This window comes from Schistocerca piceifrons, chromosome 5 (genome assembly GCF_021461385.2).
Source record: "Schistocerca piceifrons isolate TAMUIC-IGC-003096 chromosome 5, iqSchPice1.1, whole genome shotgun sequence".
Classification (NCBI taxonomy): Eukaryota; Metazoa; Arthropoda; class Insecta; order Orthoptera; family Acrididae; genus Schistocerca; species Schistocerca piceifrons.
In genome coordinates, this window is record NC_060142.1 from 695133113 (window position 1) to 695277291 (window position 144179).

The following is a 144179-nucleotide window of genomic DNA, read 5'->3' on the forward strand; positions in this document are numbered from 1 at the left end:
GGACTATGGGACTTAACTTCTGAGGTCATCAGTCCCCCAGAACTTAGAACTACTTAAACCTATCTAACCACAGGACATCACACACATCCATGCCCGAGGCACGATTCGAACCTGCGACCGTAGCGGTCGCGCGGTTCCAGACTGTAGCACCTAGAACCGCTCGGCCACTCTGGCCGGCCTACTCATACAAAACTCTCTTGCTACCCAGCTTAGAATATTGCCAGTGAGTAGGACCCATATCACATAATACTACATGAGATGTTAAACGTATACAGAGAAGGGCAGCGTGAATGGTCACCATCTGGTTTGACCAACGAGAGAGTGTCATAGATACGCTGAAAAAGTTGAACTGGCAGACGCTTGAACATAGACGCCAAGTATCCCGTCAGATCAGATTAGTCGCCAAGTGTGAGTCTTTCAATTGGACGCCGTTTTGACGACTTGCGCAACCATAATTACCCGAATTCTCCAGTACGAGATAGGGGCTATACAGGAACCGTAACGATATATCGTTCCTAACTATTCTAAACGTCACTAAGAGGTGATGGCTAAGTTAAAAGCAAAAGCAGAGGGAAAATTTCCATTATGCGACGGGTATTCGACCCTGTCACCTTTCGACTTCCAGGCATTCGCATTGACACTAGACCACCAAGCCCGAAAGCTAGCGCGTGATAGGGGGAAAGGCTACTTAGAAATTTCCAAGAAATGGTATTAAGTGAGGAACATAGGAATATATTGTAAGTAGGTTGTTTAGGTTTTTATGTTGGTAACGCCATGTAGCGCTCTATATGAATATCACTGACTGTGCTGTGTGCAGCCTGTGGCTGGTTTGTATCGTTGGAATTTGCTATTGTAGTGTTGGGCATTTGGCTGTTAACAGCGCGTAGTGTTGCGTAGTTGGAGGTGAGCCGCCAGCAGTGGTGGATGTGGGGAGAGAGATGGCAGAATTTTAAGAGCGGACGATCTGGATGTGTGTGCGCCAGAAAGAGTAAATTTGTAATACTGGATATCATGAACTGATATATATATTATGACTTTTGAACACTATTAAGGTAAATACATTGTTTGTTCTTTATCAAAATCTTTCATTTGCTAACTATGCCTATGAGTAGTTAGAATCTTTTATTCGGCTGGCGGTATTGGTGCACGCTGTATTGCAGTAGTTCGAGTAACGAAGATTTTTGTGAGGTAAGCCATTCATGAAAGGTATAAGTTATTGTTAGTCAGGGTCATTCTTTTGTAGGGATTATTAAAGTCAGATTGCGTTGCGCTGAAATTGTTGTCTCAGTTTAAGCACAGTCATTTATAATTTTTCTAAGGGGACGTTTCAATACTGGCCGCGGTGGCCGAGCGGTTCTAGGCGTTTCAGTCCGGAACCGTGCGACTGCTACGGTCGCAGGTCCGAATCCTGCCTCGGGCATGGATGTGTGTGTTGTCCTTAGGTTAGTTAGGTTTAAGTAGTTCTAACTTCTATGGGACTGATGAACTCAGATGTTAAGTCCCATAGTTCTCAGAGCCATTTGAACCATTATTTTAACGTTTCAATATTACAGTCTCATAAATATCGTTCCTTTTGGGACAATGAAGGCAAAAAATAGCACTTACCTCGCTCTACGAATCACTTCAGCAGTCATTCTCCACACGCGATTCGAATGGGAAGAAACCCTAAAAAAATGGTTCAAATGGCTCTGAGCACTATGGAACTTAACATCTGAGGTCATCAGTCCCCTAGAACGTAGAACTACTTAAACCTAACTAACCTAAGGACATCACACACATCCATGCCCGAGGCAGGATTCGAACCTGCGACCGCAGCGGTCGCGCGGTTCCAGATTGAAGCGCCTAGAACCGTCGGCCACACTGGCCGGTAAGAAACCCTAATAAATGACGCAATGAGAAGTACCCACTGCCATGCACTTCAGAGTGGTTTGCGGATTATGGATGCCAATGTAGCTGAGACGAGTACGAAGGCTGTGAAAAAGACGAGAACGCATCTCGAGTGGGCTGCCGAGGGACGGTGACGAGTTCATCCGCAGCCTTCTGTAGGAAGAACAATAGCGGAAACGCAGGCTCGCGCAAACAGCTACAAAAGAGTACGAAAATCTTGCGGAGGAAACATGCAGTGTGGAGAAATGGCCGAGGATGCGGGATTAGGGTTTGTGCCGTGAAAAGGGCCTCCCTCCAACCACCAGCCCACCCTCCCCGCACGTCAAGCAGATAAGGCGACCGCTCAGGGCAGCTCGGCGCTCGCAATATCGCGCGAGAGCTCCACCACAGAGAAGGCCGGCGGCCCTTATTCTGCCGACAGCGACTGTTGCGGCGGGCAGGTGCTCTCCGTCTAGGGGGGGGGGGGGGGGGCGCAGCTCGGCGCCGCGCCGGCCGATTGCCCCCGCTGCGAGGGGCGGCCGAGCCGAGGGGGGAGGAAGGGCGAGTTGTCCTGATAGCGAGGGGATTACCTGATTTACCGCCCCCGGCCGGCGGGTAAGCGGGCTGCCTCGCAGATTATCTGTCCGGAGATCCGTCACTGTTTTTGCGGGGAAAGCACTGCTAGCCCGCCGGCTGCTGCTGCGACCCCGGCGCCGACAGCGCACCCGGTTCGTTAATAAAAGGCGCGAGACAAAGGCGCGTCTCGTGCCCGCGGCTGATTAACTGGCTCTGCCGGTCGCGTCTCTGCTGCGACGCCTCAACCCGCGCCATTCATCCGGCGAAAAAAGTGCAAAAGGCCGGCGAAGCGCGGGTTTTTAGAAAGACGCGCCGTGCGCCCGCGCGCGTGAGTCACTAATGACGCGGCTGCCCGGCTGACCGCTCGCTTGCCGTCCACTCTTCCACCTCGCGCTACATACTTCGTCCTGCCGCCAACGACCGCGGCGTATTGAGTGGTCACTACAGCCGTCGGCACGCTGACCGTGCATCCTTTAAGCCGTCGGCACACGAACGTCAACGTTGAGCGTGCCGAGTTCAACGCGCTGCTGAACGCTCAGGAACGAAGCGACTTGTACACACGGTACGTGGGCCCCAACGTGGTATACGCGATCACAGCGCACTCCAGCGGCATTTGCGGGATGTTTCTAGCTCGTAAGGCCGGTATTACACTATCAAATTTCTTTGTCAAAGATTTGATCAAAGATGTGATCAAATATTCCGTCAAATTTATTTGACAAAGATCTTTGACGTAGCGCTGGAAGGGGTATTACACTGTCATCCAATTTTTCGTCAAAGTTCAATATGGCTGATAACAACAACTTGTTATTAACCGCACCAGTTGCATGTACAACAGTTGCACTGTGTGCATATGCGGAAAAGAGGCGGCAGAAAAAAAAAGGAAAATAACCTGGGTAAAGCCGTGGGTTTTACGACGACACGATAAAAGCATTCAACAAATCTTGTTACGTGAGCTTATAGTGGAGGACGTCAAGTCGTACATCAATTACTTAAGAGTGGATGAGCATACGTTTCTGTATGTGCTCAATGAAGTGTATCCTCATATCACAAAGCACAATATTCACTTAAGAACTGCTACATTTGCAGAAGACAGGCTCACTGTAACACTCCCGATTCCTTGCTACAGGAGAGGGTTAGGTTAGGTTAGGTTAGGTTAGGTTAGGTCTGGTCTCCAACCTTTGTAATCTATTTTTGTATTCAGAGTGCCTCACGTTGTAAAGCGCCTCATCAGCTTCATACATCTCTATTAATTTTGTAGTTGTCGGCACACACCAATTGTATTTGCCTGCAATGTTTACAAAAACACTACAGACGACAGAATGCAGCGATGCTAGCGCTCCACGTGGTAACATGTCACATTGCAGTGAACAGAAGACAAACGACTTCTTTGATCAAATCTACAGCGAAGCCCTACATTTGATCAAATATTGGACGACATTTGACAAAGTTCCCTATTACACCATCAAATATCTTTGACAAAGATATTGGACAAAGATATTTGACAAAGAAATTTGATAGTGTAATATCGGCCTAAATTACACTGTTTACTTAAGCGGGTGCGTGTAAAATTCCAACATTAACTCTATCAAAACGCACATTTCCTACCCCTGCCCATACGCTAGTCAGGTTGTTCTATATGGAATATACACAAATAAAAACTTCAATATCCATGTACATGTTTTAAGACGAAAAGGGAAAGTACCATGTCAAATAAGCAAGAACACAGGCTTATAAAAGTTCTATTACAAACAGTGTGATACAAATTTGCAATAGTTCTCCACATAAGATAAGCATTACTTCAGCATTCCCACATTTTAGTAAAACCATAAGGTCATTCTTACTTGATCACTGTTCCTACCCAGTTTAGAATTTTTGCAACATGTCAATTACGAAATGTAAAAGAAAAAGGAGCAAAATATCTTTATACAATTAGCGCAAGCCAATCGAACAAAGTCACCCCTCAAAGAAAGGTGAACTTATATTTACATAACATCAAATATTATAGTATATACTTATATTAAACTAATAGTTAAGTATCAGCACCCAATAAAAACGCGAATGTTAGGGAAAAAAAATTGAGAAGTGGCAAGACGCAAACCGCCGCCCCATTAAACTTCCCTACAGCGAGCAGTAACGCTAGTCATTACGCTACACCAGGGCTTAACAACTGGCCGGTTTTGAGCGCGAGTACTCGCGTCTGCTCAAGCACGTGCTCGCGAGCAGGTGTAAGGTCGCGGAGTAGGGAGGGAGGGGAGGGAGGGGAAATGCACGCGCACGTTTGAATGTGATCTCGCGTTCTTAGCAGATTTAACTAGCCATCTGAATGCTTTGAACATTTTACTACAAGGTAAAGATCTGCTAATTACTCATTTCATAGATCGAATACGAGCTTTTAAAATAAAATTGACACTTTGGGTGAGTCAGCTGGAAACAGGAAACCTAGCTCATTTTCCTAAATTATCATCCATGCAAGATGTTCACAAAGACTGTGAACGTTATTCACATAGTTTAGTTGATCAGCGCTTTCAAGATCTGACAGCACTAGACAGTGATTCTGATCTGTTCTCTCCATATTCAGCGAATATTTAAGAGATTCGTCCTGAGCTGCAGCAAGTGTGACAGAGAATACAGAGACAAATTTCAGAACAACAAAATCATATTGGAATTCTAACAGACACTTCCCTCGGGATAGATTTCCTCGTTTGCACAAACTGGGGGCTACAATAATATCAACGTTCGGTTCCACGTATGTTTGTGAACAACTGTTCTCTGCAATGAAATGTAACAAGACGCGCCTGAGAAACACATTGTCGGCTCGAAATTTAAACTGCACGCTGCGCCTAAAATGCACAAGAACAATTACTCCGAACATAGACGCAATTGTAAAGGGCGAAAAGTACAAGATAACCGAGAATCCCACACTTCAGTGACACCTTTTATTGTGTAACAGTTCACAAATTAATGCGAATGTAGAGGCATACACTAAGCTAATAAAATTATGTGGCACGTGTAGATTCTCCTTTATTTGTTTCATTTGTCGCAGTAATAATTCGTGAGTGATATCCCTGCAGGTGGCCGCAGATTTACATTGACTGGCGGCAGCTGTTGTGTGCCCCACGTGACTCTCCCCACTCTCCGCTCTGGTCCAGTAGTGGGGGTAGCGTTCTGGTGCTGCTCCGTGCTCTCGCCTTGCTGCTCACAGCTTGCTCCGCGAGCACGTATGTTGTGAAGCCCTGCGCTACACCAATAACAGACTCCGAATTTCTAATCATAGTATGTTACCTCCTGCAGAAAACCTTAATCGTAGATATGTTAGTAATTGAAGTTTAAATATAACAAATTGTACAAAGAACAATGCGTTTTGTGTTGATCTTCAGTGTGTCGCTGGCTTCGAATAGCCTACTCTTATAATACGCAAGTTACAATAATTCTTTTGTCACGAATATGATGTTTCTCGTTATTTTATTGGAACGAATCACACAGTTAACATCGGGTTTTCGAGTGATTCTGAATTTGCTGGTGCTCAGAAACGGCATATATACACACAAGCTTGAAATGAATGCCAATATGGCGCCTCACAACTCTGTACTGAAGGGAGACGGCGTGCTTGTGACGTAGGTGGCGTTGTGCCATCTCATTGGTCAACGCTCAGACGCACGATCAGAATACGGTGTTTCAAGAGGCATCGTACCGGAAATTATACCGCATGCAAGGGAAGGAATGTGCAAGTGAACAAACGCACATCGAGGCACTCGATTTGTTTGTTGTCTGAAGGAATGTAGAGGTGAACAAACAGGTCAACAACGAATTTCGCAAACTCTGCATATTAAAGCAAGGTTACGAGACTCGATAAGTGTATACACGTAATTATTTAATTCCACCTGCGGTTTCAGAAAGTTCCCATTGTCAAATAAAACACAACAGATACGGCATGAGGTAAACAAATCGTCCAATCTGGTTCACACGTGTACGATAGCAGCAACGGCCGAAAAATAAATGGATTCATGTTTTCATTACGAAGTAGTCAAGACGTACATTCCATTTAGAATACGAATATGTTTACCATTATAAGCGTCAAAGAGGATAACAAAAGAATTTTATGTACGTTACTTCTTTCTTTGGAGAGTTTTTTTTTTTTTTTTCTCCTTACCAGTGTTTTCCACAAATTCCTTTCCTCTCCGATTCTGCGTAGAATCTCCTCATTCCTTATTATATATTTATTTATTCCTTTGTACACTGACTCGTTAACTGTAGTACACAGCAACTGGAACATGTATGCACCACGACATTAGCTGAAATATTCCCTCGAAAATCTTTATAACCAACAAAGACGTACTCAGCTCTGTGTGTGTGTGTGTGTGTGTGTGTGTGTGTGTGTGTGTGTGTGTGTGTTCACTCGCTGTAAATGATGAACGAACCGTTCATTTCGAAACTTTTTTTCATTGCCTTCGGATTGTTTTTCTCTCTGGAGATTTACGTACAAGTGATTGCAATTTTCCGTTCAAGCTCGTACTAAACTTGTATTTACTGACTCTGACGTCGTTCGTATCCCTGCTTTTACGGAGTAATTGAGTTCCATTGAGTGCGTCAGCCACAATTTGCAGTACCGCTGATTAGTGCCGAGGAACAAGCAAACCAGCAGCGCACGGCGGACGCACGAGACAAGTTATTGCATTTCGCTTTACGACCGTATTATTCGAGCGCCGTGGTATCGCCGCAGAAGCCTGCAGCGGCACGACGTTGTAGGCCGTCATTAGTGCAATTTATGTCCAGATGTTAGGAATTTTAAGCAGACCTCCATTCTCGTGCGGAGAAGGAAAACGCGGAAGACGTTTCGTTTTCCATACTGGTACGTCGCCACGGAGCGGACGCTGCGGAATGCGAACGAAGGGGTGTCTTCAAAAGCAGCCTAATGTTTCATCGTTAGTGAAAATAGTTTCCTGGCCTGACATTAGAGTAATGCTGTTACAGATGAGTAACACCGCTACAAGCTTCCAGCTCTAGTGTGCGAAATACGAGGGTGGTCCAGAAAGTAACTTCCGATCGATCGCGTAATGGAAACCACTGGGAAAATCCGGTAAAGCTTTCCACAGATGTGCTGGGCAGTGTCTCTAGTATGCTCATCGATCGTGTCGCGTCGCTGTTTCCAGTTTTGAGTGAACAGTGAGCACGTAAAGATGTGCAGGGAATTGCGTCTCCCGCCAAGTATAAGAGCCTGGTTAGAGATTTCGCCTGTGTCATGCAGCCCACATGACACAACTGTCGAGCAGTTCCTTCTTCATGGCAATTCTCGGCCGCACACTGCAGGGGCAATGAAGACGCTATGCGGCCAAAGTTACACAAGTCGCCTCGGGTTTAAAAGGACGGAGCAAGTGCTGAAGCGTTAGTCACTTCGGCTCACTCTGAAGATGGCTGGATGGTATTCGGCCGAAATATTACAAGAAGGAGCTGAATTTATGCGGCTGCACGCCAGAAATTTCATGGTACAGTCTTTGCGCCGTGAAAACATGAAGATGCACAATAGTTATCGTGTTTGGTCGTACGCACGGTCACGTAGTGAATGAAGTTGTCCGAATTTTTGGTGTATCAATGCAGACTCCACGGCTTCTCTACAAGGAATGAAGTACGATTCGCAGCCATGTAACACGACGTATTAACGTTGGCAGGAAATGTATATTAATGGGCTGCGACCGGAGACGAATGCAATAGCTTGTCAGTGACAAACGTTTTCGAAGCCGACAGGAATTGCTGCTGTCAGTGAATGCAGGTCGATCTCAAACCGCAATGCGAGCGAGCATTCCGGTGAGAACAGTTTGCGATGGTTCTTTGAAGTCTGGTATTCCAATGGGCTTACTTGACTCATATTACGATACACTTACCAGTACAGATCTTTGTCATTCTGTAACATTATAGAAGTCTGTATGTACTCTTTATTTGTATCTCTTTTTCTTTTCTGTGTTAACGTTGCTTATCTTCGATTATAACGATTTTGTATGTACAGAAGCAATGTAATGTATTATGTAGAATCAGTATTATCATTTATGGTCTAATGTTGTTCTTATGTGTTATGTAATTTCGTCGTAATTCGAGGAGCTTCGGCTACTTGGAAAAATTAATATCTCTGAAGAGTGCTCAAAAGGGACAGTTGAGAATCGATAACGAGTGATGTCATGTTGTAATTACGAGTTAACCTGAACATAACGAGCGAGACAGACTGTCGTCATTTCTGAGTGTGAACTTTGTATGGTCACGTTTCGCATGCTAAAAACTGTATCTGAAATTTATGTAAGGGTCGAGTTCCTAAACTATTTAATTCTGGCGTTGTGAAAATAAACGGACAGACAGCACTCGAGGGCGGATATTCGGCCAAGTTGTCCATTGTTTTCTGGAAATCATCTTGTGCTCTTAGTATTAAATTTACTTTACCGGCCTGTCCCGTTCTTCTGAAACAATTTATTATGAAGCATTTATACGCGTGAGCGAACAACGAGTCAACGGATCATCGGTACCACAGATCCTACAGCAGTCGTCTCAGGTAGGAAACTGCAGCAAGCACATCTCTGCAACAGGAATTCCCATCTATAAACATTATTAAAGAACGTTAGTAAATTCAAGCCAGTTTTCAATGTACGTTTCAACAGTTCTTTTCCCGTAACACTTCAGATTAAATTTACGTTCTGTGCTGTAAAACGCTATTTCAAATACCAGAATGTTAAGCAGTTATCTTATAACAATCGTTTATGCTGAGACCTTTATAATCAGTTAACTACGACTTGAAATAAAAACTCCTTATAGACACATTAAAGCCAGGTCATTACTCATTTTTAGTGCTGACACTAACATTGTTCCAATCATGAATCCTTTATTTGCTTGTTGATTTCTCTGCTTAATAATTAGATTTTTCTCCTAGGACATACTGAATTCTAAAAAATCTAAATTGCTAGCATTAACAAACCAACATGAATCAAATTAAGTAGCTTTGTGAAAAGACTTTTCGGCATAACGTACTTGCACTGCCTACCCGAATTTCCAGGCGTATTTATTGCTACAGCGGCTCTCATTAGATGTGCGTCACTGTATATATTTATTTTGTATGTGTTTGAAGCGTGCTGCGTTTCATATCTGCGACCTCAGTCAATCATTCTTAGAGACAGATATGATCTAACAGATGAGTAGACATACTAGTTCTGGATAGAAGCTATCAGCTTACGAGTCAGATTAAATGGACAGGGGCGTGACTTTTAATTGAAACAGTTCACGAGGTCTTCTGGTGAACGTCTTGCTACAAAATGTTTACGTGTTGCGTGCAGTTTCAAATTTTACGAGCTAATTTACAAGATAATGGAAGATATCAGCTGGTTATTGACTTGTAGTACACTGTAGATTTCATTATAGAACACGAAGCCGACTGACAGTGCCTGCAACTTTTCGTAAACAGACGTAACAAACAACAACAAAATGGTTCAAATGGCTCTGAGCACTATGGGACTTAACATCTGAGGTCATCAGTCCCCTAGAACTTAGAACTACTTAAACCTAACTAACGTAAGGACATCACACACATCCATGCCCGAGGCAGGATTCAAACCTGCGACCGTAGCAGTCACGCGATTCCGGACTGAAACGCCTAGAACGGCTCGGCCACCGCGGCCAGCAAACAAACAACAATATTAAAAAGAAATTAGGACCGTTTTAGTACCTTGAAAAGGGCCATTGAGTACAGTGGCACAAGAAGTTGCACTTCTTTAGGTGACCAAACTGCACAGAAACTGGAGACGTATAATGTAGTCCGGTGACGAGCGATTTTACCTTTTTTTCAAAATGTGTATGACGTCAAACGCGTCGTCGCCCCAATGAGGCGTTTAGTCGGCATTGTGTGGAATGAATGGTTAAGGCCACAGGTGGTGCCTTGATGCTTTGGGGGTATTTTTGGTATCAAGACTTGGATCCACTCAACGTGGTTACCCTAAATGTGGCCTATTCAGACATTCTAGGTGATGAGCTGTTCTCCTTCTGTTGTGAACACTGTATACCGTGACGACAACATCTACAGCAACATCCGCCAGACTCCGAAAGGTGTGTTGTGGAATTTGGATGTTGTTTTAGGCTGACGTCAGTGTATTTTGTGTACCAGTATCGTTTCCACGATTTCCTGTTCCAGTCGCGTATGGTTCGCGGGAAGGACAATTGCTGGTAAGGTTCCGTGTGGCCTCCAATTTCTCTAATTTGATGCTCATGGCCTTCTCGAGAGATATGCTTGTGAGGAAGTAATGTATTGGTTGACTATTCTAGGGGCATAAGCTCTCGGAACAATAGACCACACCGTGATACAGAACGCCTCTCTTGCAGCGCTTGCCACAGAAGTTGGCTGATCATCTCTGTGAGCGCTCACTACATGAGCATATAACGAAAGGTGCAGCTCTTTTTTGGAGCTTCTCTATTTCCTCCAACAATCCTATGCGGATCCCACACTAACGAGTAGTATTCAAGTACTGGTCGAGCTAGTGCTTTATTTCCTTTGTTGATGGTCTAAATTGCCTGAAGATTCTTCCAATGAACCTCAGTTTGGCATCTGCCTTTCATGTAATTAATTTTACGTGGTCGTTCCACTGCAAATCGCTCCGCACGCATATTTATAGATATTTTATGGCAATAATTGCTTTCAGTGACCGTTTCGCAATCGTGTAATCATACAGTGAAGGATTTTTCTGTCTGTGAATTCGTAATACGTAAAATTTGTTTATGCCATTCCCTGCACCAAGCGTCGATCCTCTGGACGTCTTCCTGTATTTCGCTACAATTTTCCGGCTTTGCGACTTCTCTGTATACAACAGCATCATCTGCAAAAAGCCTCACGCAACTTCTGATGTTTCCTACCAGATCATTTGTATTTATTATAGAAAGTAACGGTACTATGACACTCCATTGGGGCACGCCCGAAGCTAATTTTTCTTCTCAAGACTTCTCTCCGTTCAGAATGACATGCAGTGTTCTGTTTGATGGAAAGTCTTCGATACAGTCGCACAGTTGGTCTGATTTCCGTACGCTCGTATTTTGCTCATTAGGCGCCAGTGCGAAACTATATTGAACAAGGATACCTGGGTGCTGGTATCTACTGCGTTTACAGGGTTGCACACACACTTTTTTGGTTTGACTGTCACTTTCGAACAGCGGGTGAAACTTAGCAGCCAACATATCCGCAACTGCGTCATCAAATTCAAGTCGGAAGTTAAAATTTCGGACTGATGGTTATCTGTCAGAGGTTTAGGTCTGGGGGTGATCGTTGTTTCACATTTTGGTACATCCTTCGTATATTTGGACGCTTTTTATAATAACATTTGTGCTCCAAATTTGTCGAAATGCTAAAACTCCCCTATACGACAGCTGTTTATAGTTACAGTCGTCGGCTTTCAGTTCCATACGGAAACGTTTCATACCTTTTGCCCATACCCTGTCCTGATACATACTGTATTACTCTGTCTCTAATGAACGAAAAAGAAAAACGTAATAGCTGAAACAACAAACGTCAGCGCGAAGCATGTACCAATCCCCTGAAATCTACTACACATTTGCGTAATGGCCAGTAATAAGTGATAATTCGAGAGCAACATAGTGGTACGGGAAGGAAAGTCGACAACACCAAACGAACCCATCTTACACGCCCCCATATTTCCTGTACTGCCGTTTCTGAAAGAGATAACTGGTGTTAACAGACGACAGATTTCTGTTGTAAGTGTCGGTTGTTTACATTTAGAGCTGAACGATCTCTTTCTCAAAGTTCTGATCTAAAGAGCGACAGATTTTTCTTTCCGTGCTGACGCTCATCTAAGGCAATGTGTTGCGCATCCATTATTGTAAAAGATGGAGCCGATATTCAAATAAGCTGAAAACTGGTTTCCGCAACGTGTTTCCAACTCTAGCCGCTAACATATTCTGTTCGGTTCTGCGCGTCGAAAGATGAAGGGAATATTAATAATCTGCTGCCTGACCAAGTTTGGAAGAGGGAGAAACCAATCGCAACACTGTAAATCTTCCATGTCTCGACCAAGAAAAGCATCGACACACAGTCTTTGGCGAGTGCCGACCTCTACAATTCGTATATTTTCATTCGATGACAGCCACAGTTGTGTGTAACTAGTATATTTGTGATCTGGTGATGCTCTGCCAGTTCGAAAAAATAAGCGCTGCAGATACTGACCCCCCTCTTGCTCGACCATCATGTAGATCCAACTGACGGTGAGAGGTGGAGCGTACTTTGTACTTCCAATTTTCCTCTTCCATTTACGGAAGGTACACGGGAAGAAAGCTTTAGGGAAGACCTCCATGTGTGCTAAAATCTGTCTATTGCCTCCATCATGGTCTTTCGACAAGATGTATGTGAGGAGAAGCAATATGTTTGTTGACAGTTCTAGGAATGTGCGCTCTCGGGATTCTGTCAGTAAACCACACGTCTCTCGTAACGTCCGCCACTGAAGCTGAACGAGCGACAACGTGACACTTATTAAACGTATCGGTGACGAAACGCTCTGCTCTTCTTTCGATCTTCTCTGTTTCATCTTTCAGTCCTATCTGGTAAGGGTCCGAGATTGACGATAATTTTCATGTCGGTCTAACGAGGTTTTTGTGAGCTATCTCCTTCGTGACTGGATTACACTTCCTGAGGTTTCTTCCAATGAATGTCAGTCTGTGGTCTGCCTTTCCTATAATTATGTTCCTCTCACATTCCATTTGAAAATCGTTTCGTGCGGTTACTACGAGATATTTACTAGATGTGGCTGCTTCCAGTAATTCATCTGCAGTTCCTTTTTCTTCTTGACTTCCTGCTACTATATCTGCTCCTTCTCCTGTTTCAGCTTTAGTTCATTCTTCTGCTCTTGTTACTGCAGGTGTTTATTTATTAACTCGCTTTAGACCAATATTAGAGACTTATAATTGTGGTTGACTTTTACTCTTAATTGGTTGTATAACTATGTTTATAGCTGGATTCGGGGCAAATTTTGAATTCAATTTAAAGAAAATTATTGCTCTTTCTACTTTGAGACAACTTGGTTTCATAATGAGAATTTTGGCTATAGGTTATCCAAAGCTTGCTTTTTTTTCATTTGTTCGCTCATGCTTTATTTAAGGCGTTGTCATTTATGTGTGCAGGTTCAATAATTGATAATGTAAAGGATTCTCAGGGTATTCATTTTATGGGCTCAGTTGTTAATTTTATGCCTTTGACTTCTTTTTGTTTTAATGTTTCTAGTTGGTCTTTGTGTGGTACACCTTTTTTGGCCGCTTTTTATTCAAAGAATTTAATTCTTTAGTTGGTTTGTTTAAGATTAATTAATTGTTTGTTTTTTTTCTTTATTTTTTCTACGGGTTTAACTGCTTCTTATTCTTTTCGTTTGTTTTATTATTCAATATCTGGAGACAATAATTTTTACTCAAGATTTTCTTTTGATGATAAGGGTTATTAAATTTCATTTGGTATAATTGGTTTATTGTTTGTTGTTGTTTTTGGTGGTAGTCTTTTATCTTGATCAGTTTTTCCTATTCATCATGTGATTGCTTTACCTTATTATTTGAAATTTTTGACAATTACGGTTGTTGTTTTAGGTGCTTATTTTGGTTATCTTATTTCTAAGTTTGATTTTTCTTATAACTTATTTTCTTTAAATATACTTTTTTTTGTTAGATTTGCTGTTTCTATGTGATTTGTACCTTTTCTTTCAACTAAGTTTGTTAGATATATGCCTTTAAATTTGGGTTATTATTCATCAAAGTCCTTTGATTATGCTTGGGGTGGGGCGGCCAGGAAGGAATAGGAATCTGCAATTGAATTTGAGTCACGTAATAATGGGTACCGCTGCTTGATTATTCGCAGTACGTTATATTTTTTTCTGCCGAGGGTCAGCTGTCAATTACTGCACCAAGCGTCCATCCTCTGCAGGCCTTTCTTTATCTCAGTACAATTTTCTAGCGTTGCGACTTTCCAACATACAACAGCGTGATCCTCAAGCAGCCTTAGGCACTTCCCGCGGTATCGTCTAGTTTCGTGGAACGAAAAGGCACTCTTGGAATTCACCCGATCTTACATTTACATCTGAAGTCTATTCGTTTGCAATACTTCAGTGCGTTCAAAAAGCTGGTCTAATATTACGTTCTGGTTTTTCTTTCTCATTAAAAGACAAGTGTGGTACTGTATCGAAAGTCCTTCGGAGGCTGGGCGCCACTATCACAGTGTACTGGCTCTCGTGAACGTGCAGGCTGAGCTGGGATTTAAACGATCGTTGCTCGTAGAAATCATTTTGATTCCTACAGAGGAGAGCTCCCGGTCTCCAGAAATGTCGTAAAACGCGAGCATAAAACATGTCCAGAATTATACAACATACAGGCGTCAACGTTCTACGTCCATAGTAGTGTATGTCTGTTCCACTATAAACCGGAAAACCTGACATTTCTTATTATTCTGTCCCGACCGATTGGGAGCAGCTACCTTTTGACGCTGACTTGTGGAAAGTCGACGCAACAGTACAGGGTGTTTATAAATGAATATGGGATTTTAACGCTTTATAATATTTATTACATTAAAGTTACAGTTATAAATGATATGTCAAATGAAAGAGCAACTCAAACAGCTGTGTTTGGCAACAGTGCGCATGCATTGGTTGAACTTCAGTGGTTGAACTTCACTGTACCCGAACGCTGAATAGGCCGCAAGGGGCCCAATGACAGGGTTCAAATGGCTCTGAGCACTATGCGACTTAAACATCTTAGGTCATCAGTCCCCTAGACTTAGAACTAGTTAAATCTAACTAACCTAAGGACATCACACACATCCATGCCCGAGGCAGGATTCGAACCTGCGACCGTAGCGGTCACGCGGTTCCAGACTGAAGCGCCTAGAAGCGCTCGGCCACACCGGCCGGCGAATGACAGGGCTTCCTTTGCATGGCCTCCACGTTCACCCGACCTAACGCCATGCAATTTTTTTTCCTTTGGGGCTTCATCAGGGATCGTGTGTACGTGCTTCTGCTACCAGCAGACCTCCCTGAATTTAGAAACCGGATTGAAGCAGCTGTTGCTACAATCACTGAAGACATACTTATCAACGTTTGGGCAGAACTCGGCTATAGACTTGATGTGTGCCATGTGGCAAATGGTACTCACTTTGAACATTTATAAGGTTCTCGGTAAAACTGGTAGAGTTTCACTTTCATTTGACGTATCACTTGTAACTTTAAGTTTAACATAATGAGTATTATAAAGCGTTAAAACCCCGATATTCATTTATAAACACTCTGTATAATGTGTGTTTACTTCCGTCAGTGGTTGAGAAGTCTCATGTCCGATGGAGAGTCCGTTTCCGAAATAGCTCTTTTCAGCTTTAGTCACACTGTCCCCTCGCCCTACATTTCGGTTTTTTTCCCAAATTTGACAGCCGGTATTTCCAGAAGAGCGATGCAAAATACCGCGAGCTCGACGCGTTCAACAGCCAAGGATGATAATTACTCTTGAAAACTGACTCCTTGTAGCAGATATGTCTCGAATGGTGTGATAAAGTAGGAAAGCTGAACGCTGATGAGTACTTTATTTATCAATAAAATAAGACTACGGCATGCATTTTAATTTACTGTGAGGAAAAGTAGGTAAATGTGTACAATAAAATTCAATGTTTCAGTTGAGTTTTAATTGTGAAAGGGGTAACACTCTACGGATATTTGTCGTAACGTCGTTACTAGTGACATCGATGACACATTCTCATTTGAAGGTCATATGAGACATCACCGGTACTTACTGCTATGGAAAGTTGTATATCACATTTGTGTGATACATCCCGTTGCGTCGATGTAAACACAGAAATAAGTCGTAGGTAGCGGTCAGCACCCGTGGAATTACCTCCTAGCTCCTCCACTTTCGTAGAGCGAACGGCTGCACTGTAATCCACTGCACTAGTACTATTTTTTCTTCAGCAATCTTCTAACTGGTTTGATGCGACATGCCACAAATTGCTCTCCTCTGCCATCCCCTTCATCTCAGAGTATCAGTTGCACCCTATGTCTTCAATTATTTATTGGGTATATTCCAGTCTCTCTCTTCCAATACAGTTTTTACTCTCTTCATCTCCCGCTTAGTACCATGGAAGTTATTCGCTGGTGTCTTAACATACGTCCTATCACCCTGTACCTTCTTCTTGGCTGTGTTTGCCACACGTTACTTCCTTCATCGACTCTCCAAAGAAATTATTCCTTATCGTATCACTCCAACTAATTTTGAACATCATTCTGTAGCGCCACGTCTCAAACGCTTCTATTCTCTTCCTTTAAGATATTCTCACAGTGCATAATCCACTGCCATATAGTGCTGTGCTAGAGACGCACATTATCAGAAATTTCTTCCCCAAATTAAGGCTGATGTATGATACTAGCAGACTTTTTTTGTCGGGAATTCCCTTTTTGCCTGTGCTAATCTCCTTCTTATGTCTTCCTTGTACATTCGTCGTGTTTGAATGTTGCAGAATTCCTGTCTACTACGTGGTCCCGAACTTTGGTGTTAAATTTATCGCTAATGCTACGCCTGCTGCTTCTCCTTACTTCTGTGCCGTGGATACACTGTCACATATATTGTAGTAAAGTGTCTTCAATGTTCGTACACTTTGAACCCCTCAGACTTCTTAGAAATTGCAGCAGATGACATCAATTATGTGAATAATTTCGGGGGGGGGGGGGGGGGGGGGGGGCAGCTGGGAGTATTGGTGCCGGGATGAGAGATATACAATGACAGTTAGGTAACACCTTTATTAACGACTTAAAAACGGCTTCTAACAGTTAAAAATCTAGATGCTTCCCCCCTCCCCACCCCCACCCCACACACACACTTCAAATTTATAATTCCGTGCCACAGTTTATAATACCTCAGTATACAGCCATTAAAAAAGGACAGCATCACTTCTGTAGAAATTTACAACATTTAACACTCACAGTACCCCATTACCAATGCAACAAATAAAAGAAATGCCCTGAAGATATCAGTGATGACATTTACATTTCATTTAAAACAATTACATAACGCGCATTCGTGCTAGTATGTTACCTACCTAATCAAAAAAATGGTTCAAATGGCTCTGAGCACTATGGGACTCAACTGCTGTGGTTATCAGTCCCCTAGAACTTAGAACTACTTAAACCTAACTAACCTAAGGACATCACACACATCCATGCCCGAGGCAGGATTCGAACCTGCGACCGTAGCAGTCGCACGGTTCCGGACTGCGCGCCTAGAACCGCGAGACCACCGCGGCCAGCACCTACCTAATCATAGTTGTTAGTAAACCGCACGATCTTTGTTATTTCATGCACTCAGACTACTATTATTTTAAAACTACAGATTGATCCTTCCTGAAAGTCATCCTCAAACAGTAATCACCAGATGTTTGAAGAAATACTGTTTAATCAGAATGGGGCCACCTGGAATACGCAACAGCCAAAACATTAGCAATAGAAATGGCTGCCAGTTATCACGGACGCCCTTGGAGAAAACCACAACTACTACCGTACAGCCGGCAACGTGAACCCACGTGGAGCGTCTGACAATTAGTCAATAACGAATAGAAAAACATTTGTACGAATTAAAAAGAACGAAATTACGTTTGAGCTTGACAAACCACCTGTGCAGGTATGCATTTACGCCTTATTACAACCACTTTATAAAAAAAGTTCACAGAACGTCCGTAAAGTAATTCCACTCACATACAACATGTCAGGCTCGGCATGGAAGACCATGGTTGGAATGCCGCGCCCCTACAGCGAACCGTGGAGTGCCCCACCAGTTGCTGATAGCCTGTATACAGGGCTGCACAAAAATATGGAAACTCCACAAGAAGTAGATGCTAGGCAAGCCTGCGGGTTGCGTTGTTGTATTTGGCCTGTGCACAATGTCCTCAATATGCTTATCTGGATATTACCCGAACTCTTACGGGACTTGGTAAGAATGTCTTCCACGAGTAATGAGTGTGTTGGGTAGGGACACTATGAATCTAGTGTTTGGACAGGTAAGGTGAGAATGTGGATCTCGCAGGAGGCGTGCTCGAGATAGTCCCTGCAGTCGCACCATACTCTGTGCCCTCGGTGTCTCACAAGGGGAGGCCGCCAATTGTGAAATTCAGATTCGATTCATACTGCGCATAATAAAAGCTCATGGCCAGAGGTGTAATGTGGCAAAGCACCAAGATGCACTTCTCAGCCGTTGTCGAGAAAATCGACAGTTAAAAGAAACCGTCGCGGTGAAATACTCTCTACGATTACTAATTTTCTACAGCGTGGTGGTGCAGCGGTAAGCGCTCGTGTTCGTAATCCGAGGGTCGCCAGATCGAATTTCGCTCCATGCAACTTTTTTTTTAGTATTTGTTTTTTATAATTCATATATATATATATATCCCGGCAATCAGTTGCAACAATTATGCATATAATAAGTTGTTGAAAGTCGTTTGTCGTGGAAAAACTGGCGACTTCGAACATCATTATGTTTTCCGCAAACAAAGTTGTATTTCACAAATGTTATTAATTGTCTTCATAATGTTAACCACGGAAGACGTAGAAACGAATACGTATAGCGTAAGTCAAACGTTCGAATTAGAATAGAGACCCAACGAACACAAACTTGCTGTGGCAGGTATGAAATATAAACTCCGTTACTCGCTCGGTACACTTGAAGGACAGATGTTGAATGGGCCGAAACGAGCCGCCCCATAACAGCGTAGCTGCCTGCTAACTTCGAATGAAGGTAGATGCGGCCCCTAGCGCAACTTATAACATCGTCGAAAATCAGTGCGGACGGGACAGCTTTCGTACACCCTGTTAAACAAACGGAAAAATGGAGGCGGTACAATTGGAGAGCGATCCGCCTTCACCAACATGCATAAGCAATTCATATATATATATATATATATATATATATATATATATATATATATATATATATAACAATAAAAAAATATTGCATGGCGCGAGATTCGATCCGGCGACCTTCGGATTACGAACCCCAGCGCTTACCGCTGCGCTATGACGTCTGCCATGTAAGAAGGAGATCCCGGGTTCGAGTCCCGGTCGGGGCACACATTTTCACCTGTCCCTGCTGATATATATCAACACCCGTCAGTAGCTGAAGGTATTAATGTATATAATTCTAATGTCTTCAATACGTTGCTAATGAATTTATGTCGGAGCTAAATGAATTCGACCATGTGCATACTGTTACTACTCGTATGACGTAACCAAGGTAGTCGAAGTGTTTGGTGTTTCAAGAGGCACCGTATCGGAGATTCATACCACATACAGGGGATACAGAAAAACATCATCCAATAAATCTCAGCGTGGACGAAAGAGTGTACTGAATGAACGTGACCGGCGGTTCTTCAAAAGGATTGACACGAAGGGTAAGAGGCCGACAGCTGGAAAAGTCTCTGCAGAACTGAATGTCGCACTCGGAGCAACGGAAGAACGTCATTTGGTCAGATGAGCCCGTTTCACATTTTTTCGAACTTCTGGTACAGTTTACGTTCCAAGAGTGTAATATGGAGGGGATTCCGTGATGGGCCCCATGGTGATGCTATGTTCCAAGACAGCATGCCCCCTATTAACACAGTTAGCATCGTGCAGGACTGGTTTTGTGAGCACGAGGATGAAGTGTCGCATCTCTTGGCAGCTGAAGTCGCCAACTCTCAATACACTTGAGCCCTTGTGTGTTACTACATCTACATCTACATCTACATTGATACTCCGCAAGCCACCCAACGGTGTGTGGCGGAGGGCACTTTACGTGCCACTGTCATTACCTCCCTTTCCTGTTCCAGTCGCGTATGGTTCGCGGGAAGAACGACTGTCTGAAAGCCTCCGTGCGCGCTCTAATCTCTCTAATTTTACATTCGTGATCTCCTCGGGAAGTATAAGTAGGGGGAAGCAATATATTCGATACCTCATCCAGAAACGCACCCTCTCGAAACCTGGCGAGCAAGCTACACCGCGATGCAGAGCGCCTCTCTTGCAGAGTCTGCCACTTGAGTTTATTAAACATCTCCGTAACGCTATCACGGTTACCAAATAACCCAGTGACGAAACGCGCCGCTCTTCTTTGGATCTTCTCTATCTCCTCCGTCAACCCGACCTGGTACGGATCCCACACTGATGAGCAATACTCAAGTATAGGTCGAACGAGTGTTTTGTAAGCCACCTCCTATGTTGATGGACTACATTTTCTAAGCACTCTCCCAATGAATCTCAACCTGGTACCCGCCTTACCAACAATTAGTTTTATATGATCATTCCACTTCAAATCGTTTGGAGAGAAGGGTGCGTAATCGGTATCCACCTCCATCATCGTTACAAACAATCCTGAACTTGACACTATTTTGCAAGAAGGATGGTGCGAGATACCGTCGATAAACATACGGGAACAGAATTATAGCTTCAGACAGCCGAGATCGCTATTGTACAACATTTATTGTGATGACCGATTTCAGCAAACTACATTATCATGATCAGATCTGTAATACATAGATCAACATATTCAACCACACTAGGATCAGATGTAAAGGGGCATAATACGATGTTACATAAACATGGACTGTACGATGCAATATAATTTACCTTCTGCAATACATTCCGCTGAATCTTGAACAATTGCACATTATAATGTGTCGTATCATAGAATGATACTTTATGAACATGAGAACAATAGTATATCAGCAAGTCAAGCATAAAAAACTATTTCATAAAACGGCGTACATTTTGCACCGATTATGCAAGTTCATGTTTGTACATCAGCAGAAGAAGAAACGAGTAAACGTCATAGTTGCTACAACCAACCACCAGACGGCACTGTGGTAGTAGCCACAAAGAAAAATACGTCGTTTCATATAAAGTATACAGGCAAACCAACGAACGAACCAAGAATGTTGCACTGCAGACATACAATAAATAATCAAAATGAGATTACGTTACACTAGTCTTGTTATAATAATTTTAAATTAATTTTCCTAAAATTTAAAAAGACCTTGAAAAACATAACAGAAAGCACTCTACATACAATATATCTTTTAATACACAAGTAGCGAAGCCAGTCATATGGCCGCGCTCGTATTATAAACAAAAAGGCATTGAAAATATACCTGTCGTAATATGTAGGCAGCATCACAATAAATGCTATACAATAGCAATCTTGGCTGTTTGACGTGTACTTATGTTTTTACATTAATCTAGATCGCCCCGCTAACTTGATAGTGTCAAGCATTTAAAACATACAGGATCCTGTGCATGGATGGCTCCCAGGCAGCAGTGAAGTTCAGAGGATCCATATCCCCCACCTTTCCAATTAAAACAGGCTTACGACAGGGAGACGCTCTTTCATGTGCTCTCTTCAACCTTGCATTAGAGAAAGTGGTTCGGGAGAGTAATTTACATATACAGGGTGTTACAAAAAGGTACGGCCAAACTTCCAGGAAACATTCCTCACACACAAATAAAGAAAAGATGTTATGTGGACATGTGTCCGGAAACGCTTAATTTCCATGTTAGAGCTCATTTTAGTTTCATCAGTATGTACCGTAATTCCTCGATTCACCGCCAGTTGGCCCAATTGAAGGAAGGTAATGTTGACTTCGGTGCTTGTGTTGACATGCGACTCATTGCTCTACAGTACTAGCATCAAGCACATCAGTACGTAGCAAATACAGGTTAGTGTTCATCAAGAACGTGGTTTTGCAGTCAGTGCAATGTTTACAAATGCGGAGTTGGCAGATGCCCATTTGATGTATGGATTAGCACGGGGCAATAACCGTGGCGCGGTACGTTTGTATCGAGACAGATGTCCAGAACGAAGGTGTCCCGACAGGAAGACATTTGATGCAATTGATCGGCGTCTTAGGGAGCACGGAACATTCCAGCCTATGACTCGCGACTGGCGAAGACCTAGAACGACGAGGACACCTGCAATGGACGAGGCAATTCTTCGCGCAGTTGACGATGACCCTAATGTCAGCGTCAGAGAAGTTGGTGCTGTACAAGGCAACGTTGACCACGTCACTGTATGGAGAGTGCTACGGGAGAACCAGTTGTTTCCGTACCGTGTACAGCGTGTGCAGGCACTATCAGCAGCTGATTGGCCTCCACGGGTACACATCTGCGAATGGTTCAGCCAACAATGTGTGAATCCTCATTTCAGTGCAAATTTTCTCTTTACGGATGAGGCTTCATTCCAACGTGACCAAATTGTAAATTTTCACAATCTACATGTGTGGGCGGACGAGAATCCTCACGCAATTGTGCAATCACGTCATCAACACAGATTTTCTGTGAACGTTTGGGCAGGCATTGTTGGTGATGTCTGGATTGGGTCCCACGTTCTTCCACCTTCGCTCAATGGAGCACGTTATAATGATTTCATACGGGATACTCTACCTGTGCTGCTAGAACATGTGTCTTTACAAGTACGACACAACATGTGGTTCATGCATGATGGAGCTCCTGCACATTTCAGTCGAAGTGTTCGTACGCTTCTCAACAACAGATTCGGTGACCGATGGATTGGTAGAGGCGGACCAATTCCATGGCCTCCACGCTCTCCAGAACTCAACCCTCTTGACTTTCACTTATGGGGGCATTTGAAAGCTCTTGTGTATGCAACCCCGGTACCAAATGTAGAGACTCTTCGTGCTCGTATTGTGGACGGCTGTGATACAATACGCCATTCTCGAGGGCTGCATCAGCGCATCAGGGATTCCATGCGACGGAGGGTGGATGCATGTATCCTCGCTAACGGAGGACATTTAGAACATTTCCTGTAACAAAGTGTTTGAAGTCATTCTGGTACGTTCTGTTGCTGTGTGTTTCCATTCCATGATTGATGTGATTTGAAGAGAAGTAATAAAATGAGCTCTATCATGGAAAGTGAGCGTTTCCGGACACATGTCCACATAACATATTTTCTTTCTTTGTGTGTGAGGAATGTTTCCTGAAAGTTTGGCCGTACCTTTTTGTAACACACTGTATACAATGGTCTCCGATTCGAACACAGTGAAGTAAAACTCCTAGGTTATGCAGATGATATAGTGTTGCTGAGTGAAACTGAAGAACATGAAAGACATGTACAGATTTCTCAGGCACAGTGCCAGCAAAATGGGGCTTTTGATTAACCAAGAGAAAACAAAATTTATTGAAACAGTTCGAGTCATAAACCTAAATCCTTACTTCGAGATTGACCAGCATTCTAAATTCAGAAAATTTCTCCAGTTTAAATACCTTGGATCACGTTTCAACAGTAAAAATATCATAACAATTGATATAAATGAAAGAGTAGCCTCACGGTCAAGATGTCTGTACTCACTAAGCAACCCACTCAGAAGTAAAGCTTTGTCAATCACCACAAAGATGAAGATATACAAAACTATCATCTGCCCCATTGTAATGTACGGTTCAGAAACCTGGACGCTTACAAAGAATGAAAGAGAAAAGCTCAATGTTTACGAAAGTAAAGTAATGAGAAATATATGGGGACCTGTGTTGGGGAATGGTGTATGTAGAATTCGAAAGAACATTGAAATTTATTAGTTAATGAAGCTACCCTCCATCATCCAGAAATTAAAAAGTAGGAGACTGCAATGGGCTGGACATGTGGCTAGAATGGAAAACAACAGAATCACCAAGAAATAATCTGAAGGAATTCTCCAGGCAACAAGACCATTGGGCCGACCCCGTACAAGGTGGAAAGATGACATGGCAGCATTAGGAATTCCGCAGGGTGGAGAGAGGCTGCGAGAGATAGAAGGCGGTGGAAGCAGATCGTTGATGCAACGAGAGAAAGACAGAGAGAGAGAAGGTCTGTATTTATCCACTCCGAGACGACTGGAAGCAATTTTAAATTACAACGGTTTTCCTGCAACGCATTTGGCATGATACTGTGTCGTGTTTTTTAGTGTTTCTATATTTCTCAGGCGGCGCGGGGAGGATGCGCCGGTGTTGTTTTGCATTTGTTGAAATAGCTCGGAATTGAACTGTCACACACGGAATTGAACTGTCACAGATATGTCAGTAAATTTGTAAATAATGTAGAGATGTTATTTGTATTTCTAAAGTGGTGTGTAATTGCTATACGATTAATAATAATGTTGTTGTCGTTGTGGTCTTCAGTCCTGAGACTGGTTTGATGCAGCTCTCCTTGCTACTCTATCCTGTGCAAGCTTCTTCATCTCCCAGTATCTTCTGCAACCTACATCCTTCTGGATATGCTTAGTGTATTCATCTCTTGGTCTCCCTCTACGATTTTTACCCTCCACGCTGCCCTCCAATACTAAATTGGTGATCCCTCGATGTCGCAGAACATGTCCTACCAACCGATCCCTTCTTCTAGCCAAGTTGTGCCACAAGCCAATCTTCTCCCCAATTCTATTCAACACTTCCTCGTTAGTTATGAGATCTACCCATCTAATCTTCAGCATTCTTCTGTAGCACCACATTTCGAAAGCTTCTATTCTCTTCTTGTCTAATCTATTTATCGTCCACGTTTCACTTCCATACATGGCTACACTCCATACAAATACTTTCAGAAACGACTTCCTCACACTTCAATCTAGACTCGATGTTAACAAATTTCTCTTCTTCAGAAACGCTTTCCTAGCCATTGCCAGTCTACATTTTATATCCTCTCTACTTCGACTATCATCAGTTATTTTGCTCCCCAAATAGCAAAACTCCTTTACTACTTTAAGTGTCTCATTTCCTAATCTAATTCCTTCAGCATCACCCGACTTAATTCGACTACATTCCATTATCCTCGTTTTGCTTTTGTTGATGTTCATCTTATATCCTTGTTTCAAGACACTGCCCATTCGCTTCAGCTGCTCTTCCAAATCCTCTGCTGTCTCTGACAGAATTCCAATGTCATCGGTGAACCTCAAAGTTCCTTCTCCATGGATTTTAATACCTACTCCGTATTTTTCTTTTGTTTCCTTTACTGCTTGCTCAATATGCAGGTTGAATAACATCGGGGAGAGGCTAGAATCCTGTCTCACTCCCTTCCCAACCACTGCTTCCCTTTCATGCCCCTTGACTCTTACAACTGCCATCTGGTTTCTGTACAAATTGTAAATAGCCTTTCGCTCCGTGTATTTTACCCGTGCCACCTTCAGAATTTGAAAGAGAGTATTCCAGTCAACATTGTCAAAAGCTTTTGCTAAGTCTACAAATGCTAGAAACGTATGTTTGCCTTTCCTTAATCTATTTTCTAAGATAAGTCGTAGGGTCAGTATTGCCTCACATGTTCCAATATTTCTACGGAATCCAAACTGATCTTCCCCGAGGTCGCCTTCTACCAGTTTTTCCATTCGTCTGTAAAGAATTCGCGATAGTATTTTGCAGCTGTGACTTATTAAACTGATAGTTCGGTAATTTTCACATCTGTCAACACCTGCTTTCTTTAGGATGGGAATTATTATATTCTTCTTGAAGTGTGAGGGTATTTCGCCTGTCTCATACATCTTGCTCACAACATGGTAGAGTTTTGTCAGGACTGGCTCTCCCAAGGCCGTCAGTAGTTCTAATGGAATGTTGTCTACTCCCGGGGCCTTGTTTCGACTCAGGTCTTTCAGTGCTCTGTCAAACTCTTCACACAGTATCGTATCTCCCATTTCGTCTTCATCTACATCCTCTTCCATTTCCATAATATTGTCCTCAAGTACATCGCCCTTGTATAGGCCCTCTATATACTCCTTCCACCCTTCTGCTTTCCCTTCTTTTGCTTAGAACTGGGTTTCTATCTAATCTCTTGATATTCATACAAGTGGTTCTCTTTTCTCCAAAGATCTCTCTAATTTTCCTGTAGGCAGTATCTATCTTACCCCTAATGAGATAAGCCTCTACATCCTTACATTTTTCCTCTGGCCATCCCTGCTTAGCCATTTTGCACTTCCTGCCGATCTAATTTTTGAGATGTTTGTATTCCATTTTGCCTGCTTCATTTACTGCATTTTTATATTTTCTTCTTTCATCAATTAAATTCAATATTTCTTCTGTTACCCAAGCATTTCTACTAGCTCTCGTCTTTTTACCTACTTGATCCTCTGCTGCTTTCACAACTTCATCCCTCAGTAATTTACGTAAAATTTAAAAGGACCTTGAAAAACATAACGGGAAGCACTGTACCTTCAATATACACTCCTGGAAATTGAAATAAGAACACCTTGAATTCCTTGTCCCAGGAAGGGGAAACTTTTTTGACACATTCCTGGGGTCAGATACATCACATGATCACACTGACAGAACCACAGGCACATAGACACAGGCAACAGAGCATGCACAATGTCGGCACTAGTACAGTGTATATCCACCTTTCGCAGCAATGCAGGCTGCTATTCTCCCATGGAGACGATCGTAGAGATGCTGGATGTAGTCCTGTGGAACGGCTTGCCATGCCATTTCCACCTGGCGCCTCAGTTGGACCAGCGTTCGTGCTGGACGTGCAGACCGCGTGAGACGACGCTTCATCCAGTCCCAAACATGCTCAATGGGGGACAGATCCGGAGATCTTGCTGGCCAGGGTAGTTGACTTACACCTTCTAGAGCACGTTGGGTGGCACGGAATACATGCGGACGTGCATTGTCCTGTTGGAACAGCAAGTTCCCTTGCCGGTCTAGGAATGGTAGAACGATGGGTTCGATGACGGTTTGGATGTACCGTGCACTATTCAGTGTCCCCTCGACGATCACCAGTGGTGTACGGCCAGTGTAGGAGATCGCTCCCCACACCATGATGCCGGGTGTTGGCCCTGTGTGCCTCGGTCGTATGCAGTCCTGATTGTGGCGCTCACCTGCACGGCGCCAAACACGCATACGACCATCATTGGCACCAAGGCAGAAGCGACTCTCATCGCTGAAGACGACACGTCTCCATTCGTCCCTCCACTCACGCCTGTCGCGACACCACTGGAGGCGGGCTGCACGATGTTGGGGCGTGAGCGGAAGACGGCCTAACGGTGTGCGGGACCGTAGCCCAGCTTCATGGAGACGGTTGCGAATGGTCCTCGCCGATACCCCAGGAGCAACAGTGTCCCTGATTTGCTGGGAAGTGGCGGTGCGGTCCCCTACGGCACTGCGTAGGATCCTAAGGTCTTGGCGTGCATCCGTGCGTCGCTGCGGTCCGGTCCCAGGTCGACGGGCACGTGCACCTTCCGCCGACCACTGGCGACAACATCGATGTACTGTGGAGACCTCACGCCCCACGTGTTGAGCAATTCGGCGGTACGTCCACCTGGCCTCCCGCATGCCCACTATACGCCCTCGCTCAAAGTCCGTCAACTGCACATACGGTTCACGTCCACGCTGTCGCGGCATGCTACCAGTGTTAAAGACTGCGATGGAGCTCCGTATGCCACGGCAAACTGGCTGACACTGACGGCGGCGGTGCACAAATGCTGCGCAGCTAGCGCCATTCGACGGCCAACACCGCGGTTCCTGGTGTGTCCGCTGTGCCGTGCGTGTGATCATTGCTTGTACAGCCCTCTCGCAGTGTCCGGAGCAAGTATGGTGGGTCTGACACACCGGTGTCAATGTTTTCTTATTTCAATTTCCAGGAGTGTATCTTTTAATACGCCAGTAGTAAAGCCAGTCATATGGCCGCGCTCGTATTAGAAAAAACAAATGCATTAAAAATATACATATTGTAATGTGTGGGCAGCATCACAATAAATGCTATACTATAGCGAACTTTGCTGTTTGACGTGTACGTTTGTTTCTACATTAATCTTGATCGCCCCGCTAATGTCAAGCATATAAAACATACAGGATCTGTATTTATCCATTCCGAGACGACTGTAAGCTATTTTAAATCACAACGGTTTTCCTGCAGCGCATTAGGCATGATAATGTGTCGTGTTTTTGGTGTTTCCATATTTTTGTCCAGCCCCTGCACATCTCAGGCGGCGCGGGGAGGATGCGCAGGAGTTGTTCTGCATTTGTTCAAACAGCTCGGTGACGACACGGAATTGAACTGTCACAGATACGTAAACTACGTGGATATGTTATTTGTATTTATGAAGTGGTTTGTAATTGCTATACGATTAATAATAATAATTCCTTTCTTCCTTTATTTGATGTACCAAAACAATGGGGTCGCATCGGGGACCGACTTTCGCTCCCTAAGAGAAGCCATGACTTTGGTTCCATTTAGGAGCCTGGCGGCGACCCCAGTGGGCGCCTGACCACGGGAAGGGTCGGGGCCGCGTCGCCGGCGTCGGTGTGCTGCGGTGTGTCTGGAATCCGGTCCCCCGGCGCTGTCGCCCCGCCGGCTGCCTCTGCCTCTGCCTCGGCCTCTCTCTACCTGTGGCTCGGCTGTCCTGAATGCGGGACCTTCGGATCGCGGCCGCCGGCTGTTACGCAATTGCAGCCGTGATTGGTCCGCGGCGGCCGTGTTTACGGCTGCCGGCCGCGGGGTCGCGCGCCCGGCGCGCCTTCATTAGCACGGGAATCCATAAAACAATCTCCGAAATTGCTGCTTAGAGCCCTTCCGAAAATAAGCACCGGGCGTCCTTCCTTATTTACGGCACGCGTTATGACTTCTCGTGTAACTCAATTTTTTTCTCTCTCTTTCGTATTTCTGTGGAGTCTCTCTCGCCTTAAGGAGAGGAGCTAAATATTATTCCGGGCTTTTGTGGCTATTTAGCGCGTGGTTACAAATCCCTAGTACAGCGCTTCACAACATACGTGCTCGCGGAGCAAGCTGTGAGCAGCAAGGCGCGAGCACGGAGCAGCGCGAGCACGCTACCCCCACTACCGGACCAGAGCGGAGAGTGGGGAAAGTCACGTGGGGCGCACAACAGCTGCCGCCAGTCAATGTAAATCCGCGGCCACCTGCAGGGATATCACTCACGAATTATATTGCGACAAATGAAACAAATAAAGGAGAATGTACACGTGCCACATAATTTTATTAGCTTAATGTATGCCTCTACATTCGCATTAATTTGTGAACTGTTACACAATAAAAGGTGTCACTGAAGTGTGGGATTCTCGGTTATCTTGTACTTTTTGCCCTTTACAATTGCGTCTGTGTTCGGAGTAATTGTTCTTGTGCATTTTAGGCGCAGCGTGCAGTTTAAATTTCAATCAGACAATGCGTTTCTCAGGCGCGTCTTGTTACATTTCATTGCAGAGAACAGTTGTTCACAAACATACGTGGAACCGAACATTGACATTATTGTAGCCGCCAGTTTGTGCAAACGAGGAAATCTATCCTGAGGGAAGTGTCTGTAGGATTCCAAAATGTTTTTCTTGTTCTGAAATTTGTCTCTATATTCTCTTCACACTGCAGGTCAATAATTTCTAGTTGCAGCTCAGAACCAATCTCTTCCATATTCGCTGAATATGGAGAGGAGAACAGATCAAAATCAGTCTAGTGCTGTCAGATCTTGAAAGCGCTGATCAACTAAACTATGTGAATAACGTTCACAGTCTTTGTGAACATCTTGCATGGATGATAATTTAGGAAAACGAGCTAGGTTTCCTGTTTCCAGCTGACTCACCCAAAGTGTCAATTTCATTTTAAAAGCTCGTATTCGATCTATGAAATGAGTACTTAGCAGATCTTTACCTTGTAGTAAAATGTTCAAAGCATTCAGATGGCTAGTTAAATCTGCTAAGAACGCGAGATCACATTCAAACGTGCGCGCGCATTTCCCCTCCCTCCCCTCCCTCCCTACTCCGCGACCTTGCACCTGCTCGCGAGCACGTGCCTGAGCAGAAGCGAGTACTCACGCTCAAAGCCGGCCAGTTGTTAAGCCCTGCCCTAGTAGCTGTACTCACCTGCTCCTTTAAATCTGTTTCAGTCACACCTCTCCCTTCGTCTTATACGCTGACTTACTGTTGAAAATCAACCATCCTTTTGCGATTGTTGTAATAACCACATCCCGAAGAAGCCGTGAAGGCTCAATGGTACCGATCGGCCGCCGTGCCATCCTCAGCCCACAGGCGTCACCGGATGCGGTTGTGGAGGGTCATGCGTCAGCACACCGCTCTCCCGACCGCATGTCAGTTTACGAGGCCGGAGCCGCTGCTTCTCAACCAAACAGCTCTTCAGTTTGCCTCACAAGGGCTGAAACCACCCCGCTCGCCATCAGCGCTCGGCAGACCGGATGCCATCCAAGTACTAGCCCAGCCCTACAGCGCGTAACTTCGCTGATCTGACAGGAACCGGTGTTACCACTGCGGCAAGGCCGTTGGCTGCAATTGTCTTAACAGTCCATATAAATCACATCAACGGACTTTTATTTCGCTAACATAATAAGAATGCAGGCTGCGTCCTAACAAGGAAAAAATGTGATAAAACAAACTTGCGGTCTTCGATAAATTTGATTCAGATTTGGGACAGGTGCAACTACTATCCTAGCCCGACTAAGTGATTTCCCTAAATCGCTAGACCTGTATGCCAGACAGTTTTTGTCTCTTACTGTTACGAGAATGACTTGTCAGAACGTCTCGTCTAGACCGTTAGAAATAAAAATATTGATATTCGTCCCTCATTTCTTTTCTCAAATACTTCATTTACTTTCTCCGGACATCGTCTATTCAGCCAGTTTCTAATATACCAGCAACAAAAACAATGCATTATGCAATGTATTGTACGTTCTAATGTTTCCTAACTACACACAAAGACACACACACACACACACACACACACACACACACACACACACACACACACACACACACACACGCACACACACACACATAAACACATGTCATCATCATCGTCATCATCATTTGCTTTCGAATACTTAAATCTGGTATGAAGACTGTAAATACTATATCAATATTTTCGCGGTGGCTAAGATTGGTTCAAATGGCTCTGAGCACTATGGGACTCAACTTCTGAGGTCATCAGCCCAAAAACATGGTTCAAATGGCTCTGAGCACTATGGGAGTCAACTGCTGTGGTCATCAGTCCCCTAGAACTTAGAACTACTTAAACCTAACTAACCTAAGGACATCACATACACCCATGCCCGAGGCAGGATTCGAACCTGCGACCGTAGCAACAGCGCGGCTCCGGACTGGAGCGCCTAGAACCGCACGGCCACAGCGGCCGGCGTCATCAGTCCCCTAGAACTTAGAACTACTTGAACCTAACTAACCTAAGGACATCACACACATGCATGCCCGAGGCAGGATTTTTGAACCTGCGACCGTAGCAGTCGCCTGGTTCCAGACTCTGCATTTGCATTACGTATGTCCTCTGTTGTGACTAAATGACTTCCTTTCTACCGTACTTCTTGTAATATGTTCCTTTATTGTTGTGCTGTTTTTTGTCCTTTTGTTGTGTGGTTATTTCTTTTGTTTTCTGCTATACGCCTTAGAGGCCCACTAATGCAATAAGTGATGATGATGATGATGATGATGATGTGATGACGATAAAATATAAAACCATTCTGGAGCTGGTGCTATTTCACTTATGGCTGCTACACTTCGAACGTACTTTTTTATTCTTTGTGTATCTTGTACACTACTGGCAATTAAAATTGCTACAACAAGAAGAAATGCAGATGATAAACGGGTATTCATTGGACAAATATATTATAATAGAACTGATATGAGATTACATTTTCACGCAATTTGGGTGCATAGATCCTTAGAAATCAGTACCCAGAACTACCATATCTGGGCATTGAGTCAAACAGAGCTTGGATGGCGTGAATAGGTATAGCTGCCCATGCAGCTTCAACACGATACCACAGTTCATCAACAGTAGTGACTGGCGTATTGTGACGAGCCAGTTGCTCGACCACTATTGAGCAGACGTTTTGAATTGGTGAGAGATCTGGAGAATGTGCTGGCCAGGGCAGCAGTCGAACATTTTCTGTATCCAGAAAGGCCCGTACGGGATCTGCAACATGCGGTCGTGCATGATCCTGCTGAAATGTAGGGTTTCGCAGGATCGAATGAAAGGTAGAGCCACGGGTCGTAACACATCTGAAATGTGACATCCACTGTTCAGAGTGCCGTCAATGCGAACAAGAGGTGATCGAGACGTGGAACCAATGGCATTCCATACCATCACTCCGGGTGATACGCCAGTATGGCGATGACGAATACACGCTTCCAATGTGCGTCACCGCGATGTCGCCAACCACGGAAGCGACCATCATGATGCTGTAAACAGACCCTGGATTCATCTGAAAAAAAATGACGTTTTGCAATTCGTGCACCCAGATTCGTCGTCGAGTGCACCATCGCAGGCGCTCCTGTCTGTGATGCAGCGTCAAGGGTAACCTCCTTACACGAGGCATCACAACAACGTTTCACCAGGCAACACCTGTCGACTGCTGTTTGTGTATGAGAAATCGGTTGGAAACTTTCCTCATGTCGGCACGTTGCAGGTGTCGCCACCGGCGCCAACCTTGTGTGAATGCTCTGAAAAGCCAATCATTTGCATATCGTAGCATCTTCTTCCTGTCGGCTAAATCGCGCGTCTGTAGCACGTCATCTTCGTGGTGTAGCAATTTTAATGCCCAGTAGTGTAATATCAGGAGCGCGATTCGCCAAATAAGTAACAAACCTCAGACGTACCTCTCTGTCTTTGCCTCCTATATCGCTCGGTGTGTGGAGCGACCCCGGCCAGTCGCCGGCCCTCGGTAGGCGTCTAGTCGGCGGCTGGCCCTCGGTGGGCGTCGGCGAGCGACTCGGTCCCCGGCGCCGGAAGCGCGGCTGCGGCTGCGGCTGCGTGGGGGGCGTTGTTTACGGCGTCCCCGCCGTGATAACGCGCCGTACGTCCACGTGTCGGGGACGCCATATTGGTCCGAGCGAGGGTCGGGTGGCGCGCCGCGGTAAATCTCGTTCGTAATAGCCGCCTCCCGCGCGCGGCATAACTCGCCGTCGATATTGCCTCCCGTATTTATGCCCTCGGCACCGTCCGGCTCCTAATTTTTGTGCGTCCGTGTGTTCTTTGAGCTTCGAAACCCTCCTTGGAACCGCAGCTCCCCGGTGAGCCACTGCGTCTAATCTCGTCAGCAGTTAGTCTTTCTCCGCCTGCGGCCAAACCTTCTCGAAGATTCTGCGGAGGAGAGAGCCTCGTGTACATAGTTTGACAGCGGTTCGCCGGCGCTTGTTCACTGGCGACGATTCAGTTTGCTGTTCTGTATAGGGTAGATTAAAGAAATACACTACTGGCCGTTAAAATTGCTACACCACGAAGATGACGTGCTACTGACTCGAAATTTAACCGGCAGGAAGAAGGTGCTGTGATATGCAAATTATTAGCTTTTCAGAGCATTCACACAAGGTTGGCGCCGGTGGTGACACCTACAACGTGCTGATATGAGGAAAGTTTTCAACCGATTTCTCATACACAAACATCAGTTGACCGGCATTGCTGGTGAAACGTTGTTGTGATGCCTCGTGTAAGGAGGAGAAATGCGTACCATCACGTTTCCGACTTTGGTAAAGGTCGGATTGTAGCCTATCGCGATTGCGGTTAATCGTATCGCGACATTGCTGCTCGCGTTGGTCGAGATCCAATGACTATTAGCAGAATATGGTATCGGTGGGTTCAGCAGGGTAATACGGAATGCCGTGCTGGATCTCAACGGCCTCGTATCACTAGCAGACGAGATGACAGGCATCTTATCCGCATGGCTGTAACGGATCGTGCACCCACGTCTCGATCCCTGAGTCAACAGATGGGGACCTTCGCAAGACAACAACCAGCTACACGAACAGTTCGACGACGTTTGCAGCAGCATGGACTATCAGCTCGGAGACCGTGGCTGCGGTTACCCTTGACGCTGCATCACAGACAGGAGCGCCTGCGATGGTGTAGTCAACGACGAACCTGGGTGCACGAATGGCGAAACGTCATTTTTTCCGATGAATCCAGGTTCTGTTTACAGCATCATGATGGTCGCAACCGTGTTTGGCGACATCGCGGTGAACTCACATTGGAAGCGTGTATTCATCATCGCCATACTGGCGTATCACCCGGCGTGATGGTATGGGGTGCCATTGGTTACACGTCTCGGTCACCTCTTGTTCGCATTGACGGCACTCTGAACAGTGGATGTCACATTTCAGATGTGTTACGACCCGTGGCTCTACCTTTCATTCGATCCCTGTGAAACCCTACATTTCAGCAGGATAATGCACGACCGCATGTTGCAGATCCTGTACGGGCCTTTCTGGATACAGAAAATGTTCGAGTGCTGCCCTGGCCAGCACATTCTCGAGATCTCTCACCAACTGAAAACGTCTGGTCAATGGTGACCGAGCAACTGGCTCGTCACAATACGCCAGTCACTACTCTTGATGAACTGTGGTATCGTGTTGAAGCTGCATGGGCAGCTGCACCTATGCACGCCGTCCAAGCTCTGTTTGACTCAATGCCCAGGCGTATCAAGGCCGTTATTACGGCCAGAGGTGGTTGTTCTGTGTACTGATTTCTCAGGATCTATGCACCCAAATTGCCTGAAAATGTAATCACATGTCAATTCCAGTATAATATATTTGTCCAACGAATAGCCGTTTATCGTCTGCATTTCTTCTTGGTGTAGAAATTTTAATGGCCAGTAGTGTATGTTCAACAAGTCAAACACATGAACACAGAATAGAAAGTACCTATCTCGTCAAGCTTGATTTTCCTTTTTCTCGCACGATATCGTGCCATCTATGTATGAGAGAATCTTTTACACTTGGTGCTTTGCAGCTTGTAAGTACAGTATTTATATGTAGAGAGAGAGAACATTGATGTTAACTGTTACGTATTATACATCGAGCAAGACTGATGTAATGCAACGAGATCTGTGTCCACCATATAACGTGGTTTTCACCTCGTACATGGCTCCAAGGAAGAAGCATATATTCTGCTCTTATACAGCATTTCCCAGAAATGTTGCGACAAACTTCGAGGGGTTGTAGAGGATTTCTTGGGGAGCAAATAGGGGATATGACCTCGTATGTAGAAATATCATCCAGAGACGCTGCAAAGTGACGAAGTTATAAGCGCTGGCGACTGCCACAATGCCACCCCTGTAGCAGCAAACGTGGCTTCGTACGCTAATTGACCTTAGGTCGAACTCAGTGATCGCAACAGACCGCCACGCTCGTCACTGGACAAGATGGCGCTGGCGGCTGTGTACAAAGGCCGCGTCTCCTATGAATGCGATGCTCTAATGCCTCAGTGGATGACGGTTTAGAATACGGGTTTCCATCCACGGTTTATTTTTCTTCTTGAACCCTTTGAGATCCCGAACGTTTTTCGGTGTACAGGAGAAAAACTGCAAATGGAAACCTATATCCAAAACTGTCATCCACCAATGCAGCAGAGCATCGCATTTGTAGGAGACTAGGGCTCCAACTTCTCCACTTGAAATAGTAGCAATCAATCGTGTTCACTGAGTAACAAACAATAATATGAGACATTCCGCCTAAAAATGGCTCTGAGCACTATGAGACTCAACTGCTGTGGTCATAAGTCCCCCAGAACTTAGAACTACTTAAACCTAAGTAACCTAAGGACATCACACACATCCATGCCCGAGGCAGGATTCGAACCTGCGACCGTAGCGGTCGTGCGGTTCCAGACTGTAGCGCCTTTAACCGCTCGGCCACTCCCGCTGGCATTCCGCCTAAGGTCCGTCTGTGTGCGAAGTCACGTTTGCTGCCGGAAGGGTTGCCTGTTGGCAGGGGCTGAAAGTTTACCATCGACAATGTGTAGCGTAATGGCTAAAGTTTATGGGCACGGTTTCCTGTTTTTGATTTGGTCTTCAAGACACTCTCTAGAACCCCTCTAAGTTCGTTGCAACTTTTCTGGAACACCCCAAAAAGTCTATACATTCTACCCTTGTATGTTAATTTTCCAAGTACGTTATTCAGTACACATGTGGGAACATTTCAATTACTTGGATGTGATCTCAGAGGCAACAAGAGATCTGTAATTTAGACTTTCTGTTCTGTCTACCAGTTCCATGTTCTCATTCCGTGACAGCAGTGTCCAGTCCGACCAGGGAATATGGCCATTCAACATTTGACAGCTGTATCATGTACGCACGGCGGGCTGTGTGCTGTGAGGTGCGACATATGTTGGGTCCTATCGCGATCACAAACACATGTGTATAATTAGATTTTAAATATTCACGGAGCTCTCTGATTTTTAGATAGACATCAGTTTTGACATCATACAGATTTTTTAATTGCCACACAGGTCATTTGGCAACGGCCTTGCCTCAGTGTTCCCGTGAGATCACTGAAGTTAAGCGCTGTCAGGCGTGGTCGGCGCGTGGATGGGTGACCATCCAGGCCGCCATGCGCTGTTGCCATTTTTCGGGGTGCACTCAGCCTCGTGATGCCAATTCAGGAGATACTCGACCGAATAGCAGCGGCTTCGGTCAAGAATACGATCATAACGACCGGGAGAGCAGTGTGCTGACCCCACGCCCCTCCTATCTGCATCCTCCACTGAGGATGACACGGCTGTCGGACGGTCCCGGTAGGCCACTCGTGGCCTAATGACGGAGTGCCACACAGTTTATTTGATATATATGTGCGTAATATGTATGTAACCTTGCGTTTTACTCTTTGCAAGGTGTTTTGGTTTTAAAACTGGAAGGTAAGCCTAGCAGACGTCGCAATACTATTAAGGTTCCTCCAAAATTAAAAACTTATGGCTACTACATGAAGCACAATTCATAAATACTTTGTTTTATTTCAATACGATCATTGCAATCATTGACAAAATAAATTACAAACAATGGCACCATTAATATAATAAGCCTTTGGTGTATCTGACATAGGAGTTGGGGCGAAAGATGCTAAAAATTATGTATGTGAATTAATAGTACTCACAAAGTCCCCAGTGATTGTTGTGATGGTAACGGAGAAAGGAAAGCGCTAAAAAATGGTTCAAATGGCTCTGAGCACTATGGGACTTAACTTCTAAGGTCATCAGTCCCCTAGAACTTAGAACTACTTAAATCTAACTAACCTAAGGACATCACACACATCCATGCTCGAGGCAGGATTTGAACCTACGACCTTAGCGGTCGCGCGGTTCCAGATTGAAGCGCCTAGAACCGCTCGGCCACACCGGCCGGCAATATTGTTAGATTGCGGCTATCAGCGTGGAAGTCTGGCGGTCGAGGCTCCCGAAGATTGAATGCTTTCTGATCAGATGATAGTTAAGAGGAAAGATCGCATTGCTGCATACTACATCTCTTACTAAGATTGGCTGGGCTCTATTTCTTCCAAGTGTCAACCAATAAAATTTCTCCTTAGAAAACACTAGTCCCTCTCCTCTAGCTGGTTAGCCAATAACTTTCATCCTACCATCTTCCACAGAAAAAGTCGCCTCTCTCTCTCTCTCACTCTCTCTCTCTCTCTCTCTCTCTCTCTCTCTCTCTCTCTCTCTCTCTCTGTGTGTGTGTGTGTGTGTGTGTGTGTGTGTGTGTGTGTGTGTGTGTGTGTGTGTGACCAATGAGGTGGACTTCATCCACATTGTCTCGTTTCTCTCTCTAACGTGTAGTTTATTTGTTTTAGCCAATACTAGCAGTTTACATTCAGCGGTGTCTCATGTTTCCAGAGACCCTAAACTACGGCTCAGTAATTTCTTCAAGATGTTTATCTCTGGCGTCAGGTGCTTTCAGAAGAAACAGTCAACTTTCTACATTTGAGCACAATAGTGCCCTCTGTAAAAAATGAACCTTCTCAACCCACTCCCATGTTGTAAAATGTTCTCACCAGAAGTCTGCACAGTGGGAGATCCTATCTGTGTTCATTCAGAATAAAGTTGGACACCCCGGTGCCGTACTAAAAAGGCATGGCCGATGGCCAGTGAGCTATTGGGACTCGCCTTTCCCTCAGCAGGTCTTTCGCAGACTGGCTCTAAGTGAGGTAGCAGACTGTACTTCCCTGGCGATCCACATGCTTTTCCCATCGTTCAGAATGCTTTTTCAATGTTCTCTCGCTTCCATAAGGCATGCAATCCAAATCAAAACTAAAGGAAAGTAAGTTTGCATTACTCACTGACAATCACTGATACTATTGATTATCAAATTCCGCCGGCCGGTGTGGCCGTGCGGTTCTAGGCGCTTCAGTCTGGAACCGCGTGACCGCTACGGTCGCAGGTTCGAATCCTTCCTCGGGCATGGATGTGTGTGCTGTCCTTAGGTTAGTTAGGTTTAAGTAGTTCTAAGTTCTAGGGGACTGATGACCACAGATGTTAAGTCCCATAGTGCTCAGAGCCATTTGAACCATTTGATTAACAAATTCCTCGGCGTCATTTAAATATTCCCATAAAATGGGCCTTTCAACATGAATTACCATACATTACTTGACTGATTCCATAAAAACAGCCGTGTAAAATTTTTTGTGCAAAAATGTTACTATGTTGTAGATGTCGGTATGTATGCTTTCGTTCATTTGTCCTCTGTATCAGATGACTCTGACGGTGTGCTCTATACCAGAATACCAGTCTCACATTTAAATATTTCATAGGCAACTGATAGTCTTTTAACAACCGTGGACGAAGGGCAACAGTCGTATCTTATATTCATATGTTTCCAGAAAACAATTGACACAGTGCCTCTCTACAGACTGTTAACAAAGGTCCGAGCATGTAGAACAGGTTCTCAGTTATATTAGCACTTCGTACACTTTTTGAATTATAGAATCCAGTGCGCTTTCCTGGACGGTGGGTATCGGAGACAAAGCATCATCAGGAGTCCCTCGGTGATATGTAATAGGACCGCTCTTGACCTCTACATACGGAGATGATATTACGAACGGGGTGAGCAGCAATCTGCGACTGTTTGCTAATGACGCTGCAGCGTACGGGAAAGTGTTATCGTTAAGAGATCGTTAGAGAGTACAGGATGACTTCAACAGAATTTCTGTTTGCTGTGATGAATGCCAGTTTCTTGTAAAGGTGAAAAATTTCACATTACTGCAGATGAGTAGGAAAAACAACTCTGTATAGTTCGAATACAGTTCCTGCTTAATACATTCACGTCGATGAAATATCTAGGCGTAACGTTGCAAAGCGATGTAAAATAGAACGAGCACAATGTTGTTGTAGGAAAAGCCTATTATTGGGAGAATTCTAGGAAAGTACAGGTCATCTACAAAGGCAAACGCATGTAGAACACTTGTGCGACCCACTCTTGAGTAATGCTCGAGTGTCTGGGATCCCCATCAGATCTGATTAAATGGCGACACCGAAGCAGTTAAGAAGCGTGCTGCTAGATTTGTTATCAGCTGTTTCCATGGCGATTATTAAGGAAATTCTCCACGGAAAAGAACGGGAATGCCTAGAGGAAAGAAGACGTTCTTTTCACGAAATAGCATTGAGAAAGGTTAGACGACCGGCAGTCGGGGTGTACTGCAAAACGATCCTATCGGCACCAACATACATCTGGCGTAAGGACCACGAAGAAGGGATAAGAGAAGTCAGGGCTCGTACGGAAGGAAATAATCGTTTTCCTTCGCTCCATTTACGAGAGGAACAGGATAGTGAATAACTAACAGTGCTACAAAGTATCCTCCGCCAAACACTGAATGCTGTACTACGGAGAATATACATAAATACAGATGTAGATACCCGTGCTGCGATTCTCTTAGTAGCGCAAGGATAAATTTATGCTGAAAAATTAAATGTATATGCTGTACAATTTTCTGCCGGCTAATCATATGGAGGTCTGGTATTAAGAGACAGTATTGCTTTAGTGTCCTGTTCCCTTGCTAGACTGTCAGACATTGTACCATTGCTAGGAACAGCTGATCTCCTATTCACCATATGGAGACCCTATGCTCACTATGTGAACTGAGAGGTTGTTGTTTACCAGGTGCAGACACAAAGATGAATCGCTTCTCGGCTTTTGACAAGATCAATGTGTAGGATATGTTTAAATAAAAGAACTGAAATGATATAAATATTATGATTTATTCAACTCAAACATTAGAATAATAAAACATTACATCTCCTTGAACTGTACAATCATTACCTAGAGAACCACCACTTTTAGACCATAAAAAAACATGTTCTGAACTCTCAATTTTACGACAAACACGGTAGAGCGGATTCTGGCTTGGATTCATTGTTGTGATATTTCTTTATAAAAGAGATTGCTTTCAAACACTACCGTAAAAAAAAAAAAAAATAAAAGTTTGACAACTTCGCCATCAGTTGAGAATCTCGTACTTATTTGGGATATGCTCATCATCGATTTTTTTGTTTATTGGAACTGGTTTCATTAATAGCCTCTAGCTAGTTAACATGTATACACATCTGTGTCACTCTATTACGTGCGTATGTAGGACATGCAGGAGGCAGAAACGGATCGCAACACCTTCGCTTTGCATAGGAATAACACAAACTGAGACCACCGTAGTCGCAGTGCGTGCACAACATTTTATAGAATATTTCTCAATTGCGTACGATCTGTGTCATGTTAGATTAGCAGGGGGACATCTAGTGCATACGAAGAAGAGTTGCAGTTATGGTGCCAATGCTGTGATTGTGGACCACGTAAAGAGCTAGCCTATTATCTCGAGAAAGCGTTCTTCAAAACTTCCAGGAACCACTTTTTAGTCAGAAACAAATAATTTTCTCAGCCAGTACTATTAAGAGTTCGTTGTTCATTCTGAGTCATATAAGCACTCAGTTAGAAGCATTTCATCGGTGAATTAAATGGGAAGAATGCTTAATATTTGGTACAGCGAGAACTAACATTTTTGGTGTACAGTCTACCTGTAATCTTTAAATCTTCTCCTCTTTTACATGCTAAAGACACAATTCACTGAAATTCAGATGGTGTTCACAGTCCTGAAGCATTTTGCTTCACTTCACATAAACGAAGCATTAGTAACAAAGTTTTCTTCTTTTACAGGTACGTCGAATTGACGGCTCTCACACTAAGCCACATACTTACTGTCCTCCTTTGCACCTTCGGTAAGTTGTCTATTATTTTATCATATAGCTTTGTTACAGATAAATGTGAAAAAAATTGATGTTATTCAATAACTAACTCCCAAGATGGAGTACTTTTTCGTGACTCTTGAACTCCCCTTAAGCTATAAATATTGTGAACAACTCTCTATATTATTACACTAACAAGTTAAAGGTAACCAAAAGCAATGGAGGTGTATTCCATTGCGCGAACGCGTACAACTGAAGATGACATTTCTAATACAGCCTGAGGGTTGGTTTTAACAGAACAGTGTCCTACTCCAAGAGTTCTTGTTGGTTGTGGTATGACTTTGCCTATCTTCCTGTGATTCAGAGCTCAGCCAGTGGTCAAAGAGACCTACAGTTTAAGAGGGGGTCCATCCACACACAAAAAACCTCTAGGAAGGAAAGCTGTAGCAAGTCGCAGAAATAATCCCAGAATTAAGACTTCGCGCGTGATTCTAGAAATCCACAGATGGTATGGCAGCGGTGTCGGAAGACAAACAACACCACCGGTCTCTCCAGAGAAGCTGTACCCACAGCTATGCGCCCTGTGGCGTGGCAAACAGCGGGGGCAGTAGGCTATCTCGAATATCATCTCTGCTGGGATAATTTACGGGCCTCGCAGCGCTTCAAGGGAAACACGACCGTATATCGTGGACATTTTTGTTCCCGTGTGGATGGCCTAAACCAGAATAAATTACCCGACCATTCCGAATGTCCCGGTCCGTTAGGTCGGCTATGGGCGCTGTCGCCAGCACGCCAAGTCAGGCGGCTATTAACGTCACAGTTTCTCCACGTGGGTCGCGCCGGCCTGTGGGGGAACGGACGGCAGAGTGGTGGGGCTCGCCTTGCTTTCTTCTCGTGGCCGCCCGCCGCTCACCGCCTGACAAATTTCGTGTTTGCCTCTCCGCGTTATCAGCCGAAGGCCTGAGGGACTGAGATATATATAGGCGACTGCCCTTAGGCCTTTCTGCGTGCCCTCCACAAAAAGGGACCTACTGGGATGACGTGAATACTGTGCTGCAGGCGGGATCTACGATACCACAAAACACGCTGCAGGACACGAGAAGACGTCCACTTTCATAGATAGCTTGCATGTGTTTCGTGCAGTGACATCTGGTGTTAAAGCAATTAAATCAGTGGTCGCCAAACATTTTTGCTCAACAGCTGATACCTGACATTGTGGGACGGCACCCCGGATCGGATATGTAGCGATCTTATTATTAATTGGTAAGCTATCTAAATTAGTACGTTGTGAGCCCCCAACAGACTAGATATTCTAAGGGCGCTGTAAGTTGGCCCGCCGACAAAGTACTGATGGTTAAAAGTCGGTACTATTCGGAACACTTCGGTCGAGTGTTCTGTATTCCAGATTGCTGTCACTCTCAGCGGCACTGTAATTGCCTGATGAAGTGTTGTCTGAGTCAGCAGATGATTATCTGATTGGTAACAGTAACTGTACTTAGTATTTAAATGCAATGTGCAGTACGAAACACGATGACAAATGTTTACTAAGTGTTTCGAATATCATTTCTATTCTGCTCAGTGCATAGTATTACAAGAGCCGTAGTTTGTATCTAATTTACGTTTTTTTTCATGTTCAATAATTGTCACTCTGTGTTTGCACCTCAGATCTTGTCACATAGAAATAATTAATGCTTCATTGACTTTGTTGCTAGAATCGCGAAAAACCCTAAGAGACGGGGATAAAGTTAGCCTACAGGATAAAAATTATTGTTTCTACTGCCTAAAATATCCGCCTTCGTAATAATATGTTGCATTTCATATCCGCAGTCTTCTGAGCCAAGGAGGCCTCTCAGACAGTTAGTACTAGTCGCATTCTAACACATTTACTTTCTAGAGGCGTAACAAAGTGAAATAAAGACATCGCCAGCTCTGAGGCAAACCATTCCGCGCAGACAGCTTCGTGGGAGGCTCTGCCGACTGTGTTTCGCTGATTTCAGCGGTCCTCCAACTGCACTGTGTCTGAGCAGAAATTTATGGCCCGCCGGCGTTATTAAAGCAGTGTAACGCTCCTGCCCTCTCGCGGTGGGCGTGCGGGTGTCCCTACCTGTCTGAGACTCGCCTCACGCTTCTTGCCTTTTACATCGAGTAATAATGCCTAAGAATGTGGGCATTATTCAGATGAGCAGATTTAAATGTATGCATATGAGAATGTGGAGATTTCTTCCTCAGCCAGTTATAGACTAATAAATTTTGCGCCCAGTTTGTTTTAATATGGTTCAGCGAGTCGGTCTTAACAGTCATTAGTAAGAATCTTCCACATCAGCGATGTATTCTTTCAGTCTTCGGTATCTGACTTGCCGTTGCTTCGAATAAGAGCAACCACTTCGCTGATTTCGACGACTGACTGCCATTAGTAATCGCAAATGTATGCTTCCAATAATCAAAACTGAGATACAACCTGCGAACAGGAATCTGACAGATCAGGTTTGATGACAGTGAAATAAAAAAGTTCCAGTATTTTAACTTGTACATGCGAGGTTATTGCAGGATTTGAGCATAGACTGTGCAAGCGTTAAGGCAATAACTTCATTCCAAAGGTGTGCTATCTGTTGCAGAAATAGTAGGAAACTTCCCGTGAAGCGGCAGAACGAAAACGGTACTCTGCGAATAAAATTTTGCATATAGTTAATTTCATTTCATATAAAGGGAATTGATTATTTTTGATACAACTTTGGAATTTACGTATTCATAAATTCCAATTAACGAAATGGCTCGAGACTACTTTATATCAGTGAGAGACTTTGACAGAGAGAGAGAGAGAGAGAGAGAGAGAGAGAGAGAGGGCGGTACAGAGATGTGTTTTATACCACCTGAAATTGAATGATGGGAAAGGAGTGGCCTATTCTGACTGAATCCGTCGCAGTCTACACATACACAAAAGTTTACTCAGAAGTGATAACTTATGGCTTGTCGAAAGCAATCAAGAGAGATTTACATCCGTCATATTTGAGGATCAGTTTCAGCCTTAGTACCATAGTTCTTGCACTTTATGTTTAGTACACAATGTCAGGTTGTTAACGCACTGCAGTTTATTTTTAATGGGATAAAAACGTATTGGTAACGATTAATTACAAGCGCTTTACCATGTACCCGCACTCCCGAAATCTATGATTCTCTTTTATATTCGCCTGAGTTACCATGTACACCCAATTAAACAGATCAATTCAGCAATTAACCATTGTTCACCTACTGTTATTGCCGGATGTGTCGTTCTGTACATCGCAGTAAGTGCTTCGAACTAACAATATTCGCTACAGTATCCTTCACTTTTATAAATAGAATGTTGGACAAACGATTTTATTAACCTGCCTCTAGATTCAGTACTTTCTTCTATTGTTCATTATAGTGCTTAAAAATTATGATGAACCAGACTTTTTTTTAACGCTACAGTAATTTACTAGGCATTTTTCTACTACGGAACAAGTAACGTGGCTTTCTACGATGTAAGAACCATATCACTCTGCCATTTGTAGGTAAGCTCGAGTTTACCCTAGAATTCTAAACACATTACGACTCCGTATTTACCCACATTCAAGTAACATCGGTAGAGTTCAAATGTCTCTGAATTCGTGAGGGACCAAGCTACTGAGGTCATCGGTCGCTAGACCTACACACTGCTTAAACTAACTTATACTAAGAACAATACACAGACCCATGCCCGAGGGAAGACTCGAACCTCCGGCGGGAGGGGCCGCGCGCAATCCGTGACATGGCGCCTCTAACCGTACGGTCAGCCCGCACGGCCCACCGGTAGAAGTGGAACTTGTTTTGTTTGCAACGTAAGATATACCCTGTGATCGACTCGAAGTTGCACGAACAGCATTTTGGTTAGTAACTTTCCACTTGTCACTAAATATGTGAACCAAAAAATCAGCAACAAAATAATAACACCTATTTTCTTAGGAAACTTAGACTACCTCCTTGCAATGCAGTGGACTGATTTTAAACTTTTGGCCCAAACTCCCTTCCTCAACCCTCAATCTTTATCCTCTTTGTCATAAGCACATCACACAATAACCGACGGAGAAAACCCGTATACAGTTTCCCCTCCCCAAAAACGCGACTGGTTCTTTAGCCTACTGTTTCACGTCTATTATAGTAGTATGAACTAATTTATGAGCAAAACTGTGTGACGAAGCAGCCACGAGTGTAACCTTGGGGAAACGAGACTGGTTTGTTTTCGTGGTACTCGGGCTGCATGTGTACCGAAACCAGATACAGCATGTGGCTCTGACCACCCAGTTGATCGACGTGGCAGGGGGTAGGGGGAGGGTCTGCTTGTAACGTTCTTTTCGCCCAACTTTCGTGGCGTCGCGCGACGTCACACTCACGGCCGTCCGCAGCTCGTGGTCCGGTGGCTAGCGTTGCCAGCTCTGGATCACGGGATCCCGGGTTCGATTCCCTGCCGGCTTGGGGATTTTCTCTGCCCGGGGACTGCGTGTTTGTGTTGTCACCATTCTCAGTGGCTAGACTGGACTGCGAAAAAATTGGGACTTTGTTCGGGCGCTGAAGACCGCGCAGTTGAGCGCCCCACCAACCAAACACCATCGTCGTCACCACACTCGCGGCCAGAATCCACGCGTCGTGGCGATGTGCAGCTCCCGAGACGAACTACGCGACTTACTGCTCCGCACATACATCGGAAACGTTTATTGGCGGACTCAGATTACTTCTTTACATTGTTACGTAAAATAAATTTAAATAAGGGTGACAACAATGCTTTGACCCGGGAGGCAGGGCTAAACTTTACAATTGTAATTAATTACAGCCCTGTAGCCTTCTAGCTACTTTCAGGAAAGATTCCATGTCCCGATAACTGGACTGGGATATATTCACCGCCGACAATTCTATGTTCTGCCTCCAACTGGCCACTTGCAACTCTCGACGATAATCGCCAAAAGAACAAACAGGAAAACAGTTCAAGGCCAATAGAGAAAAAGTCGCACAAAAATTCACCCTCCAATTTTCAAGAGATCCAATAAAATTTACTTGCACGAATTAACACCATCCAAGTCCAAAACTTTTATCCAAACAGCACCAACTGCTAGCTGGCGGCTCCACACTCAGCGCTGATACTTTTTTTTTATTTACCGAAAACTGCAACACTCGCCCAGATTAAACAGGGAAGCACCTAAGCACAATTCACGAAGGACCACCAACTCGTGATTTCCGAAATGTCAACCACTTCAAAACATAAACTCTGCCCCATAGAGCCCACGACTTACCGCGAGGACTTTAGGCCGACTCCTCAATTTCGGGAACTCCTGAGAGCTCCATGACATTATTTAACATTTAGGCATCCCAGCCAGTCAGAATCAGAAGCAGAACGTATGGCTTCTCTTTCGACTTTTCCTGCTACGGCTTGCAGCGTTTATGTTAAGTGGTTCCTCCTGGTAGGACTTTAAGAACATTTTCTGTAATTTATGTTAGAATCAGCTGCCGTCACGGCGAAATTTCTCGCCCTGTAAGCCAGCCATGTAGCCTCTAGCCACAACCACTGTAGGAGGTAAAATAAACTTGATCTGTTTCGCTTCGTTAAAGCCACATTTCCAGGTGATTCTACATAGAAAGGAAAGTATCTTTGTAATCTCTGTATTTAAAAAATTAATTAAGGGCAGCCAAATAAAAAGTATTTAAAGTAGTGTCACACATATTGGCACAGGGAGACGTCCCCAAGGTTCGTAGCCACAGAATCCAACCCCTCGGAGAGGGGACAAGCTAACAAATAATAACGGGCATAGCAGTGAGGCCAACAGTGCAGCAGATAAGGCACTATGGCAAAAATGACTGTAGTTACTTGAATAAAAATGATTAAAATGTAATACAAGAAGCTTAAAATTACATGCCATCAATAGAGAGTCTGTTTGACCGTGAGAATCCCTCGCGACAATAACTACAGGGAACGAAAATTTCGTGTACTGGTATATTTGGACATTCAGGTTATCTTAGGCGGTTCATTAATCTGCTCTTCTGGTTTCTTAGGTTTGCCATTATAGATGGGTTCTCCTATTATCTGATGTCTACTCTAGGTTCAGACTTGTTTGTTATTGGAAAGTTGTCTTCGCCATTATAAATGAGTTCTTCTATTAACTGATGTTCACTCCAGGTTCAGATTTGTTTGTTACTGGCAAGTTGTCTTACATAAGTATCGTAATCTTATAATCTTTTTTAATGTTTTGAGTGCGTCATTTTCATCCAGTTTGCACATGTAGCCCCAACAGCTTAATTAACACCTTACTTCCCGATATTTAATCTTGCATAACCTTTTCCTTCTAGGGGTTTTATCTTCGTAGTTATCGGGCTGGTTAATGGGTTCCGTTTCTCAGACAGACGTTCTGTTGACAGAATCTAATTTTAAGCTTACTATAGTAAGTTATAATCACTTTTTTGGAATAACTACCGTCCTTTTTACCATAGTGCCTCAACCCCTGCACTGTTCGCCCCAATGCTCTCCCTGTTATTATTTGTTGACCACTTCCCCCCTCTTTATGCCGGCCGAAGTGGCCGTGCGGTTAAAGGCGCTGCAGTCTGGAACCGCAAGACCGCTACGCTCGCAGGTTCGAATCCTGCCTCGGGCATGGATGTATGTGATGTCCTTAGGTTAGTTAGGTTTAACTAGTTCTAAGTTCTAGGGTACTAATGACCTCAGCAGTTGAGCCCCATAGTGCTCAGAGCCATTTGAACATTTTTGAACCCTCTTTATGGGATTTGATTCTATGTCTTCGAACGTTAGGGGTGTCTCCGTCGGTTAATCAATGTGACACTACTGTAAGTACTTATCATTTGGGTTTATTTTTATTGCCTGCCCTTAATTCATTTTTTTAATACCGGGTGATCAAAAAGTCAGTATAAATTTGAAAACTGAATAAATCACGGAATAATGTAGATAGAGAGGTACAAATTGGCACACATGCTTGGAATGATATGGGGTTTTATTAGAACCAAAAAAATACAAACGTTCGAACAATGTCTGACAGATGGCGCTTCATCTGATCAGAATAGCAATAATTAGCATAACAAAGTAAGACAAAGCAAAGATGATCTTCTTTACAGGAAATGCTCAATACGTCCGCCATCATTCCTCAACAATAGCTGTAGTCGAGGAATAATGTTGTGAACAGCACTGTAAAGCATGTGCGGAGTTGTGGTGAGGCATTGGCGTTGGACGTTGTCTTTCAGCATCCCTAGAGATGCCGGCTACTTCAGGTAGCCCCAAAGCCAATAATCGCACGGACTGAGGTCTGGGAACCTGGGAGGCCAAGCATGATGAAAATGGCGGCTGAGCACACGATCATCACCAAACGACGCGCGCAAGAGATCTTTCACGCGTCTAGCAATATGGGGTGTTCTTTTTTTTTTTTTTTTGTTCTAATAAAATCCCATGTCATTCCAAGCATGTGTGTCAATTTTTACCTCTCTATCTACATTATTCCGTGGTTTATTAAATTTTCAAGTTTATACTGACTTTTTGGTCACCCGGTATACAGATTACAAGGATGCTTTTCTTTCTATGGTGAACCTGAAAATGCTGCTTTAATGCAGCGAAACCTGTCATGAACAAGTCATCAATCAGTAGCTGTTTACGGCTATCTTTAAGTTCAATTTACCAAGAATTCCAACGGTTGTGACTGCCCATATCATAAAGTTGTATGTGACCATGTAGGAGAGTTAGGGAGAGATCGTCCAAGTGACTCCCAGCTGAAAAAAGCTTCCTTTCCCTACAAGTCAGCGCTCTCGTAGACAGTAGTCAAATAAAAGACGCATAGTCACGACTAGGGAATGAGACGTTACATGTTGCTCATCCGCTGTGCAATCTGTGTGCAAGTCGGGCTCAACTTCGTTACTTGGAAGTTACACCTAAACGCGTTAAGAGACTCTGACTCTGTTAATTTAAAGCACGTAAAAACTTACCTTGGATTGGAGTAGACGTATCGATCCCAGCCGCGGTATGGTACATTTCTTAACCGGGCACGGACCTTATCCCACGCACTTAAACCACGTGTGTCTGAGGCAGAGACCTACATGCACATGCGGGGAAGAAGGTTCCCCAGAACACACCGTCTTTTTCTGCGGGCAATACGCGAACAATAGACATACACTACACTTAGATTACACAGATACAGACATAGATATATACACAGCAATAAGAGACGAAGAACAATGGGTACAATTAAACGCACTGACAAACAGTATTTCAAAAACAACACATGAAGAGTATATGCGGACACGACATCACAGACATGCCTATGTGCAGCGTAACAGAAATCTCCAGAGGATGGACAGCGATACCCACAGTGACAGCGAAAATAGTGACAATGAGGAGGAACAGGAGGAGGAAGCTGAGATGTGACAGTAAATAAGCAAATTGCTGGCAATCTAGCCAAGAAAACACCAAATGCCGTACATGGATGGGCACCTAAAGTAGTTAATACACAGGATTTGTAACAAATAGGATAAGCAACATTATTTCTCTACTAATAACCATTTGTGTGTGTGTAACTGGCGGTCAACGGCTCGAAGAAACCATTCCGAGGTATTCACCGTCAGCCACACTCGGTGATGGTACTAACAAATCTCTCATCTATCCTATCTTCTTTATATATTCCTCTTAAAAAACAACAAAATTTTATTTATATTTCAACCTTAAATTATTGTTATTTTGAAAAGTATCATTCTTTGTAAATGTTGTAGATAAAACAAAAGGAAAGAAAACTGTAAAAGATGAAAAACGAAAATTGTAAGATGTACGACCTGTTTTAAACAACGGGTAACAGGTCTATAATTTGGCAATAAATAAATAAAAAATTGGAGTAGAAGCCTTACTTGGCAGCGTCGGGAACATGGCGGCCCGCTCGTGGGTCTGACTGCTTCTTTCCCGTGGAGCGACCAGAACGCAGCATTTTTTGGTAATAACTGCGCCTTCCCCAAAAAGGCAATTAGCCCACAGGATGACGCGTCGTTAGGCTGGGGATCGCCCAAGGCGGTCCGTTCCCTAATAGCGGGAGGCGCCTCGGTGGCGGACTACGCTGGCCCGGGTTTCCGGGAATGCGGCCGCAGCTCCAAACTGCTGTCGTTCGGCGAGGGGGCCCTCCGGGTAGTGTAGCGAATTTTAGAGCCCAACCGCTCCGATGGGGAACAACACACTGTGTTATAGTGAGCTCTCTAGGGATATAATAACAGTGGAGGGTACACAAGTGGGGCAAGCTGTAGAAAACACTAATTGACCGTCAACTGGTATCATATGTCTGTGAGACGGCCGCTGAACTTCCCCCCGGGGTAGTTTCGCTATTTCCCTCCATGTACCTTTCAGTTGGACTGCTGGCAACACGCAGCGAATGCGCAATAAAGTCACCTTGTCGTCTCGTTGACGTGTGATACCAAACGTGAGATTATTATTCGTTAGACTGATAGAAGCCGACCTCGGCGAAGATCAGTTTGGATTCCGTAGAAGTATTGGAACACGTGAGGCAATAATGACCCTACGACTTATATTAAGGAAAGGCAAACCTACGTTTCTAGCATTTGTAGACTTAGAGGAAGCTTTTGACAATGTTGATTGGAATACTCTCTTTCAAATTCTGAATGTGGCAGGGGTCAAATACAAGGAGCGAAAGGCTATTTACAATTTGTACAGAAAGCAGATGGCAGTTACAAGAGTCGAGGGCTATGAAAGGGAAGCAGTGGTTGGGAAGGGAGTGAGACAGGGTTGTAGCCTCTCCCCGATGTTATTCAATTTGTATATTGAGCAACCACTAAAGGAAACAAAAGAAATTTCGGAGTAGGTATTAAAATCCATGGAGAAGAAATAAAAACTTTGAGGTTCGCCGATGACATTGTAATTCTGTCACAGACAGCAAAGGACTTGGAAGAGCAGCTGAACGGAATGGACAGTGTCTTGAAAGGAGGGTACAAGATCAACATCAACAAAAGCAAAACGAGGATAATGGAATGTAGTCGAATTAAGTCGGGTGATGCTGAGGGAATTAGATTAGGAAATCAGACACTTAAAGTAGTAAAGGAGTTTTGCTATTTGGGGAGCAAAATAACTGACGATGGTCGAAGTAGAGAGGATATAAAATGTAGACTGGCAATGGTAAGGAAAGCGTTTCTGAAGAAGAGAAATTTGTTAACATCGAGTGTAGATTTAAGTGTCAGGAAGTCGTTTCTGAAAGTATTTGTATGGAGTGTAGCCATGTATGGAAGTGAAACGTGGACGATAAATAGTTTAGACAAGAAGAGAATAGAAGCTTTCGAAATGTGGTGCTACAGAAGAATGCTGAAGATTAGATGCGTAGATCACGTAACTAATGATGAGTTGCTGAATAGAATTGGGGAGAAGAGAAATTTGTATCAAAACTTGACTAGAAGAAGGGATCGGTTGGTAGGGCATATTCTGAGGCATAAAGGGATTACCAGTTTAGTATTGGAAGGCAGCGTGGAAGGTAAAAATCGTAGAGGGAGACTAAGAGATGAATACACTAAGCAGATTCAGAAGGATGTAGGCTGCAGTAGGTACTGGGAGATGAAGAAGCTTGCACAGGATAGAGTAGCATGGAGAGCTGCATCAAACCAGTCTCAGGACTGAAGACCACAACAACAACAACAGACATGTTTATCAAGATGTCGTCCTTATTACGTTAACTGTGGTGTAAAATACTAAGATTATTAATGATAGTGTCCTGTAATTAATTTGCAGGCCATGGGTCCTCTACCAGGTCTTTCTTACCATTTAAAACAGCTTGAACAGATTGATTATTCTGAACGAGTCCTGAGAGTGTGTGAGCCAAACTTCGAAATGCATTTGGAAGAAATGATTAACCAAGTTTCGGACGACAGTCGTGTTCATCCAAATTACGAGATAGGAAGCGCTGACGCTACGCAATCAAAACAGGAAGTGGATGATGATGATGATAATGATGATGGAGTGGACGACATACGAGGGTCGGAACTTAAACAGTGGCAAATATTTATTCACAACAGATACAAAAGAAGTAACATGTTTGCACCTGTTGCTGTCCTTCAAGGCAGCCACCAGAGTTGTATAGAACCCGTTGCCAGCGATATGTAAGACGTAGTACGAGGGCTATCCAGAAAGTAAGTTACGATTGATCGCGAAATGAAAATCACAGTGAAAATCAGAAATGTTCCATTTGTAACAGTTAGCTACACGTTTCAGCTACTTCTCTACGTAGTCGCCGTTCTGACTCAGACATTCGTCGTAGCGTTGTACCAACTTTCCAATACCCTCATCATAGAAGGCAGCCGCCAGTGCTTTCCGCCAATTCTCTGCGCTGGCCTAAAGCTCGTTGTCTGTGCCAAAATGTTGTCTTCATAGCCAGCGGTTCGTTTGAGCAGAGATGAAACAGTGGGAGACAATTACGGGCTGTATTGTGGGTAACCAAACATTTCCAATTGAAACGATGCAGGAACATCTTCATTGCCCCTGCAGAATGAGGCTGAGAATTGTCTTGAAGAAGAAACCGCACGACAGTTATGTAATGTTGGTTGCATAGCTTCAGGGGAAAATTCTCACCAGGCCCTCGTACTTGGCGGGAGACACTATTTTCTATAACATCTTTACGCGCTCACTAAGAGCTCAGGAATGAAAAGAGCGACGTAATTCTACCTAGAGTCATACTAGAGACACTGCCCAACACATCTTTGCAACGCTTTATCGGATTTTCATAGTCGTTTCAATTTCGCGACCGATCGTAACTTACTTTCTGGACAGCCCTCGTATAACGTTAGCAGAGCTTGTTCTGTTCATGGTGCGAATGGAGCGGCCTACTGCCTGTCGAATCTCTGGAACAATTCTGAAGCGAATGCCCCAAAGTGGTTCCTTCATCTTCGGAATCAAATCAAAGTCACAAGGATTCAAGTCCGGGAATATGGTGGATGGTACAGTACTTCCCAGTCCCATCGACCGAACAGAGCAGCCACAGCTTGCGCTGTACGCGCCCGCGCATTGTCATGCAAAATGTCTGTGGGTAGCGCAGAAAGTGTCGCCGCGTCTTTCGCAAAGCTGGTCGCAGGTGTAACTCCAAAAACGAACAGTAATACTGTGCACTGACTGTCGTGGAGGAACGTAATGCGTTAGGGTAACACCATCACGGTGGTACACGAGAATCAGACCGCTCCATTCGCACCATCAACAGAGCAGGCTCTGCTAACAGTATACTACGCCTTCCACATCGCTGCCGACGGGTTGTACACAGCGCTGGTGACTTGTTTGAAGGACAGTAACAGGAGCAAACATGTAACTCTTTTGTACCGGTTGTGAATAAATAATTGCTACTACACTCCTGGAAATGGAAAAAAGAACACATTGACACCGGTGTGTCAGACCCACCATACTTGCTCCGGACACTGCGAGAGGGCTGTACAAGCAATGATCACACGCACGGCACAGCGGACACACCAGGAACCGCGGTGTTGGCCCTCGAATGGCGCTAGCTGCGCAGCATTTGTGCACCGCCGCCGTCAGTGTCAGCCAGTTTGCCGTGGCATACGGAGCTCCATCGCAGTCTTTAACACTGGTAGCATGCCACGACAGCGTGGACGTGAACCGTATGTGCAGTTGACGGACTTTGAGCGAGGGCGTATAGTGGGCATGCGGGAGGCCGGGTGGACGTACTGCCGAATTGCTCAACACGTGGGGCGTGAGGTCTCCACAGTACATCGATGTTGTCGCCAGTGGTCGGCGGAAGGTGCACGTGCCCGTCGACCTGGGACCGGACCGCAGCGACGCACGGATGCACGCCAAGACCGTAGGATCCTACGCAGTGCCGTAGGGGACCGCACCGCCACTTCCCAGCAAATTAGGGACACTGTTGCTCCTGGGGTATCGGCGAGGACCATTCGCAACCGTCTCCATGAAGCTGGGCTACGGTCCCGCACACCGTTAGGCCGTCTTCCGCTCACGCCCCAACATCGTGCAGCCCGCCTCCAGTGGTGTCGCGACAGGTGTGAATGGAGGGACGAATGGAGACGTGTCGTCTCCAGCGATGAGAGTCGCTTCTGCCTTGGTGCCAATGATGGTCGTATGCGTGTTTGGCGCCGTGCAGGTGAGCGCCACAATCAGGACTGCTTATGACCGAGGCACACAGGGCCAACACCCGGCATCATGGTGTGGGGAGCGATCTCCTACACTGGCCGTACACCACTGGTGATCGTCGAGGGGACACTGAATAGTGCACGGTACATCCAAACCGTCATCGAACCCATCGTTCTACCATTCCTAGACCGGCAAGGGAACTTGCTGTTCCAACAGGACAATGCACGTCCGCATGTATCCCGTGCCACCCAACGTGCTCTAGAAGGTGTAAGTCAACTACCCTGGCCAGCAAGATCTCCGGATCTGTCCCCCATTGAGCATGTTTGGGACTGGATGAAGCGTCGTCTCACGCGGTCTGCACGTCCAGCACGAACGCTGGTCCAACTGAGGCGCCAGGTGGAAATGGCATGGCAAGCCGTTCCACAGGACTACATCCAGCATCTCTACGATCGTCTCCATGGGAGAATAGCAGCCTGCATTGCTGCGAAAGGTGGATATACACTGTACTAGTGCCGACATTGTGCATGCTCTGTTGCCTGTGTCTATGTGCCTGTGGTACTGTCAGTGTGATCATGTGATGTATCTGACCCCAGGAATGTGTCAATAAAGTTTCCCCTTTCTGGGACAATGAATTCACGGTGTTCTTATTTCAATTTCCAGGAGTGTATTTAAGTTCCAACCCTCGTATAAACAAATGAAGATGAAGTGGGAATAAAAAAGGTCATTTTGCCGTGATTCGTACTTTCATTGTAAGGAAAACTGCTACAGATGGAGAAAAGTGCAACCACAGCTAATGACACAACAAGACAACATAACTATGTGATGCAGATTCCTGGTCTGCGACCATGGACTATTGCAGTCTACTTTTTACTCAAACCATTTTAGATAAGATTCTACCCTAGTCGAACAGTGAACCTGATAAAATAAAAGTATTTTGTAAAGAACCTATCTTTTGATCGTGATGTTAACGCTCTTGAACTGAAAGCTTTCATAGGCTTACTTGTATTCACAGCACTCCCCAAATTTGACAACGAATCCATCAATAATAATCTTTTATCAGTGGATGTAGCCAGACGTAACGCTTTTGCAGTACTGGAAGGAATGAGTTTTGAACACAGCTCCTCTATTTGAGAACACAGATGACAGTAAAGAAAGGAAAAAAGAAGATACGACTTCCGCAGTGTCAGACATTTGTGTCAGGTTTATTGGAAAGTGTCAGCAGTATTACTCTCTAGGCTGTACTGAGTCTACTGACGAAATGGTTCCACCTTTCCGCAGTCGATGTAGTTTTCTCATGTATACGTCAAACACATGTATTACGCCTACGTTCTGGTCTCTAACAAATTTAAAAGTTAACATCAAAATGTTAATTTGTTCTTGTAATTTCCCAGCAGTGTTATTTCTGTTTCTGATTTTTGATGGCCGGCCGCGGTGGCCGAGCGGTTCTAGGCGCTTTAGTCCGGAACCGCGCGACTGCTACGGTCGCAGGTTCAAATCCTGCCTCGGGCCTGGATGTGTGTGATGTCCTTAGGTTAGTTAGGTAAAAAAGTTCTAGGGGACTGATGACCTCAGATGTTAAGTCCCATAGTGCTCAGAGCCATTAGAACCATTTTTTTGATTCTTGGTTGTTTATGGAGGACTGACACAGGATAGCATTAGTAATTAAAACTTTTATTTCTAGATTTTTGAAAAACTTAGGAATGTCTACTTTTTTAGAATATCACTTGCGTATTTTCTTGACTGTTCATGTTTCTCTGTTTCATTTCATACGGTGCAACTCGTCAAGTTCAATAACCGACCAAAGAGGCAAGACAATATTGTGAAATTCATTAGTAACACTACATGAGTTACGTCTGTGATACCAGTTACGTTAAAAAATTATATGATCCCAGTTAAGAGTTAAGGGGGATTACAATGGATAATCACAAAACTTTGACTATCACATCGAATAAATAAAGCTGCGTAATTAATTTTTGTTTTGTTTTCGGGAACATTGCTGCAGCCCTGGAACACTCCGAAATTCAGATGACTTCTTTATAACTTTAGATTGACCTAACACCTGCAACATTTCTATTGATGCCGAAAGCCACTGGCCGCACTATATGAATAGGCTGAGCCACTTCGCTTCGGCTCTTATAGCAGTGTGCTACGCTACTGTGACGGGGGATTTTCGGAATATTTCAGAACTGTGGAAAAGTATTTGCAAACAATAAAAAATTACTTAACTTTATGTGTCGATGTGATGTTTAAAATTTTATGACCACCCATTGTATGATCAGATACCCAGTTGCACCATACATTACCGTACGAACATCATCGATAACCAAGCGAGGTGGCGCAGTGGTTAGCACACTGGACTCGCATTCGGGAGGACGACGGTTCAATCCCACGTCCGGCAATCCTGATTTAGGTTTTCCGTGATTTCCCTAAATCGCTCTAGGCAAATGCCGGGATGGTTCCTCTGAAAGGGCACGGCCGACTTCCTTCCCCGTCCTTCCCTAATCCGATGAGACCGATGACCTCGCTGTTTGGTCTCTTCCCCAACCAACCAACCAACCATCTTGCACAGCACATGCCACCCACATGCCACATCATCGATGATATACGCACAGTTCTTCTCAGACTCCCTATACGAACAGGACGAAGAAATAAGTATTCAAATTTCAGAAGAATTATTTTAAAAGCATAAGTAATGAAACGACTTCTAAGCTGGGAAATAGTAGCTAGTTTTAGGAGCTTCGTGTGTTATCCCGGAACACCTTTGCTCCATATTTATAAGATCATAGTATGCGAACAATTTGGCTCGCGTTCTGCAAGAAATGAGCAATTCTTCACAGGTTTATTCATCCGTAAATTGGACAGGTCCTACACAATGTTTTCGACCATTTAAACGAATTTTCCAATATTCAGAATAGCAAATACGATATTCCACTTCTTCTCTCATTACAGGAAGTGACAAGAGCCACAGATATGTGACGAATACTTACTATTCTTAGTGACAGGCAAATGACACTGCCTTTCCGCCATGATCTTTGGAACACAAGGGTAACAAAGGCTCTGATGTAGGAGCGAACAGATAGCAATGGGAGCTAACGCTCTGAGTACCCCCCTCCCCCCCTCTCTCCTCTCGCTCTCTCTCTCTCTCTCTCCTTTTTCTCTCTCTCACGCGCGCACACACACACACACACACACACACACACACACACACACACACACACACACACACTCAGCACACTCACACGCTACTTATCTCGTTCTCATTCTCCCCTTGCTCTAACAGTTGTATCGACATTGGAATCTCTTAAACAACTCAAAAGGCCTAACATCCAGAACGCTACAAACCCCTGCAGTGATTTCAGTATTAATGGCTTCCGTGATTCCAGCCCGCTCCACAAAATCGAAGGAGCTAAGTAGACTGCTCCGTGCGCTAACCAACAATAGCTGCTAGCCTATAATTTTTCGGACGTTGAAACTTATCGGTACAGTGAAATGCTGCAGGTGATTACCCTGTAGGCTTTATTTCTTTTTTTCCTTTTTTTTTTTTTTTTGAAAAAGACGTTTCGAAGGAGTGTGAGTGGAAGTAGTGGTATGCAAAGTCCAGTTTGTGTGAAGCCGTCACAGTAGATCTCTTGATTAACTTCTGTGTCGGATTTCCACAATACCCTAATCGATGAGTAAGTACTTTGCAGAGGATTAGTGAAACGACCGGAAATGACACGTTAAAATGTAAATTGAAAGCACATCTAGTCCTGGCACACATTAGCATTCACGACAGGATACAGCTACAGCTGAAGAAGACGTCGTTACGAACGCTAACAGAAGAAGCCCAACAAAGAATTCTCTTGCGAAGTTTGCTGGACCCTGAGCTTTCGTGTGCGTCCGTAGGTTCGAACCCCTGAAAGCTAAAAACATTTATGTTCGGCATTGAACTGACGAAAATATTTTGTTGATCACAACACCAATACTAAAACATCGTAATATCATACATTCAGATTCTGACATATTGTTCAGTACAAATAATTTTATTTTTGCTTCTTACTTATTTCTGAATTTCTTGTAACCATCGCTTCAACCATTTTTTTGAAACGTTTACATCGAGTAATTTTGTGATAAGCACTTGTTGAGAATAACGGTATCTGCAGCTACAACTCAGAAACGCCATACTAAAGCCTTAGGGCGTGAAAGAATAAAAATAAATGAAAACGCTAGTAGAATATCTGTGAAACTCAAGTCAGAACCAGCGCATTCAGTTATCTCCTACAAGTAAAAACTGTATTATCCGAACTCTTCAGAAAGATACACCGTTCTTATGGTGTCACTTTGATTAGAAATCTATATTGCACTGCGATAATTTTTGCAGTAATAGTTTAGGAACGAAAGTGTGGTACATACTTTGACAATAAAACCAGCTTCTAAAGAGGTGCATTCTAGACATGAAGCTGACCTTTATTTTATGCCTATTTCGATTACCGGTGAATCACTACATTTATAAAAACTATTAAACCTGATAGCATCTGAGACTCATTATTGCTTACAGCACTGTGTTAATTTACATAACCCTTCATGATGTGACAGTCCACTATAGCAATTGCTTCTCTGTAGCGAATATTCGAAGAGAGAAACGCATTATACCCTGCCCCTGGGAATCTCCGTAACTCCAGAAAGAGCGCCATGAAGCAACTGCTTTCATTTCTTTGTATACTCCCTGAAGTATGTATTTCATATCTGCCCCCGGTGTCCGTACAGTAGAATAGAATTCAGTAGATTGTATTTATAAAACACTTAATTTCACTTTAATTATCGTCTTCCACTGAATTACCACACACACCAGGAAGGTTCGGAGTCTGTCGTGTAGTTACACTTGTCCTATTGCAGGAACTTTCATCGTAAAAAATGCAATGGAGATATCTCTGAAAGGGAAGCAGCAAGTCAGAACAGTCTCACTAGCAGATTGCACAGCACTATCGCGTGAGCTTCACAGTTCCGACAAACACCACACCGAGTGGAAACCACACGAAGAATGTCCAGTCAGTGAGGGAAGAGGTGTCTATAGGTAGCGCGAGCAGGGAGCAATCGTAATTGTGCTCGTGTAATTGGATGCAAATGAGAGACAGCTAATGGAAGGTTACGGCTGAAGGCTGGATGGAGCGGCTTTCTTCCCCCTCCCGGAGGTGGTCAGCGCATCCCAGACCTTCCAGGAGACCCGACAAAGGGTCCTTCAGACGGTGCAGTTGCCTCTCCTTCCTCTACGTTAACGCGAATGGAAAACACTTCCGACACTTCCTTGCCGCTATTTTTGTTGTTGTTGTTGGCTTCAATCCGAAAATGGTTTAATTCAGCCCTCCACGCTACCATATCCTGTGCAAATCTCTTAATCTCTGAATAACTACATCCATTTTAACTTCCTTACCGTATTCATCTATCTCTCCACGACCAAATTGACGATTTCTTTATGTATCAGAAAGAGTACTATCAACCGATCCCTTCTTTTAGTCAAGATGCTCTATAAATTTATTTTTTTCTCCAATCTGTTCAGTTTCTCCTCACTACCTACCAAATCTTCAGCATTCTTTTGTAGCAGAACATTTCAACAAAACCTTCTATTCTCTATCTGTCTGAACAGTTTATTTTCCGGTCCTGACTTCCGTATGAGGCTACACTGGAGACAAATAATTTCAAGAAGATTTTCCAATACTTAAACTGATATTGGCCGTTAACAGATTCGTCTTTCCACAAATGTTTTCTTTGCTGTAGCCAATCTGCACTTCCCTATTTTGGGCATCATCAATTACTTTGCACCCAAATAGCAAAACCCATCTACCACTTATAGTGTCTCATTTCCTAATTTAATCCCCTCAGCATCGTCTGACGTAATCCGATTGCATTCCATTTCCCTTGTTGTACTTTTGTTGATGTTCATCTTATAAACTCTTTCCAACACACTGACCATTCCATTCAACTGCTCTTGCAAGTCCTTTGACTTCTCTGATAAAGTTAAAATGTCGTCGGCAAAACTTAATGTTCTGATTTCCTCTCCCCGAACATTAATTCTATTTTCAGCCATCTTTGCTCATAATACGTTTACTGTAGCAGTGGGCGTGAACATTTTACCTTACTGTTCATTTATCATACACTCCAACGTTTCAGGCAAAGGTTATTCTTCTTCAGTGACACCTTTTTTTTTGCCTAGTTTGTCATCTCCTGATCTGGGTGACATCGTTAGAGGTTGCGAAGAAAACTGTTTAAATTTTGTTGTTATTGCCACTTTGAGGAACACCTTGAATACTTCACTGCTACAAAGGAACTTGCACCTTACATCTCGTTAGCTTGGAGATTTCACTGAACATGGAATTTGTCAGGTATATTTTCAGGATGGCATTTACAGTAGAGACAATTCGAGCCACTGTGTACTACCGCAGTTCATAACTTCTAAGAAATTTCAATCGGTCTCGGAAAGTAGCATAGGGCGTTTTTCCATAGGTACTTCGCTGGGAGCGACAGTTAATTATGCAAAGTATAAATAACACGTAATTTCAGTATTTAGTTGTCATTGTACTTTTATATCACTTATTACTGAATGATTGGTCTCCTCATGTGTGCAAAGTAAATTTATAACTGAAATGTCGGCGGCGTTTTACTGCGGTAGTACTGGCTTTAAGTTAGTATTACTCTGTCTCTTAATTTTCTTTGCGATTTCATTATTGCGTTTATGTATATTTTCATCTCCTCTACGACGTTGTCCTTCCCCTCCCTCCAGAATTCCTCAGTGTAGAAAGTCTATAAATTTCCATGTAAAAAGGATCTGTGAAAAGTGTCATTATGATTCACTGTTGCAGTTTTGGAAGGATTGACAGGTCTATAGCAATCAGTGGATTTCGTAATTTCTGCTTGTATATATAATCCAAAAACTGTACTTGGTTAACTTCTCAGTTGGTTGGTTGATGTCGTGTACGTTTTGTTTTTTTTTTTTTTTTTTTTCTAAAATTGCTGGAAACTGCAAAAGCCACAGCTAATTTATCTGACAAGTTTTAAATATGTTATTGTCGTTTATTTGTAACTTTTGGCGTTAGTAGCATCCTTATTTTGGTCGCTACGAGAAAAAAAGGAAAGTGAAGGAATCGTGTGTTATCGTTCTGAATGCTGCGCTTGTGGCGATTCGAAACAATGGAAGCAGGAGAGTAGCTTTTCAACCAGCAGAGCGGTCATTCATGTAGATCAACGAAGGGAAAGAGAAATAAAAGTAAAGGAGAAACTTGCCGATATACGCTGAACGGCATGAAAAAGGCGAGCCTTCTTTATTGACGTTACAGACAGTGGCTCTGCCGGGAACAGATGGCTGGTAACCGGCCATATTAACTCCGAAAAGTCGTTATTGTGTTGGTTCTACAACACCAGAAGGAATTCTGCTGTCTGTTCTGAAAGATGGCGTCTGGAATAAAGGATAATGTAGAAACATGGAGCGAATAGCTGCCGTCTACGACTGAAGAAACGGTCTTAAACAACTGAACTACTGTAATGAAAAGGAAGGAACTCTGAACATTGACAGTACTAAATGAAACTGAACTTCTCACGAAAATGCTCACTCACAGTGGGTATACATTACGTGTCGGGAACTTATTCAAGTCTAGTTTATTTCACTGCACTCTACAAGGAAATCTCCTTTCAAATGAGTTCTGTAACGAAGTGCTGACAATGTCTTACCTCCAAAGTCTCTAGGTTCTGTACTGTATCAACGTACCTGCCAATGACAATACTGTCGTGGCATAACAAGCTCGAAGAGAAAAGCGACACACTGCGTGCTGTAATTTACCACTTGTAAAGAAAGTCAACGCCCTGTCCACTCGCCTTTCTGTCCATTTACTAACAGTGCTCTTAGTACCCATCGCGTTCAAAACGTATTTAAAATGTACGCCATTTAAGGAAATAGAGAGGTCGATTATAAATGAAAAATAAAATGAAATCAGAACTCATCTACTTTTCTCAGAATTAAATAATTAACATTTAAACTCCTTTTCATAAAACTACTGATTTTTTGACCCTATAACAGACACAAATCATCATTGAAGCACAAAATTGCTATCAGTTTTACTTTCAGAACTCCTTTTAACTAACAGAAGTGGATAGAACTTGCTGTCACCTTGGACATTTGACTGATAAATCGGCTCCTTTACCTGTTGTTGTTGTTGTGGTCTTCAGTCCTGAGACTGGTTTGATGCAGCTCTCCATGCTACTCTATCCTGTGCAAGCTTCTTCATCTCCCAGTACCTACTGCAACCTACATCCGTCTGAATCTGCTTAGTGTATTCATCTCTTGGTCTCCCTCTACGGTTTTCACCCTCCAAGCTGCACTCTAATACTAAATTGGTGATCCCTTGATACCTCAGAACATGTCCTACCGATCCCTTCTTCTAGTCAAGTTGTGCCACAAACTCCTCTCCTCCCCAGTTCTATTCAATACCTCGAAAGCTTCTATTCTCTTCTTGTCCAAACTATTTATCGTGCATGTTTCACCTCCATACATGGCGGCACTCCATACAAATACTTTCAGAAACGACTATACTCGATGTTAACAAATTTCTCTTCTTGAGAAACGCTTTCCTTGCCATTGCCAATCTACATTTTATATCCTCTCTACTTCGACCATCATCAGTTATTTTGCTCCCCAAATAGCAAAACTCCTTTACTACTTTAAGTGTCTCATTTCCTAATCTAATTCCCCCAGCATCACCCGACTTAATTCGACTACATTCCATTATCCTCGTTTTGCTTTTGTTGATGTTCATCTTGTACCCACCTTTCAAGACACTGTCCATTCCGTTCAACTGCTCTTCCAAGTCCTTTGTTGTCTCTGACAGAATTACAGTGTCATCGGCGAACCTCACAAGTTTTTATTTCTTCTCCATGGATTTTAATACCTACTCCGAACTTTCCTTTTGTTTCGTTTACTGGTTGCTCAATATACAGATTGAATAACATCGGGGAGAGGCTACAACCCTGTCTCACTCCCTTCCCAACCACTGCTTCCCTTTCATGTCCCTCGACTCTTATAACTGCCATCTGGTTTCTGTACAAATTGTAAATAGCCTTTCGCTCCCTGTATTTTACCCCTGCCACCTTTAGAATTTGAAAGAGATTATTCCACTTAACATTGTCAAAAGCTTTCTCTAAGTCTATTAATGCTAGAGACGTAGGTTTGCTTTTCCTTAATCTTTCTTCTAAGATACTCCTTTACCTAACATTCTAAATCACTGAACAATGAAAACCAACCAACTGAAATAATCGCTAAATGCACGCAAAGCAGTGCGACAGACACCTATCTTTCCCGAGTCATTTATGTGTCAAAATGAGATTCCAAAAATGTTTCCTCCAATAATATTCAATTCTTAGCTATTCTCCACTTCTCAAAACTTCTCGTCTTCAAAAGGGAGCCACTTGCTCTGGCGCAGAGCTCCACAGCTAAGCCAACGGATCGCCTCTCGCCCATACTCGACTACGACCATTCTCCCCGCTGCTGGTGTTCTGCCTGCCACGCGATATTTTGCTCAACAGTGTTTCTATTAATACTCAGAGACAACGTATCCTTTCATGCTTGCAAGTTTTAGAGACGTATCAATGGAAGTTAAAGCCTTTGCAATCGATCTGTTACACAAATAACTGGTAAATCGTGTTGATACCTCCCCTTAGAAAAATTTATGAATGATTGTGCTGATAAACCCCTTACGTTATTTGATTTTCAAACTGCTGAGCAAAACTGAACGTTCACAGACATTTCTCTCTTTAGTTATTCAGATTATCAGTAAACTGACACACAATATTTTTTAGCACAACGCAATCTGACTTTCAATAATCCCTACAAAAGAATCGCCCTGAGTAACAATAACCTATACCTTTCATGAATCACCTCACAAAAATCTTCGTTACTCGAACTACTGCAATACAGCGAGCGCCAATACTGCCAGCTAAATAAAAGATTCTAACTACTGAAGATAGGCATAGTTAGCAAATGAAAGATTTTGATAGAGAACAAATAATATATTTACCTTAATATATCAGTTCATGACATCCAGTCTTACAAATTTACTGTCTCTGATGGACACACGTCCAGATCATCCGCTCTCAAAACTCCGCCATCTCTCTCCCCACATCCACCACTGCTGGCGGCTCACCTCCAACTGCCCAACACTACGCGCTGTTCACATCCAACTGCCCAACACTACAATAACGAATATTCCGACAATGCCAACCAGCGACAGACTTCACACAACACAGTCAGTGATTTTCATATAGAGAGCTACGTGGCGTTACAAACATAAAAACCTAAACAGCCTACTTACAGTGTATTGAAAGTTATGTCTCAGTAAATCTGTACATTACATATACAGTCTACAAACTAATTATTATAAATAAAATTTTTTCACGATGTAAATGGCAGACAGTGTGTTTCTCTAAGATTCTTCCATAATACAAGTCAGATTGATCTGTTCTTATATCAAGCAAAGTAGGTGGCTTTGTCCTTACATGAACCTTTCAGCTTCTTGCAAGTGCACTTAGTGGGAATGGAGGCCAACAGTAGCTACACTGTTTCAGTTTCTTCGCCGCTTTTGCCGTATAACTGTTCCGGACGTGACCTGGATACAGTGACACCAGAAACGCGAGTGGTGTGGTGTTTAACAGCATTTTCTGAGACTCCAGCGCGCCGTGCGACTGGACAAAAACCCGCGACGGGGCAATTAGAAGCGGCGGACGGCAGCGAGCGAGCCGGAGCAGTAGTCCGCCTGTTAGAGGCTTATTCCGCTGGCGGTGTATCATCAGCAGCGGGTCCGTCGTTTGTATTCATCCGGCGGGCGCCGGCAGGAATTCCTGGGGGTGCAGTCACGCGACCGGCGTCCGTCCAGCTCCAGCGCCTCGGCTGGAGCTCGCGAGCGGGGCGCAGGTTTCAGCTGAGGGAGCCACGCGTTTTTGATAAAAGCGTTCACATTTTTCGTACAGTATATCAATTACACAGCTCCTTCGGAGAGCCAGTCATGACTAAACCATTCCGTCTAGAGTGCAAAGATACGACAGACAGGTGAAATGTAGTAATTCCAATTCGAAAGAAGGCAAGTACTGATACGTGTAAATACTAGCAAATCCTCAGCTTCAGAAGTCCTACTTCTGAAATACAGACTCGAACTATTTACAGAAAAATGGAAAACTTGGTAGATACCGACGTCGCGGAAGATCACATTCGGTTACGGAGAAATCTAGGAACATGTGAAGCTATACTGACTTTTGTGTTAGTAGAAGAGCCAACACCGTGTTACGAGTGGAGGCCGAAATCCACGCGTTTTAGCTCAAGCAGGCTAGCGTGAGGAGGGAATAACTATACCGAAGTGAGGTCTGGAACATGGTTTAAATGGCTCTGAGCACTATGGCACTCAACTGCTGAGGTCATTAGTCCCCTAGAACTTAGAACTAGTTAAACCTAACTAACCTAAGGACATCACTAACATCCATGCCCGAGGCAGGATTCGAACCTGCGACCGTAGCGGTCTTGCGGTTCCAGACTGCAGCGCCTTTAACCGCACGGCCACTTCGGCCGGCTCTGGAACATGACAAGGAATGAGAATGCGTTTAGTATTCTGGCTTATATCATTTTCGTTTGCGTCATTAGCATCCAGTATAATACTAATGGATTAATCGTGACCGTTGTTGTTCTCGCCTTTTCAAAAGCAGTCGGTGTACAACGGCGTAAAACGGCCCCGAAACTCGGCGAAAGAGAATCGGCGGATAATGTGGCGTAAAGCCCTCAGTCTGCAGGCGCGCGTATCCCATGGAAGTGCGGTCCGCCAGTTCCGGAAAGGCAGCTTCGTGAATCACCGGCTACGCGCAGTCCGGCATGCGGAATAAGACACGATCGGCGGAGGTTATCTGCAGCGCGGGCCACGGTAATTGAGAAACGCAGATGTAATCTCTGGCGCTTTGGCCAGCTGGTGGAGGGGCGCCACCGCAGCGGCGGCGGCGGCGGCGGCAGCACAATGAGTGCGGTGTGGCTGTTTTTAATTCCTGGCCGGCCAGTGTGCGGACGGACGGGCCGAGTCACGGAGATTTCGTGTTCGGGTATCTGGGGAGCGCGGGGTATCTGCGACATGATCTCGCCGCACGATCCGCGCTGCCCGCCGGAACATCGCCGAGCCGGGCGAACAGCGGCCGCCGACGTGGCCGGGGCGGGCGCGCTGCGCTCCCATTCAAAAGTGCCCGCGGACTCGGGAGGCTGAGCAGGGCTCTGCTCTCTGACCCAATTTATGTACAGCGTGGGCGGTATGTCTCCACACAAACTGTGGGCGCTGTAATATTTATTTTGTACGTAGGAATGATTTCATGTGATGTTACCGTTACTGGATATGACACTATGTGATCAAAGTATCCGGACACCTGTTAATGAGCAGTAACATGGGTTGTGCCTGCCCTTCGCCTTCATGATGGGGGCACTTTCAACGGGGTGTGTGTTTCTCGGTGGTGAGATGGGAACTCATTTATCTTCAAATTAAAAGGAAGGTCAGCGTTGGCCATTATATAGATGGTTTATTGATAGCAAAATCGATTTTCAATCACATAGTGATCATCTTCAGTGCTGTGGTGTACAAATTAAACTCGTAGGCACTCGTGTCAAGTTATTATCAGTAGCCGAAACTGAGAAACGACCACAATAACTGAAGCCGCTGTTTGCATTCACCTGAGGTCTTATCGTTTCTCAGTTTCGGTTACTGATAATAACTTGATACCAGTGCCTATGAGTTTAATTTGTACACCACAGCACTGAAGATGATCACTATGTGATTGAAAATCGATTTTGCTATCAATAAAGCATCAATATTACGGCCAACGCTGACCTTCCTTTTAATTTAACATATATGGTCGTTGTGCACACAACACTCCATTGAGTCGCAAATCATTTTTCGTCAGCAGCCTAATAAAGAAAGATAATGATTTTAGCCTCTGGGGTCTGGGGAGAAGCTGACATCCCAGCTCATCCCAAAGGTTTTCCATTGGTAGGGACTCTGGGCAGACCAATATACACTGCAGGAAAAAAAAAAAAACACACACACACACATACACATTTAGAGGTTTCCATTTCACTCAGTGCATGTAATGATGACTGCATTTATAGATCAGTAGCACAAGCGGATCGGAATTACCAGGTATCGACTCATTCTGGAACACCCATGTCAGTACGTGGTGTAGCCTCTGCGGGCAGCAATTCGAGTGCTGACTCTGGTTTCCAGTGGATCGTACAGATGGCGAATAGTGTCCTAGGATACTTTATTCCACGACTGCTCGACCCTACCTGTTCATGTTGTTCTGTAAGCGTTGTTGTTTGACGAGACGCATGAGTAACTTCTCATCCCATCATACCTCACACGTTCTCGGTTAAGTATGGAGATCCTGCTGGCGAGGAAAGTTGATAAAAGTCTTGCAAAGTGGTTCAAATGGCTGTGATCACTATGGGACCTAACATCTGAGGTCATCAGTCCCTTGGAACTTAGAACTACTTAAATCTAACTAACCTAACGACATCACAGACATCCATGACCGAGGCAGGATTCGAACCTGCGACCGCAGCAGCAGCGCGGTTCCGGATTGAAGCGCCTAGGAACGCTCGGCCTCCACGCCGCCCAAGTCTTGCAGAGCACGTTGAGTTTCACGGGCAGTGTGTGATGCGAGCATCATCCTGTTGGAAGAACTGATGAACTTAGTGTTGCAAGAACGGAAAAAGAACGGGTCTAACAACATTCTGCACGTACCGAGCGCAGGTTAGTGTCCCCTCCAGAAACACCGAGGGGAATCGAGAGTTGTAGCTTATCGCACCTCAGGCCATCAGGCTTGGGCAGTGGCCAGTGTTTCTTGGACGAATACACTCTACGATGATGATGTTTGGTTTGTGGGGTGCTCAACTGCGCGTTTATCAGTGCCCGTACAAATTTCCAACCTTTGTTCAGTCCAAACTCGCCACTTTCACGAATGATGATGAAATGATGAGGACAACACAAACACCCAGTCATCTCGAGGCAGGTGAAAATCCCTGACCCCGCCGGGAACCGAACCCGGGACCCCGTGCTCGGGAAGCGAGAACGCGACCGCGAGACCACGGGCTGCGGACTGCACTCTACGAGACAGCGCTCACCAGGTCTACATTGTACGCGGAGACGACCATAACTTGGGCGTAGGCAGAATCTGCTTTCATCGCTGAAGACCGCGGCCTGCCATTCTGTCATCCGAGTGATCCTCTGACAGCACCAGCCGAGCGCCGGCCGTCGTGACCGAGTGGTTCTAGGCGCTACAATCCGGAACCGCGCTGCTGCAACGGTCGCAGGTTCGAATCCTGCCTCGGGCATGCATGTGTGTGAAGTCCTTAGGTTTAAGTAGTTTTAAGTTCTAGGGGACTGATGACCTCAGATGTTAAGTCCCATAGTGCTCAGAGCCATTTGATCCAGTCGAGCCGTGCACGTCGATACTGTGGCGCGAGCGGATGACAGGCTAGAGGTTTGCGTGCCACCTAGTCCCACTGCTCATAACCATTTTGCATAAGTTCGTGTTCATTCGCCTGCTCTCACAAACCCTCTTATCTGTGCAGTGGTAGCTGTAAGATCTACCACTGCTACTCATACAATACTACGATCCTGGCAGGCATCTGTGCTGCGTGGACGTCTAGAACCTCATCTACGCGTGTGAGGATGTTCACGTGACCACTGATCCAAGCATCACTGCACAACTGTCGCAGCACGTCCAGCTTGTGTGGCAACTCTCCGACAGGACCATCCTGAAACTCGGAAGGCCACAATTTGTCCCCTTTTAAACTCGTTCAGTTGACTGAAGGAATCACGAGTGCCTCTCCCGCTTGCTTCACACGTCTGCACCGCACCGAGCCTTCCGGTTGTGAACACTCTCTGTTAAAGCGCAGACACAGATGGCGCTCTAATAGCTGTGCCACTACCCTACCTGTTGCTCAAGCCATTATCAGCACGTCTCCTATCCCCCAGTCGTCATATGGCGTCATCGGATCAAAATCGAAAATCGACGTCATCCTTCCAGGTGTACTAACTTGTTTTCCTGGCAGTGTATTTCATGTATGTAACTGTCCACAAACCATGCCTCACATGTACTGCTTAATGACAGGATGCACTGTCATGTAGATCAAACAGTCATCGAACTGTTTCCGCATTCAGCCTTTTCTTATGTGCAGTAAGGGGAGCACATCCTAACGATGAAAAGCATCCACATACCTCAACACTACCCTCTCCTTATCCTCTCCTTACACCGCTGTTGGTACTACGCATGATCACAGGTAACATTCTCTAGACATTCGCCAAGCCCAATCCCTTCCATCGGACTGCCACAGGGTACAGCATGATCCATCACTGCAAGTCACCCGTTCCCAGTCATCCACGGTCCAGTGGCATCTCTCTTTACTTTACCTCAAGCTTCTCTTAGCACCGACTACAAAAATGTATGGTTTACCAGGAGCTTCTCGACCACTGTAGCCCATTCCACTTAACTCCCTACGCGTAGACATTTTGCTAGCTGGGCTGCTGGTAGCATTTTGGAACTCACGACTCATACCTTCATCCCTAGCCCTCAGTACATGAGATATTTATGGTTTAGGTTTAGCTGTGGCTGTTCCTCCACGTCTTCACTCCACAGTCACCTCACCAACAGTTGACTTGGGCAGCTTTAGCAAGGCTGAAATGCCAGTGATGGATTTGTTGGTCAGGTGACATCAGATGACTGATCTCCATTCGAAGTCACTGAGCTCTCCTGAACGACCGATTCTGCTGTCGCCGCTTCTCTTCTGACAACACAACACTTCTCGGTTCCCTTTATACTGGCGACTCTCGCGACATCTAGTCGTCAGTTCCGCATTCCATTGGGGTGTGCGGACACTTCTGGTCAGACAGTGTATGTTACCCGACTCTTCCTGCAATGAACGCTCTCGAATTTAAATCAGTAAACTTCGCGGATATGTAGACAGCTCTATTGTAGGGCCTGTCGCTGGTGCTTGTTCAACTTAACTGTCACTGAACAATCCCGAGACCAACCGCGCCGTTCTTCGTAGAAAATTCCCATCGAACAAGAGTCCAGAAAGGGTCTAACAAGTGCTTTTTAAGCCAGTTCTTTCATGGATGAATTACATTTCCTTAGCATTCTGCCAATGTATCTCAGCCTGGTATCTACTTTTCCTCCAATTATTTTTATGTGGTCTTTGCGCTTTAGGACGCGTCAAATACGTAGTTATTCCTAATTATTTTGCTGTAGTTTTACTCGGTTTCTAGTGATTTCCCCCAATGGCGTAATCGGCCATTTATTCTCAGTATGTTACATTTATTTGCGCTCATAGCCAACCGTTGGTTCCTGCACCAGTTTCGTATCTTTTTGGCGTGTTCTTGCATTTCGTTACAGTCTTTTGCCGTTGAAACTTTGTTGTGGACGACAGCATCGATCGCGAATAGCCTCACGTAGCTTCGAACGTTATCCGTCGATATTAACTTACACTGCTCAACAAAAATTGGAATACCATCGAAAATGTAGTCTACGATACTAAAGGTCTCACTGACCTACGCACTTCATGCATTATTCAGTTAAAACTCATATACTGGATGATTTTTACTGCTGGTATACCTTGTGGCCAGACACATAAATAGACTGTACCGCTGCCGCAGCAGCACACCGCGGGCAGTCCGGTATGAATAACAGCTTCATTTAGTTTGTGTTCAGCACTGCAGTAACGTGCCACATAGAGACATACAATGCTATGACCGAGTCAGGATAGTGGCTTTATTTTCAGCAGGTCATACACAGCAAGGTGTTGCCCATCGTTTACATGTAACTCAAAGTGGTGTGTCTAAGGTGTGGAGAACGTACACAGAGACTTTAAATGTGAACGATAAACCTCACAGTGGTCGTCCTCGTATGACAACACTAACGCACGATCGTTTTCTCCAACAGTCGTCTCGCAGGTGCCCAACATCAGTTGCCAGAATATTGGAAATGGCTTCTCCTGGGCAACAGGGAATCGTATCTCAGACCAAAGAGTCCGTAGAAGGTAGTATCAGAGTAGTATTGATTCCAGAAGACTAACGAGAAGTATTGCACTGAACCAATGAAACCGACGTAGTCGAAGGACTTGGGCTGTTGCAGATCAACATTGGACCATTGCAGAATGGAGTAATGTCATGTTTACTGACGGGACCAGGATTGGTTTGCGACCGGGCACTAGACGTGTTAGGGTTCTGAGATGTGCTAGACGACACCAGGAACGCCGATACGTTCAGGATGTCCATTCGTCTGCAGACGGAAGTGTAATGTTCCGAGCAACAATAATGATGGGACCGCACACCCCTCTAATTCCCATCTACGACAATTTGACTGGTTCTACATACCTCCAAGAGATCCTACAAGCGATTGTAAGGCCCTACAGACGTGAAGTCAGTGATAAATTCGTCTGAGTCGATGACTAGCCAAGGTCTCGGTATCTTCAAAGATGCAACATCAACCGAATGTATTGACTAGCACAGTCCCCTGACTTGAATGTAATTGAGCATGCACGGGGCTGTTGCACAGCGTCCGAATCCACCTGACACTCTTCAACTGCCATTGAGGGGTGGAGCCTCATACCCCAAGATAAACTCATCCAGAGCATGCCTCTCTGAGTGGGAGAACTCACCCGTGTGCGGAGAGAACATACTCGCCGCTAGAAACTGATAATCACCATCATGAAATAAAGATTTTCACTTTTTTATTTTCGATATGTGCACTTAGAGCCTACTTTGTTTTGTAGTAATTTTTTGTAACTAACCAAAATCTTTTTTTTTCTTTTGGGAAGGAACTATGTTTATTTTGGTAATAAGGTATTGTACAAACGTTAGTGGATGTACTATAAGAAGCCATTGTAGTAAACTCTATTATATTCCAAACTTTTATTGAGGTGTGTGTATTGCAAATTGCAAAGAACCTATCGGGTCCCTTGGGTATTCCTGAAATTGCCTACACGTGTGTCGTTTTTGTGTCTGAGTACGTTTTTGTGACTGAGTAACACTACCCAGTTTTACATTCGGAAAGAGGTCAGCAGGAGCCAAGTTGAATGTGTCATACTAAAAAGAACACTCAAACGAATTAACTGAGACGTTGCAGTGCTAGTAAAATTGATTGAGAGTCCAATTTGCCGCGTTAGCTGTTTTATTGTAGTCGCTCAGAGACTGGTGCAACCTGTTTGGTACCATGCAGCTACATTCTCAGGTGTATTCTGCGTAAAAAAAAAAGTTTTTATACCACTCGTACTATTGACCTGTTAAGTTCAGAATTCCTAATACTAAAAAATTGAAATCACGGATTGTAAATTTACATAAAAGGCATGACCCTCAATCATAAATTACTTACAAGGTCAAATATCCCATGCAGTCTAAATGGCTTAATGCGCGTACCAAGGTGCAATGAGGAGCAGTGCCGACGCAGCCATCAATGTAAGCAGAGCTTTACACAGCCAATTGTCATTAATAGTTCGCGTTCGGAGAGCACCAGACGACCCTAAAATGTTGTTGTTGTGTCTTCAGTCCTGAGACTGGTTTGATGCAGCTCTCCATGCTACTCTATCCTGTGCAAGCTTCTTCATCTCCGAGTTACTACTTAACTACTGCAACCTACATCCCTCTGAATCTGCTTAGTGTATTCATCTCTTGGTCTCCCTCTACGATTTTTGCCCTCCACGCTGCCCTCCAATACTAAATTGGTGATCCTTCGATGTCTCAGAACATGTCTTACCAACCGATCCCTTCTTCTAGTCAAGTTGTGCCACAAGCTCCTCTTCTCCCCAATTCTATTCAATACCTCCTCATTAGTTATGTGATCTACCCATCTAATCTTCAGCATTCTTCTGTAGCACCACATTTCGAAAGCTTCTATTCTCTTTTAGTCTAAACTATTTATCGTCCACGTTTCACTTCCACACATGGCTACACTCCATACAAATACTTTCAGAAACGACTTCCTGACATTTAAATCTATACTTGATGTTAACAAATTTTTCTTCTTCAGAAACACTTTCGATGCCATTGCCAGTCTACATTTTATATCCTCTCTACTTCGACCATCATCAGTTATTTTGCTCCCCAAATAGCAAAACTCCTTTACTACTTTAAATGTCTCATTTCCTAATCTAATTCCCTCAGCGTCACCCGACTTAATTCGACTACAATCCATTATCCTCGTTTTGCTTTTGTTGATGTTCATCTTATACCCTCCTTTCAAGGCACTGTCCATTCCGTTCAACTGCTCTTCCAAGTCCTTTCGCCGGCCGAAGTGGCCGTGCGGTTAAAGGCGCTGCAGTCTGGAACCGCAAGACCGCTACGGTCGCAGGTTCGAATCCTGCCTCGGGCATGGATATTTGTGATGTCCTTAGGTTAGTTAGGTTTAACTAGTTCTAAGTTCTAGGGGACTAATGACCTCAGAAGTTGAGTCCCATAGTGCTCAGAGCCATTTGAACCATTTTGAACCAAGTCCTTTGCTGTCTCTGACAGAATTACAATGTCATCGGCGAACCTCAGAGTTTTTATTTCTTCTCCATGGATTTTAATATCTACTCCGACCCTAAAATAAGTGCTATAAAAGTAATGGTGAGGAAGGTCCAACAGGGGATATAACTCGACCGAAATGACAGTACAATTAAAGCAATAATGTGGTAACGTGGAACTGTCTAGACTATAGAACATCTGAACATTAGGATGACAGCGGAGAACACACCAGTGTCTACCGCTTCCACTTTCAGACCAGCTATACCATCAAAAGCGGTAGGTCTGTTACTAAAACGAAAGTCTGTGTGACGCGAAATTGCCCACCGTCCTAAGCAATAAGAAGGAAACAGGACCTGGGGACAGAACGTATCAGAAAGTGATGCCTACACACGGTAGTAAAGCCGTCTGAATTGGCTTCCTTGGTTGAAGGACGACATGGCCTGCATGACGAACGTGCGGAGTCCAGCAGAACACAAAACACTGTGAACTGGCTTAGTGCGCAGTTGACGACAAGACGGAGTGCTCCTTTCAGAATGTACGATTATTTTGGCTGTGGCTGCCCTGCTTAAAGACTGGATGTGTCAGCCTGGTCTCAGACTGGGCTATGCGTTGCAGAGTTTCGAAAGAAGCAGATTTATCAAGTTTCCTAGCGCAGGCAAAAAAAAAAAAAAAAAAGCTAATGCGGAATTCAATGGCAACACAGTGTGTAATTTCCGTGCACTGTCGTCATACGTAAATAATAATGAGGCGGCCAATCCTGGGATGGTAGTGCGTCGCTGTTCACATGTCGCTCACGCGCGCTGGTTCCGTACGGCACACAGGCTGTTCGGACTGCCGACTCTTTCAACTGGGCGGCTGCAGCAGCCTCCATAAGGAGATAAAGCCCCCAGCGCCGTCGGCCACGAGGAAGGGACTCAGACAACCTGACACGCGTTATCTTGCGCCGTACATCGCCCCTCTTTCAGCTGTCGAATGTGGCGCTCACGGTCTCCACTGACAGGCGAGGCGAGTGTGTGCGGGTAAAAGGAACACTCCTGCTTCCGCTAGCAAACAATTGGGAACGAAATCTGCTGTGAATCTCAGTCCGGAGGTGAGACGTTTCTTCTGCGTGCAGTGACTATCGCCTCTCCGCTGAGAATAACTTGGTCGCTGTCATACCGCGTTAGGAAATGCCTGTGAGGCAGCAGATAGCTGCGTCGAGCAGAGTCCACGTCGCATTTGAGTCCTCAACACAGCCATTATTCCGCCTACGGAAAATGTAATGACTTGTTCACTCCTTACATCGTTTGATGTACACTGGTGTGCAAAGCTGAAGAACGGAAGGAACTTTTGCATGAGTTGTCACTGCCGTGTAACATAGCTTGATCAGTCTTAGGCCTTCTACATCTACATCTACATCCAAACTCCGCAAGCCACCTGACGGTGTGTGGCGGAGGGTACCCTGAGTACCTCTATCGGTTCTCCCTTCTGTTCCAGTCTCGTACTGTTCGTGGAAAGAAGGATTGTCGGTATGCCTCTGTGTGGGCTCTAATCTCCCTGATTTTATCCTCATGGTCTCTTCGCGAGATATACGTAAGAGGGAGCAATATACTGCTTGACTCTTCGGTGAAGGTATGTTCTCGAAACTTCAACAAAAGCCCGTACCGAGATACTGAGCGTCTCTCCTGCAGAGTCTTCCACTGGAGTTTATCTATCATCTCCGTAACGCTTTCGCGATTATTAAATGATCCTGTAACGAAGCGAGCTGCTTTCCGTTGGATCTTCTCTATCTCTTCTATCAACCCTATCTGGTACGGATCCCACACTGCTGAGCAGTATTCAAGCAGTGGGCGAACAAGCGTACTTCCTTTGTTTTCGGATTGCATTTCCTTAGGATTCTTCCAGTGAATCTAAGTCTGGCATCTGCTTTACCAAAGATCAACTTTATATGATCATTCCATTTTAAATCACTCCTAATGCGTACTCCCAGATAATTTATGGAATTAAGTACTTCCAGATGCTGACCTGGTATATTGTAGCTAAATGATAAGGGATCTTTCTTTCTATGTATTCGCAGCACATTACACTTGTCTACATTGAGATTCAATCGCCATTCCCTGCACCATGCGTCAATTCTCTGCGGATCCTCCTGCATTTAAGTACAATTTTCCATTGTTACAACCTCTCGATATACCACAGCATCATCCGCAAAAAACCTCAGTGAACTTCCGATGTTATCCACAAGGTCATTTACCTATATTGTGAATAGCAACGGTCGTACGACACTCAACTGCGGCACACCTGAAATCACTCTTACTTCGGAAGACTTCTCTCCATTGAGAATGACATGCTGCGTTCTGTTATCTAGGAACTCTTCAATCCAATAACACAGTTGTTCTGATAGTCCATATGCTCTTACCTTGTTCATTAAAAGTCTGTGGGGAACTGCCTTAAAAGGAAAGAACTGCTACACTAAAGTGCAGACGGTAAATGCAAGAAATACTCAGTGAAATCAGTAGAGATGGGACATTTATTCAAAAAGAGTAATTACACAAAAGTCACGGCGATATATGATGGTCCCCTGGACATTAGACGGCAATACACGATCTGCAACGTGCTCCAATGCAGACTAAAAGACTTGTGTAGAGTTCCCATGGTAAGGCGTTCCGGTCCTCCAACAACTGCTGAATGATCATCGGTGGGTGGTGGTTGACACATGTGTACGTACTGCAATTAGTCTGCCCTGTGCATCCCACACGTACCAACGAAATTTAAGGCGGGGGAATGGCCAGGCCAGTCCATTCGCCGAATACCCTCTCGTTCCAAGAGCTGCTCCATATGCGCTGTTGGAAGCGAGACCCAGAAAATATTAGATTCTGGCTGCCAGGTAGATGCCATCATCCTTGACTTCCGAAAGGCGTTCGATACAGTTCCGCACTGTCATCTGATAAATAAAGTAAGAGCCTATGGAATATCAGACCAGCCGTGTGGCTGGATTGAGGAGTTTTTAGCAAACAGAACACAGCATGTTGTTCTCAATGGTGAGACGTCTACAGACGTTAAAGTAACCTCTGGCGTGCCGCGGGGGAGTGTTATGGGACCATTGCTTTTCACAATACATACAAATGACCTAGTAGATAGTGTCGGAAGTTCCATGCGGGTTTTCGCGGATGATGCTGTAGTATACACGGAAGTTAAAACATTAGAAAATTGCAGCGAAATGCAGGAAGATCTGCAGCGGATAGGCACTTGGTGCAGGGAGTGGCAACTGACCCTTAACATAGACAAATGTAATGTATTGCGAATACATAGAAAGAAGGATCCTTTATTCTATGATTATATGATAGCGGAACAAACACTGGTAGCAGTTACTTCTGTAAAATATCTGGGAGTATGCGTGCGGAACGATTTGAAGTGGAATGATCATATAAAATTAATTGTTGGTAAGGCGGGTACCAGGTTGAGATTCATTGGGAGAGTCCTTAGAAAATGTAGTCCATCAACAAAGGAGGTGGCTTCGAAACACTCGTTCGACCTATACTTGAGCATTGCTCATCAGTGTGGGATCCGTACCAGGTCGGATTGAAAGAGGACATAGAGAAGATCCAAAGAAGAGCGGCGCGTTTCGTCACAGGGTTATTTGGTAAGCGTGATAGCGTTACGGATATGTTTAGCAAACTCAAGTGGCAGGTTCTACAAGAGAGGCGCTCTGCATCGCGGTGTAGCTTGCTGTCCAGGTTTCGAGAGGGTGCGTTTCTGGACGAGGTATCGAATATATTGCTTCCCCCTGCTTATACCTCCCGAGGAGATCACGAATGTGAAATTAGAGAGATTCGAGCCCGCACGGAGGCTTTCCGGCAGTCGTTCTCCCTGCGAACCAAACGCGACTGGAATAGGAAAGGGAGGTAATGACAGTGGCACGTAAAGTGTACTCCGCCACACACCGTTGGGTAGCTTGCGGGGTATAAATGTAGATGTAGATGAAAGATATGTTTGGAGTTACTAATAGTCAGTAAAGAAAACAAATGCAGATAAAATTGTGAGTAACGAAACTTGAAATAGAGGTGGGAAGCTTATGTGATTAACAGAAGACATGCTGATTATGACCATGATCAGATCACGTGCAGTCTCGACGTACACAGTAGGCTTTACAGTCTCGACCGAACCGTAGTTCGCTGAAAGGTCAGACTGTCCACCAGTTGGTTTCACAGTCGCGCCGGCACTAATATCGCTGGAGCGATGGGGCGCTCCCCCCCCCCCCCCTTCCCCCATGGTCCCCATGTGCGGCCAGGGCTGCCTTCTCTGCTGTCGCCGAGGACTCTCTCCGTAGGAAGTCGGGGTCCTTCTCCGCTTAGTTGTATCGCCTTGGAGCCGCGTCGCTCAGGTCGACCGAATGAAGACGAATGGCTTGTTGCGTCCAGGCGGGATGTGTAGGCCCTGCGCCACATTCGACTTTACGACCTCTTCACGGCTTTCGAAACCGAACGCTCTCCTCCGCAACCTTCTGACCCCGAGTGCGTTTAGAGCTCTACCTGCGAGATTTCGTGAATGCCTTCGCACGCTTGTCACCGCCAAACTCGCTTCGCTGCTGCTGGAAGGCAACTTCGTAAAACAAAACACGGTCCTCCGCGAGTTCCTCCTCGCCTGTTAAAGAGGTACGGAGATGAAATCAATCGAGCGTGGCACTCGCTGTCCCTTGTTGCTTTTTTCCACCGCCCTCTGCCTTCGTCTCTTCTCTGGGCCTCTGTTATATAATCGATTCTATGCTACAGGATGGCTCTTTCCGACCCATGGACTTAGAATGAGAGATTTATTGCTCAGCACGCTGTAGCTAAATCCATAACTCATACGTTTTGCAATTTGTTAGTATCTCAGTTCTGACATTTCTCTACATAACCTTAATACGTGAAACTGAATGTGTCTGTTTGCTTTGAGATGTAAAAATCGAACAAAGCCAGTAACTCCACGTGCTCACAGATAAATACCAGACTATAATGGGAAAAAATAACAAAATTTAAGTAAGTGCTGGTGCAAATGAAAATGCAAACCTCCGATCATTCTTCATAACAGTGATTACAGAATATGATGCTTTTTGGAGAGGAAAAGATTGTTCAGTTTGCTACTGAGCGAGATGGCAAGGTGACTAAGCCACTGGACTCGTTTTCGTGAATGTGGCTGTTCAGATCCCCCTGTGACATACCTGATTTACGTTCTCTTCGCTTTTCAAAATCGCTTAAGGTAAATGCCGGGATAGTTCCTTTCAAAGCGACTCAGCCGGTTTCCTCCCCCATACTTTGGCAATCCGAGCTTGAGCTTCGTTTCTAATGATCTCCCCGTGACACGACGTTAAACCCAAAACTCCCTTCTTTCGTTTTTGTAAAACTTATTTAAAATTACAACCTAATGTTTCGGCTTTGGACACAGTTCTACGTGGGAGGCTCACGGCGTTACTGTTTAAGATGTACACCGTACGCTCAAAAAGTTCCGAGACTGATTTTATGGCTGCCGCATTAGCGACCTTGGCACAGTAACTACGGTGGCAACTTCAGCTAACAATTTTGAACAACAGATGTGCATTTGACAAGTCAGTTGTGAGCAGGCAGCGTTAAGTAGTGGACGTGCGACCGTAGTGTGTCAACATTGTTGTATCACAGATCGCAGTGGAGTAACATCTCTAAATCAGCTGTGTTCAAGGTATCGTCTAGAAGTTTTTGAAAAATAGCAAAGGTGTGCCAAATTTCTCCTGCATACCTTCACACCAGAAGAAAAACAACTACACGTGAACTCCTGTCGCGACTTGATTAAAATGCAAAGCCCGGACAGGTTGACGAAACCGTGTGTTATCGATACTAGCCTACCACAAAACTGCAGAAATTGGCATTGAGGATGAACAGTTGGGCTGTATAACTGACACTGAAGCGACTGTGACGTGCGAGTTGAACGTCGTCCCAAAGAGGGAATTACCTGAGTGTTACGCAAGGTTGTGTGGACTTTCCGTGCGTTATACTCGAGGGTCGGGGGTGGTGGAAGGGGAGGGGTGGAATTGGAAAAACTGTGTCGAATAGGATATGCACTAAAACCACGAACTTAACTTTTCTCTATTTTTTTTATTAAATGAATGACCCAGCCTAGAATTTTTTCGAATAGCGGGATATATAAATCATTTGGTGGATAGCGGCAGAATCCACACTAGTTTGTTTACGGATGATGCTGTTGTACGAGGCGTGTTTTTTAAGTAAGGTCTGTTTCAACATAAGTACACAACGAAAGGTTACTTCAAAAAAGTAAATTTATCTTAGAAAGTGCGTACTTCACTCTATTTTTCGACATAGTTGCCAAGTTTGTCCAAACACGTATCATACCTCTCAACCAATTTTAAAATACCCTCTTCATAGAAACTTGCCGCCTGCTCCGATAACCAAGAGTTCACTGCCGTTTCCACGTCGTCGTCATCATTGTAACGGTTGCCACTGAGGTTTTGTTTGAGGCGGAGGAACAGATGGTAAACGCTCTGCGCAAGATCAGGACTGTAGCGTGGGTGATCTAAAACATCCCAGCCAAAACTGTCCAATAAATCGCGGGTCTGACCTGCAGTGTGAGGTCTTGCATTGTCACGTAGAAGGACAGTCCTCTTTGTCAGCATGCCACGTCTTTTGTTTTGAATCGCTCTGCGTAGCTTTCTCAGGGTTTGGCGGTAGGCTTTTGCATTGATAGTGGTTCCTCGTTGCGTGAAGTCGACCAACAAAATCCCATGCCTATCCCAAAACACCGGCGCCATGATTTTGCGCGGGCACATGGTCTGTTTGGCATTCATCTTTACAGGCGAGTGTGTGGGTCTCCATTCCATGCTCTGTTGCTTCGATTCGGGCGTGATATGCGAAATCCATGTTTTCGTCTCCAGTTACGATCTGACTCAAGGAGCCGTCACCTTCTTCGTGATAACGGGTCAAGAACTTCATCGCACACTCAAATCTTTGGTTTTTGTGATCCTCTGTTTGGAGTTTCGGGACCCAACGGGAGAACAGTTTCCTCAACTTTAGGTATTCAGAAAGAATATTGTAACGCACTCATCTCCACACGTCAGGAAATTCGTTTGAGAGACCTGTTATTGTGAAGCACCTGTTCTCACGAATCCTCGCTTCAACTGAAGCCGCCAAATCGTCTGTAATCAAAGAAGGGCGACCGGAGCGGTCCTTATCACGGATATTATCACAGCCATCTTTGAATTCTCGTACCCACTTACGCACTTTGCTTTCACTCATAACAGTATCACCGTACACTTAGCAAATCTGTCGATGGATTTCTGCATCAGACAGGTTCCTTGCTGACAAAAACCATATCACTGAGCGAACCTCAGACGCGGCGGGCGATTTGATGGTCTTAAGCATTTTGAAAGCACAGAACAGAACCCTACAGGTCAGCTACAGAGCTGAAACTGAGCACAGTCGTTCCCGAGGCATGCCGGTGCACGACGCACGCGCTCGTTGCGGTATGCGCGCGAACTACTAGTGTCTACAACAAAACGGACCTTACTTAAAAAAACACGCCTCGTATATAAAAAATAGACTACTGGACATTAAAACTGCTACACCAAGAAGAAATGCAGATGATAAACGGGTATTCATTGGACAAATATATTATACTAGAACTGACATGTGATTACATTTTCACGCAATTTGGGTGCACATATCCTGAGAAATCATTACCCAGAATAACCAACTCCGGCCGTAATAACGGCCTTGATACGCATGGACATTGAGTCAAACAGCTCGGATGGCGTGTACAGGCACAGCTGCCCATGCAGCTTCAACACGATGCCACAGTTCATCAAGAGTAGTGACTGCCGTATTGTGACGAGCCAGTTGCTCGGCCGCCATTGACCACACGTTTTCAATTGGTGAGAGATCTGGAGAATGTGCTGGTCAGGTCAGCAGTCGAACATTTTCTGTATCCAGAAAGACCCGTACAGGACCTGCAACATGAGGTCGTGCATTGTCCTGCTGAAATGTATTCGCAGGAATCGAATGAAGGGTAGAGCCACGGGTCGTAACAGATCTGAAATGTAACGTTCACTGTTCAAAGTGCCGTCAATGCGAACAAGAGGTGACCGAGACGTGTAACCAATGGCACCTCACACCATCACGTCGGGTGATACGCCAGTATGGCGATGACGGATACACGCTTCCAATGTGCGTTCAGCGGGATGTCGCCAAACACGGATGGGACCATCATGATGCTGTAAACAGAACCTGAATTCATCCCAAAAAACGACATTTTGCCATTCTTGCACCCAGGTTCGTCGTCGAGTACACCATCGCAGGCGCTCGTGTCTGTGATGCAGCGTCAAGTGTAACCGCAGCCATGGTCTCAGAGCTGATAGTCCATGATCCTGCAAACGTCGTCGATCTGTTCGTGCAGATGGTTGTTGTCTTGAAAACTCCCCCATCTGTTGACTCAGGGATCGAGACGTGGCTGCACGGTCTGTTACAGCCATGCGAATAAGATGCCTGTCATCTCGACTGCTAGTGATACGAGGCAATTGGGATCCAGCACGGCGTTCCCTATTACCCTCCTGAACCCACCGATTCCATATTCTGCTAACAGACTTTGGATCTCGACCAACGCGAGCAGCAATGTCGCGATACGATTAACCGCAATCGCGATGGACTACAATCCGACATTTATCATAGTCGGAAACGCGATGGTACGCATTTCTCCTCGTTACAGGAGGCATCACAACAACGTTTCACCAGGCAACGCCGGTCAACTGCTGTTTGTGTATGAGAAATCAGTTGGAAACTTTCCTCATGTCAGCACGTTGTAGGAGTCGCCACCGGCGCCAACCTTGTGTGAATGCTATGAAAAGCTAATCATTTGCATATGACACCATCTTCGTCCTGTCGGTTAAATTTCGCGTCTGTAGCCCGTCATCTTCGTGGTGTATCAATATTAATGGCCAGTAGTGTAGGAATATCAGAAAATCGTAACGCCACTTTGGAAGACGTACATGCGATGGACGTCTGTGCAAAGTCTGGCAGTTGGGCTTCAGTACTGTTGCGGTGTGTTGCACGCCACGTTTGTTGAGCACAGGACACAAGAACAGCTCAAGAATGTAGGAGTGCACTGCATAAAATAAAACTGTGGCGTAGCCGTCGGCAAACAGCAAGCGTGAATACGTTCAACAAAATAATCCGTAACAAGTGTGTGTGTGCGCGCGCGTAAGTGTCGTCGTCGGTGACACGGTCCGATTTTAGTGTAACAACGTCCAGCAAGCACACGCTCGATTCGGCTCTTTGTCAGTATTCTCTAGGTAGAGCGTAGCGTTTCGGGTAATGTCACCGCTATAGAGGCCAAACACCAGGTGACCTGACAGCTGGGAATATTTGGGAGTGCTTCACCAGTTCCGGCTTGTGCTCCGTTGTGGCGGACCTACTTACGCTGCCCCGTAGATTAGGGGGCGTGTCCAGTGCCTGTAGCACCGTCCTCTGTGGAAGGTAGCGGGGCAGAAGGCCTCCAGTGGCGCGGTCTGACGAACGTTGACGTCTTTGTCTCTATCGCTGCTGTTGACGGATTACAGCAAACATCCAGAAATGTAATAAATTGCACATCTATCGGACGACGAATCCGTCATTGCTTAAATGGAAACAGTAACAACCAGCAATTACGAGGGTGAGCCAAATGAAAACATTAAATAGTTTTTAAAATATTATTTATTGTGCAGAAGTGGTACAAAGCTGGATCACTTTTCAACATAATCTCCCCCACGCTCAATGCAAGTCCTCCAGCGCTTAAAAAGTGCATAAATTCCTTTAGGAAAAAAATTCTTTTGGTAGTCCGCGCAACCACTCATGCACCGCGTGGCGTACCTCTTCATTAGAACGGAACTTCTTTCCTCCCGTTGCGTCTTTGAGTGGTCCAAACATATGGAAATCACTAGGAGCAAGGTCTGGTGAGTATGGTGGATGAGGAAGACACTCAAAATGCAGCTATGTGATTGTTGCAACTGTTGTACGGGCAGTGTGGGCCCTTGCATTGTCGTATTGCAAAAGGACACCAGCTGACAGCAATCCACGTCGCTTTGATTTGATTGCAGGACGCAGATGATTTCTTAGGAGATCTGTGTATGATGCACTGGTGACAGTGGTCGCTCTAGGCACGTAATGCTCCAAAATGACGCCTTTTTCGTACCAAAAGAGAGTCAGCATAACCTTCCCTGCTGATGGTTCTGTTCGAAACTTCTTTGGTTTTAGTGACGACGAATGGCGCCATTCCTTGCTCGCTCTCTTCGTTTCTGGTTGGTGGAAGTGAACCCAGGTTTCGTCCCCAGTAACGATTCTTGCAAGGAAGCCATCAGCTTCTCGTTCAAAGCGCCGAAGAAGTTCTTCACAAGCATCGACAAGTCGTTCTCTCATTTCAGGAGTCACCTGCCGTGGTACCCATCTTGCAGACACTTTCTGAAACTGGAGCTCATCATGCACAATGTGGTGTGCTGACCCATGACTAATCTGTAAACATTCTCCAGTGTCATTCGGCGGTTTTCCTTCACTATGGCTTCAACTGCTGCCGTGTTCTGTGGAGTCACAACTCGTTGTGCGTGACCTGGACGAGGAGCATCTTCCACTGAAGTCACACCATTTGCGAACTTCCTACTCCATTCGTAGACTTGCTGCTGTGACAAACATGCATCACCGTACTGAACCTTCATTCGTCGAAGAATTTCAATAGGTTTCACACCTTCACCGCGCAAAAACCGATTAACAGAACGCTGTTCTTCCCTGGTGCACGTCGCAAGTGGGGCGGCCATCTTTATGCTGATACTGCGACGGTATGTGTGCATCTGCACTATGCTGCCACCTACAGGCCATTCTGCAGGCTGTATGTAGCACGCTTACCAACTTACAGGATAACGGCGCGAAATTTCGATTTGTTATTACAAAATTAAAGTTTTCATTTGACTCACCCTCGTATCTGGAAGTTTGCGTGCGGTATGACCTCAAGTTCATCGACCACACAAAAGTGTTTGCAGCAAATGAAGACACTACACTAAGATTCACTGGAAGTATCCTAAGGAAATGTAATTCTCCCACGAAAGCTGCAGTTTTCAAGACCCTCGTTTGACTGATTCTCGAGTCCGCTTCGTTAGTCTAGTTCCTTCACGAGGTAGGACTACTTTCAGAGTAAAGTTGAGCGACGCGTTTCGTCATGGGACAGTTTATTAAGCACGAGATAGTCAGTCGGCAGCTCATCGGTGTACCAGACAGATCATCGTTAATCTGCCCTTGGGTTCGTTGTAGGCCTCCACGCAAGATAGCGCGCTGCGCGTTTAGCTACACGAGCGGTTCATAGATTGAAGTTAAAATCTTCTGGGGTGTTATGCCGCGTGTATTCTAGCAGTAGTGGACATAGGAAGATCCTGAAGAAGATCCGAGCACAGGGGTTGAGACGTCGATTATTTTAGAGGAAATATGACGCGGCGTAACACCCAGAAAATTTTAACTTTAGTGACAAAGTCTATGAAAACCTGCTAACTTACATTTCACAGTTCAGTTAAGTTCTTGTTGCTAACAAATGGATACCACACACAGTGTACCACTGATAATAGCCGCTGCTAAAATATTGACGACGTCGTATCAAGAGTTTGTATTGGCAAGGAATCCTCTTTGTGTAAATTAACAGCTACTGGAGTTTCTCGTCGTCTAGAGCAGTTCGAGGCACTTACCTGGTACTGTTTAACTGTATTTAATGTCCGCCCCTGGTAGCTGAGTGGTCAGCGCGACTGAATGTCATACCCAACGGCCCTGGTTCGATTCCCTGCTGGGTCGGAGATTTTCTCCGCCCAAAGATTGGGTGTTGTGTTGTCCTTATCATCATCATCTCATCCCCATCGACAAGCAAGTCGCCGAAGTGGTGTCAACTCGAAGGACTTGCACCAGGCGTATGGAGGCCTATATTTAATTAAGCCGTATGCTGTTCTATCATCATCTTCATCACACAGACGAAAGCAGAAGTAATCAAAATTGGTGCCCACGAAGCTGATCAAGTGGAAGAATCCTGATGCCTGGGAAACAATACAAATTACGGAGTATCCTCACAGTTAAACGACGCATTAACCTGCACGCACTTAAATCGGAGATAAATGGAAGTAATCGAATTTGGTGCTCACGAAGCAGATGAAGTGAAAGAAACCTGCCTACTGAGCATTTCTACAGTCTTGATAAAACGTTCAAATACAATGACGGAAAAAAAAATCACTACTCCTAGTAGGAGCTGTGCGATATAAACGGAAGTTGGTAAACGTGTTTGTACATCATCACAAAGTTACATACGGCACCTGTACAATATAATGCGTGCACGTTTTCATGCTTGCATTCAGCATTCTGGCGGTTTCAGCGGTCAGTCATTTACAATGGCTTTTTTCGCGCTTACATTAACCTGTGATATTGCAATGTTAATAACTTAAATATATTACCTAAACAAATGTATTCCCAAGATTTCATTACTCTACATTAATTATTCTTTGGCACTGCGACTTTTTTCGTCGATGTTTGTATCTGATATATATATATTTTAATATTTCCTAGAATTAAAGGCCAGTGTTTCACTGGATTTAATTAAGCCGCATGCTATTCTGTCATCAATATACACTACTGGCCATTAACATTGCTACACCACGAAGATGACGTGCTACAGACGCGAAATTTAACCGACAGGAAAAAGATGCTGTGATATGCTAATGATTAGCTTTTCAGACCATTCACACAAGGTTGGCGCCGGTGGCGACACTTACAACATGCTGACATGAGGAAAGTTTCCAACCGATTTCTCATACACAAACAGCAGTTGACCGGCGTTGCCTGGTGAAACGTTGTTGTGATGTCTCGTGTAAGGGGGAGAAATGCGTAACATCACGTTTCCGACTTTGATAAAGGTCGGATTGTTGCCTATCGCGCTTGCGGTTAATCGTATCGCGACATTGCTGCTCGCGTTGGTCGAGATCCAATGACTGTTAGCAGAATATGGAATCAGTGGGTTCAGGAGGGTAATACGGAACTCCGTGCTGGATCCCAACGGCCTCGTATCACTAGCAGTCGAGATGACAGGCATCTTATCCGCTTGGCTGTAACGGATCGTGCAGCCACGTCTCGATCACTGAGTCAACAGATGGGGACTTTTGCAAGACAACAACCATCTGCACGAACAGTTCGATGACGTTTGCAGCAGCATGGACTATCAACTCGGAGACCATGGCTGCGGTTACCCTTGACGCTGCATCTCAGACAGGAGCGCCTGCGATGGTGTACTCAACGACGACCCTGGGTGCACAAATGGAAAACGTCATTTTTTCGGATGAATCCAGGTTCTGTTTACAGCATCATGACGGTAGCATCCCTGTTGGCGACATCGAGGTGAACGCACATTGCAAGCGTGTATTCGTCATTGCCATACTGGCGTATCACCTGGCGTGATGGTATGGGGTGCCATTGGTTACACGTCTCGGTCGTCTCTTCTTTGCATTGACGGCACTTTGAACAGTGGACGTTACATTTCAGATGTGTTACGACCCGTGACTCTACCCTTCATTCGATCCCTGCGAAACCCTACATTTGAGGCGGATAATTCACGACCGCATGTTGCAGGTCCTGTACGGGCCTTTCTGGATACAGAAAATGTTCGACTGCTGCCCTGGCCAGCACATTCTCCAGATCTCTCACCAACTGAAAACGTCTGGTCAATGGTGGCCGAGCAACTGGCTCGTCACAATACGCCAGTCACTACTCTTGATGCACTGTTGTATTGTGTTGAAGCTGCATGGGCAGCTGTACCTGTACACGCCATCCAAGCTCTGTTGGACTCAATGCCCAGGCGTATCAAGGCCGTTATTACGGCCAGAGGTGGTCGTTCTGGGTACTGATTTCTCAGGATCTATGCACCCAAAATTGCGTGAAAATGTAATCACATCTCAGTTCTAGTATAATATGTATAATATATTTGTCAAATGAATACCCGTTTATCATCTACATTTCTTCTTGGTGTAGCAATTTTAAAGGCCAATATTACCTAGACAAATGTATTCCCAAGATTTCATTAGTCTACATTAATTATTCTTTGGCGCTGCGGCGTTTTTCGTCATTGTTCGTATTTGACATATAAATTTTTAATACTTCCTAGAACTAAAGGCCAGTGTTTCACTGGATTTAATTAAGCCACATGCTATTCTGTCATCAATATAACTACTGGGCATTTCTAAGTTTTGATAAAACGTTCGCACGTGTACTCGACTTGCACCTTATTAATATTTCCGAGAACTAAAGACCACGTTTGATACACGTTTAACCTTATTTTAAAAAAAAAAAAAAGGATAGGAATGAAAAAAAACGAGATACCGCAAATTATAGTTGATAGCCAGTATCGGATACACCTCAGGTGAGTAACGGCGGGGCAGTAAGTAGGTGGTAGCGCGTACTCCACGCGGCTCGCTCCCTTATCTGTTACCTGCTGCCAGCGCAGTGCGCTGCTTTCTGCGAACGTCGTTACAGCAGTGACCACGCCGGCCACCTGTTGCTGCGCGGCGGAATGTCCACAACCTGCCCCCGCGATAACCCGCGTTATAAATGCCCTTCCGCAGACCTTACACGGGCGCACGGGTTTCTCCTTCCTTGTCTACTTGGTATACTCATTTTTACACTTTTCGATTTGTGCTCAAACCATAACAAACATTACCAGCTTTAGTGAAGTATGGTGAATCTACGAGGAGACAAAATAATACTAAACTTAATGGAAGCCATACCGTAACATTATTTTCGATTTAAATACAAAATTATTTGTCATTAAATAATGCCACGAATCGTTCCTTAAGCACTGTGAAATTATAGCACCTCGAAGAAGGTGCAGTTCACTTTAGATAGACCTTTCACAACTCCCAGGGAGCTGCATTAAGCCAGTCGTCAACAGCGACTTAACGACCAAACCAACAGGATAAAGTCACTATTACTAACCATTAACCTCCGCGCCCAGCGAGTGGCAAGTAAATAGTGATTTTACAACGTGGCCGCAGTCTGCCTAGGGATGACGGATCGCGAATAGACATTTGCAGTATCGATAATTAGTAAATCTGTCGGCTGCTGAAGTTAAAAGCGGAGAGGTGACATGTTCGCAGGGAGTTAGTCGTAGAGGAAGCGAAAATTTGTACTATAAGAAGATATCGAACATTGCGTAAACTATACTGCCAAGACTGCTACGAGTATGTCTAACGAGATGCCAATTCTGCAAAAACTATCAGCAGTTAATGTACCTGTTCTGAAAAAGATAGAGGAAAATACTGCTAATAAATGGTTAGCGACCGATACACTCATATTTCCAGCAGATATGTGTCTCAATAACCAAAAAGTTCACGGTAAGATCTAAATTTCAAACCTCCGTTATAATGAACGGCTTCCGACTAGCGCAAGTAAGAGGCAAACAACAGTAGTCTTGAATTCTTTTATGTAATACAAGTAAACACTTAAATATGGCTCTCCTTTTTTAATTTTTTTAAAAATATTTTGGATCTAAGCGTTTATTTTGACCAATTACTTTCTCTCTCTCTCTCTCTCTCTCTCTCTCTCTCTCTCTCTCTCTCTATCTCTCTGCTGGAAAACAGGCAACGCAGATTTGCTTCTTTTCAGATTACTTTTACGTATGTAAACAACCTGAAAAAAAACAGTCGTTTGAGTTTCTGGCAAGATCCTTCTGGATATTACACGTTACTGTAGTAGTCTATCAGATTCTTTTGTACGAATTGGTATGTAAAGGTCGCTGTAATGTTTTCTGATAGAAGTAAAGTCCTGATAGATTTAAATTCACATCAACGGCTTCTTTACCCTTAACCGTAAAGTTCATTGTAAGATCTGAATTTCAATTCAAACCTTTCAGCATACGCCTAGTTGTATAAAAACTAAAAAAAAAAAAAGGACTGGTCCTTTGCGCTCCAAAATGGATTATTTAATAGCTTCACCTCGGAGGTAATGTATTTAAAAGCTTTACCTGTAAGTACATTAAAGAAAGTAAGTGATAAATTCATCTTAACTTTTCCATGTAATTAAGAGAAATATGTTAAAGATGATATACATACGGGAAATGGCATTTTTATGCTATCTTACTATTTGTCACGCAGTTTTCCGTCGAATTTACTGGCGAGGCCATTCGATATACTGACAGTAATGAAACTTATTAATCCTCGGTAACATTCATTACTTCCCTGTTCGTAATTCATTTTATTTATTTACACGTCTAGTTCCCTAGGACAAAATTGAGGAGCGAATCTTCAAGGTCATGGAACGTGTCAGTACATGAAATTACAACATAAAAGTAATAACAAACAAAATAAAATGTTTATGAACTCCAAAAAAGTCAAGCCATAAGTTTAAGTAAACGCAATCAACAATATAGCATAGGAATCAGCTTAATTTTTCAAGGAAACCCTCAATAGAATAGAAGGAGCGACCCATGAGAAAACTCTTCAGTTCCGATTTGGAAGCGCGTGGAATACTGCTAAGATTTTTGAATTCTTGTGGTAGCTTATTGAAAATGGATGCAGCACACTGCACACCTTTCTGCACAAGAGTGCGAACCAAATTCAGATTGGATTTTTGCTGAGTATTAACTGAGTGAAAGCTGCTAATTCTTGGGAATAAGCTGTTATGTTAACAAGAAACGACAGTAAAGAACATATATATTGAGAAGCAATGTCAAAATATCCAGACTACTGAAGAGGGGTTGACAAGAGGTTCGCGAACTTAGCACCACTTATTGCCCTAACTGCCCGTTCCTGAGCCAGAAATATCCTTTTAGAATGGGAAGAGTTACCCCAAAATATAATACCATACGACATAAGCGAATGAAAATAAGCAAAGTAGACTAATTTTAGTGTCGAACGATCACTTACTTTAGATACCGCTGGAGTAGTAAAAATGGCAGCATTAAGTCTTTGAACACGATCCTGAACGTTGGCTTTCCACGACAATTTACTATCTATCTGAACACCTAGAAATCTGAACATCTCAGTTTCACTAATCATATGCCCATTCTGTGAAATTAAAACTTCGGGTTTTGTGTTAGAAACTATAATGACTGAATCTTACTGTGATTTAGCATTAGCTTATTTTCTACAAACCACGAACTTATGTCATGAACTGTACTATTTGAAACAGAGCCAGTGTTCCACACAACATCCTTTACTACCAAGCTAGTGTCATCAGCAAACATAAATATTTTAGAATTACGCGTAATACTAGTGGGCATGTCATTTATATAAATAAGGAACAGGTGTGGCCCCAAGACTGATCCCTGGGGCACCCCCCCCCCCCCAATCCCCATTTGGCCGTACCCCGCTCAGACCCCAGATCACAGCCATTCTCAACACTGTGAATAATGATCTTTTGCTACCTGTTGTTAAAACAAGAGGTGAACCAATTGTGAGCTCCACCCCGTATTCTGTAATGGTCCAACGTCTGGAACAATATTATGTGAGCCACACGATCAAACACCTTAGTTAAATCGAAAAAATATGCCTAGCGTTCGGAACCTTTTGTTTAATCCATCCAGTATTTCACAGAAAAAAAAGAATATAGCATTTTCAGTTGTTAAATGACTTCTAAAGCCGAACTGTTCATTTGATAGCAAATTATGCGATATAAAATGACCAATTATCCTTATGTACACAGCCTTTTCAATAACTTTAGCAAACACTGATGCCACAGAAACAGGTCGAAAATTGTGTACATTATCCCTTTCTCCTTTTTTATACAGCAGCTTTACTGCTGAGTACTTTAATCTTTTAGGAAACTGGCCGTTCTTAAAGGAAAAATTACAAATGTAGCTAATTACAGGGCTAACATGTGCAGCACAGTACTTCAGTGTTCTGCTAGGCACTCCATCATATCAATGAGAGTCCTTAGTCGTCAGTGATTTAATTATTGACTCAATCTTCCCCTTGTTAGTAGCGCAGAGGAGTATTTCAGACATCTGTCTTGAAAAGACATTTTCCAAGGGAGTTATGATTCCCTGTAGAAACTAAGTTTTCATTTAATTCACTAGCAATGTTCAGCAAGTGATTGTTAAATACTGTATATATATCTGACTTATCAATAACAGAAATATTTTTACTACAAACTGACTGTATTTCTGTCTCTGTATTCCGGACTGAACCATGGAACGTCCAAAAGCTTCGGTGCTGTGTGTTTATTCACTGACAACGACTTTTGGTCACGTGACAATCTTCAAGTTTCGGATTAACACTACATCAGATTAACAGAATTTTACTTCTGGTGAAATAGATAATAATGTTTCCCGTTGCAGCATCTGTCACGTATATACATGCATCTGTTGTCTTACAATCTTTCCATTAGCCACCTAGTCCAAAACCCGACGGTCCATTGCAGCGTCCAGCAAACTACTAGGTCACTGTTTACAGAAAGTATCTAATATTCTGAAGAACAATTCCTCTGTAAATTTAACTTAGTCTGGCGCCTAGGTAATTAATAACTTATTCACACATATACAGATCATTTACAAGTGTATTAGACATTTAAACTTAATATAACAATAAAATGTAATTAAAAACTTGGAATTAAACTTTGTTAAAAGTGAAGAAATTTTTATATGTATAGTTTCAAAAGAATTTATAGGGTGATACAAATGGTTGCACAAAACTTCAAGAAGTTGACAGAGGATTCGAGATACTAATTGTTGTTCATGGCATCCCAAAACCTTTGTTGCTTCAGGATTACTTTCAAGATCTTAAGTTCTTACGCCACAGTTGTATTTTGACTCCTGTATCAACTCTTTCAATGTGTGCGCATCCTTTTGAATTGACCTGTTTATAAGATAATTCAACCAAGTTGTTTACCTCATCTCTTTTATCACTAGTTTAAGATAGCGTAATTCTGTTTTCACTCCGATGAACTGAGAGAAACTTCTCACTGAATGATGCATACTCTCTCGTCATATCTATATTAATTACAGAGATATCTATGTTAACATAGCTTTTTAAAAAGGAGCGTAGCAGTTTTTGCTGCTAGTTTCGTAGTTCTGAAGGAGACAAATTCAACGGCGTTACACTCTTCAAAATCCGAACCCTGGTTTTGGAGAAACTAACGTACGTAGAACTTGGGGTATCCCTGTGTTGAATATGAAAGCAAGAAAGGTCTTTAGCGGATCTTCGTGATCCCATACCCAAATAAGGAAATACGTCATGTCGGGTAAGGAGGAAACAGAACGTTGCACTGCCGCGATGACGGTGGGAAAGGGGCACTGTCTGTGTCGTTCACGTAAGTCGAATGCTGGTTAGTTTCAAGAAATAAATAAATAAAGCAGCCCTGGAAAAATTAGATATCTTAATTCTTCACAGTGAGTGCGTAAGAAACTCAGAGGACAGTGAGTTTTCGGCACAAAGGTGTCGAACTAGAATGACAAATCAGTGAATGTGCAAAAAATTGTTATTGGAAGGGCACTGAAATATGATGCAGGATAAAAAGTGAAGGCGTTACCAGTTGGTCTGCAAGTTCACCTGATTTGACGCAGTTGAACTTCTCGGTGTTGACACAAAGATGAGGTCTTTGCACTAGTTCCGACGACCCAATAGGATTTAAAATATCACATTGTTGCAGCATATGCAGTGATATCGAAGAAATATTTTTCCTCTGTCTGGAACCCCTTGCACCTACCACTGTGAAAACAGTATTAGGATATCTTAAACGGTTCAGCCGATAATGCCAAAGCTAATGTTACACGTTTTCTTCACTTCTCATCATTAGTCACCGTACACGCTGAGTGCAGTCCAAGTAATTGTTCTTCGGTACTGTGTTCACATTTTATCCACTAATAGACTTAATGCAATGTACGATTTACAAATTCTTATTTTGCTGATCTTGCTGATAAAACTAACAAGCACACTTTCAACAACTTCAATATTTTTTACGTAGCAGGATGCGTAGGTCTTCTTGGGCTAAAAGTCATAGATGCACACACGTCGACGTGGTGTGGTACAGTGCAATGTTAAAAGTGCCTTTTGTGAAAAATCCATATTACTGAACGTCAGGTTGCTTAACAGGTGCTGAGATCTTGTCTGTAAACAAGTCTGCTTCTCACAGCATCTTAAGCACCGTTCTTTCAACTCTTACGTACACTGACCGTCCTTCAACTTCTTATCGAGTCGCTCTCACGTCATAAAGGTATCGCCTTGCTAAATTTATTTAATATTTCAATCTGAGTGGATAAAAGACAGAGATTCTGATGCTTCGATGTTAGTAGTAATTATTTGAAGACTACCGTTTCTTAATAGTCGACCCGTATTGTTATTTATGAATGGGAATGACATTATAATACACATACCTGAAGTCACTCTTCAGTTGTTTGGAATGAAGTTTGAGACCTCCCACACTAAGAAAACTTCATCGTTACTTTGTTTTTCCATTATCTAACTCTCATAATTGCCATATTAAAACGTGGACATCTGTAATTCACGGTAGAAATAAGAAAGAAAGAACATCTAAGATGAAAAACCTGAACTCGTCTCATAATGACATTATTTATTTCACGTGTCTGACTCTGCTATTTTTTTTCGTTAGCTTTCGCCTATATTGTTTGAATGCAACTCCACCAATACGTCATAGAAAGGTAGCTCCAACGAATGTGAAGCTACCTTACAAAATTTCAGCACTGTATATGTGTTGTTTTCATTTATGTAATATTGTGTAATCTTACAGTTGTAACGATAATTATTTCTAAAGAATTAAAACATATTCAAAATCATTCTGACTGGATCAACTGTTGATTCTTGGTGAAACATTGTAAATTAATTAAAGAAACATTGTTTTTTGCCTTGTTTCACAAAGTTTATCTTGGTGACTGTACAACCGAGAATCGGATCATAAGCCCGTTTTCAAGTACATTACTGACTCCAAAGCTAAAGAGGCAAAGATAAACATGATAAGCAAAGATAAACAGCTCTCCTTAATGTATCGATACTTGGCATAATATAAAATTGTTTCAATATCATTTTTTTCACAAATTATATATTGAATTATACAATTCAGCTATTACACGAACATGCCTAATCATACCTAGGAATAAACTTATGCATCAGCCTATTAATTTTTATGTACTCGTGGACTGAGGCCCAAAGTTTTACTGCTGTTTATGAGTTATGATGTCATCTAAGAGAGGCAAATAATTGAATTGGGTATGCTTTTTTAATACTATCTGTGGGGACGTACACTTCTGCTTTTTAGTTTCTATAATTTCTAACTGCTGAGTTTTGCCCATTTTTCCTCTTTGTGAAAGACTTCTACATCTGTTAAGTATTTGTGGCTTTTGTTAATGCAATATCCTGAAGAGAATGAATCAAGCTTCCCCAATCTCCGGCTTCTACGCTCTTCTTTAAGCCTGGTGCAGATTGACCTCCTAGTCTGTAGCAAGATTGAGACTCTCGGCATATGATCTTATAAACCCCACTTTTTGTGGTGGCTGGTTGTTTGTCTTTTGCATTGAACAAGCAACTACCTATTTCCAGAGGGACATAGAAAAGTACACTGAAACCCTTTGCCTTCAAAATGTTACTTATCCTGTTTGATCTTGATCAAAGACTTCTTGGGACACGGGGATAGTAAAGACATTGGGGATCACATTTGTGGAAAATACGAACCAGCGGCACACTAATATGAAGGTCAGCATGGAGTTAGGGGGACCCAGCATACATTTCCTGAACATTAGCTTAAAGACAGAAGACGGCAACCATAAATTTAAAACTTAGCGAAAAGACTCCTTCACTGACGCATTCATTCCGGCTTCCTCCTAATATCCTACAGCCTACAAACATGCAGCTTTCCTCCATGTGATCCGCCATCTCCTTTCTATCCCCATGGTCCAAGAAGACTTTTACCAGAAACTTAAAACAATAAAAACAAAAGCCACAAATAATGCATTTGATTCCAACACTGTTGACAAATTTCTTAGCAAAATGATGAAGAAGCAATGCAGATCCCCAATTAAGGTCACAGACGAAGTGGAAAAAAAAAATGGTGCACATTACCTTTTATAGGGAAAACGTCATACAATGTAAGTAACATTTTGTGGGCAAGGAGTTTCTCTATGCTTTTCTATGTCCGTCAGACAATAGGCAGTTGCTTGCTCAATACAAAAGACAAACAACCAGCCATCACAAAAAGTGCGGTTTATGAGATAATATGCCGGGAGAGTCAATCTTGCTACATTGGACAGACTGGGAGGTTTAAAGAACATCATAGAAGCTGGAGATTGAAGAAGCCTGATTCATCGTTTGCGGAACATTGCATTAACCAAATACCACAAATACGTAACAAATATAGAAGTCTTACACAAAGAGGAAAAGGGGGCAAAACTCAGCCATTAGAAATTCTGGAAATTAAAAAACATGTGTACATCCTCAGACCTACTATTAAATCAGCAAATCCAATGCAGTTAGTCACTTCTTTTAGAAGATATCACATCTTCTAGACAGAAGTAAAACCTTGCGTCGCAGTCCACGAGTGGATAAAAATTTCTAGGCTGATGCATAACTTTATTGCTTGGAATGTTTGGTCGTGTTAGTGTAGTTGCTGAATTGTGTAATTCTGTACGTAATTTGTCAAAAAGTCCTCACTGAAGTAATTTTACATTAAACCAAGGTTCGAACAATTAAGAATTTGAGACGCTTATCTTTGCTTTGCCATCATGTTTATCCTTGGTATCATTACCATACTTGAAAATGGGCTTATAACCCGAAACCTAGGTTGTACAGTAACCATAATAAGCTAATTCAGGGATTATCATGATATAAATATTGTTGTGTCTAAAAGCGCAGGTGCGGGGCGAAGTTTTCTAGAGATACGGGTGAAATATGGCTATGAATATGTGCAGAATATGTTAAATATATGTGAAATATATGTGACGTGTGCGGACGTGGGAAAACCCATGGGTAAAAAGCTCCTCCTAAGTCCCTGGGTGGATTTCAACCAAACTTGGTATCCATATTACCTGCTATCTGGTAACAAATAATACGGGAATAAGGACCAGCAACCTTCTACCTGGATGGGTGTAATAGCATGGAGAGAGAAAGGGGAGACGGACAGAGAAAGGAAAGATGAGGAGATGGACAGGGGGGGGGGGGGGGAGTAGATGGACAGAAGGAGGTGGCAGGAGGAGATGGACTAATAGGAGACTGGAATAAATACGTACCAGGTATGCAATAGTTCTGTGCATAAGAGGGCGTAGGCACATTTCCTTTATAGAAATTCAGATTCGACTATTGTGCTGACAGCTATTCAATTTCTTGTCCAAACACGTTTCAGCACATTTACCCCCTCATGAGTGGGAACTTTGATTCAACTCTGTAAAGTGTAAACATGTTCAGGCATAACAATGAATAGTTGTTTGCATAACAGATGGACCTCAGTTCCTATAAGTTTGTCTGAAAATAATCTGTTATTAGATTTTCAAAACCAAACGATGAAGATTTTCTGTGGTACAAACGGCATAGTCCAGATTAGCTACCCGAATTTTTTATGCATTCTGCGTACAAAATGCAATCATCAGCTCTTCTGGATGCACTAAAAATTTTCTATGAATCATAATGAAAAAACGTAAGAAATCACACATGAATATGGTAATTCAACACTACCCCTAACTGGTAGTCATGCGTTTGCACTTGACCATCGTATCATTGAACAGCTAAAATTTAAAATAAGGTGTGATCAATGGCTTTAAACTTGTCCGGATTCGTCTTGAACTGTCAAATATCCACTTTATGATAGGGAATTTATGTACAAGTTATAAGGAGTTCAAGAACTTAGAAAGAGAAAAATATGTGTCTATATTGCCAGCAGTGTCAAAGCAGCGAATGCGCAACTTAGAATATGTAAATGAAAAACAAGACAATATCAAGACGAATGTCATAATCTATGAGTGTTGACTGAAGCTGTTGAATCGTGAAAAAAGGAGTGAGGGACAAGAAGCAGCGAAGGAATGAACTGTTCTCATGCTATAGCCGAAAAACTTTAAAAGGATAGGTATAGTCTGTTTGCACACTGAAGAACGAACAAGTGAGTCTCCACTCTCTCTGCCCCATCATAACACAAGAAGCACCTACAGGTAGTTTCACATAATTACACCAACCCCTACTTAAATCAATGGCGAAGCAGTGCGCAGACACGCCAGTGGAGTGTTTACCTTCCATTATATGTGTTAGCACAATATCAGAAATATTAACTAAGATAACAATGGAAGAAAGGCATACGACTTGTGTCTGCCTAAATCACTGCATGCCGCACTGCGCTGCGAGAAAGGAAACTGACTCTCATGCATACTGTATGGCAGCTTCAACGTTCTTTCGATAAAGGTCGCTTCCCCCACCACAGACATAGCTCGCCCTTCAGCGTACAAACTATACGACGATTGCTTCTGTTTATTCCGATACCCTTTAACGCTGCTACAGCGTTAATTGGAATCCGCCGGCGTCTTGTGAGGCTCCGGTCGCAGAGTACGTCGTGCGCTCTGCGCTACGGTGGCGCGCTGCGGCGCGCCGCCGCGCCTGGCGAAGCTGGTATTTTCAGGACGGCTACTAGCTCGCGCTGGTAGCCCGGCCCACCGACCGCCAGCGCCGGAGAGCTCGTCACTTCAGCGACAAGTGAAGTCAGTTTGAAGCGCGCTCCCGGTGCGCGTGGTCGTGTGCACGCGCTGCGCAGCGCACCTTGCGAGGAGACTTCGACGCGCGGTTAGGCGACGAACTCGTCGAGCTCCGTGATTTACAGTGTACCCGTCCTTGGTAGTAAAAGTCAGCGGATAGTTCGCTTCCGTGGTGGTGCAACGTTCCGCGGAAGATTTAGCAAAGTAACAGGTTCTGTCACAACACCACACATTGTTGTGTGCAGTAGTTCTGTGTACCTTTAAAGCCGGCACAGAAGGGAACAAATTCCGTAGCTTTGTTTAATTTTTCTTCAATATGGAGTTGATAAACGTAGTGAGAAGTTTTACTGTTTCTGTGTGTCAGTGATAGAGAATCGAAGCCGTTTTACATTATTTATTATTATAAGTGAAATGTGTCAGTGCATATTACGATTTCCAGTCTGTAGTTTCTTTCATGATTAATGACAAGCGTTAATACTATTTCTGTGCACCATTCACAACGAAATAGTGCCACTGAGTATACCGTACACGATCAGTGATTATTTCGTTTGTGCTGTTATTTTGCAATTTGGTTGGTGAGTAACGTGAAGTGTTTCAGTTGAGGTGTGATCGTTTCAGATTGTGTTCTTAACACGATCGAGCATTTACCGAAGACCGTGTACCCACTGTGTGTACCGTAGGAAGTGTAATTCTCCGCGACGTGTTCTAATGCCTACCGTGTGTCAGTGACCTCTGAGCAATCAGAAAATCGTTAAGTGTAGTGTTGTGAGCGGCCAGTAATGCTTTCTGGCGATGGCTGCAGACAACAGTGGAAGTGGTGGTGGCTTGCTGATGTGCCGTCACTGGTGGAAAGTGTGTTGGTTGCACGGCGACCAGTCAAAGTACTACCGCCAGCTGTATGGACGGAGGGCAGCTGTCGTCACAACGCGACCGCAAGCGCGTCACCAACTGGAGGATGGCTCACCGAGCACGGAGCACGATCATGGTGACGTCACTCTGCCCGGCAGCTCGCACGACCAGGAGTAAGTCCATAAATTTCTGATACAAAAACTGAAAAAAAGGTGTCTTCTCTGTCTCGTCAGTTCTAGAAGTTTCTGTAAGTGTCAGTAGGATGATAGTCGCAACTACTTAGAAATTCACATTTAGTCACAAATACGTTTCATTGCACTGCATTACAATTTTTGATGCTTGTAGTCCCATCTCCTTGCGTCTTGCGTGTAGACTCCCTTTCTCTTGAGCGAGACGAACTCGTGAAAATATGCACTGCATTTTGCTCACGGTGCAAGGATGTATAAATAGAACTAAAGCATTTCACTGGTGTGGAACACTATCGAGTTTGGCAACAACGAAGCTTCGTAGTCGATGTCAAGGGTGTAATCTGTACTGATATTTCTATTATTGCTGAGTTTTTAATACGGTATGGCGTTACAACAAGCGTTAAAAATAACACATTTCTCATATGTTTTGTTTTTTCCCTCATTTACCATTTTTTTGCAGTTTTTGATGCGCGTTTTTCAAGATCCAGTACACGATCTCTGAAGTCAGCAGAGTACGTACCGAAGAAAAGTACATAAATAAAAGCAGCAAAATATGGACTCTTTCTTCTCGAATGCATTGTACAGTACTAGAACAGTACTGGAGTGATGGCACTTTGTTTTTAGGGTCTTACTGTGTGTTCAGCGTACTAACATATAAATTAGGATAACATTAAATGCTGTTATGGGAGCTGGTGACTGTAATCATGTTAATTGATCTGATGTAGCTGACACACTCTCCACTTTCGCGAAAAGATTTTTCCGAGTGAATGAGTTCTCTGTTAGAGCAACTTGCTTATCAAGACATTCTGTTTAACAAGCAATAATCCACGTGGTACGACGTCGTGGAGCATGAAATATAAACACACTCACGCACACACATTTCAAGGGGTGTAAGTAACGTTTTCATGCATTTCGCGACATCATCATGCACCCGAAGTAAATAAACGTGAACGAATACCGCTTCATAATTCCTCCTGGATCCCAGCGAGTAGTCACGCTTCCGGTTTCCACAGAGGGCAGCTTAGCGGGGCGCGCAGTCACCGCTGTGTTAGCCATTCCGGGAGCGTTGCGCATGACTTGAGATATATCTGTGGCAGACATGCAATTTCGCTCGTGGCGGTAAACGTTGCGCTCGGTTGCTGCTGAGCTCGCGCTGCTTTCCCTTTGCAAGGTCCAAAACCGTTCGCAGAGATTTATATGCCCCTGCTCTTTACTCCCAGTATTGTTACAACACTCTATTGATATAGTGCTAAGTGTTAAAGGTTTCGTGCTCTGGATGGAACTACACCTTAAATCACGTCGAATGCTATGCTGGAAGGTCAACTAAAATTATTTTTCCTATGGTATACATCCGTGTGTGAATGTATAGTGAACTTGAAAGTGCAGTAATCTCACGTAATCTCAACTTTCTTCAACGTTTAACAATGGAAACTAACGTGTAATCTATAGAACTCGTTGATTTCCGTCGATAAACCGTCCTTGTGTATGATTTTCAGAGATTTCAGTAATCTCACGTAATCTCATCTTCTTCAACGTTTAACAATGGAAACTAACGTGTAATCGATAGAACTCGTTGATTTCCGTCGATATACCGTCCTTGTGTATGATTTTCAGAGATTTTAGCTGAACACTGCTGAACAGGTCGGCGATCTCAGCAGACATTCTATAGCGCGGTTACTCGCCTGTACCAAGCCGTTTCAGTAGTGTAGAAACACAAACGCTAAATATGTTTCTTTCAAATATCGGTGACGGAAAAGAGAAACGGCTTTGCTACCGTCTTATTCGCCCCTCCGTGCGACAATCGACCGTGGAACATGGACTACTGTAATCTCTGCACGAACAGACCCCATATTTATCTAACCTGCCTGCCCTTGTGAACCAGTTGTGCAGTGTTACACAATACCCAGAAAGTTAGTAATTAGTGCGCGTGAGTTATGTGGTCGTTTTATTTCTGCTCGTGACACCGCTGTCAAGTTAATAACTAATATCCTTTCTGGAACTTAATAGCGTGAGATAACCTGTTAGACAAGATTGCACGTGATACAGGGCATATTGCTGCAGTGACAGAGCACGAAGACGGGAGGGTTGAAGCGAAGGCAGTGGGGGAGGCAGTGGCCATGCGACAGAGCGGGAAAACATGCGCGTGACCAGAACTAATCTGTTTCTTCCTACGTTTGACCTACACGTTCGTTCCATTATGTTGCGTACAGTTACAACGTGAAACCAATTCATACACCGTGCCGGCAGCGAAACAGTGCATCAACATTTACTACTGAGTCACGACTGAAGTCAACACAGCAAACAGGGTAATCATAAGGCGCTGCCGAAAACGATGAGAGAACCCACTATACTTGCGCACCGAGTTTCTTAGGGTTCTGTGATACAGCTGGTTGCTGTTATTCGACGTAGAGCCACCTGAGGTGACTGTGGTACCCTGAGCCATATATCTGTGTGGATCTCTCAATTACGGCATCTCGTCACGAAGTAAACATCCCGTTGAGGAAACGGGTAGGTGTGGACAGGCAGCACATAGATCCGGTTCAGCCCTTGGTTTCTGATAAAATAGTCTGTAATAAATCAGTGGTACCTCCAAAGCACCCCGTTTGATTTTTTAGGTAATGTAATCGAACTCTTCCCTCAGGAGAACATTTCCACTACTTCGATATGACAGATCTGGTTTGCTATAATGCAACAGTCTCAACTACTGCACAATTTTTCATACGACAAAGAGTTGATAAATAACCGTAAATAAAGCACTTAAACCTGCTAAAAACATAATTTCTAAGCAAACCATTATTTTCTGTTAAAATTTCAAACGTCCTGTTGAAGAATATATGCAAGTCTTCAATTTTTCGTGTTCAAAGAAAGATTTCGAGATACCTGTCAGTCGCACCAAGAAAGTAATATAATTCATTCCTTACTTACTAGTTCCAATTGTACTGTGCCACCTGTCTTGTTTACTTGTCAATCTGCTCGCTCTCACGTATAATCAGTGTGTTTTGGTTCTGTGTCTCATCGCTGTTTCTGTTTCATAAGCAAATTAATAACGCTTTACACAGTTTTATGAAATACACCACAGAAATGCTTCTTAGATCAATGGCCTCAGCAGTTGTACTACCGATGCGTCGAAATTTAGCTGACTACGTACTTGTCATCTCTGGGAACTACCTATCGAGAGACGATATTAAGACTTTTCTGCTCGCAAAAGTGAACAGACAGCTATTGCAGCACTAACGTACCCACGATTTAAAAACATGATACATCTGTATTTCTCTCGTTTACAATAAAATTGTGATGTACAGTAGCCAAACAAATGTCGAAGTTATCGGTTGACGAGTCTGAACATAATGTTGTAATACAGAAGGGAATTCATTTTTCGGGTCTGAATCTGATTCGATAGCTAAAACTATCATGAGAACACAACAAAGTTATTCATCAGAATCTCGAGGAGAATAGACCTTTCCCCATTTTTTTCTGAACAGGATAGTGGTTTGCAAGTGTTAGATCGTTGTTCTGAAATTAAAGCATCTATCGGGCGCGTTCTCTCATATGACACCATAAAAAACCATTCAGAATCGAATAAACTTCATTATGAGATGTTTGAAAATAGAACTGCCATGAAAACTAATGCCACTATGAGAAATCTTCCAAAATCAAATAAACTCGTAGACGAGATGCATGAAAATAGGTTTGTTCTGAAAGCTAACGTAAGATCAACAAAAATAACCTCTGTTTTTTAAATAACAAAGAACTGGAGAAGCAACGTTTTTGGATTTGAAATTTATCTTTTCTTCTTTTGACCTCTTTATTCCCAATTGACAAATAAAAGTTTTTATTCGTGTTAATGCACAGTTGTTTGAATAAATGTTTTTATACGTCATTCAACATCATTCCAATAATTTTTCCTGACTGTGTCATAATAATAATGAAAATGTAGATGTGCTGAGAAGAAAATCTATTCTGATCTTGTTTTTGGCGCATCACTTCTCTGTGAGTGCATGTGGTTTTCACCTCTCGCACCTGTTGGATGTAAGGTCCGCCAGTTATGCAAAACACTGTTTTTTTCCAAGTTCCCAAACATGTTTCAGCACCTCTGTGCCATCATCAGTGGGTTTCTGTTTTATTTAATATTTACATTCGGTTTGCGTAGTTATGTAGGACCACTTGCGTATTATTTCTTACAGGTAGCTTGGCATGTTTTTATGTGGCAATCCCTTTTTTCTCAGAATCCTAATGAGGTGTTGTGAAGCACACGTAAATATAGCACATATCTCCGAAACTATAGTTACCACCCCTGGCAAGTTCAGAATCAGTTGAATTTTGACGCGTCTTTACGTTAACTTCTAGGGTGCTTCCATGCATCTCTTCTTCGTTTTCTCCAGTTCATGGATTAACTATTCTTGCCCGTTACGACTTCTCAGTTGTTTTCACCGCGTCCTGGAGTCTTCCTCAACCTCTACTTTCCTTCGGCATGTAATCCAGGCCTACATTGAGAAACCCGGTACTTTCGATTCTTTGTAGGCGATCGGTCCAATTCTGTATATTATTTATTATTTTACTCGTATTATGTGCTGAGTTTTTAAATTTGATAATTGCTCTAAAATGTTGCCTAGAACAGTTTCTCATCCGACTGGATCCATCCCTTCTTAAGTGATATTTTAAAATTGTAAGATATACAAAGATTATTTAAAAGATACATAGTTTTCTATAACTGTGTCTCATTTATTTGGTAACGCAATTTTCGTACATCTACAAAGTATTTTTGTGTTAAGAGACCTTAAAGCTGTGTAAAGCGTTAATAAATCACTTGTGCAACTGAAACCGAGCTGAGTGGCATAAACAAACGCGAGTTGTACGTGAGAGGGTGATGACTGAGAGGCAAACAAAAATTGTGGTGGCGCAGTAAGTTATTCGTTACTTACGTTACTAATAATAAATAACATATACAATGTCACAAATTTACAGCCAACAGGTTGCAAATAGAATTAAAATTCCTTAACTAGTTTTCAACGCCAACCAGGGACGCCTTCTTCAGAAGAAACTGTTACCTTACATGTGGTTAAAAGGGAATTTGAGCGACATCGCTCTAGTCAAAACATTAAAACCACATTTAAAACAATTTCCACCTGAATATATAACAGGTCTAGACAAAATTTTAAAACAATATATAACTATGCCACTAAGGGCACTACAGTGGTATAGGACACGAATAAGTAACAGCTGGAAATTTGTGACATCGTAATTAATTACGGTTTCTGATCACAGGCATTTTCAAAACATTAAATAACAAAAAACCATTTATACTCCCAGACTGGAATGATCCTCTTATCCTCAGATTTACTCGCGAATGAATTTTTTGAATTACTTTTCTTTATTCGACTAATTATCTCAGGAACATTGTACGCAGATCACATTTTATCGACCACGTCCACACCTATTTTCATCTACATCTACAACTACGTGATTACTCTGCTATTCACAATAAAGTGCCTGGCAGAGGGTTCAATGAACCACCTTCATGCTGTCTCTGTACCGTTCCACTCTCGAACGGTACGCGGGAAAAACGAGCACTTAATTTTTTCCGTGCGAGCCCTGACTTCTCTTATTTTATCGTGATGATCATTTATCCCTATGTAGTTGGGTGCCAACAGAATGTTTTCGCGATCGGAGGAGAAAACTGGTGATTGAAATTTCATGAGAAGATCCCGTGGCAACGAAAACCGCCTCTGTTTTAATGATTGCCACTCCAATTCACGTATCATGTCTGTGACACTACCTCCCCTACTTCGCGATAATACAAAACGAGCTGCCCTTCTTTGTACTTTTTCGATGTCATCCGTCAGTCCCACTTGATGCGGATCCCACACCGCTCAGCAATACTCGAGAATAGGGCGGACAAGCGTAGTGTGAGCAGTCTCTTTGGTAGACTTGCTGCACCTTCTAATTGTTCTGCCAATGAATCGCAGTATTTGGTTTGCTCTAGCAACAATGTTATCTATGTGATCGTTCCAATTTAGGTTATTTGTAATTGTAATCCCTAAGTATTTAGTTGAATTTATAGCCCTCAGATTTGTATGACTTACCGCGTAATCGAAATTTAGCTGATTTCTTTTAGTACTCATGTGAATAACTTCGCACTTTTGTTTATTCAGGGTCAATTGCCACATTTCGCACCATACAGATACCTTATGTACACTCCTGGAAATGGAAAAAAGAACACATTGACACCGGTGTGTCAGACCCACCATACTTGCTCCGGACACTGCGAGAGGGCTGTACAAGCAATGATCACACGCACGGCACAGCGGACACCCCAGGAACCGCGGTGTTGGCCGTCGAATGGTGCTAGCTGCGCAGCATTTGTGCACCGCCGCCGTCAGTGTCAGCCAGTTTGCCGTGGCATACGGAGCTCCATCACAGTCTTTAACACTGGTATCATGCCGCGACAGCGTGGACGTGAACCGTATGTGCAGTTGACGGACTTTGAGCGAGGGCGTATAGTGGGCATGCGGGAGGCCGGGTGGACGTACCGCCGAATTGCTCAACACGTGGGGCGTGAGGTCTCCACAGTACATCGATGTTGTCGCCAGTGGTCGGCGGAAGGTGCACGTGCCCGTCGACCTGGGACCGGACCGCAGCGACGCATGGATGCACGCCAAGACCGTAGGATCCTACGCAGTGCCGTAGGGGACCGCACCGCCACTTCCCAGCAAATTAGGGACACTGTTGCTCCTGGGGTATCGGCGAGGACCATTCGCAACCGTCTCCATGAAGCTGGGCTACGGTCCCGCACACCGTTAGGCCGTCTTCCGCTCTCGCCCCAACATCGTGCAGCCCGCCTCCAGTGGTGTCGCGACAGGCGTGAATGGAGGGACGAATGGAGACGTGTCGTCTTCAGCGATGATAGTCGCTTCTGCATTGGTGCCAATGATGGTCGTATGCGTGTTTGGCGCCGTGCAGGTGAGTGCCACAATCAGGACTGCATACGACCGAGGCACACAGGGCCAACACCCGGCATCATGGTGTGGGGAGCGATCTCCTACACTGGGCGTACACCACTGGTGATCGTCGAGGGGACACTGAATAGTGCACGGTACATCCAAACCGTCATCGAACCTATCGTTCTACCATTCCTAGACCGGCAAGGGAACTTGCTGTTCCAACAGGACAATGCACGTCCGCATGTATCCCGTGCCACCCAACGTGCTCTAGAGGGTGTAAGTCAACTACCCTGGCCAGCAAGATCTCCGGATCTGTCTCCCATTGAGCATGTCTGGGACTGGATGAAGCGTCGTCTCACGCGGTCTGCACGTCCAGCACGAACGCTGGTGCAACTGAGGCGCCAGGTGGAAATGGCATGGCAAGCCGTTCCACAGGACTACATCCAGCATCTCTACGATCGTCTCCATGGGAGAATAGCAGCCTGCATTGCTGCAAAGGGTGGATATACACTGTACTAGTGCCGACATTGTGCATGCTCTGTTGCCTGTGTCTATGTGCCTGTGGTTCTGTCAGTGTGATCATGTGATGTATCTGACCCCAGGAATGTGTCAATAAAGTTTCCCCTTCCTGGGACAATGAATTCACGGTGTTCTTATTTCAATTTCCAGGAGTGTATATCATTCTGCATGCCGTTTTGATCATGTGATGACTTCACAAGACGGTAAATGAGAGCATCATCTGCAAACAATCTAAGACGGCTACTCAGATTGTCTCCTATGTCGCTAATACAGATCAGGAACAATAGAGGGCCTATAATATTTCTTTGGGGAACGCCGGATATTACTTTGTTTTACTCGATGACTTTCCGTCTATTACTACGAACTGTGACCTTTCTGACAGGAAATCACGAATCCAGTCGCACAACTGAGGCGATACTCCGATACTTTTCGCACCATACAGATATCTTATCTAAACCATTTTTCAAGTCGTTTTGATCATCTGATGGCTTTACAAGATGGTAAATGACAGCATCATATGCAAACAATCTAAGACGGCTACTGAGATTGTCTCCTATGTCGTTAATATAGATCAGGAACAATAGAGGGCCTGTAACATTTCCTTGGGGAACGCCGGATATTACTTCTATTTTGCCGGCCGGTGTGGCTGTGCGGTTCTAGGCGCTTCAGACTGGACCCCCATGACTGCTGCGGTCGCAGGTTCGAATCCTGCCTGGGGCATGGATGTGTGTGATGTCCACAGGTTAGTTAGGTTTAAATAGTTCTAAGTTCTAGGGGACTGATGACCTCAGATGTTAAGTCCCGTAGTGCTCAGTGCCATTTGAACCATTTGAACTTTTGTTTTACTCGATGACTTTCCGTCTATTACTACGAACTGTGACCTTTCTGACTGGAAATCACGAATCCAGTCGCACAACTGAGGCGACACTCCGTAGGCACGCAGTTTGATTAGAAGAGGCTTGTGACGAACGGTGTCGAAAATCTTGAATAATGCGCAGCAATGGATTCTCTAATTCGGAACGAAAACAAGATACAGAAATAGGTGGTAATCCGCCAGCGAATGATTTCCGTGAACCGTTTGTCTCCAGATGTTCCGGACACCCCAAAACCCTCGGGAGCCTCCGACGGGAACTGTATCTCGCAGATCCGAGGCTCGCGCAGCGATTCGCAAGAGTCGGCGCGCGTGGGCCGCGCATTCATAAATATTAAACTGGAGCCGCGGCAAGGCGATCATTAGGCGGCCGCGAGTACGCACGTGTAATTACACGTGGGCCGGCGGCCCGCTCCGGCGCTGACACTGACGCCGGTCCCGACCTGCACTGCTGCCGCCGCGGCCCGCCGCGCCGCTCCGCGCACCGCAGTAATGGCCGGCTGTCGCGCACGCCGGCTGATTTGCAGGCCCGCGGCCCCAGCACCCATTACCCATTATGCTCGCTCGCTCGCGAGCAATTAGTTTTGGCGCCGCGACACGGCGCTGGACGCCCGCCGTCGCGCTGTGACACGCCGCCGCAGCAGCAGAGGCAGGCGGGGACGCCGGGGGCAACAGGTGGCGCCCTCGTCTCCAGTGCGGAGGTCTGGAAAGGTCTCCAGAACACCGCCGTCACGTGATTTCGGTACAGCCGCCGTCGTCCTATGCAAAAAATGTCAAACACTGCAGCCGGCAGCCAAAGAGGTGACTTTTAGCCGAGAAATTTCACTCTACTAAATATACGCTACTGGCCATTAAAATTGCTACACCAAGAAGAAATGCAGATGATAAACAGTTATTCATTGGACAAATATATTATAATAGAACTGACATGTGATTACATTTTCACGCAATTTGGGTGCATAGATCCTGAGAAACCAGTACCCAGAACAACCACCTCTGGCCGTAATAACGGCCTTGATAAGCCTGGCCATTGAGACAAACAGAGCTTGGATGGCGTGTGCAGGTACAGCTGCCCATGCAGGTTCAACACGATAACACAGTTCATCAAGAGTAGTGACTGGTGTATGGTGACGAGCCAGTTGCTCGGCCGCCATTGACCAGACTTCTCAATTGGTGACAGATCTGGAGAATGTGCTGGCCAGGGCAGCAGTCGAACATTTTCCACAAAGGCCCGTACAGGACCTGCAACATGCGGTCGTGGATTATCCTGCTGAAATGTAGGGTTTTGCAAGGATCGAATGAAGGATAGAGCCACGGGTCGTAGCACATCTGAAACGTAACGTCCACTGCTCAAAGTGCCGTCAATGCGAACAAGAGATGACCGAGACGTGTAACCAATGGCACCCCATATCATCACGCCGGGTGATACGCCAGTATGGCGATGACGAATACACGCTTCCAATGTGCGTTCACCGCGATGTCGGCAAACACGGATGCGACCATCATGGTGCTGTAAACAGAATCTGGATTCATCCCGAAAAATGACCTTTTGCCATTCATACACCCAGGTTCGTCGTTGAGTACACCATCACAGGCGCTCCTGTCTGTTATGCAGCATCAAGGGTAACCGCAGCCATGGTCTCCGAGCTGATAGTCGATGCTGCTGCAAACGTTGTCGAACTGCTCGTGCTGGTGGTTGTCGTCTTGCAAAGGTCCCCATCTGTTGACTCAGGGATCGAGACGTGGCTGCATGATCCGTTACAGCCATTCGGATAAGATGCCTGTCATGTCGACTGCTAGTGATACGAGGCCGTTGGGATACAGCACGGCGTTCCGTATTACCCTCCTGAATCCATCGATTCCATATTCTGCTAACAGTCATTGGATCTCAACCAACACGAGGAGTAATGTCGCGATACGATGAACCGCAATCGCGATAGGCTACAATCCGACCTGTATCAAAGTCGGAAACGTGATGGTACGCATTTCTCTCCCTTACACAAGGCATCACAACAACGTTTCATCAGGCAGCGCCGGTCAACTACTATTTTATTTGTGTATGAGAAATCGGTTGCAAACTCTCCTCATGTCAGCACGTTGTAGGTGTCGCCACCGGCGCCAACCTTGTGTGAATGCTCTGAAAAGCTAATCATTTGGATATCACAGCATCTTCTTCCTGTCGGTTAAATTTCGCGTCTGTAGCACGTCAGCTTCGTGATGTAGCAACTTTAAAGGCCAGTAGTGTACCTCCCTACACAGCAAGCCACATTACTATGTCTGGCGGATACGTAGATTATTCGGAAAGTAAGGTCTTATCTATAGCGAAATGGAAATGATGGTGGAAATCCAATGTTCTTTGCACATGTGTGTTGGGGAGTGTCTCTAGTATGCATGTCGATCGCATCACATCTCTCTTTTCAGTTCTGAGAGCACAGTGAATACATAAATATGCCTAGAAAATAGTGTGTCCTTCCAAGTACAGGTGTCCATTGCGACGTTTCACCTGATGTCACGCTGCCCGCATGACATAGCTGTCAGGCGTTTCGTTCTTCAGTTCTCGGCCGCACCCTACAAGTGCAATGAGGACGCTCCTGCAGCGTTTTCGATGGGAAGTGTTTGATCACCGGCCATAGAGCCTGGACGTGGCTCCCTATTATTTTCATCTGCTCACGTGAACCACTGGCTACAAAGACAACATTTTGGCATAGGCGACGAGCTGCAGGTCAGCATCGAGAACTGGCAGAAAGCACAGGTGGTTGCCTACTATGACGACGGTACTAGAAATGTGGTACAATACTGCTGCGAGTAGGATCAGGATTGACGTAGTACATCAAAATAGTTCAAAGAAGGGTAGCACGTTTTGTATTGTCGCGAGATAGGGGAGAGAGCCTCACTGAAATGATAGAGGATTTGGGATGGACATCATTAAAACAAAGGCGCTTTCCGCTGCGGAGGAATCTTCTCATGAAATTCCAATCACCAACTTTCTCCTCCGATTGCGAAAATATTTTGTTGACGCCGACCTACATAGGAGGAAATGATCACCATGATAAAATAAGGGAAATCAGAGATCGCATGGAAAGGTATAGATGTCTGCTCTTTCCGCGCACTATATGAGACTGAAATCATACAGAATTGTGAAGGTGGTTCGATGAATCCTCTGCCAGGCACTTAAATGTGATTTGCAGAGTATCCATGTAGATACAGATGTAGATATAGATGCTGCGACAAATGTCCCAGTCTGTGCGGCGATTATGTACAGAAGAAAGTGGTGTGCGTCAAAATGTGCTGTGAAAAACGTAAGAAATGCGTACTGCTGCAGAACAACTAAAAATTAGACCAAACTTGCGTGTCTAATACAGAAAAATAACGATGTGCTAGCAGATGGCATTTCCCGATGAAAGCGAGAAATTAAGCGAAAATCTTCACTACTGATGATGCTTTACCTCAATAAAGCGAAACGCGTCTGGTGAAAAAATCACGTATTTTTGTAGTTACTACGACAGAACAAAAATACCCTCAAGAATTGTTAAGCAACCACGGACAATATGGCCACACAACTAAAGAATTTAATGTAGAGAAGTAGCTGGAGTTGGACCTACTGTTGAAAATAAAACATTTTTGAATTTCGCGACCAATTGGTCCTTACTTTCCGAATAGCCGTCGTATACCACTGACGCTTTCCCACTACCTCTTCAACTTTCAAATGGTACGCCGGGAGTAAATTGTTCATAACGTCATTATTTTATCCATGATGGTTTGAGAACACTATCACGACGAAAAGCCTGAGGACTTTATAGAAGCCACACCTAAGAGGATACAAGATCGGTACGTCGCTGTGTTATCAACAGCGTCACATACTACATATCTCAATCTTCTGTGTTTCTTACGTTATAACGTTGTTTATGCCCTCTTATATTGTACGTATCTATTCTTCCTTATTATTGTGCTATGTCAGCTCCTGGTAGCTGAGTGGTCAGCGCGACGGAACGTCATACTTAACGGCCCGGGTTCGATTCCGGGCTGGGTCGGAGATTTTCTCCGCTTAGGGACTGGGTGATGTGTTGTCCTTATCATCATTTCATCCTCATCGACACGCAAGTGGCGTCAACTCGAAAGTCTTGCACCAATCGAAGGTCTTCCCGACCGGAGGCCCTAGCCACACGGCCTTTCCATTTTATTGTGTTTATATTTGTACATGTGATCATGCAATTAGTCTTACGACAAATAAATAAAAATAAGAAACATCTAATTTGCTTTCAAGGAAACACTGGTGATAACCTTCGCGACGAATGAAGGAAACTCCGTCTCTTGTGGTGCAGAAGTAAGCTTGGGATTCAACGTCCCGTCGATGGAGAAGTTCCTGGAGATCAAGCTGGGTTTTAGAAGTAAAGGATAGGAAGTTGGCCGTGTCCTTCTGAAAGGAACCTGCCATTCGTCTGCTTCAACCGATTTAAGGACGTGATCAGCATGGAGAGCTGCATCAGACCAGTCTTCGGACTGACGACCACGGTCGTCCCAAAACAACAGTGGAATACCCAAATCTGAGTGGCTAGAGGGGACTTTGAACCACGCCTTGCCACACCGTTACTCCGTCATTTTTGTACCGTTTCTGGGCGACAGGAATTCCCAGGTATTTTTTCTTTATTAATGTTTCCCTTGATAAGTCGCTAGTAGCGAAATCGAGTAGTAACGGAGCTCTTCGCCTATTTAGGCGCTGCACGTTACTTTTATTTACATTCAGCACCATACAGTTAACTATATATTATTCTTTGGATTCGTCAACTCTGCACAGTAGACACTGCGTTAAAACCGTTCTACACCCTCGTCGAATGCTTCCTCTCTTTTTTCAAGTAACTTTTCAAGCATCAGTAAATGCTAGCTCATCATAGTATATGCAGCTAATACCAATGTGAATGACTGATTCACTGTGTAATACAGAAAGGACCAGAACTCCGACAAACTTTCAGATGTTCTAGTATGGATCAAAATAAGACAGGGTAAAATGCATGAGAACTTGTTCAATAGAAGAGGTGTTTAACTGTAGCGGAGATAAACAATTGTTCATATCCCTCAAGGTCTGCGGTTTATATGACATGTTTACTAGAATTTCTTTTTCTTGTTGTGGTCCAAACTACCTCCTCCGAAAACATGGAAGGCAAAGAGCTTGCAGTAGAAGAGCTGCAGCTCACAGAATCGAGGATGAATAAGTGCTCATAGCTCTTAAGGTCCGCATTTTAGAATCCAAGTTTACTGGACAATTTACTTGTTTTGATGTAAGGGACACGTCCCCAAGTTTTTAAAACGTCATTCTGAAACACCCTGTACCTTTCGATATAGTAGGCACCTTCTCCAGCACCTTCAACATTCGACTGTAGCGAACAGTACGCAAGTTTGCTACAAGTCTCTGCATCTCCTACAATAATGTTAGTTTTTCACGTGATTCATCGATATTTTTTCACCAGTTTCGAAGTTAATTTTGTGAATCCTGTCGCAAAAGCAGCGCTTTGACACAAGTCTTATTTGCGGATTTCTTATACGAAGGCATAAGCATTCAGTATTGTAACAGAAGAAAATATTGGCATGCTAGCTTAGTAATTTTACATAACATTCCCGAATAAAATGACTACGAAGTGTTCCTGTCAACGTGACTGATTTGTATTTATTGCTAGTTGCTCCTCGTAATGGCATCGATCTGACAGTGGCAGCATATTGAAAAATTTATTGCCACTTGTCTGTCTCTCTATTTTTCTTTCTCCACGTGCGCGTTCACACACACACACACACACACACACACACACACACACACACACACACACACACACATCCGCGCGGAAATGAAATTGCAGTCATTTTCCATGAACTGCGTATCATATAAATGAAACCTTTTGGGGAACTTCTTTACGTTCTGGAATGCTGGCATTGTTCAAAATCTGTTTGTGACTGATGCCAGTCGGCGTAATTGGTAACTGCAGTAATCAGTTTTGAATTGAGAAGAAATGGTAATTCTAGGTTTGAGATTCATCCCATCTGTGTGGAAGCAATTCTTCTTCATCTCCTCCTCCTCCTCAGTGTGCGGGAAAACCGAAACGCCTCGCAACACTGTGGAACTGTGTGGATTCGTGCCGCATCCACGGTCTCGAGATGGTCTGCACGCTCTGAAACAATTCCGACTTTTTTATTGTCCGTAGCGTGGCTTAATGTAATCAAGGCAGGCAACAATTTTCTATGAGGAAACGAAAATTTGCACCGTAGTCTTTTAATCAAACTATGCGTTATAACATTACTAATTTGGCTGTCTATCCGTCACGTCGTATATACACACTGTACTCAGTCAAGGGAAAAAAAAGCCCTTGGCTGATTCCTTACACAATCGTAATGTCGGCGTGACATCAGAAACAAAAGTGTTAGCAGTTTCTCTCAAGTCAGACGTCCGTGGCTGATTTCGAATTAATGATTTGTCGAAAGAAACTCCGTGCAGCCACGAATGCTTCGGAAGAAACTTCTATTGTCTCCTCACGACCAAGTTCGATCGGAAGCACTTCATGAAATTGCTACGTCAGTATTTGCGGCACTCTCTAACGACTTTTTTTAGAATTTCAAACAATTGTGGCCTTGTACGTGTACTTAACGAGTGGTTGCTCTAATTTTCGTGTACTACAAACTTACTTGTGACACTCATTGCACATAGTGGTACTACGTGAAATGAAAGTCCTCTAACTAATTCTCTTGAGTGCCACATGCAAAAATTCTCTCGGATTGATTTCGGCTATTACTTGCCACAACAACTTTGCACTGTTGTCTGTCTCGTGGCACCAGTACGGAATTTATGATGCATCAGTTGTCCAATTAAATTATTACGGACACACAACACCGTGATTACAATGCAACATTAATTTTATTTCTCTCCAAGGAACGTACATCATGGAATATAAAACATTAATTCAAGGATAATCAATATTTCCAGAGTGTCTATAATTACAAATTTCAACCCGCAACACCCTCCCCACCCTGGTCAACTTCTAGAGGCATGACCAGTTGAACGGGACGTGAGATTATGGATCCTTCTGAAGTTCGTAAGGTCACAGTTCGTATTTTCCCATCTCTTCCTTCATGAAGATCTTCTATCCGTGCCTTCCTCCACATGTGTCGTGGAGGAACATCCTCCTGTAGAAGAACGACGTCACCCAGCTGGAGTCTTCCTGAACCTGGCCTTGGTTGATGAGTTTCGTGGACGTTTTTGAGCAGGATCAGATATTGTTTCTTCCACCTGTTCCAGAAGTGTTTTACCATCTTCTGAAGCCGTTGAAATTCCTTGGACAAGTACTTTCTAACTGTTGATTTTGGACCAGTAGGTAGTGTTGTGAGTCGATCACCTACAAGGAAATGTGCGGGTGTCAGTGGCTCAGATTCCTCTACCTCTTGCGTAATTGGTCTAGAGTTTAGTGCTGCTTCTATGCTGACCAGGCTTGTGTTGAGACCTTCGTCGTCCAACTGTGACTGTCCTAAAATTTTTCTCAGGCAGCGTATGACAGATCCCACCACCCGTTCCCAGAATCCTCCCCACCAAGGCGCGTGTGGGGCGATGAATTTCCAAGTGATGTCTTGCTGAGCGAGGTACTTGTGCGTCTTGCTTGCCATGAGAGCCTGCCAGAGCTCCTTCAGCTCTAAGTGCGTGGCATGGAAGGTAGTAGCATTATCAGTGTAAATTGTGGTGGGCACTCCTCGTCTTCCGACAAACCTTTGTAGGGCTTGAGTAAATCTGTCACTTGACATATCTGAGCGTAGTTCCAGGAGTATGGTTCGTGTTGATGCGCATGTGAATAGAGCAATATACGCTTTCTTCGTAATATGTCCTTGTCTGACATATAATGGACCAGCAAAGTCAATACCTGTTACTGTAAATGGTTTCAGGCTTGCAATACAAAGGCGCAAAAATTGTTTTGAAGCAACCAGTTCATGCGATCATATTATATTGGAATGGACTTGGCTTGTGATGCGGTCCGACGTCGTCTCTTGTTTCCTACAGCGAGAAGTAAACCGTTAATTGTTGAAATCACGCACGAAATCGCAATTTTTTCCCGGGTTTCGGCACCAAAATATTACGGACACACAACACCGTGATTCCAATACAACATTAATTTTATTTCTCTCCGAGGAACGTACATCATGGAATATAAAACATTAATTCAAGGATATTCAATATTTCCAGAGTGTCTATAATTACAAATATCAACTCGCAACATAAATAAAACATTTGGCCAACTGGTGCGCCATAATCTACGCACTGATTTTATCTTCATTTAATGACACTTTAATCAGGCGTGCCTGTGTACCGGTCGTCAGTTTTTCAGAAAGTGCTAAACACTTGCTAGATAGTTATGGGCGTGAAGGAAAATAGAGCCACAAATTACGTGACAATGGTTCCAAATCACGTTTGAAAAAATGTTTACCTGTTATGTAATAGCCGGCCCGTGTAGCCGAGAGGTTCTAGGCGCTTCAGTCCGCAATCGCGATGCTGCTACGGTCGCAGGTTCGAATCCTGCCTCGGGCATGGATGTGTGTGATGTCCTTAGGTTAGTTAGGTTTAAGTAGTTCTAAGTTCGAGGGGACTGATGACCTCAGATCTTAAGTCTCATAGTGATCAGAGCCATTTTTTTGTTAAATAATAAAAATTGGTAGATGCTCACCTCAGGAAAGATCATTTTGGATTCCGGAGAAATGTAGGAACATTTGAGACGGGATTCACCCTACGACTTTTCTTTGAAGATAGGTTAAGGAAAGGCAAACCTAGGTTGATAGAATATGTGTAACGCGCTGCTTCCCGAGCGGGATGGTGTGCCGGTCCCCTGCACGAATCCGCCCGGTGTATTAGTGTCGAGGTCCGGTGTGCCGGCCAGCCTGTGGATGGCTTTTAAGGCGGTTTTCCATCTACCTCGGCGAATGTGGGCTGGTTCCCATTATTGCGTCTAAGTTACACTAGGTCGACGATTGCTGCGCAAACACTGTCTCCACGTACGCGTACACAGGATTACTCTACCACACAAACATTTGGGGTACACTCGTCTGGTATGAGGCGTTCCCGGGGAGTGTGGCTCCACTTAATCTAACTTAAACCAACTTACGCTAAGGACAACACACACACACACACACACACACACACACACACACACACACACACATACCCATGCCCAAGGGAGAACTCGAACCTCCGACGAGGGAAGCCGCAGCAACCGTAGCAAGATGTCCCAGACCGCACGGCTACCCCGCGCGACAACTGGTAGTAGTAGTAGTAATAGATCTGTAGATCACTTTTACAAGGATATTGGACATGTCATGCATTTACAACTCAAGGTCAGCAAAAATAGTGTAATTCATATATACAGGCATTGACACAGTTACTGGTCTGAATTAACCAAGGACAGGACAGATAGTCGGCTGTGACCTTGTAGTAGGAACCAGCCCGGCATTTGCCTGAGTAATTTAGCGAAACCACTTAAAACTTAAATCAGTATGGCGAGATGAAGAGTGGAGCCTCCACTTTCCATCAAATGTAAGGCCAGTCTTATTAAAACAGGTCTACCTCATTCGTTTTGATATCTAGTATGCAGTACAGCTTCACAAAGAAGTTATTAACAATAGTAAGGCTAGTGCTACAATGTTCATTCATTTCCCACTCCTAGTCACTGCAACCACACACATACTGAACACACATTCATTCATAACATAACTCCATTAGTAGTGCAGCACTTGACACAGTCACGTCGATTAAATATTTGGGCGTAACATCGCAGAGAGATATGAAGTGGGACAAGCATGTAATGGCAGTTGTGGGGGAGGCGGATAGTCGTCTTCGGTTCATTGGTAGAATTTTGGGGAGATGTGGTTCATCTGTAAAGGAGACCGCTTATAAAACACTAATACGACCTATTCTTGAGTACTGCTCGAGCGTTTGGGATTCCTATCAGGTCGGATTGAGGGAGGACGTAGAAGCAATTCAGAGGCGGGCTGCTAGATTTGTTACTGGTAGGTTTGATCATCACGCGAGTGTTGCGGAAATGCTTCAGGAACTCGGGTGGGAGTCTCTAGAGGAAAGGAGGCGTTCTTTTCGTGAATCGCTACTGAGGAAATTTAGAGAACCAACATTTGAGGCTGACTGCAGTACAATTTTACTGCCGCAACTTATATTTGGCGGAAAGACCACAAAGATAAGATAAGATAGAGATTAGGGCTCGTACAGAGGCATATAGGCAGTCATTTTTCCCTCGTTCTGTTTGGGAGTGGAACAGGGGGAGAAGACGCTAGTTGTGGTACGAGGTACCCTCCGCCACGCACCGTATGGTGGATTGCGGAGTATGTATGTAGATGTAGATGTAGATGTAGACGTTACACCCCTCTGCCAAGTGATGTCAGGATCATAGCGTCAATGTTTGTTTCTATTTTGTGTAGGCTGATTCCCATTTGCTAGCCTGAAAAAATGCTGCCTGCATCCCTGTACAACGAGTGAGATGTTAAACTCAGAAAGAGGAAAAGGTGTCAGTATTATACGAGGGCTATTCGGAAAGTAAGGAACGATCGGTCGCGAAAGAGAAAATCAAAACCGTTATTTTCAGCAGTTAGCTACGCAACTATACACGTCTTCCGCCTGGATTGTGCTTGTGGCTGAAGCCTTCTTATAGATACAATTTTTATTGTCATCCTTTGATTGACGCTTAACTTCTGGAATTACGTGTCAGTTCCTTCTATCTTGATTGCTTATTTGTGGACTTCAATTTTTCACAGATACAAGGACCTGTGAATTTAATTTGTATTAACAATTTTTCCCATACACAAGGATCCGCGATTTAAATTGTATTAATAATTTAAATCGGTGGATGCATGTATCTGGTGAAAAATTAAGTTAACGAGAAGAAAAGCGAAGTAGTAGGAACTGTCACAGAATTCAAAAAGTTGAGCGTTTATCAAAGGATGCAGTCAGTGACACTGAATAGTGATGTCGAACTCAGAGGCCACCGGCAGAGGCGGTCAGTCCTGGTGGCTTAGCGCAGCTGGCGGGTGCCTGACTAAACGGTTTCCCGCTCTGCGCCAAGTTACGTGGCCATTTTCGTAGTTCCCTACGCGGCTTACTCGCTACTGAGACTCACAATGTACACTGTCCCTTCCATGGGAACGACTACGCCCATCGCAGGCAAAGATTTGCGAGACTTGTCTTTGGACTGCTGTAGGTGTTTTCCTGACTTGTTCCTTGTGTATTTGGTTGCGAGTGAAGTGGAGTGAGACCAGTCCAGCATGTTGTTGTTGTTGGTGTTGTGGTCTTCAGTCCTGAGACTGGTTTGATACAGCTCTCCATGCTACTCTATCCTGTGCAAGCTTCTTCATCTCCCAGTACCTACTGCAGCCTACATCCTTCTGAATCTGCTTAGTGTATTCATCTCTTCGTCTCCCTCTACGATTTTTACCCTACACGCTGCCCTCCAATACTAAATTGGTGATCCCTTGATGCCTCAGAACATGTCCTACCAACCGATCCCTTCTTCTAGTCAAGTTGTGCCACAAACTTCTCTTCTCCCCAATCCTATTCAATACTTCCTCTTCTTCAGAAACGCTTTCCTTGCCATTGCCAGTCTACACTTTATATCCTCTCTACTTCGACCATCATCAGTTATTTTGCTCCCCAAATAGCAAAACTCCTTTACTACTTTAAGTGCCTCATTTCCTAATCTAATTCCCTCAGCATCACCCGCCTTAATTCGACTACATTCCATTATCCTCGTTATGATTTGTTGATGTTCATCTTATACCCTCCTTTCAAGACACTGTCCATTCCGTTCAACTGCTCTTCCAAGTCCTTTGCTGTCTCTGACAGAATTATAATGTCATCGGCGAACCTCAAAGTTTTTATTTCTTCTCCATGGATTTTAATACCTACTCCGAACTTTTCTTTTGTTTCCTTTACTGCTTGCTCAATATACAGATTGAATAACATCGGGGATAGGGTACAACCCTGTCTCACTCCCTTCCCAGCCACTGCTTCCCTTTCATGTTCCTCGACTCTTATAACTGCCATCTGCTTTCTGTAAAAATTGTAAATAGCCTTTCGCTCCCTGTATTTTATCCCTGCCACCTTCATAATTTGAAAGAGAGTACTTCAGTCAACACTGTCAAATCTTTCTGTAAGTTTACAAATGCTAGAAACACAGGTTTGCCTTTCCTTAATCTATCTTTTAAGATAAGTTGTAGGGATCCAAACTGATTTTCCGCGAGGTCGGTTTCTACTAGTTTTTCCATTCGTCTGTAAAGAATTTGCGTTAGTATTTTGCAGCTGTGACTTATTAAACTGATAGTTCGGTAATTTTCATATCTGTCAACACCTGCTTTCTTTGGAATTGGAACTATTATATTCTTCTTGAAGTCTGAGGGAATTTCGTCTGTCTCGTACATCTTGCTCACCAGATGGTAGAGTTTTGTCAGGACTGGCTCTCCCAAGGCTGTCAGTAGTTGTAATGGAATGTTATCTACCAGTCCAGCATAGGCCGACGAAAATCATAGCTGAGCATTCTTATTTGCAGATCAGGTACCAAAGAAGCCCGCTCGTGTTCACAATTGTCAAAATTAGCTCTTAGGTCCGCGTTGGTATCGAGTGGTCTTTAACCCTCGACGCGTAGACCTGTTTGCAGAGGCCCCAGCAGCATTGTTCGGCGCTCGCTCTCGTCAGGTGATTGCGCTACAGGATCAGCGGCGGTAATTGTAACACACTCGCCTAATAAGGCGCCGGAGCCCGTGTTGTTCCAAGAGACGTTGCGCCGTCAGCCCGAGCCGCGACCGTCGGGAGCGCTTACTTATACACGCCTCCTGGGTCTTGCTTTTTGTTTCTTCTCTCTGTCTCTCTCTCTCCCCACCCCTTCTTCGCTCCCGACTGCTCCAGATACGACCGCAGATAAAGAGAATGAATCGCGCTGTTAAGAGTGTCACTGTATCGGCCCAGCGATCGGACCGCGGCTGACGAACAATGCACGCTGAGCGCACGGCGACGCTCGCAGGTCGCGAAGAGGTACGCGCGGAAAATCGCCCATCATAGCGAACCCGCTCTGCTCAGATGCCGAGCATACCTGCGCTCCGGGGAACACAGGCCGGCGGGTCTCTTCTTTCTTATTATTTCTCATGTGCGTGGGATGACTGTGCGGAATGAGTGGCTGCAGACGATTCCAGCCGTGGTGGTATCATGGGAAGCCGTATTATCAGATTTAAGTCCTCTACTATGACGTAGAAATATGGAACACAGTCGTCAGGTGTGTTTTTCTATTCATCTTACTTTATTCAGACGTCCATTAAACGTTCGGCAACTCAACTTATTTTAATGTGCAGTAAATTTAGTATGAAGCACAGAACGTGGAGGTGCAATGCCTAGGATTTTGGGCCCGTAGTCGGGAGGAACGGGCTTCGAAAAACCAGGTGTTAAGGCATGCCTCGCTGGAAAAAAAAAACATTAATGCTGGGGAAGATTGAAGGCTCTGAGCACTATGAGACTTAACATCTATGGTCATCAGTCGAAGATTGAAGGAACTAGAAAAAGAGGACGTCAGAGGATGAGATGGATCGATGTTATCACACAAGCAATGTGTTCCAACCTGGAAGATCTACGGGGGAAAGTGCAAGACAGGAAAAAGTGGCGTGATTTGGTTCATGGGGTCACGAAGAGTCGGAACCGACTAAACGAATAGAGAGAGAGAGAGAGAGAGAGAGAGAGAGAGAGAGAGGCCGGCCGCGGTGGTCTAGCTGTTCTAGGCGCGCAGTCCGGAACCGCGCGACTGCTACGGTCGCAGGTTCGAATCCTGCCTCGGGCATGGATGTGTGTGATGTCCTTAGGTTAGTTAGGTTTAAGTAGTTCTAAGTTCTAGGGGACTGATGACCACAGATGTTAAGTCCCATAGTGCTCAGAGCCATTTGAACCATTTTTTTTTTTTTTGAGAGAGAGAGAGAGAGAGGTTCCTTTTACATCAAAACATTAAAGTGAAATTCACCCTTCCACCGAATGCTTTCGTTACTTCTCATTCCTGTTGTACGTGCGGCATTGTCATTCTCAGTGGAGAGAAGTCTTCCGAAGTAAGAGTGATTTCAGGTGTGCCGCAGGGGAGTGTCGTAGGACCGTTGCTATTCACAATATACATAAATGACCTTGTGGATGACATCGGAAGTTCACTGAGGCTTTTTGCAGATGATGCTGTGGTGTATCGAGAGGTTGTAACAATGGAAAATTGTACTGAAATGCAAGAGGATCTGCAGCGAATTGACGCATGGTGCAGGGAATGGCAATAAAATCTCAATGTAGACAAGTGTAATGTGCTGCGAATACATAGAAAGATAGACCCCTTATCATTTAGCTACAATATAGCAGGTCAGCAACTGGAAGCAGTTAATTCCATAAATTATGTGTGAGTAGGCATTAGGAGTGATTTAAAATGGAATGATCATATAAAGTTGATCGCCGGTAAAGAAGATGCCAGACTGAAATTCATTGGAAGAATCCTAAGGAAATGCAATCCGAAAACAAAGGAAGTAGGTGACAGTACGCTTGTTCGCCCACTGCTTGAATACTGCTCAGCAGTGTGGGATCCGTACCAGATAGGGTTCATAGAAGAGATAGAGAAGATCCAACGAAGAGTAGCGCGCTTCGTTACAGGATCGTTTAGTAATCGCGAAAGCGTTACGGAGATGATAGATAAACTCCAGTGGAAGACTCTGCAGGAGAGACGCTCAGTAGCCCGGTACGGACTTTTGTAGAAGTTTCGACAACGTACCTTCACCGAGGAGTCAAGCAGTATATTGCTCCCTCCTACGTATATCTCGCGAAGAGACCATGAGGATAAAATCAGAGAGATTAGAGCCCACACAGAAGAATACCGACAATCCTTCTTTCCACGAACAATACGAGGCTGGAATAGAAGGGAGAACCGATAGAGGTACTCAAGCTACCCTCCGCCACACACCGCCAGATGGCTTGCGGAGATGGATGTAGGTGTAGATGTAGAGGCGCACACCTTGATGTAATCATCGTTCCGTAGGCAACGGCTGACATGTTTCCATGAAGGCATTGACTGTCTTAATATACAATGGGATAAATCTATTATCGGTTACGGCGGTTACTTTTGAAATAATGAACAGTGTACTTACTTCTTTTCCATCCGTCTCGTTTTCGTTGTATTGCCCGTTATACTATCTCTGTTACTGTTATGAAGTATAACGACAGAAAACTCCATTTAACAGTTTTCCCATCAGAGACCCCCATTGTCAATCGGTGGCCCCCCGAGCCAAAGGAGCACTAACAGCTCCGTTATCATTGCAGAGGAAATTATGAAGCAGTCTCAATTCTTCGTCTAAATCAACTGACATAGCAGTCTCTTCCCTTGTGCTTCATGGTTGCAGGGTACATTCCCTGTTCCCACGACGCACTGCAGTATTTGATATCGACTGTAGCCACATGACAACTAGCGTTAGCCCGTTATCTCTGATTCCCTGTGTGCGCAAACGAACACTTCGGCGGCACTGCTGTTCCTGTAGTGCAATGGCATCGTTTTGATTCAGATTGTTTTGAGGCTCCCAAGCCTCTTTGCAAGCTGTGTTGTGCCTGGCTGACTTGTAGCGCAGGGTCTCATTCAGATTTAGTATTCCATGCAGTGTAAATGGTTGCCGCGCAGTAGCAGACACGTCCGCATACGGGAGGCATCCCCGGGCAGTGTAGTTGGCATTGCCTAAAATGGAAGCGGTGAAGGAGAGTCGAAGTTGACTCATACTTTACTGAACGGCACAGAACAGAATGTCAAAACCGTCCACAATGTATCTCAAATGGTGGCCGTCAGCGGCGCGGAAAGTTAGTTAGTTAGTTACGTGTTCCATTGAGCAATAGCACGGAAAACCGTTATGATGTGGAACGTGTCAAATGAAAGGAACAGCGTCTTCTACTTCAAGGTTTCTCTGGACGAAAATTTTGTCCTTGACGCTGGTGGGGTGCGGTGGGGGGTGGCAGGAAATGAGAAAGGGGGGCGTGGCTTCTTCTACTAACATCAGAAGTTAATCTGTTATTGTTTTGCGTTTCGCGTCTTTGTGCCTTCTAAGTCTTTTTTGTTTGATTTGTTTCGTAACACATTCAAAAAGTTCGATAACGACTTGCATATTTTTTCCGTGAGTCATCTTTCACAAAAGAATTCAGAAATGAAAAAAAAATTTGGTTTTCAAAAAACTTGGACGAATAAGCCTACGTAGTGGGTAAATGAGGTCATAAATTGTTCTCATTTAATGACTTTTACTGCAAGTGAAAAAGTCAGGTTTGCTGAAGGAGAATAATGTACTGTTTTTGACATTATTTGGTACGTAGAAACAAAAACAACTCAATGGATAAGCAATTTCAAAATTTTCTTTTGTGGTGGGCGCATAACATTCTTTAAGTTAGTGAATGACGTAGTATGTTTATTTTTCAGGTATCTGCTGCACACTCGTTATTTACACGCGACGATTCTCGTTTCGCCTACTATGCCATTTTCAAGTGATCGGTTTGAGTGTCACAATGTAGCGTCTTGAAGAGTTTTTCTGAGATTATTTCTCAGTTTTTGTGCTGCTGAAGTTCGCCAGACCCTTAAGGATGATGCTCACTTTTTATTCGCACCTATGTTGTTCGGCATCAAAACTTCTTCCACTAGCGTATACCAGTGAATTACAGGTGCAAATGAAAATTGAGCACCATACTTAAATTTCTAACAAACCTCAATATCACAACAACTGAGAAATAACCTCAGCAAAGTACTCCAGGATTCTATATTGCGACACTTTAAACGATCGCTTGAAAATGACACAATAGGCGAAAAGAGACTAGTTGTATGTAAATAACGAGCTAATAAAATCAGTGCGCAGCAGAAAGAGCAAAAATACATACTATCCTATACAATGGGTAACATAATTAGGCTTTATGTATTGCCTTGTACAAATGTATTGATGAATTTTTCCGTATATTTTTTCTCTGGCAAATAAATGTTGATGTAAGAATGAGATTTTCACTCTGCAGCGTTGTGTGCGCTGTTATGAAACTTCCTGGCAGATTAAAACTGTGTGCCAGACCGAGACTCGAACTCGGGGCCGAGTTCGAGTCTCAGTCCGGCATACAGTTTTAATCTGCCAGGAAGTTTCAAATGTTGATGTATTAGAATGTTTTTACGGCACTTTTCCTGTTGGTTCACTTCTCAGCAGTTTACAATAAAATTTGTGCAGGACATCTGTTGTTAATTTTACTTTTGGCATTAATAAACTTCGTCAGTAATAGTTCCTTAATTCTGATACTACTAGCAACCCTAGCCTCGATTCTGTAAATAACCGAATTCTGTTTTAAGAAAGTTGTCTCCTGAACTGTAGAATTATATAATTTCCGAGGTACATTCAGTGGTATATGTAGATACTATGTGCTCCCATTCTCAAATACTGGATGAATATAGTCTTGGTAATTTGCGCGCCATGAGTTAACGCTGCCCCAAGACATATAAACACTTTCTAACTGGAATAACTGACTTCTTGTATTAAACGTTTAACATTAGATTGTACCTCTTAATCAGTTGATTGTAACAGAATTTTATAAATTTTTAAATTCGTTCAATAATTATATGAAATAGTGAAAATCTAATTTTTTTTTGTCCCTAGAAGCTGCTAGGTAGACAACCCGCAAGTGAGACGGTGCATCGGTTTAGCCGGCCGGAGTGGCCGTGCGGTTCTAGGCGCTACAGTCTGGAACCGAGCTACCGCTCCGGTCGCAGGTTCGAATCCTGCCTCGGGCATGGATGTGTGTGATGTCCTTAGGTTAGTTGGGTTTAATTAGTTCCAAGTTCTAGGCGACTGATGACCTCAGAAGTTAAGTCGCATAGTTCAAATGGTTCAAATGACTCTGAGCGCTATGGGACTTAACATCTATGGTCATCAGTCCCCGAGAACTTAGAACTACTTAAACCTAACTAACCTAAGGACAGCACACAACACCCAGCCATCACGAGGCAGAGAAAATCCCTGACCCCGTCGGGAATCGAACCCGGGAACCCGGGCGTGGGAAGCGAGAACGCTACCGCACGACCACGAGATGCGGGCTAAGTCGCATAGTGCTCAGAGCCATTTGCATCGGTTTAGTCTTATAGTAATATAGATATTTCGTTTATATACTCACAGAAGACAGCCTCATTCTAACCTAGGGCGAGCAGCATTTCATCGTGGTTTTAAGGGAGATGACCGACGTCTAACAAGGTTTTTAAGGGGGGTTTAGGGAAGATTTAGTTGTAATAAATTTCGACTGCGCAGGTTCATCGCATGTTTTTGGAATGGGTTACAATGGAATACACGTATAAAAAAACTGGCACACTTTGCTTGTTAATCATCAACGTCTCTATAATCCACTATTGCGAGTCCTTGCTACTTCCATGTGTCACTTATACTACAGCCACTTATCGATAGGAGGGGAGCGCATTTGTGGGGGGGGGGGGGGGGTTGCCAGTACTGACCGTGAAACAATTAAAGATCCCCCCCCCCCTCCAACCGCCCTCTTCACGTGTAGGCTATGTCAGTCTCCGCTCCTCGGATTCCCTTGAGCCAAAACGTCTTCTTTCCATAGGAGTACGAACGGGAAGAAGGCTATATCCCAGCAAGATTATGGATTACTATACCAAAACTTTTCGAGACCTGTCAGTCAGGGACTCTGAACTGTCGATATTACTTTGCGGGACTAATACTCATAACAGTTATCACTGACGAAATATGCGGGGAAGCAAGTAGTCAATATACTCTTTCCTGTGCAAGCATCTTCATCTCCCAGTACCTACAGCAACCTACATCCCTCTGAATCTGCGTAGTGTATTCATCTCTTGGTCTCCCTCTACGATTTATGTACGGTAGATCCCAGGAAATTGGAGAGCTAGTCACCTTACTCTCGCCGTTCGGTTCTCGGCTGAGAGAAGCGACGTCACATTGACGTTACGGCTACTATAAACACACCACGATTTGACAGGCATTCCGTTCCGTTCTGGTAAGTCCAGCCTTTATGCTTCCGCGCTTTGAGAGGGCTGCCCTAGCACTAAGGGCGAATTTGGCGTGGCGCAGCAGGTGCTGTGGCGGTTTCCCAGAGTTGTCCGGTGAGCGGGAACGGAACGGCGTATCCGGTACACCTGCTGGTCGCCGGGGCTGCCCTGCCCGCTTCCGGCACGGCCTAGCTAGCCGCTGCCCTGAAGCCAGTCCACCTTGTCCGCCCGTCTCTGCAGTGTGCATGGCTACGATTGCTTCATCCATCTGCAAATCGTCCTTCAAGTCATGGCGTAAATTGTTTGGGTAACACACTGTTCCTACTGTTTCATTCGTACATTTCACTTAGGAGTAAGGTAAATGAAGGTAGGTCTGCTTTGTTAATTGCTAGAAACAATTGATCCTCAGTATCTACACAGAGTGTAATTTTGTCTTTTGAGTAATTAATTAAAGGTAGGTGTTAGTTTTTTGTACGGCAGGATATATAGCGCTTCTGATTGCATCTGGATCAGCGGCCCGGTACACAAGGAAACTTGTGTAGTGGCGAAGGTATCATGCAATGTTTTGTGGATGCTCTACCAAGCTTATTTTGTTTGGGGTGACTTTATGTACAGTTTCTGAATGTTACCATATAGTAGTTTAATCGTAGATTCCAACCTGTTATCATGGTACATTATAACCCATTATTTTTTCTTTCGGCCTAGGGACGACATCTCATATTTCTGTAGAGATTACTACTGATCACTGTACTGAATGCTCGAATTCTGCAGAGTAGTATAGAGCGTGTGTGTGTATAGAGAGAGAGAGAGAGAGAGAGAGAGAGAGAGGGGGGGGGGGGGAGGGGAGGAAGTTGTTGGTGAGGGCCCCCCCTCTCTCTCTCTCTATACACACACACGCTCTATACTACTCTGCAGAATTCGAGCATTCAGTACAGTGATCAGTAATAATCTCTACAGAAATATTGAGATGTCGTCGCTAGGCCCAAAGAAAAAATAATGGTTTATACTGTACCATGATAACAGGTGGCACAGAGAGATACGGACGGACATAGGAAAGGAACGAGGTCTTAAACATCCCTTGTGAATCATTACATGCTGATAGTAAACCGTAAGTTATCAGACCCCCTACACTACCATGTGTAGCTCATTTGCGAAAACTGTTCAGCAAGACGTACAGGAGTTCTGATATTGCATGCTCAGTTAGAAATGTTTAGAGGAGGCTACTCTAAAAAGTTGCGAAAAGCAAACATAAAGAAGCCAATTATTTTTTCGATTGTTTACGAGAAACCACGGAAAACCTAAGTCAAAGTGGCTGCGTGGATGACTGAATACTGTTTCTCTCGGATGCGCTTCCTCTGTTGCTGGCGGCGACCGTTGTCATCGTTAAGTGGTTGATATTAGCTCATTTCGCCTAATGAAGACTTACTGGACTTCCATACTTAATGCAAGCGTAATAAAAGAAGAAGAAGACTCCACTCTCTATGTCACGTTGCTCGGTGCTTCATACTAAATCGTAGCTTGAAATGCGTTCACGATTTTGTAAAACTGCTTCGAACCACTAAAGGATAGTGGCGCAGATTGCCCACTAAATCGCACCCAAAACCGTCATTTGTTTTACAGGAAGTGAATTCATCAGATGATAGGGGTATACTGCTCTAAACAATGTCGTAGAATTTTAAAATAAAAAGATAAATGGTTACAGATATTTGTGTTTCTCGACCGATAATTGTATAAGTTTTCAATCGGGGATATTGTCTGCATATCCACTTTTTAAATGTTTGTGTTAGTATTAAATCCACTGTTGTCTGCAATACCTTCTAGGCCTGTGAAAGGATTTTCATCTAGAAGGGTACTCTCAGATTTGGTACCTATACCTGATTACATCGCGGTAATTCCCAAGAATGTTTGCCAATCGAAGCTGCAGGCTCCAAACGATAGATATCGAACGTGCGATTCTAAATCGATCATGCGACTGTGGTGGCGGGCGTTATGAGAGTGATCACTACAACAACGACAAAAGACGAGTTGTAACTACAAAAGAAACTACTTACCTCACTTGTCGTCGACGTTGTAGTCATGGCAAAGTCCGTTTGATGTGTATGCTACGGGAAGCATTCCGTATTTGCCGTAACCTGTGTAGACTCTGCCAATGTCACGCAAAAATATGAGTAGAATGTCACATTTCCGAAAAAAATTCAAACAATTTTCTGCATTGCATAACCATGGAATTAGATTCTTCCACGTGGGGTAATCGGCCGAAGAAACGTCTACAGTACCAGACATCCCACTCTCTACCGTCATAAATCGTTTGGGTTTCCCTAGCATCTCACAAATAATCTATCATAACGCCCACCATCACAGTTACGTGATTGATTTAGAATCGCACGTTCGATATCTATCGCTTGGAGCCTGCAGATTCGATAGGCAAACAGTCTTGGAAATTACCTACATCGCTGTTCAAAAATGTGTGTGAAATCTTGTGGGACTTAACTGCTAAGGTCATCAGTCCCTAAGCTTACACACTACTTAACCTAAATTATCCTAAGGACAAACACACACACACCCATGCCCGAGGGAGGACTCGAACCTCCGCCGGGACCAGCCTACATCGCTGTTATTTTCGTTCAGAAAACCGAGCGAGGTGTCACAGTATAAAGACAATCAACTCGTTTTCGTGGGCATCGTGGCTAATTCCCTGTCCGGATATCCAGATTTAAGTGCCCATGTTTCTCTAAATATCTTAAAGCGACTGCTGGAATAGTTCCTCTGAAAGGAGATGGCCTCTTTCCTTCCCCACCCTTCCCCAAACCGAGTTTTTGCTTCGTGTCTAATGACCTCGTTGTCTACATGACACTAAACTTCAATCTACATTTACATCAACACTCAGCAAGCTACCTGTCGGAGTGTGGCGGAAGGTACCTCTCCTTACGTTCAAGATGTCAGATTCTTAGTACTCTACGTCAATAAATTTCTTGCAGATGATGTCAGACTTGGGTCACTGGCAAAAGAGGGCATGCTGTAGCACTTGCTAAGTAGAACGGACGACCACCCGTGAGCAACAAGTGGCATTCCGCTAGTCGTTTCGTGCACGCATGTTCACGTGCACTGCTAGTTTTGCATGGAAGACGGCTAGTCGGCAAAGTTTGCTCGCTGACATTCTCCAATCACTCGTAAAGCACAGTGTCGGTGTTGCATGCAACATCCCGGCGATGACGCAAGCGGCGGGAGGTGCCACAATGGAAAGCGTGATCGGAATGTCGCCTTGCGTGGGTACCCGGCGACGAAGGCTCGCAGACTCAGCAGCTATGCCGGTGGTCACGCCCTTGTCCGAGATTTTTAAATACTTTCCACGTACAGCGTCACGAGGAACATATACCGTATTTCTGAGGGCCCGAGGAGAACGTACGTTGCCAGATTGCATTCCTGTTTGGCATACGCATACATCACATGACGTGATGGCACGAGTTTCCATTCGGTGCGCAACGCACTCACCTTGGGTTCGCTTAAATTTCTGACGTATTAAGGCCGTTGGCTACGTCTGATCTTCGAGCGTCTACGTGGCGTTATCATCCGACAAGACTACATGTTGCCTGTTCTGTCCTGACCTACCCCGATACAGATAATGTTAGATTGTTTCCGTGGCTAGCACGTGCTCCGGATTTCTCACCCATTGAAAACATTTGGTCATGGTTTTGCGACAGACTAATAATAATTTCGTGTAGCTCTTCTTAACAACACAGATATGAAGTATTGGACTTACCATTTATTAGTGCAATTTTCGATTGTGCGATCTATGAATTCGAGTTTCGTGCGGATGTAAGACCTGATCTAGATGCGGTTCCACAGCTAAACCTGTGAGTTAAAGTGTAAACGATACTAAATGTTTCATATTTGTAAGTAGTGGTGAAGTGAGTGCTGTAAAATTTTTCGTTTTTTGCTGTTTTTACGTCGACAGTCACGTACCGCATGAAATTAATACTGAGTGGTAAAATGTTGATGTATAAATTCCTCCGGATAATATTCCAGCTTATCTGAGAGTAGATTCCCTTAGCTCATTTTTCTTGCTATTCTTTGTTAAAAAATGATAGTTCTCTCTGTTAAGATACGCTGCGGATTACGGTTGTCATGTATATGTAGATGAACGAGAATAAAATATGACTTGATACGGTATGTATTAAGGCTGTTGACATTGTTATACCAGGCGGCTCCATTCTTACAGTCTCCTATTTGTTAATTAAAGTCTTTATATTACTATTGTTCCCATTTCCCGTACTTTTGTGCATGCGTTTAATGAGATATTTGTATTTTTGTCTTACATCCGAGAGGTTTAGCCCACCCGGCATGCTTGGCAGTGTGAAGGTGTCGTAACGCACATTGGAAATATTACCCTTCATGATAAACCAGGATAGCGCTCATCGGATATTATCTGCTAAGGCAACAGGCGCTGCAAGTATCTGTGTCAAGTAATTCAGTTTACTTCATAATGAGAATTTTACTGCTTGCGCTTTTTGTAACAAGTTTAGCTGCCTGTCGCAGTACAATTTGGTGTTGGCTCCAATTCTCTTAAGCGTTTCTGCCCAATTTCGTGGCGACATCTTGTCGGGTATTGTTTCCAGTTACTGCTGCAGTTAGAGGTAGCACCTGCGTGTGCTGAATTTTCCACCCTGAGTCGCTTCAAATTACCTAAAAATTTAATAATGTATTCTTCCTGCTATTCTGTGTAAGCACAATAAGTAAAATTCCTCTCACTGTTGCAATTTTAATGGGCAGCAGTTTGTATACAGGGTGTCCTAAGTCAGCAGCTCTTTGTGTAGGTGCTAGCGTTGCTGCATCTGGATCACGGGGTCCCGGGTACGATTCCCGGCCAGGTTGGGGATTTTCTCTGCCCGGGGACTGGTTGTTTGTGTTGTCCTATCACCATCATCATCATTTGTGAGATGTGGACTGTGTAAAAATTGGGACTTTGTACGGGCCCTGATGACCCCGAAGTTGAGCGCCCCACAAACCAAACATCATCACAAGGTATCCGAAAAGCCGTTTCTACAGATATTTGCAATTTAGTTTTTGCAAAGTGTAGACGGAGTCAAACCAAGAAAATACTGGTCATCAAGTCATTCGTGCGATCCCCAGTACTGACCATAAGCGTCGGTTTGATTCCCGTTACACACTGAATTATTTTAAGAGGAATTTTACGCGCAAATTCGATAGGGTTGTCCTAAATTAGTGTAGTGCGATATTCGTTTTATAGACTTGTACGAGGAGTGTTCAAGAAGTAATGTAACTTATTTCTTTCTGAAAGCATGTTGATTTTATTCAGTATTGCAAAACAGCATGTTATTCCCCACTCTTTTGGCTACAGACACTTATTTTTCAACATAATTTCCGTTCAATGCCTTACGCCACGCTAGTGGGAGGAAATGTATGTCAGTATGGTACAACTCCGTGTCAGAGCCAACGTCTCGCTCCATCGATACCTCCCGTACTGCTTCCCGCAGAGTGCATCCTTCAGTGTGCCCAACAGATGAAAGGTGCTAGATCCGGGCTCTAGGGTGCTGAAGAAGAACTGTCCAGTGAAGTTTTGTGAGCTCCTCTAGGGTGCGCAGACTTGTGTGAGGCCTTGCGTTTCATGGACAAGCAGAAGTTCGTTCGCATTTTTGTGGTGACGGACACACTGTAGTCGTTTCTTCAATTTCGTGAGGGTAGCACAGTATACTTCAGAGTTGATCGTTGCAGCATGAGGAAGGACACCAAAGGCAATAACCCATTCAGAGTCCCAGAGCCTCTTCTGCTTGGCGGTGAGTAACCTAGCGGGCACACACCTTTGAGTAAGCCAGTTGGTGGACGTGTGTGAGCACTACCAATGGAGACGCGTGCGGCGATTGTGATGACCTCGAATGAGAGTGTCCGCACGTTCCAACATTGCAGGAGTCACAGCTGTGTGTGGGCGGCCGTTTTGCGCGACCTTGTTACCACGATAAAAGACGACTCGCTCAACAATTTGGGATGATCGAGTTTCCGTCTAAATAAATTCAATGAGAGGTCTCTGGAAACATTAAACATGGAAACAGAAAAGATTGTAACAACTACAGAGGTATCTCTTTAATCAGCGTTGTGGGTAAAATCTTCTCAGGTATTGTTGAAGGGAAAGTGCGAGTATTAGTTGAGGACAAATTGGATGAAAATCAGTGTGGGTTTAGGCCTCTCGGAGGTTGTCAGGACCAGATCTTTAGCTTACTGCAAATAATGGAGAAGTGTTGTGATGGAACAGGGAATTGTATCTATGCTTTATAGATCTAGAAAAGGCATATGACCGGGTTCCTAGGAGAAAGTTAGTGGCTGTTCTAGCTTTTGCAAGCAATTAAAGGTCTTTACATAGATAGTCAGGCAGCAGTTAGAGTTGACGGTAAATTGCGTACATGGTTCAGAGTAGTTTCAGGGGTAAGACAAGGCTGCAACCTGTCTCCACTGTTGTTCATATTATTTATGGATCATATTTTGAAAACAATAGACTGGCTGGGTGAGATTAAGATATGTGAACACAAAATAAGCAGTATCGCATTTGCGGATCGCTTAATTGTGATGGCAGATTCGATTGAAAGTTTGCACAGTAATATTTAAGAGCTAGATCCGAAATGTAAGGACTATGGTACGAAGATTAGCATCTCCGAAACGAAAGTAATGTCAGTGGGAAAGAGATATAAACGTCCGCAGCTCGTGGTCGTGCGGTAGCGTTCTCGCTTCCCGCGCCCGGGTTCCTGGGTTCGATTCCAGGCGGGGTCAGGGATTTTCTCTGCCTCGTGATGACTGAGTGTTGTGTGACGTCCTTAGGTTAGTTACGTTTAAGTAGTTCTAAGTTCTAGGGGACTGATGACTATAGATGTTAAGTCCCATAGTGCTCAGAGCCATTTGAAGAGATATAAACGGATTGAGTGCCAAATAGGAGGAACAAAGTTAGAACAGGTGGACGATTTCAAGTACTTAGGATGCATATTCTCACAGGATGGCAACATAGTGAAAGAACTGGAAGCGAGGTGTAGCAAAGCTAACGCAGTGAGCGCTCAGCTACGATCTACTCTCTTCTGCAAGAAGGAAGTCAGTACCAATACTAAGTTATCTGTGGACCGTTCAATCTTTCGACCAACTTTGCTGTATGGGAGCGAAAGCTGGGCGGATTCAGGTTACCTTGTCAATAAGGTTGAGGTTACGGGTATGAAAGTAGCTAGGATGATTGCAGGTACTATTCGATGGGAACAATGGCAGGAGGGTGTCCACAATGAGGAAATCAAAGAAAAACTGGGAATGAACTCTATAGATGTAGCAGTCAGGGCGAAGAGGCTCAGATGGTGGGGTCATGTTACACGCATGGGAGAAGCAAGGTTACCCAAGAGACTCAAGGGTTCAGCAGTAGAGGGTAGGAAGAGTCGGGGTAGACCAAGGAGAAGGTACCTGGATTCTGTTAAGATTGATTTTGAAGTAATAGGCTTAACATCAGAAGAGGCACCAATGTTAGCACTGAATAGAGGATTATCAAGGAATTTTATCAGGGGGACTATGCTCCAGACTGAACGCTGAAAGGCATAATCAGTCTTAAATGATGATGATGATGATGATGATGATACGTCTCTGCTTAGAACGCACCTGCGTTTCCGACACCATTTTGAAGCAACGTATAGCGCAGTCTCCGATCGGAACTTCATGAAACTACAGAGGACGAGGCGGGAATAATGTCTTGTGCTACTTAGTGAACGCCTGTCGTATTAACAGGGACGGTAAAACACGAAGAATAACCAGTAGTCCAGGGGTGGCTCGAGTGCCGCCCTGGCCTGCAAAAAAATGTTCAAATGTGTGTGAAATCTTATGGGACTTAACTGCTAAGGTCATCAGTCCCCAAGCTTACACACTACTTGACCTAAATTATCCTAAGGACAAACACACACACACACACACCCATGCCGGAGGGAGGACTCGAACCTCCGCCGGAACCAGCCGCCCTGGCCTGCAGTGACTGCTACCGACGTGCAGCAGAGCTACTCAGCCGCTGCTGCAGTACTGCTAATTCTTCGGGTTTTACTGTCCCTGTTAATACATATCGATAAAACAAATATCGGACTACACCAATTTAGGATCGCTCTGTCGAATGAGCACGTAAGATTCAGCTTAATTTTTTTTTTTTTTTTTTTTTTTTTTTTTTTTTTTTTTTTTTACCGAGAAACAAACCCACCCTTTACACTTTTCTTCGACATTGGGAGTCTCGTGAAAGACGCAGTGGGCAGTATTTGTTTGGGCTGACCCGAGCGACACAAAACAAAAAAACGAAATTGCCGATATCTGCCGAATCACCAGAGAAAATGCGCCTGACGACTCTTAGGAGGCAAACAGTTGCGTCGGCGCGGTTCCTTCCGTCCCTTTACGACGGACCGGCACCTACCTGTGAACATTCTCTCAGCAGATCAGTAGCAAAGCCGAGTGAAACCTACTGTATATCGACGTGAACCAGGCTGCAATTTAAGTCACTAGTCTACGTTTCGGAAGAAAGTTTTCACACAAATGAAAGGTTGGAAATTTTATCTTCAATTACTATATTCTGAAACTTAGGTGAACAAGTATCACTGCCGTGCCCGTGCTAGTCTTAACACACTCACTCATAATCCCTTTGACTCACTTTAGTAAGTTTATGGTGCTGCATTTCCCTAAAACGTAATAGCTACAAAAATACTGATTGTTTTTGATTGATAATGCTCGCCAAATATTAAGTCTGTCGGTACCAAATGCAGTCACAGTTTTTAGCCACCGACCTGCTCAATACGCCACGCGGAATATACAGGGTGTTACAAAAAGGTACGGCCAAACTTTCAGGAAACATTCCTCACACACAAAGAAAGAAAATATGTTATGTGGACATGTGTCCGGAAACGCTTACTTTCCATGTTAGAGCTCATTTTATTGCTTCTCTTCAAATCACATTAATCATGGAATGGAAATACACAGCAACAGAACGTACCAGCGTGACTTCAAACACTTTGTTACAAGAAATGTTCAAAATGTCCTCCGTTAGCGAGGATACATGCATACACCCTCCGTCGCATGGAATCCCTGATGCGCTGATGCAGCCCTGGAGAATGGCGTATTGTATCACAGCGGTCCACAATACGAGCACGAAGAGTCTCTACATTTGGTACCGGGGTTGCGTAGACAAGAGCTTTCAAATGCTCCCATAAATGAAAGTCAAGAGGGTTGAGGTCAGGAGAGTGTGGAGGCCATGGAATTGGTCCGCCTCTACCAATCCATCGGTCACCGAATCTATTGTTGAGAAGCGTACGAACACTTCGACTGAAATGTGCAGGAGCTCCATCGTGCATGAACTACATGTGTTGTACGTGTAAAGGCACATGTTCTAGCAGCACAGGTAGAGTATCCCGCATGAAATCATGGCGGTGAATCGAGGAAGTACAGTACGTACTGACGAAACTAAAATGAGCTCTAACATGGAAATTAAGCGTTTCCGAACACATGTCCACATAACATCTTTTCTTTATTTCTGTGTGAGGAATGTTTCCTCAAAGTTTGGCCGTATCTTTTCGTAACACTCTGTATGTCTTTTCTCGTCACAAAATTTACTTAAAATTTCCGGAATTTCTACACGCCCATCGGACTAATTATGCCGTCACTTTACCACACTTTTGATGTATGAAACACTGATAGATTCGGCAACTTATCGTTTCCATCACAACTAGTACTACACACGTCCGAACTCTTTCATGGCTAAGCTCCCACTCTTCTTTAGAGTCTTCTCTATCAGCAGAGAAAGGCACGCGAAGAATATTGCTTTACCATTGGTCAGTTTGCTCAACAGCCAATAGCAAAACAACGTTCTCCCGCGTCAGTCCGCGCTTTTCATCCATAACCAATTGCAAAATAGTAAACCTCACGGCTTCACTTTTTACCGACGTAATTATCTAATATGCTGAAGTTTTGCTTATGCATAAAGTTATTTACTATTATTATTTATACCTGAATTAATTTTCCCTTTGCCATAAATTTACTTTACAAAATTCTTCTACAAAAATCCACTTTGTCCATATACATACTTCTTCGAAACGTTCCCACACTGAATCCTACTACACAACTCGTAAAACAATTATCTCCATATTAACCTTAAACCACACTCACGCATCATTGATACTGCTAAAACACATTTATAAAATTTTACATACACAAAAAGACATAATAACTGAAACGTCCCCTTAGAAAAATTAATGAATTACTATGCTGATAAACCTCTTACATTATTTGATTTTCAAACAGCTGAGCAGAACTGAACGTACTCAGACATTTTGCTCTTCACCTATTCTGATCAACACTAAACTGACACACAATATTTTTAGCGCAACGCAATCTGACTTTTAATAATCCCTACAAAAGAATAGCCCTGACTAACAATAACCTATACCTTTGTCAAATTGCTTACCTCACAAAAATCTTCGTTACTCAAACTACTGCAACACATCGAGCGCCAATACTGCCAGCTAAATAAAAGATTCTAACTACTGAAGGCACTAACAACTGATAGGCATAGTTAGCAAATGAAAGATTTTGATAGAGAACAATGTATTTACCTTAATAGTGTTCAAAAGTCATTATATATATAGCAGTTCGTGACATCCAGCCTTACAAATTTACTGTCTCTGATGGACACACGACCAGATCATCCGCTCTCAAAACTCCGCCATTTCTCTCCCCACATCCACCACTGCTAGCGGCTCGCCTCCAACTGCGCAAAGCTACACGCTGTTAACATCCAACTGCCCAACACTACAATAGCAAACAACAATGCAAACCAGCCACAGACTGCACACAGCACAGCCAGTGATTTTCATACAGAGCGCTACGTGGCATTACCAATATAAAAACCTAAACAACCTACTTACATAACACTTTATGAAAATACTAGAACAGTTTATGAAAAACATTCTATTACTTTAGTGCACTCTAGAGGGCACAATCGAAACTAAAATCACAGTCTCCCTATCCAATATTGTCCTCTATCGGCTGATACATAAACTACGTGCACGTCCAGTCTCGCATCACCGTCTGTCACTACCCAGCTCTGAGACACATCTCCCACTTAACCGCCTCGAAGGCAGGATCGTTATAAGGCGCTACTCCTCACAGTGTACTAGATAACGTATGTTTTTGGATAGGGTCCGCCTTTAGCAGAAAGCAGAATGGTTGAAACAAAAGAACCTCCAAGCACCCACACCGAAAAGCCTACTAAAGCTCCAAAAAGATGGGAATCCGATACGCTCTGTAGTGCCAAAGGCGGTCCCTATCCAAAAACATACGTATTGTTAAAGCAAACACGGAAGAAAAGTGTTTCAACCCCAAGATGAGTACTAGATAACGTTTCTTAATGGAGAAAATAAAGGAGAGGGACAGCATTAATTTCGGTTGGGCCTCGCACTGACGACACTAGTGGCTGCCACACAACCCTAACAGGCTGCGAAGGGAAGTGGAGTTGACGGGGCGAGCACCTGTCGCCGTGAAGGCCGGCAGTTGGGGGCGCACCATTTCCGTAGCAAACGGCCGCCCCTGCGCTCTGGGGCTAGAGAGTACGGCGCCCCACACCACACCAAGCCATGCCACGCCACCTGCGAGACCATTACCTCCTGGTCGATGGGCGCTCGCGGCAATTTACGGCCCGGGAAGGACACTCTCCCACTGTAAATCGTCCAGACAAATTGTTTATGATCGGCCCGGGCCAATTACGCTACACGTGATCAACATTCCCCGGCTATGAAACAAGTCCGGCAGACCGTTACCCGGGGCGACCGCCGTACGCACCGCGTCCCGACAGCGACGCCGGTCGCTGATGGGATCCCGGCGGCGGGGCCGTTTCCCTCGTCCCGGCGGCACCCGGTCGCTGCGAGCACACGAGCGTCGCCAGTACACGACAGAGGACGAGGGAAACGCTGTCCGCACCCGCCCCTCATCCGCTAATCTCCGATCCGCGTCGGTGGATATTAAAGTTCCGTGAAGAGAATTAAACCCTTCGGTAGGCCACAGCTCTGCGACGGGGCCTGAATTTCGTCTGCCGAAGTCCTCATTCGACTTTGAAGCTTTCCTGCGAATCAACTGCTCGACACGTTTCAATGTACACATCAGATGAATTCGCAACAGCGAATACTGTGTAACGCATTGGGGCGTAGCGCCATATAACGATCCTGCCTTGGAGACGGTTAAGTGGAAGATGTGTCTCAGAGCTGGATAGTGACAGATGGTGACGCGAGACTGGACGCGCAAGTAGTTTATGTATCAGCCGATAGAGGACAGTAGTGGATAGGGGACTGATTTAGTTTCGATTGTGCCCACTAGAGTGCACTAAAGTAATAGAATGTTTTTCATAAATTGTTCTAGTATTTTCATAAAGTGTTATTATGTCTTTTTGTGTATGTAAAATGTTATAAATGTGTTTTAGTAGTATGAATGATGCGTGAGTGTGGATTAATGTTAATATGAAGATCATTATTAAACGAGTTATGTAGTAGGATTTAGTATGGGAACATTTCGAAGAAGTATGGATATAAACAAAGGGGATTTTTATGGAATAGATTTGTAAAGTAAGTTTATGGTAAAGGGGAAGTTAATTCAGGTATAAATAACAATAGTAAATAACTTTATGCAGAAACAAAACTTCAGCATATCAGATAATTACGTCGGTAAAAAGTGCAGTCGTTAGGTTTATTATTTTGCGATTGGTTATGAATGAAAAGCGCGGACTGTTGTTTTGCTATTGGCTGTTGAATGAACTGACCAATGGTAAAACAATATTCTTCGCGCTGGTAGAAAAGACATAAGAGTATTCTAGAGAGGAGTCGAAGCCTAGCCATGAAAGAGATCGGACGTGTGCAGTAGAAGTTCCGATGGAAATGATAAGTTGCCGGATCTAGCAGTGTTTCATAGATCAAAAGCGTGGTAAAGTGACGGCATAATTATTCCGATGGGCGTGTACAAATTTCGGAAATTTTAAGTGAATTTTGTGACGAGAAAAGACATACATTCCGCGTGACGTATTGAGCAGGTAGGTGGCTAAAAACTGTGACTGCATTTGATACCGACAGACTTAATATTTGGCGAGCGTTCTCAATCAAAAACAATTTCGGGAAATACAACACCATAAACTTGCTAACGTGAGTGGAAGGGATTACGAGTGACTGTGTTAAGACTAGCACGGGCTTGGCAGTGATACTTGTTCACCTAAGTTTCAGAATGTATTAATTGAGGACAAAATTTCCAAACTTTCATTTCGTGTTTCTCCTGAAACGTAGATTAGTGACTTAAATTGCAGACTGGTTCACGTCGAAGTACAGTAGGTTTCACTCGGCTTTCCTACTGATGATCTGCTGAGACATTGTTCACAGGTAGGTGCAAGTTCGTCGTAAAGGGACGGAAAGAACCGCGCCGCCGCAGTATCACTATCTTTACGACGTTTCTCATCGAGCCATATACGTTATCTCGCATTTCTAGCTGCTTCTCTCACACAAATAATGATAAGAATTCAGAAATTCAGGGTCGCCACCAGCCAAAGCCCTTCCTAATCATTTAGAAAAAAAACAGAGCTGGAAAATTATTAGTTTAATTACTTTAATAGCGCCGGCCGTAGTGGCCGTGCGGTTCTAGGCGCTGCAGTCTGGAGCCGAACGACCGCTACGGTCACAGGTTCGAATCCTGCCTCGAGCATGGATGTGTGTGATGTCCTTAGGTTAGTTAGGTTTAATTAGTTCTAAGTTCTAGGCGACTGATGACCTCAGAAGTTAAGTCGCATAGTGCTCAGAGCCATTTGAACCATTTTTGAACCTGTGCGAGCCTCATCATCTCCGATTAGCTATTGAAACCTGTGTCCTTCTGCATCTGCTTACTGTCTTCATCTCTTGATCTCTCTCCACGATTTGTAACCCCCCCCCCCCCCACACACACACACACATAGACACACGCATGTCCCTCTAATTCAAAATTGATGATCGCTTGATGTCTCGCAATACGTTATTTAGGGCGTATGTGATACATAAACATGAAGCGAAGTGTCCAGAGAACGGCTTGTCCTAGAGCATTCTTCGTATCCATTTCTTGTCGTTTCAGTAGCTACATAATTGACGTCCGTTACTACAGTCTCTGCGCTAATCAGTATTGTGTAGTGTTCTTGTCATTAACCAAACAGGATGTGGTGTGGTTTTATACGCGTACCACATGAAAATGAACACTGCTCGAGCCCAGTAGCACAGAAAAAAATAAACAAATGAACAAAGAACAAATTGCAGCTTCGGTGGAATGCAAATACTAAAAAAATGTATTTCATTAGAAATTCTTTCTCGAATTCCACTAGCATCGTCTGTGATCAGGAGCCTTCTACTCCCTGCCGAAGTTGCATATGCGCCTGAAATGTGTTGAATTCTCTCTGAAGACATCTCTTGGGGCACAGAGGAAAAAACTCTCTGGAGCACGGCAATATACATCAGAAAAACCATTTGGTACCTATGTCTTCCGTGACCATCGGTCTGCAATTTAGGATCAGATGTAGGCGCTGCATCATCATCAAACATCACCAATAAGAAACGATAAATCGCCGTTGGCATATATGTGGGCTATCCCCAATTCAATCCATATTAGTGACTGTATATCTAAATTAACAATAAAATGTTCTTCGGTATGTCCTGCGAGAATTGTTTCAAAAGCTGCGGGTAGGGAATCTCATATTTATACAGGTCTAAAAGTACCATCTAGACAGAGCAGGAGAACAGTTTTCAAGATCTAGGTTCGAGTATTGCAGACATACGTATGGTGACACAACTATTCAGACACATTCTTATAGCAGATGCACAATGGCGAGTGGTGTGTTCGAAATGTATTACACGTTTCTCCTCTGACAACGATGCCTGCAGACAGAACATTGTCTTGGATTCGGTAAGGAACGGGGATAGTCTCTTGAAAGAATTACTGCGATATTCGCTTGACGTGATATTAATGGAAACCCAAACCGTGATGGTCAGCCGGATGCAAGTACTCGTCTATTGCTTCATTTCTCTCCACTGTCGTCTCAAGGCTGAATTGCATGTCGTCCAAGGCCTAACGACTGTCGTATCATTTACATCGCGTTGCCAAGGTTAGAAATTTTTTGGTTTGTTCACCTTCCAAGCTCAAATAAAAATTAGTCTATAACTCAGTTTTCACTCTACAAACAAATGCTCAACGAGACGCGCTTCAGTATTTACATAAGCGACTTCGACAAAAGACACATTTCTCTTCAGTGTGCACTGCGGTAACCATCTGTATTCTGTATTCACTCATTTTCTCTTTCAAAAAACTTTTAATGCGGTACGGCACTGACCCTTCTTACACAATACACTCGCAACTCAGTCTAGAATAACCATTTATTTAGGGAGAGGTAGTCATATACGAATTATCGGATGTGATTCAGTATTAATACTTTTCACATAATGCGCTAATGTTTTCGCGAATACCTGTAGTTATAAACAAACTTAATGATTTATAACGCATGTATCTTTGAAAATTAACTATCCACAAGAAAGTTGTACTAATATCCAGGTACTGACAAAATCTCGCATTAGAGCAAAGAGTGGAATTAGCTCTTAATGTAGAGGGTAAAGTTGCGTACTTGTAAGACAAGAGAATAAAAAACGTAGAGTACATAAGCGAGTCTCTGAAAACTGGATTAATGTATCTCCACTTGAATCAGTTCTGTCACACAATCACTTTGGTAACACTGTTTGGAGATATGAAGTAAACGATTGTATAGTAGTCTGGCAAATCAAATTTATTAGTAAGGTAGTGGGAAAATGCAGTTTGCGTCCGAAATAAATTGCTTACCCAACAATGGCACACTAGAACCTAGAATGCAAGATCGCTCACACATTTGTAAACAATCATTTCTCCAATGCCAAACCTTGACTGGAATTGCAAGAAATCTCAGTGTATGGTCCAGTGAGAAAGAAATACGTACCCTTGTGCTAACACAGTATTTGCTTTTTCCAGACTATAGGTGAGTATGGTTCATCGTGTTATGTCGTCGAAGGTCTCTACGTCATGTTTCCCACCTTTTGCATGCACTTTGTAAATTTTTTTCAGGCTATAGATGAATACGGTTCTTTCAGATACGTCGTGGCAGATCTCTACGGCATGTCTCTCAAGGCTAAATAGTTTAGTCATATTTCACGATCTTTTATCGACGAGACTCACGACGTAGATTACTGTAATATTCTTGACTATCATTACCTTAGAATCTTATTTAGGTATTCCAGGATGGTCTATAAAAGCTGCACTAAGACTATAAGACATCTCTGAGCCTAATTTATGAAACTGCAGCTCCGACGGCTGGTTACATCACGGCCGCCCATCATCGTATATTCTGCAACTTAGTCCCACTGCTTGCATTTAAATGTCATTTCGTACATCGGTACTAAGATTGCTGTTTTTCCGCATGTCAACTTCATATTTGCATTTTGCATATTTGCTCTTTCATTGCAATATTTTCTACCTGTGGCATGGAAGTTGGCCTTTGTAAATACGTTAAAGCACAAAGCAACTGCTTATAACTGCTCACCTGTAACTATCTTAGTTTGTGATATGGTTGTGTAGTTTAAGTAGTTAGGTAACTACAGACCGAAAGTGGGAGACGAATCATCTTTAAAAAAATTTAGTAGGCAATGGTTGGAGACTCGCGTCAGTTCACATTGACATAAAGCTTTTAAATACATCCAATAAAATTTTTTAGTTTCTTCAAGTCATCACTTTACTGAAATGACGGTGTCGTTCCGAGAATTATTACGCGTGTCCTTACGGGCAATTATCTACTCATTCCTGATACCAGTAGCTTTTAGCGTTGTAAATGTCTGCGCATTTCTCTTACGCGCCGTGGAAAGGCAAATAACAAACAAACGAAGAACATTTATTTTCTAGGTTTATCCATCGTATTTGCAAGCGTTTATAAAAGAAAACTAACAGTTATACATTCTGGAAGGCCGCTGCAAGTGAGTAGTATCATGCTATTTTGTCCCTCTTATATCGCAAACGATTAGAG